Here is a 144,179-nt window from a genome sequence, read left to right on the forward strand (position 1 = left end):
AACCGGCATAGGTTATGGAAAAGTTATTCAGAAGAATAATGTGACTTGTTATGCATGTAACAAGATTGGGCATATTTAAAAATTCTGTAGAAGTAAAGGATCACCGAAAGACAACAAAGGTCCTAGTTTGAAAGGAAAAGAAAAAGTTGAAGAGGTAAAACTAGAATTCTCAAAACAATGGATTAGAAAAGCTGATCTAAATGTTGGGAATACTACTCCACTGGTAGAACCAATCAACACTCCACCGGCAGAATAGAGTATTACTCCACCAGTAGGACAAAGTAGTGCTCCACCGGCAAGAAGTTCTTCATCTAATTGAAGAAAGTTTCCTTGAGGGTCTAGCAATCTAATGACACATATGCTATAATTTTCTCAGTTAGAGATGAGAAGTTGGAAATTACTTCATTACCGGTAGACAATGTTAAGTGACTACTTAACCGGCATGCATTAAATGTGGTAGATGGTAAATAAACATTATAAATTTGTGGTTTAGGCTCCATTTCACTTCACTGAGATTTCAAACATTCGAAGAGCGTGATATTTGCAGAGCTAAGGGATTTCAAGCAAAGAGGTGAAGCACTTCGAGCAATCAATCCATCCAAAGGTAGAAAAAGGTATTTATCATCATGGCATCCACCTCTGCACTTGAATATATAGCAAACCCTATTGTAGTCGAGGTTATAAAATGCCCTAGGCCCATATTTCAACTAGTTCCCAAGGTAGCAAAGAAAGATGACAATATAGGTGCTTTCTCTCAAATACCAAAAGGAGTTGTTTATGCTGAAGACCCCAGAATTTACATTCATTGTTACATAGAGGAATTGGGAGATGAAGAGATCAAAACAATGTATAAATCTGTCATATATGATAATTTCATAAATGTAAAACCGGAACATAAAATCATTGAAACCCTAGGATTTACTGAAATCCTCTGCATTCCTGAATTTCCTAAGGATGTGATTAGGATAGTCTTAAGCAGGGTACATGGTGAATTTTTCTGGTTAGATACAATTCACAAAATTACCAAGGAAGCTATGAAAGTTGTCACAGGGTTACCTTCCACTGGTAAAAGACCAGACAAGACTAAAAAGGTCTCCAATGACCTAGTAATGAACTTAACTGGTGCAACATCCGACAAAAGGTCCTTGAGGGTAAATGATGTAATAGATATAAATGTGAGATTTGTTAGCATGATTTTAGGGTATAAAGCTACTCATGCAAATAGACTCAACTCAGTTTCAAGTTTATGCATTAAGAGTGCTTATGATATGGTTACAGACAATGTGAAAATTGACATATGTGAATCGTTAAAAGATGAGTTAATTGACAACTTAGGCAAGATAAAGAAAGATAAGAAAGGAACTTTTAGGTTTGGTAATCTGCTTGTATGCTTGATGCTACACATAACCAAATAGGTTCCCGATATAGGCTATAAAGCACTTGGATTTGATATACCGGTAGGAAAACAATTAAAAAAACTATTTAATAACATGGATGAAGACAAGGAAAAGAATATCCATGAATACTTTCAAGCACTTAAGGCCAAAATGAAGAAGAGAATCAGATTATTACAAAAGATTGTTGACAAGTACAAAGATAACATATGCTTTATAATAAAAAAGGATGAGATCTGGATGGAAGCAGTCATCCCAAGGACAATCTGGGTAACAGAGATGGGTTATGAGACTGATGATCATATAATTGAGACTTATGCTAAAGCACTTCTGGAAGCTCCAAATGAACCAAAGGAAGAAGTATTTGGTAGTGCTGAAACCATAGAAAGTCAAATACAATCTAAGAAGAGAGTGAAAAAGGTTGAAGCAGTTGTGAGAAGAGGTTCTAGACAGGCAAAGGCTATTAAAGAAGATGTATTGAAACAAACCGGTATCACTGAGGATGAGTTAGCAGCCCCATAGCCTGAAACTCACCTATCACCGGTAGGCACCTACTCGGAGAGTGACATGCCTACAAATTTCAAGAGAGTTGTAAGGAAAAGAGATCCTTCACCGACAACCACACCCTCACCTAGGAGAACTAGATAGAAACAGCAAGCAGTGAGGTCTCCAGTTAAAAAGACTACACCTAAGAAGAAACTGACACCCAAGAAGAAGAAGAGAACAAAACAAAACTTGGCCCCTCTTGACATATTGCTAAATGAAATTACAGAGGAAGGGAAACTCAAAAACATAGGAAAGGTCTATGACACTTTGACAGCAGATGAAAAAGAACAAGTGGAAAACAGTGTTATTTTGCATATAGACATGTATAAGAAATTTTTGATGGAAGTGATAGATGAAGTACCAGATGAACTGTTCAAAAGACTGGAAGCAAGAAGACAAGTTGTTATAGAGCTTGATAAGAAAATCAAAATTGAAAAAAGTTAATAGTTATTTATCCAGTAAACTCACCTAAGGAGATAGATGACTTAATTGTTGAAGCCAACCGGTCAGTATTCTCTACTGCACACCGACATATTGCTTTAATGGTTGGAAGAGTTAATGAGGTAACTGAAGAAACAGAAAATGCATGGGATATATTCCTGGATGAAAAAGAAAAACAAGAAGAATATAGGAACACCAAACCAATAAAGGTATATTAGAAGGAGAGAGACAAGGGTAAAGGAAAGGTTGGTGGACCTCCGAGCATCAAAGTTAAAGATAACTTAACCCCACCGCCTCAAATTGCATCACTGGTAAAAACTACTAAAGATCAACTGGTAGATGAGAGTATGGACATAAAGGATACTTATCCTAATCCTGAGTTACTATACACAGTTGATGTTGATACACAAAAGGTCAACATTGTGATAGACAAAGATACAACCGGAAAAATAGATATGGCTAGTGAGCCACCGGTAACTAAGCAAACTGATCAAACACAAGAGAAACTGGCAAATGATAACACAGGAGAACTGACAGAGAAATAGGCAGAGCAAAAGGCTCCAGAATAGGAATAGGTACAAGAACAGAGTCATGAGGAAACAGTACAACTGGCAACAGGAGAAGATCAAAAGCCATTGCTTAAAGAAATGGAAACATAGGCTGACCTACCAGAGGTCACTACAAGCTTGGTTACTTCCTCCACCGATGGAATTCAGAATGTTGGTTCCTCCTCAGCAGGCCGCAAATCAACAAATGTACTGAAGTACTTTTGGACTCCATCAAAAGAATAATAGATTGTAGTTCACAGGCTTATAAAGCTATAGATGACACAATCCCAATTTTGAAGGTAATAGCTCCTAACTGTAATATAGACAATAAGGATTCTTTAAAACAACTTGATACTTTATGTAAATACATCACTGAGAACATAGTGACTATTGAGCAAATAAAGGAAGAGACATTGAAGAATAAGGTAGAAATTGAAAAGCAAAAATTCTTTGAAGATCAGATAAAGAAGTGTACTAGGGAATTTGACACACTTCTATCGGAACTATGTAACTTATTGAAAGAATACAAAACTCTGTACAAAGACACCTGCAAGACAAACTTTTTGACAGTAGACATAGATAAAAAAATGAGCAAGGTACAGGATGAAATCAATAAACTTGCTGATAATTTTGTTAACTCACCTAATACATTATCAGTTTTTGAGCAAAGGATAACAAGTTTTGAGGAAGAGTTACTTAAGTTAGAAAGAGAAAAGGAGAGAATAGTAAATAAGGCAAAGAATTTGAGAGTAAAACTGAGTCCAAGATTGGACTATCTAGCATCATTACGGAAGGAAATATTTGAGGCACTAGTACAGGGACAGAAAACACTGGCAAGGCATATGCAGCACCTCACCGGTACAGTTAAAAGAATAGAGACAGCAATAAAGGACAACAAGAAGTTTATGGAAAGTATAAAATTGATTTTGGGAGATCTTTTTCAAATTGTAACCACTGAGTTACAAGGTTGAGACTACAACTCTACTGACATCTTGACAACCTTTGTCATTGATGCCAAAGGGGGAGTAGTAGTATGAGAAAATAAATGGCAAAAGACTTATCTACTCAGGGGGAGTTCTTATATTTTTGGTAACATATTTTTGGAAACACTTTTGGATTACATTTTTGGATACACTTTTGAATTTTCTCATGAGTGTTGTCATCAATGCCAAAGGGGGAGATTGTTGACATATGCACACTCTAATGAGACATTGTAGGTGATTGAAGGTTTTGTCATTAATGGCAACCTTACAATCCTATGGCACCGACAAGGCATTACATAGGCACTAGCAAGATCAGACTCTACACCGGCACTTAGACCACCGGCACCGGCAAGGAAGCATATCGACACAGAGGCTGACAAGATTTTTGATATATTATATTTTGTTTATTATTGTAAAAACTTTGTAAGCCGACTTGGCAAGTTGTAAAATGACTCTTATATATAAGAGAGATCATTGTAGACATTTTGTAAGAGATAAGAAAAAGATATTAGGAAGACCTATTATGCGAAATATAGGTTAAAGGTTTTATGTAAAGAACAGAGCAGAAACTAGTACTGGATCTGACATTATAGATGCTATTGTAAAGCAGTACAAGATATTGGATTTGTATAATCCACGTTGTAAGTCAGTGAGACTTCCCATTTTGTGTTTGAGTGGTGAGCTCTAGGCAGTTGGCCTTCCTGCATGTGCAAGCCCCTCTTGTAGTAGTAATATTCTCTTATTGGCTAGTAAGTGAATATTGTGGGTCACAAATCCCACCGAGGTTTTTCCCACACTGGGTTTCCTCATTAAATCCTTGTGTCATGGTGTGATTTTCATGTGGATGCTTTTAATTTTGTTTATTGCATTATTTCTTGCATACCGGTACATTGTTATAATATGTTCTACATGCTTTAAGTTAAGAAATTCCATTCACTCGTTAGATACTGATTCACCCCCCCCTCTTAGTATCTGTGGGAATCCTAACATTTAGCATAATCATTTATATTTGTCATTTTGGGCTAAAATTAATCTTAGTTAATTACATAATATCTCATATTTAGTTTTTTTTACACTTGCAATTGCATAGTTTAAAGCATTTACAAAATTGAACCTCCATAAGACATCCAGAATAGTGCAAAACGCTACTGAGAGCTACACTCATTTGGGAACTTGGAGAGGAGAGGAACAAGGGAGGAGAGGCTACAAGCATTGTGGAAGGCATTTGGAGATGTCTTGTTGCATTTGTTTTCTTTGTTAAATGCTCTATTTTTCTTTTAGTGTCTCTCTTGATATGCTTGCTTAGGATAGTGTTTGATCTTTGATTTTCTAACACTAACAATTGGTTTCTTGCTTGTTTGTTGGTGTTTGTCATCCTAACCATCCTTTTTGGAGAGCATCGCATATTTTTTTATATTTTTATGTATAATATTTAAAAAGATACATGTCATTGATAGGATTGGACAGTGGTTCTCCCTCTGATGTTGTAGTCTAATATGCCCTAGAGTCATATGTTGTAGTGACTACATAGGGACCTAGTCAATTAGGCTCAAACTTTTTGGGCTTTTCCCTCACTTGGTGATTTTCTGGATTCATTATCAGAAATAGGTCATCAAATTCAATTGTTTTCCCTTGACTTTCATGTTTTAATTTCTCCAGTGACTATTATGTTGGCATTGTGTTGTCATTGATGTCAACCGGTATAGGATGTTACGGGTATCATTAACATTGATGTCAACTAGTGAACAAGAGGTTGTTGGCATTAGAGTTTGATGTCAACCAGAATAGAAGATGCACCGGTATGGGAGAAGAATTGATGTGCTATCATTGGTGACAACTAGGTGACCATCTTCATGCAGAAGGAAGAACCGATGTGTACCGGTATGCTAGAGATCCAGTAAAGTGACCACTCTATAAATGGGGTATTGATATGGCTTTGCATACAACTGGAATGAAGAGACTATATGATGGGAATTGATTGTGTTGAAGTGGTGGAATGCTATTTGGATCACATCAACACCGAAGGTGAATTATGAGTAGGCCACCAGATTGCTAGTGTAAAGCTAGCTAGTAGGACTCCCACCAGGTGAAGAAGCTGTTACAGGCTAGGTGATAGGTTGACAGAGTATGTTGCCTCTGTGTGCAGGATGACATATGGATAACCACTGGTACATATGTCATGTTGAAGATGTATCCTCTCCTCAGTAATTTCACACTTGTACCAACAGAATGATTCCCTAAGATGGATAGGTGATTGAATGCAGAGACCGAATGTACAAGTGGAAGATGAGGAAGCCTCCAAAGCATGAGATCAAAAAAGTACACTGGATAAGAAAGTGAAAACAAGGTGTGCTACCAAGAAATTGAAGGAAGAATGAGATGTTGAGATGGTGTGTTTTTCATCTTAATAAATGAGTTGAGAGGAGAACCGGTTTGATGAAGGAGGATGCTAGTGAGTGTGCAGGAATATACATGGTGATACTGAGATGCTGAAGGAAGGTTGATGCAGAACAACTAAAGTGTGATGACTTGGTGTCATCAATGTGTCTCATTGGCAAGAAGGAAAGTATGTTGTCCACCGACAAACACATCTACCAGAATCTACATTGGTGATAGTTGACATGTTATGTCAACCGGTGAAACATCATAGAAGAGACAAGGAAGATAAGCTTTTCACTTGATAAAGAGGAGTGCAGCAAACTGAAGGATAAGGAGAGTTGTCAGTAGTTTCTATGGTGTCGGCAAGTGAACATATTCACAGAGGTGTTTCACTGATAGAGAAGTGAAGTGCAGACATAAGGGTTACACTGGTAGTATAGAAAAGGTGATGGTAGGAAGGATAACCGGCAAGGTGATTTGTGTCGGTGGGGTTAGTGAACTAGTATGTGTGTACCGGGTATGTGGGTGGTAGGTGATTAAGTTGAACCAATAGAGAAGTGTGCCAAGGTGGATACCAATAATAATGCCAAGTGGAAGTGAAGTGGCAAACTTGTATAGGTCAGTGTAGAGTGATGATGGAGTAGTTGGCAGTTGGACCAACATTTATGGTGACTACAAAGCTCGAGGGATATTTACAGAGGGGTTGCAGCTTGAGGCAGGATGAAATCAGACCATGTCCATGGCATGCACTAATCAATGTAGATTGTTTGAATGGAGATCAAAGTTGTTGAAGCAATCCATCGAGCCATTCAATGGTGATTGACCAAGGGGTGTGCCGACAGATTGATTGTAGTTTGCTAAAAATAGGAATGTGTGTTCTCGAAGGCACAAAAATGGTGGATATGTGCAGGAATTTATCTTTGAGTTGTGATTCGATCAAATTTGATTGGATTTGATGTGCCTCGTGATCTATGGAGAAAACCCTAAATGCTTGTGATTTGAATTTTTTTTTGGTGGGAAGACTGGGCTATAAATATGCAAGCTAAAGAGATTGTTAAGTGTTGTTGAACAGAAGAAGATAGTGTTGTTGCATGCAGATCGATCAGGTGTTCATCAAGGAGATAGAGAAGAGACTGAGTGTAAGGGAGAATGGGGTTGAAGTGTTCAACCCGTAGAAGTGCAAAACCAGGAGTGTCCATACTGCCAAAGAAGAAGAAAAGGTAACTGCAAAGAGGCAGATATAGAACCGACTGAGTTTTGTACCGGTAGAGATCAGCAGAGTAGCTGAAGAAAGTGAAAACCAATAGAGAGAGAGGTGACTGGGTAAAGTAACAACAGTAGCAGAGAGAGAGGTGTACTGGTGTAGTAGAGAAGGTGTCTCATTTTCAAAGTAAGGTATATGAAATGGCTACAAGATTCACTTGTAACAGAATGATTACTTTTGTATTTTATGTTATCATTGTGATCATTGAGTTGTAGCTTGGTGCAAGGGTTGTAGCTCCTTTGGGTTGGTGCCCATAAACTAGGAGGGGTTGTAGCTCCTTGAGGTTGTAGCCAATAAATCAGGTAGGGGTTGGTGCTCCTTGGGTTGGTGCCCTAAATTAGGTGTTGTAGCTCTTTGGGTTGGTGCCCTAAACTTTGTAACAAATTTGTTTGTGAGGCTGGATTGGAGCACTAGACTCCAGCAACATTTCTCATTGAGGTTTTTCCCATCTTGGGTTTTCCTCATACATGATAGTGTTATGTGATATCCCTTCATGGGTGATTGCACTTGTGATTAGTCTCCCCACTCACTAGTATGTCTTCTTTGTGTTAGATTCCATAACTGATATACACACATAACTTAGTTAAGGTGAAGAATATGAGAACCATTGATTCACTCCCCTCTCAGTGGCACATTATGTCTAACAATTGGTATCAGAGCCTAGGTACCTTGTTTATCAAGCTTTCTCTTGCTTGGGTAGATTTTGGCTTAAGGGCATAATGGTTTGTTTAGTGTCAATCCCTGCTCCAGTGTTTAATAGATCAAACTATGCCATTTGGAGTTGTAGAATGGAAGCCTACTTGTCCTCCCTAGGATATGATATCTGGATGGCATTTGTTAATGATCTCCCCAAGAATGTCAGTCCTCCCACCAGTTCTAAAGAAGAAAGAAGATGCAAGTGCAACAATGAAGCCATGAAGGCTATTTTCTGTGGACTCACTGGTGATTTTCCCTCACAAGTGGATAAGAGTAGACCGGCAAAAAGTCTATGGGATAGACTAAAGAAACTCTATGTAAATGAACCCTACACCACTGAGTCATCTTGTGAGAGTGAGAAGAACTTTGCAGCAGATACATGTGTAGATGACAAAGGTAGTTCAGATTGTTGCAGTAACATTGGTGATGAGGAGACTCATCTCTTCATGACCCATGAGACAGACGTTGAGAATCACACATCAAAAGGGGATAATACAGATGGATCCCACTGGTATGATATGTTTGGCAATGACTTTGAAGAAGATGAAGAGGAAGGAGACAAGGTAGATAGATCTAGCCGGCAAGATCTATTTGGAAATAATGATGATGAAGAAGAAGAAGATGCGGAAGTAGGTCTCAAGTGTGAACTGGTAAGTGCTCTAGAAGAACTACAAAATGTTAAAAAGGAATTTAAAAACTACAAAAAAATAGTTCATGAGGACTGCAGCCAGTTGAGAACCTACATTGAAGAATCAAACCAAAAGGTTAGTTTATTGACCACTCAACTAGAAGAGGCAAATAGATTGATTGATGATTTAAAATTAGTCTTAGACTCCAAGGAAAGTGAAATGGAGATTCTAAGGAAAGAATACAAGATGTTCAAGAATGCTGATGTTGTGGAACAGAACCGGTTGGCCAATAGTCTTCAAGAATCAGAGTTAGCTCTTGCTAATCTGAAAGCACAAGTGGTTGATGCTAAGAATGTGAATGTGGAATCCTGATCGGATCTGGATACCAATAGGTGTAGGTGCAAATTTTTAGAGAAAGAGGTGAAGACTAAAGGAAAGGAGTGTCATGCTCTTAAGGATGAAGTTGCAAAGCTCACATTAGAATTGGATAAGTGCCAAGATGATCTCAAACTGAGAAAGAAGTATAATGGTGGGATTGAATCCTTGGATAATATATTGAGCCAGTAGAAACATTCCAAGGATAATGGAGGAGTAGGATGTGGTACCGGTGAATTATCTACAAGCAAGGAGACCTCCCACAAAGATATTCAATTTGTTTCCTCAAATGGAAATGGAAAGGGTCAAACCTTCACTGTCATAAATGATCCAAAGAAAAGGATAGATCTGACTATAAGCAGTGAGGGCATGAAGTTGAGGATGAAGAATGGTGTTGCATGGAGGAACAATGCAGATTTGAAAGGAAAAAGTAAAGTAGGAGAAGACAGCTTCACTGGAAGCAAGAACCTAAGAAGGCAGCCTGGAAGGCCTTCCACTAGTAGAAGACAAGGAGATACTTTTTCCCACACATCAAGTTAAATGTGGAGGATGAAGGGATCTGATGGAAGACCTATAGAGATTGGACAACCCTGGATCCTTTCCCTTAGACGAAGAAATGGAGATGCCAAACTAGTAAGATCACCTCATGTTTGGCAGAATAAATTTGTAAGTAATAAGCCTCCTTTCTCTAGTTATTGTTTTTCATTTAAAGATTATGGCCATAGAGAAAAAGAATGTAAAATGAGGACTAGGAATAGATAGAGTGTTCTTGCTAGGTATAATAAATCAAATGGCTATAGATTTCATGAATATAAGCAAAATGTTTTACTGAGTAGAAACATGCATGTCCCCTTTCCTGGTTATGCTAACAAGAATCCATGCACTGTTCCTAAAAACTTAAATATTGTGTGTCATAACTACAATGGATTAGGTCATAGAAGTTATGAATGTAGGAAGAAGAATATGCATTCCTATGACAACCAAAGGATCCATCATACTTAGTGTGAGAGTGGTTATAGGGAGTATGAGCAGCATATACCTGCTTGGAACAAAAGGAGAAGTGCTCTTGCACAAGAAAGGTAATCAAGGAGAACAGTAAATGGCTATAATGAAATGATAAGAAGAGGAAGAGAAAACCGGTATAGTAGAAGGTTCCCAAATCATGAGAGTGGCATAGACATTGTGTGCTACTACAACACTACTTCCTATCTTGGTGTTGAATCTGAAAGTATAGGGATCAATCAGCAGGAGAAGATGAAACCTACTCCCCCAATTGAAAAGGGGAAGAAAAGTGAGACCAAGTAGACATGGAGGAAGAAGCAGGAAAATAGGACCATGGACCAACACTCTGCACTCAATGCACAAGTGATATCTCCTATTTCTTAAAGGAGTTGCAAGACTTGGGGGGGATTATATATTGACCATATCATTCACCCCTTAGTTGAAAGTGGACAAGAAGATGAACAAGATGCTACCAGTAAGAGGAAGAAAATGAGATGACAGTGTGAGAAGTACTTACTACCTTGACTACACATGGAAGATGGTTTTTTGGTATAGGTGAAATGGATAGTAGCAGAGGTAATTGAAACTGAGAGATAAAGGTAAAGAGGAAAGTGTCTCGGGGTAGAGATAAGAGACCAATATGTGCAACATTTTACCGGTATGAATGCTAATTAGTATTGCAAGCTATGTAAGTCAAATGAGTTGAGGGGTCATTGCAGTAACTCTGGTAGCCTGGATGGATGAGGTTATGTCTCAGGTGATATTGAAAAGAACCTGAATGACATATGTTGGTTTGGTAGATGATCTTTATGTGCATACATCTTTATGGGTCAACCGGTTGGATATGTGATATGCAGTTGGCATTTTGGTCATGATGGTGGATGTCATAGGTATAGATGTGAGTCCCGATCTAGGACCTGACTAAATAAGATGAAGATTAGAGGTCTATGTTTCAGGGGGATTTCAGGACCATATCTTCTGATAGATATCAGATATACTGAACACATAAGTAATTCAAGTAGGTTCTTGATAATACTAGAAAGGAAATTGCTCATCAGACTATGGGTCATTAGTTGAAAGTAAGAGAAATCTGGCAAATTGGTAGGACCACATGCACAAGAGAATAAATTCATTCCTCAACTAGTTCTGACCAAAATAAGCAGAGAGACCAGTGTATGTTATTAAGGGTTGTTTGGTACCTGAGCTTTCCATCTTAAATGTTGATGATTGAGATGATGTTGTGCATAATCTTCATAGGGGGAGATGCACCAGATAAAAAGGGGGAGAAAGATTCTTGACAGTGCCCTTTGCCATTGTTGTCAAAGGGGGAGAAAGTTATTGCAGTATACTGGATACTACATGTGTTGACATCAATGCCAAAGGGTGAGATTGTTGGCATTGTGTTGTCATTGAAAAGGGTTGTTGATATGGTGTTGCATACAACCAGAATGAAGAGACTACATGATAGGCATTGATTGTGCTGAAGTGGTGGAATGTTATTTGGATCACATCAACACTAGAGGTGAAGTATGAGCAGGCCACTAGATTGCTAGTGTAAGGTTAACTAACAGGACTCCCACCGGATGAAGAAGTTATCATAGGCTAGGTGATAGGTTGATAGAGTATGTTGCCTCTGTGTGCAGGATGACATATGGAAAACCACCAGTACATATGTCATGTTGAAGATGTATCCTCTCCTCGGTAATGCCACACTTGTACCAGTAGAATGATTCCCTAAGATACACAGGTGATTGAATGCAGAGACTGGATGTACAAGTGGAAGATGAGGAAGCCTCCAGAGCATGAGATCAGAAAGGCACATCAGAGAAGAAAGTGAAAACAAGGTGTGCTACCAGGACATTGAAGGAAGAATGAGATGTTGAGATGGTGTGTTTGTCATCTTAACAAACTAGTTGAGAGGAGAACCAGTTTGATGAAGGAGGATGCTAGAGAGTCTGCAGGAATATACATGGTGATACTGGGATGTTGAAGGAAGGTTGATGCAAAACAGTTGTAGTGTGATGACTTGGTGTCATCAATCTATCTCACCAGCAAGAAGGAAAGTATGTTGTCCACTGGAAGACACATCTACCATAATTTGCATCGGTGATAGTTGACATGTTATGTCAACCGGTGAAACATTAGAGAAGAGACAAGGAAGATAAGGTTCTCACCTGATAAAGAGGAGTGCAATGAATTGAAGGATAAGGAGAGTTGTTGGTAGTTGCTATGGTGTCGTCAAGTGAACATATTCATAGAGGTGTTTCACAAACATAGCAATGAAGTGTGGACATAAGGGTTATACCGGCAGTATAGAAAAGGTGATGGCAGGAAGGATAATCGACAAGGTGATTTGTGTCGGTGGGGTTAGTGAAGCAGTATGTGTGTACCGGTTATGTGGGTGGTCGATGATTCATCTAAACCAATAGAGCAGTGTGCCAAGGTTGATACCAACAGTAATGCCAAGTGTAAGTCAATTGGCGAACTTACACAGGTTAGTGTAGAGTGATGATGAAGTAGTTGGCAGTTGGACCAACATTTATGGTGACTACAAAGCTCGAGGGATATTTGCAAAGGGGTGGTGGCTCGAGGCAGGATGAAATCGAACCATGTCCATGACATACATTGATCGATGTAGATTGTCTGTATGGAGATCAAAGTTGTTGAAGCAATCCATCGAGCCATTAAATGGTGATAGACCAAGGGGTGTGCCGATAGATTGATTGCAGTTTGTTGAAATAGGAAGGCATGTTCTAGAAGGCATGAAAATGGTGGATATGTGCAGGTAGTCATCTTTGAGTTGTGATCTGGTCAGATTTGATTGGATTAGATGTTCCTCATGATCTGTGGAGAAAACCTTAACCGCGTGTGATTTGAACTGGCTTTTGGCGGGAAGACTAGGCTATAAATATGCAACTAAAGAGATTGTTAAGTGTTGTTGAACAAAAGAAGAAAGTGTTCATGCATGCAAATCAGTCAGGTACTCATCAAGGAGATAGAGAAAAGACTGAGTGTGATGGATAATAAGGTTGAATTGTTTAACTCGTAGAAGTGTAGAATCGGTAGTGTCCATACCAGTAGAGAAGAAGAAAAGGTAACTGCAGAGAGGCAGGCATAGAACTAGTTGAGTGTTGTACCGGTGGAGATCAACAAAGAATTTGAAGGAAGTGAGAATCGGAAAAGAGAGAGGTGAACCGATAAAGTAGTAGAAACAATAGAGAGAGGTGTACCGGTGTAGCAGAGAAGGTGTCTCACTGGTAGAGTAAGGTATATGAAATGGTTACAAGATTCACTTGTAACAGAATGATTACTTTTGTATTTTATGCTATCATTATGATCAATGAGTTGTAGTTTGGTGCAGGGGTTGTAGCTCCTTTGGGTTGGTGCCCATAAACTAGTAGGGGTTGTAGCTCCTTTGGGTTGTAGCCCATAAATCAAGTAGGGGTTGGTGCCCTAAATTAAGGGTTGTATCTCCTTGGGTTGGTGACCTAAACTTTGTAACAGATTTGTTTGTGAGGCTGGATTGGAGTAGTAGACTTCAGTAACATTGTTCACTGAGGTTTTTCTCATCTTGGGTTTTCCTTGTACATGATAGTGTTATGTGATGTCCCTTTATGTGTGATTGCACTTGTGATTAGTCTCCCCACTAACCGATATGTCTGCTTTATGTTAGATTCCATAACCGGTATACACACATAAGTTAGTTAAGGTGAACAAGTTGAGAACCACTGATTCACCCCCCTCTCAGTGGTACATTGTGTCTAACATATTCTAATATGTTTACATGTGGACAAGTGTAGTCTAACATCACTCATCCAAGATTTATAATTCATGTAGTCTGGATACTATATATTCTTCTTCCTCAATGATGTGTAACTAAGAGATTCTCAATGAGGGGATCTCAACCTCAATGGGAAGTATGGCCTCAATGCCATAAACTAGGAAAAGGGGGTAGTACATATAGGTGTGCAGATGTTGGTTTTATATTCCCATAAGGAAATATTGATTTTCATATGCCAATCACGACCAATGTTATTGATAGTCTTTTTGACTATTTTCATGATAGTTTTGTTTGATGCCCCAGGTTGACCATTACTCTATGGATAGTAAGGAGTGAAAAAATGGTGCTAGATATGAAACTTCTTACAGAGTTCCCTAACAACTTCATTTATAAATGGATGACCATTATTAGTGATGATGGCCAAACGGACTCCATATCAGCATATGATGTAATTTAGGATAAACTTGGTAATTTGTGTGCCAGTGATGTAGGTCATGGGAATGGCTTCAATCCATTTGGTAAAGTACTTTGTGGCATTATCATAGGTAGGATGAATCTTACCTATAAGGTCTAGTGTCATTGAGAAATGGGATACAAATATATGATTGGTTTAATCTCTTGTGTCGGTGTGTGAATTATGTCTCCATGCATCTGATACTTGTAGCACTTCTTTGCCAAATTGTAGGCCTCTTGTTCCATTGTATGCTAGTAGTATCCAACCCTAGTTAGTTTCTTTTCTAGAATTAAACCATTTAAATGGTCCTCACAAATACCATTGTGAACATCATGTATAGTGGTTTGTGCCTCTTTTGAATTAAGACATCTGAGGAGGATTTGGTCAAAACAACGACAATAAAGATTGTCATCGATGTTGGGATTCAGTTGTCTCAACCTTAGAGTCCAAACATGCTAATATTATTTTTTTTATTTTTCATTCCAATTTGGAATTCCAAATATTTTTTCAAAACTAGTGTTATAGGTTACTATGTTGAGATTATGACAAAAAAAAATTATTATGACTACAATAGTTTCTAGTTTGGTGGAAGAGTCATAGAGAGTTTATATTTTGGCAGTTTGTATTTATTTTTTGAGTTCAATTTTTACAAGTGGTGTGAGGTAAGGAAGAAACCTATTTGGTCATGGTAACTTATATGTTGTACTTGCATTGCATTTAGCAAGATGACTATTACGGAAGAGATAGGTATTGTTGCTTTGGAAGTCGCTATGTGCAATGTGTCATTGGATTAGCAAGGTGTCGCTTGTGACACAACCTACCTCATGAGATTTAAAGTTGGCTTTGGAAACCATGGGTGCATACCACTTTTTGATGATCTCTATTTATATGTTGATGCCTTAGTGGTTTTGAATGAGACAGGTTGAAGACATTGTTATGTTGCTGGAATTATTCTTGAAATCTTTGTTGTAGCTACTCCTGAAGAGCATTGGCTCTGTGCATTGTATTGTAATTGTTATTGTTACTAAATAATACAATTGAGTCTGAATTTTGGAGTGTGGTTTTTTTTCCAAAAGGGTTTTCCCACATATATTTGATGTTATGGTTTTATTTGTTAAATTTGTTTTTATATGTTTATCTAATTTGCAATAGTTTAAAAGTTCATAATAAATTTTTGCATCACCTCTCCTGTTAGATTTATCTTTTGGATGAATTATTTCACACTTAGTCTTCCTTTCAATTGGTATCAGAGCCTGGCTATCTTTGTTATTATTTTTGGTTTGATGGGTTTTTTGTGCTGATCTAGTTTTAGTGGGAGTTTTGCAGAGGAAGATTTCATAACTTTGTTGCAGGTTAGATATGGCAAGCACATCCAACAAAATAGAAATGGATAAATTTAATGGAAACAATTTTGAGTTATGGAAATTCAAAATGGAGGACATGATCATGGATAGAGATCTATGGGTTGTGGTTTCTTTGACAAAACCTCAAATACACTGCAAGATGAATGGGGAAAAATGGATCGAAAAGCTAAGGGTTTGATAAGACTTTGTTTGGTTGATTTAGTTCTCTTGAATATCCATGAAGAGAAGACTATAGTTTCACTTTGGAAGAATCTTGGTGATATTTATCAAGGGAAATCCTTGGTAAATAAGTTATTCTTGAGAAAGAAGATGTATTCTTTGAGGATAGAGGAAGGAGGGTTTGTTGTAGATCACTTGAATACATTCAACATTCTTGTTGCTCAATTCAATTTTGTCTATGATAAGACTATGATCAAGATAAATGTATGCTTCTATTATGTTCTTTGTTAGACTCCTGGGATCACCTTGTGATAATCATTGGAAGCACAACAACCACTTTCAAAATGGAGGATGTAGTTGGTTCGATGCTATCTGAAGAGCTGCGAAGAAGTTTTTTTGAGATGGTTAAGGAGGCCTTGGTTGCTCATGGTAGAACAATGGATAAAGGTAAGAAGAAGGACACGAAGGGTAATTTAAAGTCTCTGGAGAGATCTATGTCTCCTGGTAAAAATTCCAAGGTGAAATGTTGGAATTGCAACAAATCCAATCATTTCTGAAAAACATTGTAAAGAGGAGAAGAAAAAGAAAAACAATAATGCCTTTGATTGTGATTTTGTCCTTTCAAGATGATGTAGATGATTTTGTCCCTACCTTGGAAACCCATGCATCAGAAGATATATAGTTGATTAAATTAGGTGCTTCTATCCACATGACCTTTCATAGGGATTGGCTCTCAAAGTATGATGAATATGATGGTGGCAAGGTGTATCTGGGTGATGATTCTCATCTGAAGTTTGTTGGTCATGGAAGAGTCAAGATTCAATTCCCTTATGGTAGAGTGAAGGGGATTGCTGGTGTCCTGCATATCCTTGGTTTGGCACAAAACCTTCTTTCAGTTAGCAAGTTGTGCAATGTGGGAGTGCATATTTCTTTCTCACAAGGTGGATGGAAGATACTCAGAGGTTCTATGGTTCTTGCTAAGGGTTTTAGTATTGGCACTCTATATAAGTTGGATTCATGAACGGTTCAATGCAATAGTGATTCTATGAAGTCCAAGAAAAGGGCTTTGAATTCTTCATCCTCACCATCAGATCAAGCAAAAAAGAATATTGTTGTATCAACATCTGATGGTCATACTTTCTGGGTACCTAAGGGTGCTAATACTTTAGAGATGAAGCTCCTAGCTGAGAAGAAAATGTTGTGGCACCAAAGAATTGGCGACATAGGTGAAAAGGGCTTATGCTCCATGAAAAATAAGAGCCTTGTTGAAGGCCTTGATGATTGTAATCTCGAGTTGGACTTTTGTGAACATTGTGTTTATGGAAAACAACACCATGTTTCTTTTTATTCCGATTCTCATAAGTCTTTTGGGGTTTTGGACTATGTTCATTCTGATCTATTTGTTCCAATTAATGTGCCTTCATCAAATAGATTTCAGTACTTTGTTTCTTTCATATATGACTATTCTAGAAGGACATTTGTTTATTTTCTCGAAAGTAGATTTGAAGTTTTCAGTCAGTTTAAGGAATTTAAGTCCTTGGTTGAAAATTAGACTGGTAGGAAACTTAAGTGGTTGAGGATAGATAACGGTGGTGATTTTTATTCTACTAAGTTTGACAGGTTCTGTAAGGACAATAAGATTGAAAGACATAAGACAATTCCATATACACCACAACAAAATGGAGTTCTAGAGAGGATGAACAAAATGATGATGGAGAGGGCTAGGAGTATGCTAAGTGGTGTTGGGCTAAAATAATTTTTTTGGGTTGAGGTGGTATCCATTGCATGTTATCTAATAAATAGATCTCCTAGTTTGGCACTTGTTGAAAAGACCCCTATGGAGGCATGGTCTAGTAAAAAGCCATCATTGAGACATCTCATAGTCTTTGGCTATGAGGCATATGCTCAAGTGCCTAGTGAAAACAGATCTAAATTGGAAAAAAAGGTGGTTAAATGTATATTCATTGGCTATGGTGTCGGTGTGAAGGGGCATAAGATTTGAGATCCAGTTGTAGAGAAGGTGATGTATAGCAGAAGTGTTATCTTCCATGAGCTGAAACCTTCCACAATATATTTACAGCTAGAGAAGGAAGATAAATAAGAGGTAGTTAGAATTCCACCCACTCTTGAGAGAGTTGAACTATGTACTCTTGTGGGAACTAGTAATGAGGTGAGCTCTAATAGCTTGGAGAGTTCAGAAGAGGAACAAGATCCTCAACCTCAAACTTTGAGGAGGTCTACGCATGATAGGTGGCAACCTGATAGATACAGATATTCACCAGAAAGGTTTGGATATTCTATGTTAGATTTCAATTGTATTTATGCTTTGATTATTAACACTAATAAGCCTAGGACTGTTAGAGAGGCTATGGGTATGCATGATCGAGATTCTTGGATGGAAGCCATGAATGAAGAGATGGTTGTATTGAAGAAGAATGCTACATGGGATCTGGTACCTTTTCTTGAAGGACAAACATCTATTGGTTGTAAATGGGTGTTCAAGAAGAAACTTAGTCCAGATGGTAGTGTTGAAAAGTACAAGGCATGGTTGGTTGCAAAGGGATATTCCTAGGTGGAGGGAATTGGTTATGGGGAGATATTTTCTCATGTAGCTAAGCTGACATCTATTTATCTTTTGTTATCACTTGTAGCATCTTATGATTTGGGAGTCAAACAGATGGATGTGAAGACAACTTTCCTTCATGGTGACTTGGAGGATGAGATTTACATGTCACAACTAGATAACTTCTTGGAGAAAGGTAAAGAGAATCTAGTATGCAAGCTAAAGAAATCTCTTAATGGTCTTAAGCAATCTCCTAGAATGTGGTACCAAAAATTTGACACCTATGTGTTTTCATTGGGATTTTTTAGATCTAAATCTGACCATTTTGTTTATTACAAATCTGAAAATGATCACATTCTTATTATTAACCTCTATGTGGATGATATGTTATTTATTAGGAATGGGAAGATAATGATTTAAAATTTGAAGTCTCAATTGTCAGAACAGTTCAAGATGAAAGATTGATGCAGGAGCATCCCTAGTTGATGATCAATCTTGCATCAACCAAAAATATTTCCTTTCAATTTGTTATTGCTTAGTTTCTTGTGCAGTTTTATGTGTTCTTACCGGTATGTACCGATAGATGCATGTTATTTATGGTAGATCTTGTTTGCAATTTCCTGGTAGTTTCATGTGGTTGATTCTAGATTTCTTGTTCATTTAGGTTCTTCTTCGGTCAGTTATTGCTTCCAGTTGGCTGTTTATGGGTTCCCGAGACAGTTCTTGTGCTTACTAGTTGGTTTTCCTTCATTATCGGTGTGATTCTTGGCATGTGGATCCATATTGGGTTTTGTCCGATGTTCCTTGGCATTTGGCCGACCTTCCTACTTATCTGCATCACTTAATTATTATTTTCTGGAAAGATTTCTTAAATCTTAGGGCTGACCTATTTACATGTTTCATTTTCCTGCATTGGTGAATGTAATCTTTTGAGGCCAACCTAGATATATTCCAGTGGGTATAAATATGATGTTATGTAATCATTTGTAAGGGAAGAGGAAGTAGAACTTAGAATAAGGATTGAGATCCGCATATTATGATTTGGTTGATCTTTAGAGTCTCGGTTGGGTTGTTTTTGGCTTGAAGCCTGCATGTAACCGGTTAACTATAGGATGTTCTTTGATGATAATTTGATGATTACAGGGTGACTGTCAGAAGTTCTATGGCTTGGATATGATCTGTTTATATGAATTTGTTATGTTTTCTTACTACTTTTGTTGTGTTACTCTTGCTGCATAAGCTAGATGACTCTTTTCAGGGTTCTTACCGGTTACGGTTGCAACGAATGGTATCAGAGTTGGTTATGGACCAATCGGTGGAAGGATCATCTGAGGAATTCCTTGAGGTGGATAGATTGATGATTGGAGGCATGCCATGTGGGTGTTCAATAGGTCATCGAGGGGAGGCAATTGAAACTGGTAGTCAGATCATCGAGCTGAGGCAGTTCGCTGGAGTAGAAGGAGAGATGCCTGTGAGGAAAACAAACCCTTGGAGGGTAGAATAGATGATGGAAGACTTCAAGTTTGAAGTGAGGAATGAAATCCAGAATGCTTTGGCTGGTTTGCAAAGAAACCCTGACTCTGAGGATGAGTATAAGGAAGTTGGTGAAGAGCTTGAGGAAGCTGAAGGATCAAAAGATTAGAGAGAGGAAATATTCCTAAGAGCTATGGCGCAAGCAAGTAAAGTGCATAAAGTTGAGGTTTCTAACTTTTCTGGAATGTGGAACTTGGAGGATCTGATCGATTGGATCAGAGAGTTGGAGGACTACTTTGAGTTTGAGGATATCAAGGACCCACAGAGAGTCCAGTTGGCATAGACCAAGTTGAAAGGGCATGCTTCCTTTTGGTGGAAAGAGTTACAAAAAGACAGAGTTGAGAATAGTGAATTGAAGATCACCCTGTGGAGACAGATGGTTGCAATATTGAAGGCCAAGTTTATACTGGGAGACTATGAATTGGAGTTGTTCAAGAAGTTGTAGAACCTGAAACAAAGAAACATGACTGTGAAGGAATATACTAAGGAATTCTACAAGGTGGTAAGCAGATCTTGACATAGAGAGATAGATAGAGAAAAGGTGGTGAGGTACATCAATGGGCTTGAATTTAAAATTCAAGATGAGATGAGTATGTTGAAGGTTTCAACAATTGAAGAAGCTTACCAATATGCTTTGAAGGCTAAGGAGAAGGTGAGAAGAAGATAACTGAATAAGGGAAAGGATAAATTCAAGATGAATGATAGTATGAATAAATCGATTGAAGAAGAGGAGTCAAAACATAAGTGGAGTAAAGAACCAGAACAAAAGATGCCAAGGAAGAGTAGCACTAGTACCGGTAGAGAATTTCTTGGCAAATGTTTCAAGTGTGGAGAAACCGGATATAGATCCTATGAATGTAAGCAAGGAATGGCAAGAAGTTGTGTGTCAATTGAAGAACCAGATGGTACCAAATCTAATTGTGCACTGGAGCAAGGAGAATCCCTTATGTTCAAAAGAAAGGATACCGGATCTACTCAGAGGAAGAGTCTTTTCCGGACAGTATGCAAATTTGGTGGTAAGTGTTGCAAGGTCATTGTAGATAGTGGAAGTAATGATAATTTAGTATCTGAGGAGATGGTTGAGAATCTTGGGTTGAAGAGGCTTGATAATCCTTATCCTTATGAGGTAAGTTGGTTACAAGATGATTAGAAGGTAGAGATATAGGAGAAGTGTTGGGTGAGTTTCAATATTGGTCCTTTTAGAGATGAAGTTTTATGTGATATTGTGTCAATGAATGTTTGTCATGTCTTGTTGGGAAAACCTTGGCAGTATGATAGAGGAGATATTTATGACTATAGAAGAAACCTAGTTACTATTGAAAAGGATGGGTATAAGTTCACATTGATTTCTTTGAAGGAGAAAGAGAAGGAGGTGAAGAATCTAAGTTTTGTGACAAGTTGCAAGAAATTGGTAGTAGAGGTTATACCGGAAGGTTTGATAGAATTGGTGGTAGAGGTTATACTAGAGGTTTTGACGAAAGATTTGATAGAACCAATTTCAGAGATTATACCGGAAGGTGACATGAGTTGGTAGAAGGATCTGATAGATGACTCTGATGGATAGATGGAACCAGTCGACAGAGAGCTCATGGTGAAAAACCGGATAAAGTCTTGTGGCAAAACCAAATCAAATTGCAATGTGAAAACCTGAAGAAAAGAAAGAGAAACAAAGAGAGTCAAAGGTTAGAGAAGTCAGTTGAGGCACCGGGAGAGATAGAGCAGAGATTGGCAGATAAAGAAGATGTTTGGATCAGAAATGACCATGGGATCTTCACCCCGTATCCTTTTAGATGTTCATGAGTTGCCTCTCATGAAACATATTTTTATACCCAGGTTGTCTGATGCAAGAGCATCTGTGGTCGATGAGCAATGTTGCATCAACCAAAAATATTTCCTTTTAGTTTGTTATTGCTTAGTTCCTTGTGTAGTTTTCTATGTTCTTATTGATATGTGTTGATAGCTGCTTGTTCTTCATGGTAGATCTTGTTTGCAGTTTTCTGATAGTTTCATGTGGTTGATTCCAAATTTCTTGTTCATTTGGGTTCTTCTTTGGTCAGTTATTGCTTCTAGTTGGTTGTTTTTGGGTTCCCGAGATAATTCTTATGCTTACCAGGTGGTTTTCCTTCATTACCGACGTGATTCATGGCATGTGGATCCATCTTGGGTTTTGTCCGATGTTCTTTGGCTTGTGGCTGACCTTCCTACTGATCCGCATCACTTAGTTGTTATTTTCTAGAAATATTTCTTAAATCTTAGGGTCAACCTATTTACATGTTTCATTTTTCTGCATTGGTGAATGTAATCTTTTGAGGCCAACCCGGATATGTTCCAATGGGTATAAATATGATGTTATGTAATCATTTGTAAGGGTAGAGGAAGTAGAACTTAGAATAAGGATTGAGATTCACATATTATGATCTGGTTGATCTTTAGAGTCTCGGTTGGGCTGTTTCTGGCTTGAAGCCTGCATGTAACCGATTAACTACTGGATGTTCTTTGATGATAATCAGATGATTACCGGATGACTGTCAGAAGTTATATGGATTGGATATGATATATTTATATGAATTTGTTATGTTTTCTTACTTCTTTTATTGTGTTACTCTTGTTGCATAAGATGATTGACTCTTTTTAGGGTTCTTACAAGTTATGGTTGCATCAAAGATCTAGGTGCAAAAAGGTACATTTTGGGAATGGAGATCAAAAGAGATAAAGCTCATAGAAAGATTTGGGTCAGCCATAGAAAGTATGTGAACTATGTGTTGTAGAGATTCAATGTGATAGATTGTAGACATTGTTCCTATTCTACAAGGGAAAAAAAATTATGTGGAAGATTGTCCAAAGTCTCCTACCGAGATAGAGGACATGACCAAAGCTCGTTATGCAAGTTCTATTGGTAACCTAATGTATGTTATGGCCTATACGAGGCCAGACATTGCACAAGTAGTGGGAGTCCTTAGTTGGTTTAAGGATAATCCTAGATGAGTGCATTGGCATGTGGTGAAGAGAGTGTTTAGATATTTGTGAGGTACTTCTGAGTATTCCCTATGTTTCCATGGAAATCATATTGAACCTCAACATTCCTTGAGTATTCATGGGTATGTTGACTCGGATTAGGCAGGTGACTTTGACAATAGAAGATCCACCAATGGATATGTGTTCACATTTTTTGGCAGTGTAGTGAGTTGGATGAGCAAGCAACAAGTTGTGCTCTCTTTGTCTACAACTAATGCAAAGTACATGGTAGCTACTCATGCCTACAAAGAATCCATTTGTCTTAAGAGATTGTGCTCAAATGTTGATTTTGATGTAGGACAGATTGCTATCTGTTGTGATAGGTAGAGTGCTATTTGTTTAGTGAAGAATCATGCTTTCCATGCCAAAACAAAGCATATTGATGTACAATTTCATTTTTTTTATGATATGGTGGAAGATGTAAAGGTAAATGTTGTCACAAAAGTTTCACCTTGTGATAATCAGACGATCATCAACCTTGTGAAACATTGAATCAAATTCCAAGTGTGGGACCTTGCTCTGTGTGAGGTTGAATCTTCGGAGAAGGTTGACATCTTTTCCATTCCAAATGCAAAGTGTTGGGCCAAGCCAACACTGGTAGAACTAATCTATGATCTCACAAGGAATAGGGAGAGAGAGAAGGGTTGCTTGAAAGAAGGGAAAGAGGTTTGCACCCTAGATTGAAATGATGATCTTCCCTACCTATGACTATACAAAACACTAATTTAAAACTACCCTAGGTATGCACAAATTTCTATCCTAATTATCCACCTAAGTGTGAGTGAAGGTTGGAATTCTATGAAATGGAGAGAGGAAATGAGCTCAGTTCATGGTCAAAATCCATACAGGGATCAACACAAACACCTACAACTAAGGAAAACAAACAAAGATGCATTCTAAAAAAAGGTAAAACATTACACAGGCTGTAAGAGCTGAAAAAAGGCAAGACTAATTTTATTAATGAAAGGGAAAGGCAAAATTTTACAAGTGCACAGAAACATAAGTTTTTTGAGAAGAAAAGAAAGAAGAGTACAAATATTACAGATTTTCCTTTATAATTCAGGCATAACTCAGATTGTTACAGTTAAGAAACCCTAACCCAGATAGGGTTAGATTACAAAATATCAGAGAGAAGGAAGAATCATATCAATAAGATGATTCTATTGCGTGCAAGGACAACTCTAAAAATATCTTCCCCATCTGGGAAGAAACAAAATCCCTATGTAGAAGGAGGAAATTTTTAGTGTAGATTCACCTACATGGCACAAAAGTCCTCATTCTACATTGAATAGGCATGGAAGCATCAAAAATCGGCTTGCAAGTGTCATTTCTGGAGTAATGGTGAAGAAATCCAGTGGTTGGACAAAATCTTATCCAAAATCGGGCACTAACTAGGTTGAAAAGGGGTCTTTACCATTGAGTCGACAACCACCCTGCATAGAGGTTTGAATGCTAATGTTAACTATGGGTTTGAAAAATGGTCGACAATCTAAGAGATTCACATGAAGATTAAAGCATGGCCCTTGATTAGCCTCTTAAGTGAAAATCCATGACTGCACGCATGCCACATGGTGGTTTGAGCTCACTCGTATATCATTGTTACATTCTTAACCCACACGGCTATCCGCCTATCTATATTCACCTTGCGAGATAACAAACTACCTATTGTTCCTTTCAGTAGCATTGCTTATCTCATTGTCGAACGAAAGCGGAACATTCACAGTAGGGAACAAAAGTGGAAAGTTCCCAATTGTGTGATAAGTGAAAGGAAACCCTTGCTAATAACCTCATCCCCTCTTACCATCCCTTATCGTGTTGTTGTATAGAAATGAAAGATCAAAATAGGGAACAAAAGTGGAAGTGTTCATGTTTAATGCAACAAAGCGATAAAGGGGTCAGTCCTGCCATGGACTTAGGACCCTTCAACCGATGATCCTTAAATGATTTGATCACCATGACTGGTCAACTTAAAAATATAACTTGGAGCCCAAATAGATGAAAAGACCCCAACTTCTCGCCACTAACATAGTGTGCATAACATGTATGTTATTCAAAATATCAAATCGGTTATCTGTAGGGTTGGGTTGACACAAAATGGTCAACAGTAAAGTTGGATAAAATTGATACTTTGGTGAATGTTGTAGATGCACTAATGAAGCTAGTGAGAACTGAGAAGTTTAGATGGTGTGCCAGTTCTTCGGGCCTTGGGGCCTTGAGCACTTGACAATGTTTTGACTCTTGACAGGTCTTTGACAAGTGGGAGAATGTTGGGATTAAGGTGTCTCAACCTTAGAGTCCAAACATGCTAATATTATTTGTTTTATTTTCATTCCACTTTGGAAGTCCTAATATTTTTTGGGAACTAGTTTCATAGGTTTCTATGTTGACATTATGACAAAAAATTTCTATTATGACTATGGCGGTTTCTAGTTCACTAGAAGAGTCATGGAGAGTTATATTTTGGCAGTTTGTATTTATGTTTTGAGTTCACTTTTGACAGGTGGTGTGAGGTACGGAATACACCTATTTGGTCATGGTAGCTTCTATTTTGTACTTACAATGCATTTGGCAAGATGACCATTATGGAAGAGATGGGTGTTGTTGCTTTGGAAGTTTCTATGTGCAACGTTTCATTGGATTAGCAAGGTGTTTCTTGTGACACAACTTACCTCATGGGCTTTGAAATTGGTTTTGGAAACCATGGGCACATACCACTTTATGATAAGCTCTATTTATATGTTAATGCCTTAGTGGTTTTGAATGAGATAGGTTGAATGTGTTGTTATGTTGCTTGAACTATTCTCAAAATCTCTATTGCAGCTACTCTTGAAGAGCATTGTCTCTATGCATTGTATTGTATCTATTGTTGTTGTTGAATAATACAATTGAATCTAGCTTTTGGAGTGTATTTTTTTCACGAAAGGGTTTTCCCACATATATCTGATGTTATGGTTTTATTTGTTAAATTTGATTTTATATGTGTTTATCAAATTTACAATAGTTTAAAAGTTTGAAAGAATTTTTTGTATCACCTATCCTGTTAGATTTAGCATTTGGCAGTGTTATTCCACAATTAGGCTTCCTTTCAACTAATGATAACATATCTAGAGACTTGACAAATAAAGGAGTGACGTTGGTTATTTGACAGATTGGGGGGTAAGGTTTGGGACTTTAGGTAATTATATATATCTTGGTAGCAAGGGGAATTAGGACCAACAATCTCACACACGAGCTTGGATCATGGAATCTCAAAAGTAGGAATAAACAATTGTTCTACTAAGAAGTCACACTTATCAACATTTTGGGGGATATTGAGCATGGATGCAATAGTGGCCATGACATCTAAATGTGATTGTAACAAACCTAGTTTTATAGAAGTTGACCAACTTCTTGCAGGGGATAAGTTTCTCATCTTTAGTTCCATAATCATCATTTGGTTGTCAGATGACCAATTGAGAATCCCCATACACTTGAATATTCTTGATATCCCACCATATTGTAATTCATATCTTTGTGACTAAAGCTTCATACTCTGTAATGTTATTTGTGCACTCAAAAGTGATCCTGTATGATTTTGGGATTTCATCTCCTTATGGAGTCAAAAACAAAATACCTACCCTCAAGCCATGTCTTGTGTGTGAGCCATAAAAGTATAGTTTCCATTTAGTAGAAGGTGTGATATTGAATATGGACTAATCTAGAAAATCAAATAGTAGTGGGTGATCACCTTGGATACAAGCTTCTATAAGTTGATCTACAATTACTTATCTTTTTATAGCCTTACACTCCACATATTCTATATCAAATTCACTCAATATAATAACATATTTAGCAGGGCATCCTATGAGTGTTTCTCTATTGATTAGGTATTTTAGCAAATCTATTTTTTCTATGAGCCATGTCTTGTGACTCAACATATAATGTGTAAGATTTTGGATAGTGAAGACAACTACTAGGCGTGCGTGATCAATGGTGGTGTAGTTAAATTCATAGCTAACAAGAGTTTGATTTGTGTAATATATAGCTCTCTCCTTTCTATCTTCATTGTATTATATTAAGAAAACTCTTAATGCTCCTGTTGTTATTGATATGTATAATATAAATGGTTTTCTTTTAATAGGAGGCATCAGGAGTAGTGGAGATAATAGGTAGTCTTTTAATTATTCGAAAGCTTATTGACACTAATCATTCCATTTGAAAGTTACCCTCTTGTGGAACAAATGTTGGAAGGGATTTGTCAGCCAATTGTGCTATGAATCTCTTGATAGACTATAACTTACCCTGAAGACTTCTCAGTTATTTTAGATTTGAAGGTAGAGGCATATCTAGTATATCATTTACCTTTGTTGGGTCCACTTCAATGTCATGGTGATTATTGAACACATAAATATACTGGGAGGGGGGGGTAAATTAGTATATAACTTTAAATATCCCAATTCCCCTTTTTATCAGACACAAGTAGCTAATCATATAAATTAAAACAATGAGAAGATCAGTATTACAACACATAACACCAGGATTTATGTGGAAAACCCAAGATGGATAAAAACACCATGAGAAAATGTTGCATGGACTTATTGTCCAAATCCAACCTCACAAATGTGTAAATTGATTAAAATTGATTTGAATGCACCAAACTTCATAAGACACCAATCTCCCACACTTTATGGACACCAATCCAAAGAAGAACCAACCCCCTTATAATAACTTACTCAGAATTTGGGACACCAATCCCTTTACAACATACAAGACTACGATCCTGATGTAATAAACTTAATGCTAAGAAAATGAATTAAAATCAACCTCTATAGTTCTTCTTTGTCTCTTCAAAAATTTGGTTCACACCCTTTTAGCTCTATAACTCTCTCTTCTCTACTATTTAGATTGATAAACAATATCTACTCACACTCTATTTTTCTTCTCTACAACTTCTGGATCTTTCTTCTCAACACAAAATCATCAACATCTATATTAATTTACATTCTATTTGTACTCTCTTTATTCACCTCCATGAGGTCGTCCAAGACACAATTTCACTATACCTCATCAAAGATTATACAAAAGGTCATTTGCATCATAATCATGTAGCATGATCTGTACATTTTTCTATAGCATTAGGATCATTCATTCATATTGTTTGCATTGTGTTCTTATCATCACAACATAGAGAATGCATCCAATTTTGTAACTATCCAATTGCATTCAATATATAGTTTTCTAAGTTGACTTGTGCAAATTCCTAGAATGCTTTGTTATCGCGCCAAAATAAATTCCTTCGGTTCTTTAAATTTGGACCATTGATCATCACAATTTGACTAAAAATATTTGTCATTCTTACCACCATGGTGGTTGCACACACCACATCACATTACAACTTGCACAATCTCCCTGGATCTTTATTTGTATACCATGTTGGAGAGACTCATAAAATTCTCATGTTGATATGTTAATGTTTTGTAAACATGCCTTATCACTTAGCCATTTTATCAACCTATATATGAGAGACATGAACGTCTCTCTTTGATGGGATCATGTCTCATCGACATGCATTCAACCTTCATCAACACTTTGAATTTTTCAACTGATCAAAGTGAAATCATAGGATTGGTATGACTCAAAAAGAGTCTCCTCGACATAGCATAGTATAATGTCCCTTAATAAAATGCCTTAAAATATCCTAGTTATGAATCTTAATTCTTAGCGTAGGGTCAAGAGAAAGTACCTTAGCCTCTATTATGGTCAAGACTTGCAAAACTAAAGTCAAAAGATACTAAAAATTACATTAAGGAATGGTCATATAAGCAATTGTATACAAAATTAACTATGTATGGAAGAAAGAGAGATTCATGTAACAATATCAGAGATAGAAACATAAATTAGGATAGTGAGGTGTGATACATGATTTGGTAGGGTGTCTCAATTAATGGTTCTCCTTAATAAATCTAGCTAGGTAGGGTGTCTTTAACCAACTATTCCCCCTACCAAATATAATCGTGTAGGGTATCTTATACAACAGTTACCCCTACCCAATATAGTCATATAGGGTGTCTTATACAATAGTTCCCCCTACCCAATATAGTCATGTAGGGTGTCTTATAATAGTTCCCCCTACCTAATGTAACCATGTAGGGTGTCTTATAAAAGTTCCCCCTACCTAATATAATCATGTAGGGTGTCTTGCTACCCAATATAATCATGTAGGGGTGTCTTATATAATAGTTCCCCCTACTTCTCATGAATTGATTCAATTTGTTCATATTGTAGTAAATATACAAATTATTATCAGTATTCATGTATTTATTAATATTCAAATTATTTATTAGATAATTACTAGTGTTCGGGTTCATTTGTCAATATTCAAATTATTATTAGTTTTCAAACAATTCAAATAATTATCAATGCTTAGATTGTTACGAATTCCCAAATTGTTGCAGGGTGTGTCTGATTGTTTATATATAGAAATTAATTATTGCATCATATATTTGATTATATTATTATTATTATTATATAATATACAACCCCTATTTGATAGGGTAACCACAACAATGTTGTGAGAATATAAACATAAATATACATACCACAGAATACACAATGCCTTGTTACTGCGAAAGCATGTGTCTTTGACCCAGTGTAGTTTTGTATTTTCTTTTCTCCTATTTCCAAATATTGTGGAGGTTATTTATCCTCCCCTTTCCATGGTGGAATATCACCAATATGAGTCACACCTCTTAGTGGAAGCGACCCCTTTGAAAGGTCACTACCTTTCCCTTGACCATAATTACTAGCTATGACAAACTTATTGGTTGCCAACAATGAAACATGGATATTAATAATTATCAAATTATTAATAAAGATCACAATATTAAAAATAATTATATTCATTATTTAAATAATATAGTAATCAAAATATAATAATAACAATCAGAATAATAATCATTATTTAAATAATCGAGATTAATTAGAATAAAATAATCAAAACATTAATGATCATTTTATATCATTAATTAAGGATACATTCAAGAGTCCTTTGATGAGTATATGAGGGGGATATGACACATATTCTTATCGATATCAACTTTGTGAGTCCCACACAACTTGTCACTTACCATAATGGTGTGACAACATCGACATATCAAAGAGAGGAATTTATATCTCTCTTCGATAGCACATCTCTTGCCAATGACCATTGTCAAAACTATGTGGGGTCCATACAACTCCTGCATGCTCTCACTTCCTCTTTCTCAGATCAAATAGACTTATATAGACTCATTTCCACACTTGCTCCACACTCTTGATTGAATATACATGAGCATCAAAGAGACAAAGATCAACTCATATCGAAAGCATAGTGTCTCCTCGACGAGCTTCTTTTAAATCTTCACATTGAAAAGACATTGCTACATCAGTAAGACTGAGATTGACTCTCACTGAATACATCATCTCACTAATGATCTTGCACTGAGAACGTTCTAAGTCAAGTGGCAAAACCATGTGACCTATTGCTCACTTAAATCATACTCACCGATCTATATAAGAACTCAATACCACCACCACACAAATGATGTGGGATATATGGTCAAAAACATTACACACATAGGTTTGTTCATTTTATGCATGATCTATTTGTCTTTTACCCATGATCTATCTGTCATGCTTGAAGGTGCACATCTAGTCAACCTCATGGCATCAAAAAGACTTCTCTTTTTCTCTCTATCATGTTGACCCATCTCAATGATGATCCCTTACTTTAGTACATATTCTTTTGACATCAATGAAAAGATTCTTAGACCAAAATCAATAGTGAGAAACAATGTAACCTAAGAGTTTTCCTAATCTAACCCCGAAAACATATTTCTTAGGGTCGAAACGAAACTTATATTTATCAATTCTATCAAAGATTCATGCTAGGATACTCAGTTTACTATCTCTCATGATTGATTTACATAATAGGTCATTTACATAATCTTCCATCAATGTACATGCTATAACGTCCTGTTATGCCCTACATACCTAGACCCATTAGTTTTCTTGTCTTGAAAATATGGGTCCCCTTTTATTTTATTTTTGTAGCTTTGTTTTTTTAATTTTTTGCCTTAACACCTCGGAACCCCGAAGTCCCGAGGTGTTCTTTTCCTATTTTTGGAGTCGTACCTTGGAACCCTGGACTTTCGAGGTAGTCCCTTGTTTTCTATTGTGTTCTTATCCTGGAACCCCGAAGTTCCAAGGTAGGCTTTTACTTCTTGTGTTTGTCACAACCTCGGAACCCCAAAGTCGTGTCTTGTCTTTTTGTCGTTGAAGCCTCGGAATCCCGGAGTCCTAGAATTCTGAGTTCTTCATGGTTTGTCATTAGTCACTTTGAAACCCCGGAATCCCAGGGTCCCGAAGTTGTTTTTCTTGTTTTTATTTTTCCACCTCGGAACCCTGGAGTCCCAAGGTGCCCTGCTTGTTTTTTACTTCAAAAGTCCAAAACCCCAGAGTTCCGAGGTCTGTTAGTGGTTTTCTTATTTTTCACTTCGGAAGTCTAGAACCCCAGAGTTTTGAGGTGTGTTTTTGTCTTTCTGTATTTTCCATCTCAAAAGTCTAGAACCCCAGACTCCCAAGGTCATGTTTAAGGTGACTGTACGGACAAAATATCAGGGGTATAAATAGAGGAAATGAACATTTTTGAGCTCATTTATGCATTCAAGATTTCCAACCTCCTAGCTCTTCCTCCCGACTTTGTGCCTCTGTGTTGCCAAGTTTTTGAGGGTTTTCTTTTTTTTCGCTAGGTTAGTAGATTTTTTTCGCTCTCTTTGTGTTTTCTTGTTTAGATTTTTTAGATTTTAGCTTAGATTTTCTTTTTTTCAGCTTTTCTCATTTTGTGTGTTTAAGTTCTTCCCACGTGCCTTAGGGTTTTAAAACCCCAAAACCCTGGACACCCAGAGTTCTAGGCTCTGTAGTTCTAATCAACCTCGAAACCCTGGAACCCTGGAACCCCGGAGCTCCGGGCTCTATAGTTATAATCAACCTCAAAACCCCAGAACCCCGAAGACCCAAGGTTGATCTTTTTTGGGTCATTCTTTTAACTCAGAGCCTCAGATCCTTGAAGTTCTAGACCATCCCTTTTGACCCATCAAATGAACTACTCACCTCGGAACCTCAGAACCCTGGAGTTTTGAAGTTTTTTCTATTAGGCCACTATTTTAACTTGGAACCCTGGAGTCTCGGAGTTCTGGAACATCTTTTGGGTCATCATTCGACCTACCCTGGGACTTTGGAACCCCAAAGTCTAGAATGAGTTGTGCTAACTTAGTCCACCCCAAAACCCCAGAGTTTCGGGTTTATTGTTTTAATATTATCCTACCCTAGAACCCCGAAGTTCTAAGCCATGTTATTTTAGCCCATCCTTACCTCAGAACCCTGAAGTTCTGAGGTCAATTGTTTTAGAAAGAGTTTTCCACCTCGGAGTCCCAAAGTGGATGATATAACTGATATATTTGATGATGTGATAGGATAATTTGTGGTTCTTTCTTGCATATCAGAGAAATTAGATGGACCCAACCTCCAGCAAGAGAGGCAAGGATTTGGATAAACTCCTTGTAACCATGAAGTACCATTATCAAAGGTCGGTTTATGTTTCCAAATTGGATGATCAAATCAAATGGGTAACTGACATAGAGATGGGACATGTTGAATTAGAGGATATTATAACACAATTGGATAAACCAAGGTTAGAGGATCCTTATAGGAGGATCAAGAGATTAGGGCTAGTAGACACAACTATTTTTCCTCAATCTATCCAAGCCCCCGAATTCATTATGACCGTGGCACAATTCTACAATGCAGACACTAGGAAGTGCACGAATAATCTAGGCAAGATAGTAATAGATTTGTCAGTAGATATGCTAGGATTTTTTTTTGGTATTCCTTCAAGAGAAGAAGAGATGTTGTTGACAATTAGGGAGGAAGTTGAAGGGGTGTGGGATAGGGATACTACCTTGAGTAAAAGACACATGAATGAAAATTGGCTCAAGGAGGAGAGGAAAATAGGATTGAAGGCCAATGATATTGTAAGGGCTGATTTCAAGGAGCCACAACGTGACCTGATTATTATGCTGAGCAAGGCCTTCAGCAAGACAAATTGTTGACATTTCCATCCATGGATGTTTAACTACATGACTTCTATTCTAATTGCAAAGAAATATTTTGATTAGGCTCAAATCTTATCAGACAATATACATAAGCAATTAGTTGATGTGAATAGAACAAATAAATTCAACTTCACCTCATATGTTATCTGGGTAGTTGCCCGAGCGGGCAAATTTCCAGGGTTGCAAACAGAGGGCCAGCTCGGAGATGACGAAGGATAAAAGAAGGTGTGGGAATATTACACTCAACTCCCTCTAGGAAATGCGAAGGAACATTAAAAAAGAATAAATGATGCCTTCCTTTTCCCTGTCATCATCAAACTCACGGGTGATACAGGTTATCGATTAAGCCTGGAAGCAATGGCCATAATCAAGGAATGGGCATGTTTGTTCATTCGGAACCAACTTTCCACATATATCAGGGTCAGTGGATTTATAGGGAACCCTATGCTGCTACCTAGATATTGCAATGAATGAATAATACTCCTGGAGTATGTCAGGTAGATGTTGGGGTTACAATCATTGTTGTCTTCAAAACATAAGGCAGGTGTGGATTTTTCAGTTTCTATTGGTTACTTTTCCTATTCCAAGATTTAGGTGGCCAAGATAGCAGAGAAGGAGTTACAAGATTTAAATTTAAAAGAATTCAATTATGCTCGAGAGTACTATGTGATAGCTCTTAAAATTGATTGCATGAAATTTTCAATTTTTGAGCTCAAATATTGATTTTTTTGGTTATTTTTATCCTCTGCAAGCGAGCCAAGGTCTAGGGTTTAGGGTTTATCAAATTTTATTATGTTTTATGAAGAAAACCCTAACAATGATATATTTTGTTGTTACTTTTTCCCACTTAAGGCTGAGGGTATCTTTTCCATGGGCGGGGCCGTCCTATTTCCTAAATATTAAGTGATGGCTAACCGGTTTATGGAAAATGATTTTTCCTAAGTCGCAAAATTTCCTTATGACTAGTTCTCCTTTTAAATATCCACGCCCATGATTTCCCTAAGCCCAAAAGTCCTAAAGTATTTCGACCAATTGCTAAAGATAGGATGGATCCAATGGTTTGCGCTTCCCCATGGTCAAGGATGCGACACCACGAGATTGTGTCGCGTGTTATCAGTGGAAACTGGCAGGGTTAGTAGTGTAATCGATTGAAGCATTGTGTTACCAGTTCTCAAGTGGTAAAGGTCGGTCTACTAACAATCCCATCGATTTGCATGTGTTCAAAATGAACGGAGATGTTTTATCCTGAGGAAAAAGGTGCTCGACTTTTAAATCCTGGAAGAGTTAATGGGCAGTGTCCAAAGCAGGAAAGTTTGAACAGATCAGACGGCCCTCGTATTCTCACAATGGAAGTTGCAAGGAGGTTATGGACCATGAAATCATGAGATGATGTCATGTGTCCCAAGGTGATCAAGAAGACCTGTAGTGAGGTCGTTGATGGAGTCTAGTCAAAGGGATGATGTGGTGTTGATAAGTCATGACTCGGTGGGTCCACAGATACAGATGGAAAATTAATACTGGGCTAGCAAGAAATAACTGTTAGATTTTTCAAGTTGGATGAGATCTATGGTTGAGTTTCAAATGAGAAGTTAGGAGGGATTTTGGAGGTACCGACCATAGCTCGTGAGAAAAGGCAGAATGAATGGGATTCAGAATTGTCAATTCAAGATTGATTAGATAGTCAAAGATGATAGGTCGGAGATGTGAAATGATTTGGATAAGCTTCTAGTTCAAGTGTGATGGATCATGAGTTCTCTGATGAATCCAGAGATTCATCTGTTGGTAGAGATCCTAAAGCAGGAGACTGTACACTAAGAAAGGAATAAGATCAAAATTAAATCATTCACGTAAGGTGAACACATATAGGTGGAAATGAAGTGATGGCCTAGAAGATGGTGGTGTATTGAGTTGTAGGAATGATTGCTGAAATCCATAGCTAACAAGATAAGCAGAAGATATCAGGATGATAATGAATTTCACATGGATTGATACCGCCACATTGAAAGGAATTCTGATTATAAATTCACTAGGTGGATGATAAAATGGGTAGAAACAAATACAAGCTTTTTCATTTTTTTTAGAACAATTCTTTATCAGGAAGAGGATGTTGTTCGAACAAAATTATGAATGGATCCGTTGCATATTTTGTGACACTGGATGGATGATCTTTCTTTGATATAATGTTGCTCATTTCCAGAGGCGTTGTGAAAGATCAGGGGATTTCCAGAGGGGGCGTGAAAGCTTTTTCTTATCAAAAAAAGTCACCCTGGGCATATTCCCCACTCTTACTCTGCATTTCATTGACAGAGTGTTCCAAGAAGGAGCTTATGGGGGACTGAAAGAAGGATTTGTTCGAGGAAGGATTGGCAACTAGTCATCTCTGCAGCAACATGGAAGTTGCAATTTCTTCTCAACAAATCATGTTTATCCCCGAGTTCTTCTTTCCATTTTCTCTGATCTGGGGCATAAAGGCTAGAGATTTTCCTCCATTTTGGTGGGAAAATTTTGTTCATGTCAGGATCTGTTTTCCTTTTCAGGAAGAGAAATGCTATAGAATAGACTAAGCATCTAAGGGTTCATCTGGAAGTGTCAGGGTGATATCAGCGCGACTCAAGTGTTTTTTGTTTCTACCAAAAATCAATTGAGGATTTTGGTTCAACCTCATCATGGGCATCAACATGTGGATAAGAATATTTTATAACAAAATTGTGTACAGCCTCTAAGGCTTGGTTCTGATGACAAGTATCTTTTGGCCTGAAGCTTGTCACTCCCTTGCTTTCTATAAAAGGGAATTCAAGGCCATTAGTTAGGGTTCCAAATTTTCAGAGAAGGATCTCTATAAAATAGATCTTTTCTACAAGGTTAGGTTCCAGATAGTTCTAGAGAGTCATAGTAAATAATAAGGAATGTTATTTTATAGAGCATAAAAGTAATAGAACAATTGCAAGTTTTCTTTTTTCAAGTGGGTTATTTTGTACTCGAGTTTGGTGACTATTTTCTAATAAAAGATAGCTTTTGATATTAATGCAAATATTTTCCTAATCTTTACTCTCCTATGTGCGATTTTATCTTCTTTTAAGCAAATGGGATCAAGGGTTTTGTTTGTTTGTTGCATTGTTATGATGTATGTATTCTTACATTCAATGCTTTAATCCAAGGGGTTAATTAAATGCTTGAATGAGATTACAAAGAAATAAGGCTTGTAACAAGATTGGATAAGCATTTTAGGTGAAGGATTATAAGCAGAACAATATTGTAAGGTAGTATTGTTCTAGGCTAGACCAGTTATTAGATGATTTTTTATCAAATTTCAATAACGCTTTTCAAAGACTCTGTAACCCAAATGAATAAGGCACTGGTATTTGCTAGCGAAGGTCATTAGATTTTCAGTTTCTGGTTTATCTTCTTTATGATTTCTCAGAACAAATATCAGAATATCAGAATATCATTTGTTAAGTTAAATGTATTTTTTGAAAATTGCCCCGCCCTTTCTCATGCTCCAGCTTAAGGTTGAGGATCACTGAAGGGTTTTCCATCCTTGAGCATTCTCCCTTTCTGTTGAGTCTTTCCATGAGATAATCTACTTTATTTTTAGTAAGTTCCTGAGTATCATTGTAGAGAGCGGGAGATCTTACTGAAGGGATCACCCTCACTGGTTCTATAGAGCCTAAATTGTAGATGGACTTTGTGTCCTTGTTAAATGTTAGTCCAAGCCTGATAGATATTGATAGTTGGAGGTGGCTCTCCATAGATATTTGGAGGAATCAGCTTGGTCTATGCCTAGTCGTAGTGTAAACCCATCCATTTTTAGGAACCAACACTATGACCCATACAAAAAACTGAAGCAAATAATGTCAAAGGCATATGAGGGGCATAAGCCAAGATTGGAGGATTTTGGGGCTAACCTCCAAGACAGTTTTGAAGTCAGAGAGAAAAATTATTCTAAACTCTCAGTGCCACAAATAAGGAATTGTGAAATAAAGACCAATCTCCTTAAATAATTAAGGGATGATGGTGAATTGTTAGATCCTACACACAAGGAATATGAAATTGATAAGAAGCCCCTCTCTCCAATCAGATGGTCCGAGAATGAAGAGGTGGATATAGATATAGTAGCTCAAACTATAATAGATAGAACTAGACAGTGGCTAAGTTTAAGGGTTAGGATGAGTGCTTCAAAGGGGATGCAAAAGGAATCAACCTTCAATGTTCCTCAGTCAAGGGCTCATAAAGAGTATGCCTGCAAGACAAGGTCCAGCTCCAGAAAGAATACATCTATGAACCCAGAAGAGGCTGCCCAACCTGAAGGAAGTACTGAGGAACTCCTGAAGCAAGTCAAGGAGAAAATGAGGAAGGCCAAAATTTTGAAGAAGGTTTTTGATTTCAGAGTTAGAGAAGGGTTAGGAGTTGTGCCATTAGAAGAGGTACATCCCGGTAGGACAGCAATTGGGCAAAGTCCAGGAGAGGGCACTCAGGAGGAAGATGAACAAGGGAAAGCTGATGAAAGTACACAACCTCCTCCTAATACAACAAGTGCATCTACTCAACCCCCGCCAACATCAACCACACATGCTCCAATTTTGACGCCAACCACTACAACCCCTCTGCCAAAAACACCTAGTATATTTGTAACAACATCAGTAGCATTACCTCCAATAAGCACAATATTGACTTGCCTTGTAGAAAATGTAAGCATTCGTAATATTAAGTCAGATTCTGACCAAGCAGATGAGCAACTTGTGGTACAGTTGTTACAAAGAAGGATTAAAAAGAAGAAAGAAAAGAAGTTTACCAAGATCAAGAAAAAGGCACCGGTTGACCCCATGGACATTGATGAATAGGGTCAACTAGCTAAGTAGCCACTTGGGGGAGAGAAGGAATAAAATGAGCCTAAGGATTCATAGGATGAAAGATTGGTCTTAACTCCAAAAGACCAAGAATATTTACTAAAAGAGATAGCTACCAAGCAAGGTATGGAGGAAATAGATACAGGAGATAGGGAATTCGAAGAGGAAATAACTGATAAGTCAGGAGAGCTACATAAGAAATCATAGTTAAATATTGATACCACTCTCCGAATAGCTCAAATTGAACCAGGTACATCAACCCAAGATATTCAAACCCCGAAGAAGGAAGCAAAGGAGAAAGATGAAGAACAAGAGCAGTCAGAGGTACACATGGTGACTGTCAACATCATACCACATGAAGGTGAAAAGAATAAGGATGTGCCACAATGGCTAAATTTCACCTTCGAGAAGCAGAAGAAGAAAGTTGTGCTACCAAAGGTTACACTACAACAACCCATCACTAAAGAATCACAAAAAATAAAGAAGGTAGAGATAGTGCATCATTTATCAAGGATAGGTTCTAGTGGAGTGATTACTGATGTAGAAGTTCCAGAACAAGTTGAAGGTCAAGACTTATCAAACTACCAAGTGTCATAGGTCAAATTGGGTAAATAGGCCAAGTGGGGAGAGCTAGATACATTGGAACTCGCTACTAGTGTCATCAGGGGCTGAATAGAAAAGGAGCACACCTCCCACTCGGAGGTCAAGGCACAGCTGGAACAATATCAGCATCTATTGGTAGAGATGGGTAAGCCACTAGATACACATATAGATGACAATATACCGTCAACCTCATCACTCCCAGAAGGAGATATAAAATTCTTGGTTGAAGTAAGACAGGTGACAACTATAACAAAGCAATGGGAACAAACAAATGCCTCTAAAATTAGATTATTTTTGCAAAACACCATGAGAATATGAAAAGGTCATGTAGGTTGGAGGAGCATTGACTTCTTATTTTTAGCAGTGGGAGTGGAAGTTCAACAAATTTTTGGCAAACAGTTTCAAGTTTTGAATAGAGTTTTGAATCTTGGGGAAGAGGATATAAAAAGAGAAGACCTCTTAGGTGGAGATAGTTGTAAAAATTTGCAATCCTAAATATACATTTTAGAGTTGAAGATTGGAACGCTCCAATAGTATGTGAAGGATATAATAGGTATTCGGTCTCCCCTTCTTAGTGTAGTAGACAAGTACAAGAAGTTTGTAGGGCAGTTATTAGGAGTTTTTGGGCTTGATATAACCAGTGTTGGACATATGGAGGAGGACAAGGTACTCTTCCAATGGGATGCATATGAGGCACATTATTTTGCAGCTCCTGCTCAGTTTGATGTTGCATTAATGGACAAGTATACGTATTTGATAACTCAGTGTCAACAAGCCTTGAAGATAGTAGAAAATTTGGAAGGTAGAAGAAAGAATGTGGAGGAGATTTTGAGGAAGTATAAGTTTAGAATCAAACATGTTGTTGACCCTCCTACTGAAGTGATTGCATGTATCATTAGCAACTACAAGACCTACAAACAGAAGTGAAAGATAAACATACGATTGCTAATGATAGCATAACTTTTTGAAGGGATTTTGCATGACACTACACTAGGACTTCAACTACACCTCCAACTTACACTTTAGTTTTGAGAAAATTTTGCATGACTACGAAAGCTTGTCTCATGCAACACCATTTTCGTAATGCTCGCCTAGTTCTAGTTTCATAATAGTTAACTGGAGTCTAAGGTAGAGACTTGCATGTCAACTGCGACTCCTTTCTTTTTTAGAGCTTAATTTAGATAGGTTAATTTCCTAGAAAGTGGGACAAGAAAATCTATAAATTAGAGAGTTTGATTCATTTGTAAGGATCCACAAATTGATGATTTGAAGTCCACTTAGATATTTTAGATTATTTTATGTAGATTGTTATGAATTACAATAGTTTTGTGATACATTCTTTGAAGTTAATACAAGAAGTAGCTTATAGATTGCCTGATCTATGCGTATGTGCTATTAATTTGTTCTGTATAGTCTAGTTATGTCTATTGTTTGAAATCAACAACTTGTTCTAGTCTTATGTTTATTGCTTTATGAATCATACTGTGCATGTAAGTGGTGTATGAGAATTACTAGGATAGACAATATTATGGTGATATTCTTGCCATGAATTTGTGAGGTTGCTAACTTTGCAGGTTTATTGGAGGTCCATTATTGAGTGTTGGTTTAAATAATATTGATGATTTTTGGATTGCAGGGGTACTAATTAAGTAGTTTATTAAGTTGTGATTGCATGAGTTTCATTGTTATTTTCTTGTTTTCTTGATCTATCCTTCGTAGTTCATTTTAAAAAGAGTTTTAAATCATAAAATACAAAAAAAGTGAAGTTATTGGAAGTTATTGGGATTCATTTAATCAACAAACCCCTTAACAGGTATAGCTGCATCAACCATTCAATTGACCATCACTGTCAAGACCCAACTATAGAGACCTTGGAGTTGTTAGTTTCTTGAAACTTATTTCTTTTCAGGAGAGGTGGTGAGTGGTCACATAAACTACCTGATTGTTGGTGAGTGTGTTAAAACACCTATCAACATGTCCTAAATTGTACTCCCTTACAATTTTGTCCTCATTTGGCTCCTCACCTTGGCCTTCATCTCCCAAGGACTAATTGTAGCCCTAATTTTGCTTACACAATGCAAATAACTCATTTTTTCTAGCATATAAACTTTCTCACTCCATTTCTTATGGTCTTGATTGGTCAGGACCAGGGTGCTAGCACTCTGGTCCTTACAGACTAGAGTGCCCAGTGCCTCAGTCCTCCCAATTGGGACCCATTTTGGGGCCCCACAATGGTTATTCAATTTGAGTGGGAATTCTGATTCGGTGTTGGCTCATGTCAGAAAATTAAGTTGTTTTTCAACAAGCAAGTATAAAAGGAGGTCTACCCCTCTCATTTTGATATACATTCGATCAATTAAAAAATTCAAGCAATCAAGCATTTATTCAAATTCAGGTGAGCAAGCAATTAGTCTTCTCTTAATCATTAGAGCAGAAGTAAGGTCAAGATTTAATCATTTGAGTTGACATTCATGTTCTATGTTTATGAAGACTTCATGAAACCCTAATTCCTTATGGAGACAAACAAAACTCCATAAAAAGGTATAATGTTAATGTTTTAATCATTATTCAACATTTCTCTCAAAAAGAAATCATTTTCATTACAACAATTCAATTACATTTCATTTCTATTTCATGATTGATTTCAAAACTAGGGTTTGACCTAAGGAAAACCCATATTCCTAGCCATTTTCCCTTATTTCTGTGTGTAGGAAATAGGTGCGAAGCTATGATTCCCAGTATTGGTTTTATTCACAAAGACGAATAGATGCCCCTTTTGATGATTAAATGTGTGGAGAACCAGAGAGATGGGTATTCTAGTCTCAGCATTTTACGATGAGATTTTGAGAGAAGATCCCAACACTCTCATATTGCTCATATCTAGGTTTGTGGCTCTATTTGATGACTATTGCTCACCGTGGATGCACATTTTCTTCAATTCACATACATTTACCATAATTTCAACATTTTGACAATTTAATTTAAAAGGGGTGTAGCATCCTAAAATTGCGACACTTGCAATTTCGACCGCATTTGGGTCTTCACGATGGCGACACAACACTAAACCTGAATGGAGACCCCGAAACTTGCTCATGACATCAAAAACTGCATTTTTCCAGCACCCTGGCCTGATCCTCCTTGCACCCTGTTGTCCCAGGAGGTGGGACCAGAGCGCCTAGCGCCCTGGTCCCTCGCCCTATTTTGGGCCCGGTCTCCTATGGGACTTTGGGCCTTTTTGTTTGCAATTTGGAAAATAACATTTCCTGGTCAGCCTAAGGTCAGGAAAATCAGTCTTTTAACCCTAATTGACAAGAATATAAACTACTTTTCCTCTCTCATTTTGGTGAGATGAAAAGAGGAAGGACATATGTGGACAAGAAGCGAAAACGATATTCAAGCATTCAAGCATTCCTTCAAGCAATTGATCATTCTAAGTCTCCATTCAAGGCTAAGTGTTGCATTCAAGACAAGGATTCAACCATTGAAGAGGAGATCACATACTACAACATACAACATACAACATACAACAACATCTATACCTTTGCATATAAGGATACAAACATCCTTACAACAAGGTGTTAGTACTTGTTTTATATTACATTTACAGCATTTCTCATTTCTTGGTTAATTCCAAAACTGGGGTTTGACCTAAGGGCAAACCCCTCATCCCTAACCCCCCAATCATCCTCTCTTTTCTGTGTGTAGGTTGCAGGTATGCGGTTGTAATTGAAGATCTGGAATCTTTGTGCAGAGACAAACAGATCTCCCTTTGTTTCGCGGATTTTTCGGAGGACCGTGTGCACACCGGGCGCCATCGTCCCGTCAACTTTTGCTCAAATTTGCAGAACAGCACCGTCTCGACATTTTACTGCTAATTCCAGGTCCGCGGCTTTATATCATATCCCTATCTCTATTTATAAGTGAACCTTTCTTGCTTTTACATGCATTCATAGTTCAATCTTTCTATCTACATTCTTTACAAAAGAGGGTATCCTTGCTATCACAACCCTTGAAACTCATATAGAATCCAATCTTGCATTGTGTGGGATTGGATCTTGTGGGTTTCAACCCCTCTTTTGAATGTAAAGTCCCTCCTAAGTGAAAACCATCAACCCTAGTGACTCTCCCTTCTCTCTCCTTGGAGTTGGGGAGGGGAGAACGACTAGGGTTCAATTTTTCCGCTTTACATTTTGGTGAACCCGACGTGAACATCCTTTCTGATTTTTCATGGTTAGATCTGAAAAATTGATTCCTTGATTACATTTCCATGTTTGATCTTTTGCAAAGTTTAGAGGTTAATTGCATAAAAACCCTAAATTTTCTTTTTAAGTAATTAAACTTGTGGAATGTTTAATTGTTAATGCTTGTTTCAGATCTGCCCTTCTATTACAAATTATCAATTCATATTTGTGCTTTAATTTTAAAAATTAAGTGGTTAAAAGTCAAAACCCTAATTTTTGAAACCCTCTTGATTCAACCTTTGTCTGACAATTTCACTGATCAAAACATCTCCAAATCAGCTGTAACTTTGGATTCCGCAATAAAATCACAATATCTTTCATCCCTGAAAATTTGGAAAAAAGTTGTGAGGACCGTGTGCACCCCGAGCGCCATCGTCCCCGACATTTTTTCTGAAATTTCGGGAGCTAGATCTTACTGTATTTTTCTGCTAAAATCCAGAATTTTGGCTGATTTTATCAATTTTAACACCTTCAAAATTACAGTCAAAGTTGGTCTAGCGATTGCTTGGATTGAGGCTTCTAATCATTCAAAAATTGTTGAAATTGAAATTTATGTCAAAATTGTGTTTCTTACAGTCCTAAATCTGAAAAGTGTGTTATCATTCATTCGAAATTTCAGTAATTCATTCAAATTTTTGCAATTTGTGACTTTTGAAATTAAGTGCTTAATTACAACAACTTTGATTTTCGCTTTCAAAATTGAATTTTGCATGAAATTTGAGTCAACTTTCAAATTTCAAAACTTGCATTGCTTTTGGTATTCCCTCTCAAATCATAAAATTCAAAATTTCAGTTTCCCTCTCTTTTTCAGAATTCAAATTTTGCATTTTTCGACAATCTTGGTAGGGTTCAATTTTGAGATTGCAACTTTAATTTGGCCTATCTACAGATCGTAAAATCACTCAATTTTTTCAGGTTAGCTATAAAATCATCATAACTTTCATCCCTGCAAATTTTGAAAAAAGTTGCGAGGACCGTGTGCACTCCGAGCACCACGGTCCCGGACATTTTTTTCGAAATTTCGGGAGATTGTCCTGATTGTATTTAACAGCTTAAATCTGGAAGATTGGCTGGTTTTACTGAAATTTGCTACCTTTAAAATTCAAAATCTTCTCTCTTTCTTTAGTGCATGAGTTTTACAACAATAAGCCCTAATTACACTATTCCAGTTAGACGAAGCCTTAGAATTAAGTCCTTCCAAGGTTTAATTACTGAGGAGATGGAACCTAATTTGAATGGTCTTTTTAACGAGGACATGGGTAATTCCTCTAATCCTCTTAATGATGAAGAAGCTCTCCATGAGGTTTCTGTAGAACAACTTTCAAAATTGGATAACCAATTTGATGATTTTCGACAGTGGATGTCTCAAGAATACCCCGATAGTCAAGCTCTTTCATTAATTGAGGGTCTAAAATGTATGCTTCAAAGTGATAAGAATGGAATTGATATTTTGCGTGGTATTGCACACATTGTGGATTCGAATGTGATGCCTATGAAAAGTTGTGCTGAAACTTTAGGTTATACACAACCTCCTACTCAAGTCAATCATTCTATTCCTTTGACGACTCCTATTGCTAGTATACCTACCTTTACATCAAACATAATGACTACTTCAATACAAGACATTCCTCCTATGATCACTAATCATGGGGGCAATCCTTCTTCTTCAATCAACCCTCTTCCTTCATTCAATCCGACTTCTTCATTCATTCCTTCAATGAGTGTCCCTATTATATCACCACAAATGAACATGATGCAAGGGGGCAATTCATTTAACCCTTCCATTCCTCCTTGTAGTGTTCCTCTTGTCCAATCATCTCCTATGACTAACTATCATAGTGTCCCACCACCTTACTCTCTACCTTCTTTCAATAACATAACACCTCCATCACAATCTAACACGTCTAATATGAACTCTTCGACTGAAGCGACCATTAACAATCTTGCACAAACTGTCTCTTCCTTACAGCAACAAATTGCCTCTATGAATCAATCTAAGTTTAGTGTGCTCACATTTGATGTTGCGAGCCCACTTTCTCTTGACATTGTTCGAGCTATCCCCCCTAAACATGTTGAAATTCCACATTTGGAGCTTTATAATGGTAAGGGTGATCCTCTAACACATGTTAAGACCTTTCAAACAATATGTACTGATTTTGCTTATGACCAAAGGTTGCTTGCAAAACTGTTTACTAGAACATTAAGAGACAAAGCCCTACAATGGTATTGCTCGTTGCCTTCCTATTCTATTACTTCTTTCGAACAAATTGCAAATGCTTTCATTCAACAATTTCAAAACAATATAAGTCCTAAAGTTACTTTGATTGATTTAATGCATTGTAAACAAGGTGTTAAAGAAAAAGTGACTGATTTCATTGGTAGATATAAGCATTTGTATGCTCAAATTTCCTTTCCAGTGCCTGACAATGATATTCAAAGAATCTTTATTTCTAATTTAAAAAAAGACATTAGAGAAAAACTCTTGTTTTCTGAGTTTACTTCTTTCCAACAGTTGTGCGCAACTCTTCACAATTATCAACTGACTGTGAGTCAAATGGAACAATCACATCCTATGGCTCCGAGTGATAAGGGTGATAGTAGTCAACAACCATTTGGGAAGTTTAAACCGAACAGAGAGTCCATTAAATTCAATGAAAACATCATCAACAACAATGTGAATGCAGCATCAGGTGCGCCTCCTATTTCTAAGTTTTTCAAGAAAGAAAGAAAGTTTACTCCTTTGAATGAATCATTGCATAGTATTATGAATAAGTTATTGGAACAAAATGTGCTTACTCTTCCTCCTATAAGGAAAATTGATCCTGCAAAGATTAATTCACCTTATTTTGATAACAAATCTTTTTGTCAATTTCATCGTCAACCTGGGCATGATACTGAAAAATGTTTTGCTTTAAAGGGTAAAATTCAAGATTTGATTGATAATAATACTATCTCTATTTTTGGAGTGAATGATAAAGGCAATACATCTGTAGCTCCTCCTAACCAAAATCTTCAGATTTTCACTAATCCATTGCCTTCTCATACCTCTAATGTGATTGATACTACTGATTCCTCTGTCTCACCTGATGATCTTGTGTCTATGACTCCGAATGTGATTAACTTTGTGGAGCAGCAGAAAATCCCTAAAGAACCTTCCATCACCTTTGATTCTAGTGAAACTATCAGGGCACCTGATGGTCCTTTATATATAGTTGCAAAAGTCAAAAATACACCTTGCTGTGGAGTGCTTATTGATCCTTCTTGCATGGTTAATATCATTACTGAAGAATTTCTTTTTACTTTACAATTGAATCAAGTGATCTATGACAAAACAAATGTGGTTGTGAAACTATTTGATGCATTTTCTTCTCCTGCAATTGGTTCTATTACATTACCTATCGAGGTCCATAACAAATCCCTTGAGGTGGACTTTGCTATTATTCCATCTTCCGAACAATTTTGTGTGAAGCTTGGCTATCCTTGGCTATCTTCCATGAAAGCTATTGCTTCTTATAGGAGTTGAGAAAATACAACACCACAGGAGCCTGAAGATCTTCTGCAAGCCGAATAACCTGTTACAAGGAGAAGCAATGAAGCAAAATCTGAAGAACATACAAAACACAGAGAATATGCTCAAAAAGAGAGAGCTCAATATTCACAAAAATATGTAATGTGATTCTTACAATGAAAAGAAAGAACTCAACCTTTAATAGGTCAAGAAACCCTAAAAAGGGAAAACCTAGGTTTGCACATAATAATTAATTAAAACAATTAATTATATGCACCTAAAGTTAGCTTAAGTGTAATAGAGATAAAGGGAACTTAAATAATTAAACAAAGAATGTTTAATTAATCAAGTAAATACCCGAATACTCTAACACCCCCCCTTAAGCTAGACTTAGGGAGAAGCTAAAACCTAGAACAACTACTGAAAGCAATAAAGATGGGTCCCGGCAACAAGGCCTGATCAGGTACCCAAATACAATGAAATCTCTATGAACTGGAGAAATAGAGAAAACCACGTGGGAACAAAACTCTACTCCAAAAAGAGATGGAAAAAATATCACTGAAGCATGAAGACCCTGCAAACTCTGTTGAAGAATAACTGCTGATCTGAAGAACATCCACTGAACTAGAACATGACCAGGTAGAGAAGACTGTAATCTGTATGAGTGCCCTCAAATGACACTACTCGAATCAGGAGGCAAACAAGGCAAAACAACTGAAATCGAAGATACAGATGGCATGAGAAACCAAAGCCTGAAGAGCTGATCAATCGAACCATGGAAGCATTAGAACCAACAAGATAAACCTCCCCATAATGCAGAAGTGGGAGAGGGATAGGAACACTGAAAAAGACAGCCAAAAACAACTGCATGACGAAGAACCAAGAACATCAAAGGTGCTGAGACACATCATCATGAGGCGAATGTCGTGGAAGGAACACTCACTTGACAAAGGAAGATGGCAAACAAAGGCAAACATCAACCCCCTCATGGCACTTGATCAACAGTGCATGTACAACAAGACACAAGATATGCAAGATTCCAAGTAAACAATGCATGATGGCACTTTATCTCAGTGCGTTTGCATAATTACAAGCTACAATGATAAGAAGACTAGAAATAGAAATGAGAATCAAAACAGAGACACCCTACTCAGAAAAGAGATCCCAGGACCTGAAACAACCACGATATCCACCAGAGTGCTTAAAAGCAAAAAACTGAATAAAATATGCATGGACCAGAATCTGGAAAAAAACTCATATTTCTGGAAAGTACACAGAACACGCTTTCCGAAAATATAAAGTTTTCGAAAAACGGAGGTCGGATGCTCATTCTACGTCTCCCGGAGTGCAAAAAAGAGACCTCACTTTGACTGTAAAAAAACATAGTCAAACAGAAAAATTGGAATAAATTACCAACACCATGAGGTCGGCCTCGGAACCATCTTTCCGACGCCTATTCGTTCTCGAAAAAACGACTCCGTTTGCCCATTCTAGGGCCCTGGAAGTGCAAAAAAGAAGCCCAACTTTGACTGGTAAAAAACACAGTCAAACAGCAGATCCAGGAAAAAAATCTACCACCACGAGGTCCGGCTCGGAATCACCTTTCCAATGCCTATTCGTTCGCCAAAATCCGACTCCGGAGGCACGATCTAGGCCCAAAAAACCAACCCCCTCTCAAAAAGACTAGAGAGGAGGGGTCGGTTGTGCTCCGGGCGGAGGTGGCGCTCGGGCCGAGCGGAGGTGGCGCTCAGGCCAGGCGGAGGTGTTGCAAAAGTGGAGCGGTGCTCGGGCTGGGCAGAGGTGGCGCGGCCCGGTGGAAGCGGCGCTGCTCGGGGGGTGGTGGCTTGCCGGCAGGGCGGGAGTGGCGATCGGAGCACCGGGAGCGGCGCCGGAGAGACACGTCGGCGGGAGAGCATGGAGCCGGAGCCGGAGGAAAGTCGCCGGAGCTGGAGCGGGGCGGGAGCTGGAGGAAATGCAACGGCCGGCGGGGACTGAAGATGGAGCCGGCGGCGGCCGGAGAAACAGCAGCGGCGGCCGGAGGCCGGAGGCTGGACTGACAGGTGTGACAGGCCTGTCAGTCCGATACCCTTCAGTACCCCCAAACCCCAAAAAAAACTTTCCCAAAAAATTTTTTTTTTCTTAAAAAGAAACAAATCTCCCTTTTTTTTTTTTTCACCTTTTTTTTTTTTTCAAAAGAAAATTTCGGCCTGCATGCCGTAAAAAAGCAAATTTTTATTTTTTATTTTTTGAAATTTTTTTTCTCGATCTGGGTGCCAGGGCCGTACGGCTTGGATCGGAGAAAAAAATAGCTCCCGGAGACTCAGGAACCAAAATAGGTCAAATTTTATATGACCATAGGGGTTTTCGGGCCTTCTGAGCACGATGGTGAGGTCCGTTTAGGCCCAAAGTGCTCAGAAAAAAAAACTCAAACCCTGGGTACACAAAAAAAATTCCTGAAACCCCAGATCTGCTTCCAAAGCCAAAAATCTCAAAACAAGAACAGGCAGCTGCAGATCCACGCTCTGATACCATATAGGAGTTGAGAAAATACAACACCACAGGAGCCTGAAGATCTTCTGCAAGCCGAATAACCTGTTACAAGGAGAAGCAATGAAGCAAAATCTGAAGAACATACAAAACACAGAGAATATGCTCAAAAAGAGAGAGCTCAATATTCACAAAAATATGTAATGTGATTCTTACAATGAAAAGAAAGAACTCAACCTTTAATAGGTCAAGAAACCCTAAAAAGGGAAAACCTAGGTTTGCACATAATAATTAATTAAAACAATTAATTATATGCACCTAAAGTTAGCTTAAGTGTAATAGAGATAAAGGGAACTTAAATAATTAAATAAAGAATGTTTAATTAATCAAGTAAATACCCGAATACTCTAACACTTCTCCTATTCATAAGTGTTTGAAATTTCCCCATAATGGTGAAGTTGTTACTATCAATCATAGTCTCTTTAAACCAGCTAAAAGAACTTCTAGTGTTCCTATTGATTATTTTTGGCCTAAACAATTCCAATCTCTTCCACCGCGAAGTGATCATCTTTTCAAATCTTATCAAAAGTGGAAAAAAGATATGATCTTATCTCTAACTGAACCTAGAACACCCAAAATTGACATTCCTATCATTCTTGAGAAGGAAGTTCTTCCTTTGAAAGATAAAACTAATGTCTTTCCTCAAGAAGATTCCCAACCCATTCTTATGGATGTGACTATGCCTATATCTAATAAACTTCCTAAAAGTAGACCTATACCTCCTCGTCATGATGGACTTGGTCTCCTTCCTAAACCAAATATTCCTCCCTTATATGGAGTAGTTCCTCCTCCTTCCTCTTATGGAAAGAAGAGACTTTCCTCTTCTCCTATTGTTCAACCTAAGAGACAACAACCTAAACACCCAAGTGATAAGGATGAGAACATTCCTCCGCCTCAATCTTCTCCACTTCCTACTAAGACTAGACGAAATCGTTCTACACGTGAACGCCAACGAAAGCGTCGTCTTAGAGATCAGGCAGCTGCCTCTCAAACTTTGCAATCCCCAAAAACACCTTCAACAAGCATTATTCCATTTCCTCCTCAGCCGACGATTGAGCCGAAATCTCCTAAACATAAGATGCATGATGGCCTTGATCCTGTGCGAGTTAAAGATCCTATTTTCATAAATCTTGATGATGATATAGATGAAAATGTTATTCATGATGCAAATGTTACTCCTGTTCATTCTGATAGTGAATATGAATATGTTGATGTTGATAACCATTTATCTAATGAATTTTCTAAAGCACTTATCCTAGCTCCTAGACAAGAACACCATGGCTTGGGGTATGAACATAGCCCTTGTTTGGATCTTGTGATAGCTCCATCTGCTATGTTGGATGTTCCTCCTCTAGCGTGTTCCCTACCTTCCCGAAACATTGATCAGCAAGATCGGGGGGTAGATGACATGCTAGACTAGTTTCATTAGCATAGAAGATTCTCTCCTCCTCTCTTTTGTTACTTCTTCTATGTATTATTCTCATTCTTCTATTTGTTGTCCTTAGTGTTGTCTACTTGAGGACGATGCAAAGCATTGAGATCTCTCGATCTCTCTCATGTTGACTCAAAAGACACATGTGTTCCCTTCTTCTAGGTGACCTTCCTTGATTGGGGAATGAAGAACAATTATGCATACATACATATGATATACATGAATTATCATACAGCATACTGACCCCGAGGAAAGCGAAGTCACCTTGTGCTTTGTGTTTTGTGTCTATTATCCTTGGGCTTATCTCACACTTGGGGGCTAAATCCTTGTGATAACGTGCTCCTTTCCCTTTTTCATTTTCTTATATGTATCACTACCTTAAAGCAATCACCCCCGGTGAGGCGTGTGCGATCGCTTTAACGTAGGGGGGCATACATCCCGTCCATATCTTTTCAAGATACTTGAAAATTTCTTGGCAAATTTAGCCTTGCCTTGAAAATTTTTGATATCTTTCTTGCATGACTCATAGTGAGGGAACCTTACTACCGACAGTCATGGTTCTCCCTCGTGATCTTCCCTTTTACTTTGTCAATCGAAGTCGTAAGATCCTTAGTCCACTGGGGGCTTGGTGTATCTTGCCTCCTTGACGTGGTGAAAGTTTTTCAATGTTGTTTCCTTGTACTTTACCGGAAGTATGAGCGTACGCTTATACTCCGGCTAAAGTGGGGGCTAAATGTAGCGTCCTAAAATTGCGACACTTGCAATTTCGACTGCATTTGGGTCTTCACGATGGTGACGCAACACTAAACCTGAATGGAGACCCCGAAACTTGCTCATGACATGAAAAACTGCATTTTTCCAGCACCCTAGCCTGATCCTCCTTGCACCCTGCTGTCCCGGGAGGTGGGACCAGAGCGCCCAGCGCCCTGGTCCTTCAGGACCAGGGCGCCCAGCGCTCTGGTCCCTGGCCCTATTTTGGGCCCGGTCTCCTATGGGACTTCGGGCCTTTTTGTTTGCAATTTGGAAAATAACATTTCCTGGTCGGCCTAAGGTCGGGAAAATCAGTCTTTTAACCCTAATTGACAAGTATATAAACTACTTTTCCTCTCTCATTTTGGTGAGATGAAAAGAGGAAGGACATATGTGGACAAGATGCGAAAACAATATTCAAGCATTCAAGCATTCCTTCAAGCAATTGATCATTCTAAGTCTCCATTCAAGGCTAAGTGTTGCATTCAAGACAAGGATTCAACCATTAAAGAGGAGATCACATACTACAACATACAACATACAACATACAACAACATCTATACCTTCGCATATAAGGATACAAACATCCTTACAACAAGGTATTAGTACTTGTTTTACATTACATTTACAACATTTCTCATTTCTTGGTTAATTCCAAAACTGGGGTTTGACCTAAGGGAAAACCCCTCATCCCTAACCCCCCAATCGTCCTCTCTTTTCTATGTGTAGGTTGCAGGTACGCGGCTGTAATTGAAGATCTGGAATCCTTGTGCAGAGACAAATAGATCTCCCTTCGTTTCGCGGATTTTTTAGAGGACCGTGTGCACGTCGGGCGCCATCGTCCCGTCAACTTTTGCTCAAATTTGCAGAATAGCACCGTCTCGACATTTTACTGCTAATTCCAGGTCCGCAGCTTCATATCATATCCCTATCTCTATTTATAAGTGAACCTTTCTTTCTTTTACATGCATTCATAGTTCAATCTTTCTATCTACATTCTTTACAAAAGAGGGTATCCTTGCTATCACAACCCTTGAAACTCATATAGAATCCAATCTTGCATTGTGTGGGATTGGATCTTGTGGGTTTCAACCCCTCTTTTGAATGTAAAGTCCCTCCTAAGTGAAAACCATCAACCCTAGTGACTCTCCCTTCTCTCTCCTTGGAGTTGGGGAGGGGAGAACGACTAGGGTTCGATTTTTTCGCTTTACAAGGGGACAGTCAAACCCAAATTTGGGTGAATCTAATAAGAATTATCAGTGCTATCCTTGTTGATTTGAGGCTAGATCTATTAGGTTCACCCCTCTTTTAGTGTGGTGGTCCCTAAGTAAAAAAAAGTGGTCTTCTCCTTCCCATGGTGGAAATCCTAATTTTTCACCAATACATTTTAGTGAACCTGACATCTTGCACTTTACAATTATGATATATGTTCTCAGATCTAAGTATTTATGCATTTAAAATTTAATTTTACATTTGCAAGTTTAGTTTTCCATTGAATTTCAAAAATTTAGAGATTAAATTCACAAAACCCTAACTTTTTATCCTAAAATTGAGCTTGTGGATTGTCTAATTTGGATTAATTGTTTTAGATCTGATTATTCATGTAATTTCAAATTCAATTTTTCACTCATAGATTCAGTTTTCAATTGAATTACATAAATTTAGTGGTTAAATTCACAAAAACCCTAATTTATAATTCTAAAAATTTAATTGTGGGTTGCATAATTTTTCAAATCAATTTTTAGATCTGATTTTTATGATATATTATGTATGAGCTAGATTCATTTATATTTAAAATTCACAAATTAAATTGGTTAATTGGTTAACCAATCACTTTTAGAATTTTTTGCATTGTTTTATCACAATTTTCAATTTGAAATTCAAATTTCCCTTCTTTGTGCATGAGTTTTACTACTATTAGTCCTACCTACAATATTCCCATGAGAAGAATTTGTAAAATTAATGCTTCTAAAGGTTTAATTACTATGGATATGGGTTCTAATTTGGATAATTTATTTCATGAGAATGTTGGTGGTGTTGGCATTTGACCATTTGATCTTAACCGGTATTTGTTTGTTTGCTTGTTGTAACTGGTACATGTTTGTTTTGTAAAGAGATTAGATTGTTGTTTGATGACTATATTATATGTTGTCATTGATGGCAACTATGTTTCTACAGTCATCTGAGTCTCATTGTTCAATCAACAAAGCTTAACCGATAAGCAGAGACAGTTTTTATCAGAATCGATAATTAGGACTTTAACCAGAAAAAGACAGACAAAATAATATTCTGACAACCGGCATAGGAAATCTATGAAGAATGAGATGATGGAGTTTTGCAGTAGAAATGAAGACTAGTAGATGAAGTTATGTTTGTGACCGCATGTGGTTATTTGATAAGGTGAATGATATTTGATTGACATAGTAGGTATTCTCATTGAGACTTAACCGGTAGTGATTAAAGTCACTCAGCTCGGTAAAACGACATAGAATTAAATTTGTTATGTCGGTTGCTGACATAAGTAAGGCATGCAATGCAAGATTGTCTAGATACATTAAACCTAGGGAATTGTAACAAGGCTCTAGCTGACCTAATAATGTTTTTAAGATGTGTGATGAGGTATGAAGATAAATAGGAGTATGAGCTTGAATGTGTAAAAAATAATTAGCGAATTTCATATTTTTTATAGTACGGTGATCAGAGGAATGTAGAGATAAAGTTTCTATGATGTTGTAATGTTCTGAAGTGGATCTTATCAAACACTGAAGGTGTTATACTGGGATAATTTGTACTTGTTGTCTCCCTAATAGTTGTAGCAAGAAAATCCTCTCACAAGGTCACACCTAACAGGGTGTGATCCTAATAGGTCTAATCATTAAATCCTCTAACCAGGTGACACATTAACTTGTGTTTGCAAATCCTAGTAACTTGGGTAGCTCCTAATAGGGTTGGTCCTCACAGACCTTATTCTATATCTCTTAACCGAGCTTAGACATTTCTAATCGGGTGTTGTAGACCTTAACCAGACAAATCTCTATACTGCAGATAGTGGATCTTTGTGGGTACATACTCCCACCATGGTTTTTCCCATTTGGGTTTTCCACATATAAACTCTTGTGTCATGTGGTTTATGCTTTATGTAGTGACTACATACTTGGTGTTATTTCTTATATATCAATTGAGTTTTTAGTTGGTGAAATTGATAATCAGATTTTTATTGTTTTTACTTGCACTGATTCACCACCACCCCCCTCTTAGTGCCTTATAAGTTCATCAAGTGGTTCTTCTATTCCAACAATTGATGTCATTTATCCTCATTTTGTACATAATTCTCATGATGAGGGTGAATCATTAACTAGGATTTCCATTGATCAATCGAAGAAGATTCACAATGAATTTGAAAATCTTCAACAATGGATGAGTCAACAATACCCAGAAAGTGAGGTAATCCCATTGATTGAAGGATTATGAAGAATGGTTCAAAGTAATCAAATTGGTGTTAATTTGTTGTGTGGCCTTGCTCATATTGTTGACACTAATATCATGACTATGAAAAGTTGTGCCAAAGTCCTTGGATACACCCAAGATCCTAGTCAAGTTAATCATTCCATTCTTATGCCTACATACTTGCCTAGTGTACCTACTCTCACATATTTTATCATGACTACTTCCATACAAAATGTTAATCCTACTGTGGAGGGGAAAAAGCGATACCAGGTTACTAGGAGCTAGTCCCACTTTAGCCAACACATTGGGAATACAAAAGATCCTAGGGGAGTAGATCACTTTGGCTACTTCTTGTGAGAAAGAGAGAGACAAGGATTATCTCTTATGGTTTCTATTCCCCTTTTTGTACATGAAGGTAAGATGTGAAAGATTGATCAGCTAGACTAGGAGATGAACAATGAAGCATTTATGAACTGAAATTGCCTACACTTGCCAATCTAAAAATGAGATACTAAAAGAAGAGAAGGAGGAGGAATTTGGATGTGTACCTAGTGCAAAATGATGAGCCAAACTAACCAGGACAAGGGCACCATGCCCATGTCCCTGATGATTTGACAGAGAGCTACAATTGTAGACCTACAATTCTGAGATTCTGAGCCTTTACCCTGTTAAAAATTGCTAAAATTGAGGGGGACCAAAGTGCCACACCCCTATCTTGGGTAGGACTAGGGCACCAAACCCCTGTCCCTGATGGATTTGGGGCATTCTGAGGCTTTAGGATTGTCCTTGTGTCTTTTTTTGATCCAGGAAGCCTTCCAGGTACCTATAACTGCACCTGAAACTGAAAAGAAATGGTTTGGGTGGCTATGCAGGGTTTTGATTTAGTCAAACTCCTATTTTAGTGATTTCCACCTCAACAAATAGCCTATTTGTATAGTAAAATTGTGTGTGCAGGAATCTTGTGTGTGTGCAAGACCCTAAAATGATGAATGCAAACAATCTAGAGCAACCCTAAAGAGTAAACACTAAATGCTTGTAATTGACAAAGTAAATGCTCTAAATAAATGATTCTAATTGATATAAAGAATGAATGTAAATATGTTAATTGATGCAATGAAGCTCATATAAAGACATGAGAACAACATGAAATCATACCCAACCCCTAAGGGAGGGGTACAAGCCAATCATCAATCAGTGATCTCCTATTATTCTTCAATGTCTTCAAGGCTCCTAACTGATGATGAATGCTTGAGAAATACTTGATGAATGTTGTTGAATATTGTCGAAGACTCCACATAGGCTTCTCTTTCACTACATAAAAGGCTACTTGTGATCGCTAGCTCTTTTCGCCAAAAACTCCTTTTTCGTAGATCTTAGTTGCCTTCAAATAAAGAAAGAGAGCTCTTATGTATGAAATGATAGATCTTAATTTCCTCTTTAGGACAACCTAGGATTTAAATTTTCCACCAATTTATTGGGGTTAAGCATTATAATATAATATGATTATGCTCCTAAAATTTTGGGGAAAAATGTCAGGGACTGGGTGCACTTTGCACCTTGTCCAACCAACTTTTCACCAAATTTTCAGGGTTGTTAGATATGATGATATTAGAGTGGATGCCAAACTTACAACTGATTCCAAGATGTTTTGATATGCGAAATTGGGCCTTAAAGGTCAAAATAAGACATAATTAGGGTTTTTGATTTAATGATTTATTGAAGGAATACATAAAAAAGGGCACACTTAGGGTAAAGGGCCCAATTTTATGATGTAGGGAGTGATTAAATGTGACTTTAAATTTAATTAAATTCTTAAAGGGAAATTACAATGCAAGATGCAAACACACTAAGGCGGGTGCTAAACTAAGCGTAGAATTGTACCACCCTAGCAAGGGTGTACAATTTATGATGCTACACCCACAAATGTTAGTCAAGGGGGAAGTTTTTCTAATCAAAACTCTTTCATACCTCCTTCTATGAGTCTTCCATTTGTGACCCAATCATCTCCCATACCTACATATCATAGTGTTTTACCTTCTTATTCTCAACGTCATCCTACATACAAAAATATTACTCCATCCCAATCTAATATTTCTAATTTCAATCAATCCAATGAAGCTACCATAAAAAACCTAGCTCAAACCATTTCTTTCTTACAACAACAAATAGCTTCCATTACCCAATCCAAGTTTAATGTGCCCACATTTGATGTAGCGAGCCCATTATCTGATAACATTGTTTGTGTTGTCCCTCCTAAACATATGGAAGTCCCTCAATTGGAGCTTTACAAAGAAAAAAGTGGTCTCTTGACTCATGTGAAAACATTTCAAACTCAGTGTAGTGACTTTGCTCATGATCAAAGACTTTTGGCTGAATTGTTTACTCGAACCTTTAGGGATAAAGCTTTGCAATGGTATTGGTCTTTACCTCCTTATTCTATTACATCATTTCAACAATTAGCTAATGCTTACATCATCGGGTACTTACTATTGATATATCTTGGTATAGATCACCATATTGTGTTGCTAAAGTGTCTTAATACTGACCTATTTGTTGTGTTTGTTAATATTGCATTGTGACTTAAATAGGTTGTTGGTGTTGAACTATAGCTTGACTCAGTTGTTGATGTTTCACATTAGATTGTGTTTGGGGAATTTGTGTTGTTTGTCAAATCGACTATTGTTAAAGGATAATGTTGTTGATATTTATTGTTGTGCCCCTAGTTGAGCAACTTGTTGTTGGAATTTGGGAATTTGTGGAGTTTGTTGTTGATACTAGGGTGCATATTATTGTTGGTACTAAGGCACGTATTTTTGTTGGTATTGTGATGCATATTTTTGTTGATCTTGTTGAAATTGTGGGTCTGGTTGATACTGTAGACGTATAAAAATGACCACATTCCTAAATGAATATTTTATGTTCATTTCTCTATTTAATTAAATCCAATTTAATTAAATTATCCACATTCTTCTATTTAATTAAATAAATTATTCAATTTATTTGAATTAAATTCACTATACCATTTAATGAATAAATCATTTTATTCAATTAAAACCCCCTTATCCACTTTTAATTAAATTCAAATTTAATTAAATAGTTATCCCAAATTAAATAAATCAAATTTATTTAATTACAAACCAAATTGAATGAATTAAATCATTTAATTAAATCCTATTATCCCACCCATCCACTTGCAAAATCCCAAACCCCTTCCTAATCCCTTCTAGAATCTTCTAATCGCTTCTAATTAACCTAACCCTCCTCTAAATTTTGTCACATCCCTAAGCAAAGGGAAGTCATTTCTCAAATGGCTTAAAGTCTTTGATAACCATTAAAGGTTTTCAACCTTCAACCACCAAAACCCTTAAAGTCTTTGAAAACCATTGAAGGCTTCCAACCTTCAACCACTTAATCCCCAAAGTCTCCAATAACCATTAATGGTTAATTCAAACCCTCCCACATGGTTAAAACATTTGTTTTGACTCAACCTCTATCCAACCCAAGGGTCTCATCAGGCCATTAATGCTTTGACCATGATTATCTCTTAATCATTTGCACAAAGGTTTATCCTTGGATTAACTCTTAATCCAGTGGGTAAGCCTAACTTAGACTTGACCCTTAGCCTTTAGATAACCATGAGGTCTTCTCAGGCCTTTAATGCCTCCAACCTATTCTCTCAACCCAATCCTATGTTGACACTTGTCACCATTTCATTGGTGCCAATTGTGCACATGGATCCCCAACTTTCAAACCTGGCCCTTGATTAAACCAGTCAATCCTGACCATCCATTGCCATGTTTATGCTATAAATAGAGCTCTCATTCCTCCATTCTAACAATCATCTTTCAAATTTGAAGGATTATACTTATGCTCAAATACTTTCAAGCTTTTTCATTTCATATATGATCATCATTTAGCCTCTTTTAGATCAGGAATTAGACTAAATATGTATGCTAGAGTATTTTCTTTATCATTTTAGCTCAACCATAGATTAAATATAGTATGCTAGGATAGTATTCATACTAATCTCGTCATCTTATCATCTAGTGTATTGGATTTTAGAATCATACATACCTTAATCTCGATTTCATACTAAAATCTATCAAAGCATCTCTCGTTCTCATATTTGCCATCCCTAAACCATTTTGCTCAGTGATTTGAGAGCAAAAACATTGGTTTGAGGGACATTGTGAGATAGAGAACCATGGGACCCTCCTTGGGAAGCTGAGTAACACTACGTTACTCCATAGCTTGCATCAAGAAGTCCTGTGTGTGTGTGTGGACTAGTATTTAACTAAATTTTCACATATTAAGTTTTATTCGCCCACTTTTCCCGCATACAGATACTATTGGACAATGGGTTGTTGTTGTGTTATTTGGTGTGTTGGTCCAACATGTTGATGAACTTGAGGTTGTTGAGGTTAATATTGGATGTCTTCTTTCATAATTGGATGTGTTTGTTGTTGATATTGAGTAGAAAGTTGTTTTTCATAACCCAATCTTCCAAGCAAGTTATCAAGCACTTCAGTTTTACGCTTGCGATGTTTAGGAGGCTTGGTTTGTGATGTTACGTTTGCACCTTCTTGTGTTAAGATGTTGCTTGATTTTTCTTTTTGTGTGTTGGTATTAATTTATAATGTGGAAGTGGGTATGCCAATTTGTGGTGTCACAATTGCTTTTTTAGATTTGTGGGATTGTGTTTGCATTTGGCTCATTTGGACATTCCTAGTTGATTTTGAAGAGGTCACTTGCAAAGGGAAGCACTTTGTTGTGTTTGTATTTTTTCATCCAAAGCTGGTATATATGGCATTCCTATTGTATATGTAAACACATCTTGTCCCATTTGTTGTTGTTGACCTACTTGAGTAACATTTGACATGTTAGGTTGAATTGTGCTAGCTAATGTTCTTATTGTCACTTGTGACACTGGTACCTGTATATGGTGAAAATGGATAACGACAATGTTGAAAGACTAAATAGATTCAACCACAAAACCCTAGCCTAACAACAACAAAAATCCACCATAACATATGAAGATTACCTAAGACAATGCAAATCAAATGAAATCACAAAGATTATACCATCACATGTCCAATAGGGTTTGGATCTCCATTCTTCCTATCTCCATTGATCTTGCTTGATATATTTGCTCTCAGATTTTATGTGCACAAGAGCTCAACAAAGAACGGAATGTGGTTGCAAGTAGGATCGTAGTGTAGTCAAGTCATTAAGATGATTGATTAGAATAATTGATTAGGGTTGATAATGAAGGAAGCATCCTCTTATATAGAAGACACTATATGAAATGGAGAGATAAGATTGAGAGGTGTAAAAGGAGGTCGGCTATGATTAGAGGGTAGGTAAAAGAAATAATGAAATAATGAAAGGGGTAGGTAGTGTATGAATTAAGAGATGAATGACATGTGTCATGGGTAGAAAAGGTTAATGAATTAATTAAATAAATAAAGATTTGTTTAATTAGTAGGAGTGAGATCAATTAAAAAAATAAGATATTTATTTAATTTAAGAAAAGGATAATTTAAATAAATAAATGTATTTATTTAAATGAGAAATAAGGCTAGAAGAGGATAAATGAATTAATTAAATAAATAAAGATTTATTTAATTAATAGAAGAATTAAGCTTAGATAATTAAATAAATAAAATATTTATTTAATTAGACTGGACAATTTTGGGTGTCTACAGTACCATATAGGGGTCAAGTTGGGGTGTTGATGACGTGGTAATAAACAAAGGGTTGTCAATTTTTTTGAATGAATATTTTGAGGGAATTTGTAAGGTTAATTTCTTGTGAGGCTTTTTCCTTGAAGTTTCCTTTGTATTTTCTTGTGACATTATAGGTCTTGGGACTTGACTTGTTTATTCCAAATGTGAGACAAGGTTTGTTTAAACAGTTTTCTAGATGAGGTGTGTGTTTTTATGCATGCCAAGTTGAAACTAATATTCACCTAATAAGGGTTGATATTCAAGATTTGATGCCATTTTATCTTTAAGACGATTGAAGTGTCACATTGGATCTTTGAAGATTAATTGGTCCAAAGTTTCAGTGATTCTGGGATCACTTTTGGCTTTGTCAATTTATTTTTGAGAGATTGGTTAAGGAGAAATGGCTCTCTTGTGAAGAATCTGAATCAAATTATGTGTCTGGTTATATGTATATGTTCACAAGTGACTCGGGTTGAACATAACCAAACTCAAGTTGAAAAATTGGTTCTACTCTTAATGATGATCCTTGTTGGACATAGCCTTTTGCTAATGAAACTAAGTTGAGACTTGGTGGCAAATTTATTGAATATGTTAGAAGAATATTGACATCTCCTAGTTTTAATGAATTGAGAATTTGGTCCTAACCCTACTTGAGTCATATCATATTGTGGTTGTGACTAGACCCATTTTTGGATTGGAACTTGGGTGAATGATCTAACCTTGTTCTATCATATTAGATTGGGGTCATCTCAATGGTGTCTCTTCCCTTGATTCTTGTTGCTTCCTAGAAACTTGGGATCATGTTTTTGTTGGCAAATGCACACTCCAATGATAAATTGTAGGTGATTGAAGGTTTTGTCATTGATGGCAACCTTGCAATCATATGATACCGGCAAGACAATATACCGGCACCGGCAACAACAGACTCTACACCGGAACACAGAACACCGGCAAAGAAAGGAAGGATACTAGCACCCTGGCCGACAGGAATTTTGTTTATAATGTATTTTGTAATTAATTGTAAAATCATTGTTAGCCGACATGGTGAGTTGTAATATGACTCATATATGTATGAGATCATTGTAGAACATTTTGTAAGAAGAATAATGTGATAGGTGAAATAAGGCAGACCTAATATGTGAATTATAGGTTAAGGGTTTATGTATGAAGCAGTGCTAAAACCGGTACTGGATCTAGCATAGTAGATGCTAATTTAAAGTAGTACAAAACATTGGATTTGTATAATCCATTTTGTAAGTCAGTGTGACTTCTTATTTTGTAATTGAGCAATGAGCTCTAGGCACTTGGTGTTTTCTGCATTTGCAGGCCCCTATTGTAAGAGTAATATTCACTTATTGGCCAGTAAGCGAATATTGTGGGTCACAAACCCCACCGAGGTTTTTCCCACACCGGGTTTCCTCATTAAAATTTTGTGTTATGGTGTGCTTTTCATGTGGTTATTGTTATTCTTGTTTACTACATTATTTTTGGTTTACCAGTACATCGTATTGATATGCTTTACATGTTTTAAATCAAGTAAATTCAATAGTCGGTTAGATACTGATTCAACCCCCTCTCAGTATCTTTGGGAATCCTAACAATTGGTATCAGAGCTTGGTCCTCTATTTTCAGAAGCCTAACAGTTTGAGGAAGATCTTGACACCGATAGAGATGGATAACTTGAAGAAACAATTGGAAACAGCTCTTTCAGACTATGATACAGAAAAATTGAAAAATATCAAACTTGAAGATGATCTAAAAGTTGCTCAGGATATCATTCAAGCACTTCAAGAGAATTACACTATGGCAAGGAATAAAAGAAGAGAACTTTATGAGAAGATGCAGAAAGAGGGAAATGAAAAGAAAACTCTTAATGATCTGGTAAACAAACTAAGACAAGAGATCAGTACAACACAGAATGAGATGCAAGCTATGACTATGAGATTTTGCAAAGAAACTGAAGATAGGAAGAAAAATGAAGAAGATCTGACTAAAAGACTGAATGATGCTGCAAATGAAAATACAAGACTTAGTTATGAAAATGATATGTTGAAGACAGATCTGATGCATACACAAAATGACTCAAATGAACTTATGAGATAGAAAAGAATCTTGGAAAGATAACTGGCTACTCCAAATCAACACAAAAAAAAATTCAAGAAAAGCTCAGAAGAACTTGGTGACATGCTGAAGAATCAGAAACCTAATGGTGACACTAATGGCCTTGGCTTTGAAGTTGGTGAAAGCTCCAGTACTGCAAACACACATGATCATAGCAAACCGGTAAGGCAACCAAATGCTTATAAATTTAATGGCAAATGCTTTAACTGTAACAAGTATGGTCATAGAGAAAATCAATGTAGATCTAGAAATTATCAGAACACCAATACACCCACTGATCAATATTCTAAATGCAAAAAAGTTGGTCATAATTTAGAGAATTACAGAATGAATGTAAGATTTTATGTTTATGGAAGATTTGGACATTTATCTAATCAATGTAGAACACATATCAGCATAGGATATGGAAAAGCTATTCAGAAAAACAATGTGACTTGTTATGCCTATAACAAGATTGGACACATTGCTACATTCTGTAGAAGTAAGGCACCACTAGCAAATAATAATGGTGCTAGTTTGAAAGGTAAATAAAAGGTTGAAGAGGTAAAGCAAGAATTCTCAAAACAATGGATCAAAAAATTAGAACAGAATGTTGATGGGAATACTCCTCCACCGACATAACAGAGTAACACTCCACCTGCAGGAGACTCTTCATCTAACTGAAGAAAATTCCTTTGAGGGTTTAGCAACTAAATGAGAAACATGCTATTATTCCCTCGGTTGATTGTGAGAAGTTGAGATTACTTCTTTAACGGCAGATAAGTTAAGTTGTGACTTAACCGACAAGCATTAAATGTGGTAGGTGAAGAAAATAACATTATAAAACAAGTGCTTTGGCTCCATTTTCATTTCACCGAGCATTCAAATCTTCGAGAGCATGAAAAATCCCAAGCAAAGGCATTCCAAGGAAAGAAGAGAAGCAATCTATAAAATCTTTCATCCCTAAGGTAGATTAAGGTATTTATAGCTATGGCATACTCCTGAATTTATTGCAAACCCTACTATTGTTGAAGTTATTAAATGCCCTAGACCCGTATTCCAGCTAGTTCCTGAAATTACAAAGAAAAATGATAGTTTAGGTGCATTTTCTCAAATACCTAAAGGGGTAGTATATGTTGAAGACCCTAGAATGTATATACACTATCATATTGATGAACTAGGTGATGAGGAAATTAAGAATATGTATGAATCTGTGATTTGTGATAAATCGGGAAATGTCAAACCTGAACATAAGATAATAGAAACCCTAGGTTTCACTGAAATTCTCAGTATCCTAGATTTCCCCAAGGATATCATAAGAATTGTGCTAAGCAGGGTTCATGGCGAATTCTTTTGGTTGGACTCTATTCACAAGATTATTAAGGAAGTTGTCAAAGCAGTAATAGGGTTACCTTCCACCAGTAACAGACCTAACAAAACTAAGAAGGTCTCAAATGATCTAGTGACAAACCTAACCGGTGCAACATTTGATAAGAGATCACTAAGGGTAAATGATGTAACGGATATCAATGTCAAATTAATCAGTATGATCTTAGGCTACAAAACTACACATGCAAATAGGTTAAACTCAATCTCTAGCCTATGCATTAAAAGTTCCTATGATATGGTAAATAATAATGCAAGGATAGACATATGTGAATGGCTTAAAGATGAACTGATTGATAATTTGGGAAAGATAAAGAAAGACAAGAAAGGAACATTTAGATTTGGAAACCTACTTGTTTGTCTGATGCTATATATAACCAAACAAGTACCCGGTATTGGCACCAAAGATTTTGGATATGATATACCAGTAGGAAAACAACTATCAGAATTGCTAAACAATATGGGAGAGAACAGGGAGAAAACCATAAATGAGTACTTTCAAGCACTAAAAGCTCAAATGAAAACAAGAGTAAGGATATCACAAGCTATTGTGGATAAGTACCAAAAGGAAATCTATTTTTTAATAAAGAAAGATGAAATTTGGATGGATGTAGTTGTTCCTAGAACCATCTGGGTTACTGAAATGGGGTATGAGATTGATGACAACATAATAGAAACCTATGCAAAAGCCCTCCTAGAAGCTCCTAAGGAACCTGAAGAAGAAGTATTTGGTAATGTTGAAACTATAGAAAGTCAAATTCAATCAAAGAAAAGAGTTAAAAGGGTTGAGGCAATTGTTAGAAAAGGAACCTGGCAGGCAAAAGCTATTAAAGAAGATGTGATAAAGCAAACCGGTATAACTAAAAGTGAATTGGAAGCAATCCAACCAGAAACGCACCTTTCACCAATTGGAACTTCCTCAGAAAGTGACATACCTATAGTATTCAAGCGAGTTAAGAGGAAAAGAAAACCTTCATCGGCACCTTCTCCTACACCAAAAAGATAGAAGAAATAGGCAGTAAGGCCCCCAGCAAAGAAATTAACTCCAATGAAAAAGAAGTTGACTCCTAAGAAAAAGTCAAAACAAACTATAGCTCCCATTGATAAATTACTGAATGAAATTACTGAGGATGGCAAGTTGAAGAATATCAGCAAACCATATAACACACTATCTGCTGATGACAAAGAGAGAGTAGAGAACAGTGTAATATTACACTTAGGTATTTTCAAGAAATTTTTGATGCAAGTTGTTGATGAAATACTGGCAGATCTATATAACAGACTAGAAGCTAGAAGAGTAGCTATCATTGAGCTAGATAAGAAAATAAAGATTGAAAAACTACTTGCAGTGCACCCTATTAACTCACCTGATGAGATAGATCAATTGATCTCTGAGGCTAACCAGTCAATATTTTCAACTGCTCACTGGCATGTAGCACTGATGGTAGGAAGAGTGAATCAGATATCAAAGGAAACAATAGATGCATGGGATATATTCCTGGTAGAAAAAGAAAAACAGGAAGAATATCAAAAACCTAAAACCTTCAAGGTATATCAAAAGGATAGGGACAAAGGAAAAGGCAAGGTTGGTGGACCTCCCAGTATAAAGATAACAGACAACTTACCCTCACCGCCTTTAGATACTCCACCGCCTACAACTGAAAAATCTAAACCTTTGGTAGCTGAAATGCAGACACAAACTGATCCTCTAGTGAACGAGGAAAGCAATGCTATTATCACCACCAGCAGATTACAAATTATGAAGACAATTGGACAGACATCTGGAACCTCCATGTTCAGACCAACAAATGTAACAGAGGTATTGCTAGATTCAATTAAAAATAATAACAGATTGTAATGCACTAGCATATAAGGCTATTGATGACACCATACCAATTTTGAAGATGATTGCACCCAAGTGTAAAATAGATAATAAAGATTCTTTAGAACAATTAGACACAGTGTCTAAATTAATCACCTGTAACCTAATCACTGTTGAGCAAATAAATGAGGATACTTTTAAGGAAAGGATGATAAAAGAAAAGAGAAATTCTTTATGGAAATTGTGAATAAAAACAAAGAGGAGATGGATACTCTTTTACCGAAACTCAATGAAATCATTTTTGACTTCAAGAAATTGTATAGGGATACATGCAAAATGGATGTATTAATAGAATATCTTGACAATGAAATTACAAAGACATAGGATAACATTAACAATATTGTTGAGAATCTAATTGGAACATCAGATTCATTTTTGGAACTAGAGAAGAAAATTGCAGAGCAGGAAGAGAAAATCGGGAAACTGGAAAATGAAAAACAAAGAATAAAGGACAAAGCAAAGGACTTAAAATGCAGACTTGGTCCAAGACTAGAGTATCTTATTTCTTTGAGAAAAGAAATATCAAAGGCTCTAGTTCTCGGACTGAAGACACCAGAAGAGAAAATGCACATACTCACCGATACAGTGCAGAGAACCCATGAGGCTATAAAAGACAGTAAAACATTCAGCAATGACATAAATTTAATTTTGACGGATATCTTTCAGAGTGTAACCCACCAGTTACAAGAAACCAGGCAAGACTCCACTGACAGTGAATGACAAGCTTTGTCATTGATGTCAAAGCGGGAGTAGAGGTTATGAGAAAAATGATCAGTAAATGGCTCATCAACTCAGGGGGAGCTCATATTTTTTTTGTAAGACAATTCTGGCAGACTCATTTTTGGATGACACTTTTTGGATTTTTCCAATGAGTGTTGCCATCAATGCCAAAGGGGGAGATTGTTGCCAAATGCACACTCCAATGAGAAGTTGTAGGTGATTGAAGGTTTTGCCATTGATGACGATGCACCTTTGAGATGACGATGCACTTATATATTTTTTTTGAATTTTTGGAGACTCTAGAAAATAAACAAATGACAAATGTACCTAATTTTTTTTTGGACTTTTGGAGACTTTGGAAAATATTTTAAGATCATGAGTCAAAAGGTAGAACTCTAAGAAATTGGTATGAAGTCAAGACCTTTGAAGGACAAAAGGATAAACTGATGATTAAGGACAAAGTATTGCTCGTTGCTACACTAGCTAGGGTTTTGACTTAATAGTGATTGATAGTGGACAAATTTATTGATACTTAGGTGTAGACTTTTTGACAATGATGTAGGGTTTGATCTAAGACTTGATAATTTTGGGATATTTGAAAATATGATTTATTATCTAAATGTGATATGAGGATGAGCTAAAATGAGAATTGGATTTAGATGGACATGTGTAAGAGGAAATGGAAATGGACTAACGTGAAAGATTCTACAGCTAACTAATAAATGTCCTAATTTGAATGTAATGTTTAAATTAAAGTGATAAGTGATCCTATGACTTATGAGAATGGGAGACTATGCAAATATTAATCTAATCTAAGACTTAAGATAGTAAAATCATTATTCTTATCCTAAGATGACTTGAGATATGATATAAAAATTAAATTAAGACTTAGGATAGTAAAATCATGCACAAGCTAATCTAATGATTATTATTTTGAGATGATGTGAAATGAACCTAAAACTGAGAGTAATGACAATTATGCAAGAGCTGGTCTAAAGTGATTTGACATAATGTAGAAATGAATCTAGAACTTAGGATATGGACAAGTATGCAAAGATATACTACTTGATGAAAGCTAGGTTGAAACATATTAGATTTCCCATGTTTTGAAGTTGTGAGACTACCATGTTTGACATTGTTTTGGATTTCAAAGCAAGATTTTGAGTTCGCAATGTCTGAATTTCGGGACAAAATTTTGATTTTACAATATTTGAAGTTTTGGTTGAGGTTTATTTATTTATCTTGGTTTGGAAATGTTTATCACAAACACTCATAAAACATACTAGAAAGAAATGGTTGTTTGATTTGCTTGAGTTTGAAATAAAATCAGAGTTATGGTTGAAAGGGGCCTAAATTAGCTTAGATTTAAAATCACTGGTTTCAACAATTGAAAGAACTTGGAAGCATGTATAAATTAGGCTAGAAAGAGGATACTAACATCCTTAGTGGTTAGTATCAAACCTAATCTAACCTAATCAAATCAAATCTAGCTAACATTACTACTGAAACAAAACATAATTCAAAACATGATGCAAACCATCGTTTCCATACTTCTTCAATAAAACTCCATTGTTTCTCCTTTCTTCTCCAATTATGGATAATGTTGCTCTCTAAACATGAGGTGCATGATTACAAATGAAAGCAAGTAGTGTGATGGTGAGATTACTAGAAGTGTGATTATGAAAACTAAATTGGCCAATTAAGAATGCTTAAACTAGATCGCTAATTGATAATTTTGACAAAATGACGATGCTAAAACAAGATTCCTAGATGATTCAATAGAATAACACTGTTAAAAATAGATTAATTGAATAAAGAATGAGGCATCCTTTTATAGAAGTACGAATTTGAATGGACGTCTGAGATCGAGTTGATTTTTGGGACATCAAACAGATATGATCAAGTGAACGACAGAGTTGCCATTCAAGAGATGGATGGAAATTTAAAAATTTGATGTTAAGATATCAAGGATAATTAAGAAATAAAATCATTAATTATCTCCTCATGAGGATCCAATTAGCATGTTGGAGATAAATTATGGAGATTTAATAATTAAAAATTATTAAATATCTCCATATGAGAAGATAAATAGAATAATTCAAAAAAAGTAAATAAATAAAAAATAAGAATTATCCCCACATGAGAGGATAAACAAAGATAATTAATAAATAAGATTTACTAAATATCTCCTCATAAAAAGATATATTTTATGTAGAATTAATAAATAAATTTATTAATTATCTGAATTTTAGAAGATATCTGTGATAAATTAAGAAAAATGATTTACTAATTAATTTTCATATTTATGGGCTAAGTAATGAAATAAAATGAATTTATTTAATTAATAGGCAAAAGGGTCAAATAAATAAATATTAAATTTATTTATTTAATTTTTAGAAGAAGGGTTAGTAGGAAAGAGGGTTTAATTAATTAAACCTACAAGGTAAATAAGTCAAATAAATTGTTGGTTCTCAAATCAACAGGTCCCCAAACCCTAAAGATTTAGCCACTTTCTCATCAACAGGTTCAAGGTTGGATCTAGCCAATGAACAATATTCAATCACAAGACTGAAATCTCCTACACTTTTGGCTTTGCAAGGCCAAGGCAGGTTTACCTAAGTAATGCCTAACTAACTTTTAGCTTCCCACACTCAAGGCATCACTAGTTATAGCAGATATCCCAATATATATATACCAAGGAAAGTGTATGAATCTTTAGAATTGGCTACAATCTTGGTTTCTAAGGTCTCACTTAGTATTTGGGATGGATTTCTACACTAAACCTACTCCTAAAATAAAAAATAAATAATAGAAAGTGAAAGAGACACTAAGATAATGGATTGATTCTAAGAACTGGATACACGCACCATGATCAGTGCCTTCATCAGGGCAGCAGAGTCAAGTTACAACAAATAGACATTAAACCCAAATATACTAACATATAACCAATGAGTTCTCAGCATTAATGCATTACATTAACACCCCTATTACAACTCTACTACAACCATTCTTACATATCCTATATGCACGACACCATTTCATTACCCTATTAAAATCACTTTAATCTCTTCCTTGAAGAGAAGTAGCAAACAAGATAAACACCTAAACTTATAGGGACAAAACAAAGGATCCTTAATCATCTATTTCATAAAAGAGTGAGATTGCATGTTGGAGATAGTTACAATAAAAACATGAAAACTTGTATGCATTATGGTTATATACTATTTGAAATGGTAGGATGACTACAGACTAAAAATTGAACTCTAGCTTACTCCTAATATTCGACTATACATGGAAGCTTCTACCTCCAAAATTACATTTAGAATCCAACCCCCTCTCACTAACCTTGAATTCCCATTTATAACAACAAGGGAGCAAAAAAAGCTATAGGCCAGATGAGACACACCTCACAATTTGATTGCTTGAGATTACAATGAGCCCGAAGGCATCAATCCTTGTACATTACACACAATTTGGATGAATTAAATGTGAGCAGCTACAATAGTAGCCTCTGGAGCCATGAGCCTACAACCACTCTGAGCAATCTTCTTGAGCCTCGAAGAAATATGCCTTCTTGCTGATTGGTCGTTGTCAAAGATTTGATCCTTAACCATATCCTAGAGTAGATTACTAAATTTAGTAATCTCACCTACCCCTATCCTTACATCTTGTCAACTGAAAACCCTTGATGTGCTTGATTTCATGAAATCTGATCGATTGAAGATCATGCAATCCTCTCAGAGCCACCCAACTAATCTTCTATTTGCTCCTCATTAAATGCAGCTTCATCCTTTCATGACTTGTTGTGATAAGATAGAAAACAATTTCATTCATATCCACTATCTGTAGTCATGGACCTTTGCATGTTAGATTTCATATTTGACCACTTGGAAGCCATTTGTCATTATTTTCATTGTCCAAATCATTTGGTTATACTCAGCCAACAACCACGTGGATAATTTGACAATCATGTTGCAAGCAGACATGTTCCTCGAGTTAGATAATACGTGCATTATAGGCTCCTGCAATGACCTTCATGTTTCTACCTCTACAGGGTGGTGGGATACCTCCTTTCATTTCAGTTTTGACCCGCGCAGAGTCCTCCCTCTTTAGTTTTTTTGGTCATGGGATAGCGGGGGGCCCAAATCTTCCTTGTTTATTTTACCCCATCGGAGTAATTTACCTTAGCATCATATGTCATGAGATAGCGAGGTATACTATTCATTGACTCTCCATGTTACCTCGCAACCCATCTTCTTATCGCATTTCATATTATGGGGTAGTGGGGCCCATATTCTTTCTTTTGTATGTTATCCCCTAGAGCCCTTTTCCTATCTTTGCATCCTATGTGGGATGATGGGGAGGCCTCTTCTTTCTCTTTCTCATTACCCTGCATCATCATTTGATTTCTTGCTCATGAGGCACAGGGTGGTGGGGACACTTTTCTCCCACATGTATTTCTTACCCCGCATGGTGCACTCGGTGCCTTCTCCCACCATGCGGGGTAATGGGGGGTTTTATCCCCCTCACCACCCATCTTATCCTACAGTGGCCCCTTGAATGCCTCTTTGTGTCTTGTGGAGTAGAGGTGGGAAATAATTTCCTCTTTCCCCAATATCCCACACCCATGTTTATGCATCCCTTCTGGCCTTGCAAGATGGCAGAAGGCTTCCCCTTTGGCCTCTTACATTTTAGTTAAACTCCACATATCAATACAAGGCACCTTGGGCTATATCGAAACCCCAAGTTACACCAAAAAGGTTACCCATGTCATTAAGACTCCATCACTATTATGTCAAAGCGAACACATTAGCGTAGCACAAAGGGTCTTCATAGGCCCAACAAGGCTAAATCGAAATAGATGGTCACACCAGAAAAAGATATCCACATCACCAAGGACCTAATACAAATAGATTACCACGAGGGTAGACCAATCAACAACCGCCACTAGGATATAAGTGGACACGAGGGCGAATTTGTCCTGAAACCAAGAGAAAACACCAGTAGAAATAAAATACATTTTGGCTAGACACAGAGATGTCACACCAAAAGAGAGGATTTCGGCATAACACATGAGGTGATGAAAGAAGAAATCCACCTTCTCGAAAGGCATTTCTGTCAATCCACCACTGTAGGGTCCACACAACAAGAGAACCAAACCATGCCACATAAGCACCATGAAGTATGAAGAATGAGTTGGGGGCCACCTGACACGTCACCTCCTAAGCACACCAAATCGCTACCACCATGTGGACATCTGTAGACACTCAAACAAAGTGGGTCCGACTATCGATGGATCCAACTCATGGCTACCACATGCATGTTTATGTGTACATGAATGGAGTGGGCCCGAGACTAAGAGATAACACCGCCAAAACATATTTCAGCCAGACACAAAGATTTCACATCGAAAAAGGAAGATCGTCGGCATAGCATGTGAAGGCTGATAGGTATTTGAAGTAGTCTTAGTGAAAGATGATGTTTCATTGAAAAACTACCATTCACATGGATTTTAAACATTTCACAGCATGCAACACATGTGCAGTTAACATGACATGTCATGACCAATATTCCTTGTAGCTTCATAGTGACTAACCTGGCATGTTATCCTGCAAAATTGGATTTTGAATGCCAAAAATTAAAATTTTGAACCTGGGGCTTCAAAATTAGGTAAAAAATTTGAAGTCCCAACATAGACATCTAGAGACCTCAATTTGGTCAAATTAAGTCAAATTGGATGAAGTTGGGATGAATTGGGAAGAATTGGGAAAATTGGGTCAAAATGGGTAAATTGGGTCAAAGCGGGTTAAAGGAAATGAAATGGGACTAGAAAATGGGTCAAAATGATGTTACTAGACTTAAATTGGGAGAAAATTATGCCATTAGGATACGTTTTGAGATAAAATGATATTATAGAACTGAATGGGAGCAAATTGATATCATTGGGACAAGTTTTGGGACAAATTGATGTCATCGAATTGAAATGGGGATGAAATAATATTAGTGGGATGGATTTTGGGACAAATTCATACCATGGAATCAAAATGCGACAAAGTGGCATCAACTAGATGGAAAATGGGAAAGAAGTGAGACAAGATTGATGAATAGTAAATACTACGCACACAATATGTTAAAAATAGGAGACACAAGAATTCACTATTTTTTAGTGTCTAGAGTAACCACTCATCATTGGAATGATTAGTCACATACAAAATCATCAAGATAAATTTAAATTATCAAGGAACATGTATATAATTAGAACAATGTACTTTCATGCATCATCATATTACTTTTAACAATCTATCTTATAAAATAAAAAAGCATGTAATCCTAACATCTCCATTCCATGAAATAACCATAAATATTTTTAATAACCATGTTGCAATGTACTCGTGAAATATAATCACTAGTAATAATCGAAGCATTTGATATCGATAGATATATCAATAATGACAATGAAAACACAAAGTCACACATCTATCATAAAGTTTTGGTAACATGTCTACCAATTGTAAAAGCATAAAATGAGTTAACTAAACTAGTAAGAAACATCTATCCATAACATTATCATAATCTAGTATCAAAATACTATGATCAAATATACTCAATAAAATGGTCTAGGGTTTACGAGTGATCATGGGTATCACATCTTTGATCTGTTGGGACTTCCATTGATTTTCCAATTGTCCCTCCCTTTTGTGTGATCAAAGTTAAAGCTACGTTTCCATTATTGATCTTTTCTTTCTTGTGATGAACATGTCTTAGGGTCATGCCAATAATTTATCTTTGCCCTGGTCTAGGGTGAGACCATACACTCTTTCTTGCCATTTTTTTGTTGTTGTTTGTACCATCCCTACCCCTCAAATTGATTCCATATTCCCACACCCCCTATTTTGTTGATTGGCATTTATTGTTGGTCCACCTCCAATAATATTGTAGACTGTCACCCTCATTCTGACAATTATTTGGAAATCCATTCCATTTGGGGCAAAACTGTATTCCACAAAATCCATTCCTAACCTTGGCATTCTTATCCTCCCATTCATTGTAATGTCTATCCTCTTGTCTTCCCATATTATTGGTGCATATCTCATTATTCTTATGTAAATTTTCCTATCTCTTCACCTATCTTCCTACTACTTTTGAGCATGTGTTGCTAGTGGCAAGTCCATGTTTGCGACATTTGCCTGTGCACCAATGCTCTGCTTCATTTCTCCAAAGTATTAGTTGTTATAAGATAATATTATTATAAACATATATATACATAGTTAATATAGTTAAGATATTTTAGCTATATTATTATTATATCAAATATTAGCATATATTAAAATAATATATAACTAGCATAGCTATATTTTTAAAAATTGTGTAATCTATACAAAGAGATTAATTTTCAAGATTTGTAAGATTCAAAATTAATAAATCACTAGATTCATTATTAAAAACTATCAAGAATTAATTAACTATAAAAATGCTACTCTTGTCAAATTTTAGAACTATGTTGTGGTTTAATAATCAAAATGATAAGGAAGCTCTCTCAAAGGAAATACAAAATATAGAAAAGCATTTAATTATTTGATTAAATATTTATTGAAATTTAAAATATGTTCAGTTCTAATTTAAATAAATCTTGGGTTTTGTTGATTATTCAAGAGAATTTAGTATTATATTTAAAATCTAAAATTATATTTATACTCCACAATTCCATACAGGATAATACATATGAAATAAGTAAAAAATTAAGGAAAGATTTTGAAGGGCATGACACAAACTGTGAGTTGAAGAATGAATTTAAGAAAGAAAGTGTATTAGGATCATTTTGGCTATTGCCACTTATCTGCACACCTGCAATCATCTACAGATTGGGATCAGTTGGACCAATATCCTCTCTTTGCAATAGACAATAACAAATTTAGAAGATATATATTTTTTATCGATGAAATTATTTTAAATTTTATTAAGATTGAGTTTTTGTCCGGATCAAAACTAGGTGGGGTTACAAAGGGGGAGCCGCCTCCCCTAGAAACCGTAACCAAAATGAGAATACCCATTAACAAGTATCTACAGTTAAATACCACACATGTACATCTACTTTGAAGTGAGAGTGTAGGATCATGTTGAAGGATCCATGGTCCTTCATTCTCTTATCTCTCTTGCTTGACACTACCTTCCACCCTTCCTCCTACGCTTCAATTTTTTTACCCTCCACAACACTTTCTCGAAAGGACTTATTTTCCTTTTTTCCAAACACCCTAAATTTTTTGGTCTAACTTCTTTCTCCATCCTTGAATCCCTCATAACAATACCATTGTCCTATTTTGGACTCAAACCCCTAATTGAGTCATTACGATTTTGTTGCTCATTAAGTTGTTCTCCATTACAAACACCATTTTCAATCTCTTCCTTAGTATTGTTGTCTTAACTTTTCTCTTCCTTCTCCACCAAATAATGTTTGGTTGACCGCTTTCCACCAAAATACCTATTTTTTGAATTTGCACTTAGCACAAACAACAACAATATGCCATGTTTGGAAGCATCTTTGGCACCGAAACAAAATCCCTTCATAATCCAAAGGTTAAATCCGACACACTTTAGCCGATTTCAACGAAAACTCCTTTAAAACATCTTTAGTATCTATTTCTTTCAAAATTTGGGCATATATAGTGTGTAGGAAATTTGAAGAATCCTTATTGCACTACCAAAAATCTAACCAAAGAACTACATATAGCAGCAAAGTAGGAATTGAACCAATATTGTAGAGGGAGATTGGGGAGTCTTACCCAAATTGATATATTTTTGAAATATTTAGTGGTAGGGTTTTTTAGTTGGGTACCAAGGTTTTAACATTAGTCAGTGCTTTTCCTCCTAGCTCCATTGGTAGTAACATAGATTCGTGTTTCTATCATGTGCATTGTGAAAAACTATCGCAAAGAACCCTCTCGCACCAAAAAATATTTGAACATCCCTATTCGATAAAGGGTCCAATCTTTCTGAAATCTATTTATTTATATCACTGAGGCTCGACCAAAATCCTTTGAACCTCCTATTAGGCCTAGTTTTGGAAAATACCTCTTATTTTCAACCATTTCATTTTCTATCTCCTCATCAAAGATAATCATTACAGATCTAACATTTTGGTTTGGCATAACTAAACCATCATCCTCATGCTCACAACCTTTACTACCTCCTTCCTCCTTGAACAACCCTTGCCTCTTCATATCCTTTGCTTGACCTTTTTCCTCTCTCAATCTATTCCAATCTATCTGAGCCTTCATTTGGCCCCCATTTCATTCAGCTTTATCTCTAAAAAATTATTGTTGCATATCTTTCTCCAACTGCAAGCATGAGTCTTGCCATTGATTTCTCTCCCATGATTATTAACACATTAATTATTCATCTTTATTAATTAAGTAATTTTTTAATTATTTAATTAATCTAATTTATATTCTTCTAAACTAATTTAATCATCATATTTCATCATAATTAATTATTCAATTTCTTTCTAATCTCTTAATCATGCAACTTTCCCTTCTTCAAATTAATTAAATAATTTTATTATTTAATTAATTTCAAATCTACAACTTTAATTAATATTTTTTATTATTCAATTAAATTCAATTTTCTTGTCTCCCACTATTAAATAATTTCTTTAAATTATTTAATTGTCTCGCTCATTCTTTTCTGATATAAATATTCAAATTTCAAATTTCTCCAAATTCCAATTTTAATTAATTTCAAATAATGTGCATGTCATTTATGATTTTGAAAAAAAAAATTCAAATAAAATGCAACTCAAATTCAAATTCCATGCTAATTTCCTATAGTACATGCCTAAAATCCTAACTGGCACTGACTCTCAGTCTAATTGCCAATCACCTTTTTCTAACTAAGCAATCAAATCAGTCAACTCACCAGTTAACTCAGTTAACTTCTCAATCATCTTTTCTAACTCCAAATCATCATTTTCAACAAACTCATCTAATCAGTTATCTCCCCAATCAATCTAGCTCACTAATCAATTTATTCAGTCAACTCATCCATCAAATGAGTTTAACTCTCCATCAATTTTGTCTCAACTTATCTCAACCGTTGATCAAATTAGTCTATATATCAATCTCAACCATTCAATTTTCTTTCCAAATTCCATAAATCCAGCATCAATCTCCCATTTTCAATAATCACGATCTTCGAATTCTTGTTGTCTTGATGCAAGTTAGCAGCACAACTCTGAGAGCCAGCACTCTGCAGGAAAGAGGAGGACATTGGAAGTGACGTGCATGAGGGAGTTCTAATTAATTCATTGTTTTGCACACTTTCATTGATGCATGTTTCAATTCAATAATTAGAATAGGAATATTTTTTATTTCACTTTTAATTCTAATTGACTTGATTTTGTGATGATTTCAAGAATATGACAAATGGTGAACCTAACGTGAAGCAAACAAACCTTCTAAATTTCAATTTTATTCCTTTTTTGTTTTGTAGATGTCGTATGGATTTTCACATTACTACCCATGTTTTCATATTAGCCACTGTAGAATTTCACATTCAGGTAAATGGTATTTCATATACTATCAAATTCTATTTTGTATACATCTATCAGATATTTTGCATTCGTTGTCTGTAAAATTTGGTAAGGTTCTTAATACAGTTTGTTAAATTTTGATGTCCTATGTTAGTTTTTGTTTTAATTTGGTTTAAAATCAAGAAAATTTTGTTAAAGAGGGCAAGAATTAGATTTAGGATGTTTCTAACTGAATGGTTTGCAAAATAAAAGTCAAGGTTGCAAGGTTCCAACACAAAGCAGAACAAAAGCACCTACAAAAATAGTTTCAAAGAATCGTATGAGCAGAGAAATTAATAAATGAGCCAGACAAACAGATATGATATTTTCAATACCAAAACTGTGTTTTAGCTTACATACAGAAATATCGATTAATATTGGGAGCACATATAAGGTTTTACAGGTTCTATTTAAGTGTTCTATTTTACAGGTTCAATACATAGTTCTATACACCTGCAGCCTATTTTGCATCCACATAATTGTTGGCATTTGCATGAAGATTGTATTAATAATATGTTATCTTGTCATTGATGTCGATTAATCGGTAATGCTATTGTTGTAATGATGTTTTGTAACTGATAGGAAGAGCTAGTGAAAGGGAATTGTAACTGGTAGGTAAGTTTGTGGAGTGAACTGGTATTGCTAAGTATTGGAGAGTTGAATCTGTAAACCCTACCTGTTGTTTTGATAAACCCTAACCGATTAAGTTTGGTGAATTAGTTATATTGGTTTATGATCTGATGATGAGCGGTAATGATTATGACATATATGCATATTGTATGAAGAGAGTTTCAAAGTGATTTTGGCGCATTGAGGTAATAGTTTTTGTCTAGGGAATGAGAAAGTATATTGCATGTAATGCAAAGCGTGTGATGAGTTATTGAGTTTGATGAAGCAGTGATCAAGGAGCAGTCGAGGCTTTCTTGAATGTTGTGTAGAGATAGTTATGTAATCCAACGGTCATACTTGAACCGACTTGTTTGTAATTTGTATGAGAGAATTAGGTTTTTGTTGTGTTACCGACCAAATTGATTTGTTTATAAGGTTGATGAGTTGTTTAGTTTCAGAGTTGGAAAATTTTTAGTTGAGTATTTGGTTGCCAAACCGAATGATGTATCTGTAGTTTGAGTAAAGGCATATAGGAGCATGAAAAGGATCTGAACAAGCAAGTGTAGTGTTATTCAAATAGATCAGCAAACTCCTGTTGTTTTCTAACAATTACAGCAGATTGAAATCCCCTAACTGGGTAAGCTCTAACAAGCTTGGTGTTATTCAAATCCTCTAACAAGGTGGTCCATTAGCTTGGATTTCAAATCGTCTATCAAGGTTACTCCTCATAGGGTATTGCTTCTAACAAGGCATTATAGTCAATCCCTTAATCAGGTGGTCCCTAACAGGATTTTTTCTTAACATGACTTTTTGTAAAGCTTTAACAGGCTTGGCTCCTAACAAGGCGAATTTTAAACGAGTTCAAAATTCTTGTGAGTTCCATATCACCGTGGTTTTTCCCATTTGGGTTTCCATGTCAAAATATTGTGTCAAATGGTGAATGTTTTTGTGGTTATGTTTTCTATGGTTGATTTTCTTAACTACTTAATCCACTTTGATAAGTCATGATAATCGGCAGCAATATGATATGAAGGTTTTAATTATGTCAGTTAAAGTATTTGAATGTTTGTGAGTTTCAATTTGTTTACTATTAATCTGTTGTAACAGTCAACCAGTTTATCTTAACAAGTTTAATCTTGACAATGATATTGCATTGATAGTTCTAAGTTTACTTTGAGAGATTGATTTTGAGATTGGTGAAGTTAATATCAGTTTTTCTATCTACCTATTCACCCCCCTCCCAATCATTGATCGGATCCTTGTTCTTTCATCATACCATCAATCGGTATCAGAGCATCTCAGGTCCTCTAAGGTCTAAGCCTAACAGCTTGAGGTAAAGATCTTGTAGAACATGATGAAGAAGGAAGGTCTGAAGTTTAACAGAGAGAACTATAGAATATGGAGTGATAGAGTGAAAATTTATATCAAGAGTCTTGGAAATCAATACTAGGAACATGTTGGTACTCAATATGTTGCACCTAGTGGGATTATGACTAATGATCAGAAGAAAGAGAAACAAGAAAACAATCAAGCACTGGAGGCTATTATCAGTTCTTTGTCTAATGTTGAATATGTTGATGTTCATAGTCTAGAGACTACATATGAGGTATGGAAGAAACTTGAAGAGATTTATAGCAGTGATGAACATTTGAAGATTGCCAAGGAAGAGAGTCTAAGAGGAAATTTTGATGGCATGTGGATGGCTGAAGGTGATAATATCTAACAGTATGCTCAAAGGATAAAAGAGATAGTTGGTCAGATAAAGAGTGTTGGTGGTAAAGTGTAAGATGCCACAGTAGTTAGTAAGGTATTGATAACCCTACTACTGGTCTACGCTATCTGAGTTGCAGTCATTCAGGAGCTAAAGTCTATTGACAAAACTAAGGTAACCCTTGACTCCATCATTGGTAAGCTTACTACTTTTGAATTAAATGGTTATGATGGTAGTGTTCAGAAATCTGAATCTGCATTTAGAGATTCTATTTCTAACCCATCTATGAGAAAAAGTAGAGATGTCAGTCACAGTTATGAATCTAGATCCAGCAGAGAAGTTGATGATGAAGAGAGTTTGGTTGAGCTTGAAGCATTCTTGGCCAAGTGATTTCCCAGAGGAACCAGTAAATATAGAGGTAAATAACCTTTGAAATGTTTTGCATGCAACAAGATTGGACACATAGCTGCTAACTGTCCTAATGGTGATAATGAGTACAAGTGAGACAAGTTAAAGAAGTACAAGGGAAAAGGCTAAAGAGATTGTATTATTGCAATTGATGGTGGTATCATTGATGAGGAATTTAATGGTGATGCTAATGAAGACATTGTGTTTGTAGCCATTAAAGAGGAAACATCTGATCAGAAAGCTTTAGTCTCTCGCATGGATAATTTTGATGATTGGATCATTGATAGTGGTTGTTCACATCACATGACCAGTGACCGGAGAAAAATTATTTCTTTGAAGGAATTTGATGGCAGAGTTGTAATATTTGGTAATGACTCACCCTGCATGGTTAAAGGTAAGGGAACTATTTCTCTTAATGGAAAGAGCAATGCAGATGATGTCTATTGGGTTGAAGGTCTAAAGCACAATCTTTTGAGTGTTGCACAACTCAATGACAAAGGATATCCATTGGAGTTTAAGAATGGTATGTGCAAAATCTATGGGAACAAAGGTGAACTGATTGCAACCAGCAAGCAGACTAAAGGTAACCTGTTTCACCTGAATCCTAAAGTCAACAACTATTTAATTGCTAAAATAGATGATAGTTGGCTTTGGTATAGGATATTTTGTCATATAAATTTTGATAACATTTTTAAAGTGAGTAAGTCAAAGACAGTAAGAGATTTGCCTTCATTGGACAAACCGGTTAATGCTCTATGTAAGGAATGTCAATTGGGAAAGATGGCATCCTCAACTTTCAAGAGCAAATCTTTTTTCAGTGGAGCATCTGTTATATTTGGTTCATACAGACCTATGTGGACCAATAAGGACTAAAAGTATTCAAGGTGATAGATATTTCATGATCTTCACTTATGATTGCTCAAGGATGATGTGGGTCACATCCTTGAAGGATAAAACAGAGGCATTTAGTAAGTTCAAGGCATTTAGGGCCTTAGCTGAAAAGGAGAGTGGTAAGAATATAAAGTGTCTGAGGACTAATCAAGGTGGAGAATTCACTTATGAGGAATTCACTAGATATTGTGAAGAAAATGGTATCAAATGGCAACTTTCTGCACCAAGGACACCACAACATAATGGTATTGCAGAGAGAAACAATTGGTCAGTTGTTGAAGCTGCTAGGATGATATTTATACAAGGAGGTGTAGTGAAAACTTTCTGGCGAGAAGCTGTTAGCACAACTATCTACACTATGAATCAGATTTTGGTAAAAAGAGGTAAGGATAAGACTCCTTATGAATACTAGTATGGTAGATAACCAAATGTTAGTTATTTCAAGATATTTGGCAGCAAATGTTTTATTAAGAGAGGTGACTATGTTAGCAAGTTTGAGGCTAAAAGTGATGAAGGTATATTTCTTGGTTATTCCACCAAGAGTAAGGCCTACAAATGTTACAACAAATAGATATGAATAATCATTGAGAGTGTTGATGTTCAAGTGGATGAGTATCCTGAAGTCTTATGGGAAACTAGTGTGGAGAAAAAGGATGAAGATCCTTGCATTTTATTTTTGGAACCAAAACTTGTGAAACCTAAAACTAGTAAAGAGAATGTTGTTGTACTAGTTCAACCAAGATAGGTAGATTTAGAAGAAGAAAATGATAATGTAGAAGATGAACCTGAAGATAATGATCATGTTATTCTGAGGTATGTGAGACTCAATCACAATCCTAAGCAGATTATTGGAGATAAGGATGTTTGAGTGTTAGCCAGAAGAAGAATTAGAGAGAATTCTTGCATGATCTCCACTATTGAGCCTAGAACTGTTAAGGAAGCATTTAGAGATGATCATTGGATTAAAGCTATGGAGGAGAAGCTTGAACAAATTGAGAAGAACAATACATGGACCCTAGTACCCTGATTGGTAAATAAAAATGTGATAGGTACTAAGTGAGTATTCAAGAACAAGTTGAATGAAGATGGTGTTGTAGTTCACAGAAAAGCTAGATTGGTTTGCAAAGGTTATGCACAAGAAGAAGGAGAATATTATGGTGAGACTTTTACACCAATGGCCAGATTGGAAGGTGTCAGAACTTTACTTGCATTTCCAGCACATAAGGGATTCAAAGCATATCAGATGGATGTAAAGTCAACATTTTTGAATGGAATACTAGAAGAGGAAGTATAGATTGAGAAGCCAGATGGCTATGCTCTGACTGATGATAAATAAATGGTATGTAAGTTGCACAAAGAATTATATAAATTAAAGCAAGCACCGAGAGCATGGTTGTATGAAGGGCTTCATTCACACCTGATGAAGATAGGATTTAAGAGAACCAGTGAAGATAGCAACATATATCTCAAATTTGAAGGAGATAAGATACTGGTTAGTGAAGTGTTTGTAAATGATATCATATTTAGAGGGAATGATGACATGAGCAATGACTTTGCAAATGAAATGAAAAGTGGGTTTTAAATGTCTCTAGTGGGAGAGATAAAAAAAAATTCATAGGCTTGTGAATTCAGCAAATGAAGAGTGGTATTTTCATGACATAGTCTAAGTATGTGAAAGAGATACTGAAGACATCTGGTATGAGTGACTATAAACCATTTGGGACACTAATGGTTACAGGTTGTAAGTTGTCTAACAAAGATGATGCCATATCTATTGATGAGAAGGGGTACAAGTCAATGATTCGAAAATTGCACTATGTTGTTCACAGTAGATTGGATATAGCTCATGCAATTGGTCTAGTTGCTAGATTCCAGAAGAATCCAAAGGAAACACATTTGATAGCAACCAAGAGGATTTTCAGATATTTGAAAGGTACAGTTGACTATGGATTATGGTATCCATATGAAGAAAACTTTGGCTTGAAGGTATGCATAGATGTAGATTGGGTAGGTAATGTTGATGATAGGAAAAGCACAACCAGTGGAGCATTCTTTCTTGCAGGAAGACTTGTTTCATGAAGTAGCAAAAAGAAGAGTTGTATTTCACAGTCTACTGCTGAAGTTGAGTACGTTGTTGCTTATATGAATTGTACCTAGGCTATCTGGATGAGGCACATTTTGGAAGGTTTCAAGATGAAGTTTACAGAACCGGTAAAGATCTTATGTGGTGATACCAGTGCCATAAATATTTCAAAGAACCCTGTCTTGCACACATGAACCAAGCACATTGAATTGAAGTATCATTTCTTAAGGGAAAAAGTGCAGAGTAAAGATGTGATCTTAGAACATGTTTCTACCAAGGAATAGCTTGTAGATATCTTTACTAAACCTCTACCTAAGGCTACTTTTGAGTATCTTAGAAGTCAACTAGGGGTTGTACCCCTTCATGAGGTGAATTGAGCATGATGTAGTGCACATCAATCCTTACTTGCAGAATTTTTTAGCAGGATTGATGAAGGAGTCGATTTATTCCACAAGAGGAGCACAAGTTGGATCAAAGGGGGAGAAGAACTATGTGATTATGGGGAGAAGAATTGTATGATTGACAGAAGCAAGATGTACAACCAGCTAGTAATTGAAGACAAACTGAAGACAAGCTGAAGACAAGGAGAGTACATGGTAAAATGTAAACCAAGATTCCTATTCACAATCATAGCAATTAATGGTATTGATATTTGTGTTGCCATCAATGCCAAAGGGGGAGATTGTTGGCATTTGCATGAAGATTGCATTAATGATATGTTATGTTGTCATTGATGTCAATTAACCGGTAATGTTATTGTTGTAATGATGTTTTGTAACCGGTAGGAAGAGCTAGTGAAAGGGAATTGTAACCAGTAGGTAAGTTTATGGACTGAACCAGTATTACTAAGTATTGGAGAGTTGAACTGGTAAACCCTACCTGTTGTTTTGATAAACCATACCCAATTAAGTTTGGTGAATTGGTTATATTGGTTTATGATCTCATGATGAGCGGTAATGATTATGACACGTATGTATATTGTATGAAGAGAGTTTCAAAGTGAGTTTGGCACATTTAGGTAATGGTTTTTGTCTAGGGAATGAGCAAGTATATTGCATGTAATGCAAAGCATGTGATGAGTTACTGAGTTCGATGAAGCGGTGATCAAGGAGCGTTCAAGGCTTTCTTGAATGATGTGTAGAGATTGTTATGTAATCCAATGGTCATACTTGAACCAACTTGTTTGTAATCTCTATGAGAGACTTAGGTTTTTGTTGTGTTACCGACCTAATTGATTTGTTTATAAGGTCAATGAGTTGTTTAGTTTCAGAGTTGGCAAATTTTTAATTAAGTGTGTAGTTGCCAAACCAAATGATGTATCTGCAGTTTGAGTAAAGGCAGATGGGAGCATGAAAAGGATTTGAACAAGCAAGTGTAGTGATATTCAAACAGATCAGCAAACTCCTGTTGTTTCCTAACAATTACAACATATTGAAATCCCCTAACTGGGTAAGCTCTAACAAGCTTGGTGTTATTCAAATCCTCTAACAAGGTGGTCCATTAGCTTAGATTTCAAATCCTCTATTGAGGTTACTCCTCACAGGGTATTGCTTCTAACAAGGCATTATAGTTAATCCCTTAACTGAGTGGTCCCTAACAGGATCTGTTCTTAACAGGAATTTTTGTAAAGCTTTAACAGGCTTGGCTCCTAATAGGGTGAACTTCAAAAGAGTTCAGAATTCTTGTGAGTTCCATCTCACCATGGTTTTTCCCATTTGGGTTTCTACATCAAAATATTGTGTCAAGTGGTGAATGTTTTTGTGGTTATGTTTGATATGGTTGATTTGCTTAACTACTTAATCCACTTTGATAAGTCATGATAACCAGCAATAATATGAAACAAAGTTTTTACTTATGTCAGTAAAAGTATTTGGATGTTTGTGAGTTTCAATTTGTTTACTATTAATCTGTTGTAACCGTCAACCAGTTTATCTTGACAAGTTTAATCTTGGTAGTGATATTGCATTGATAGTTCTAAGTTTACTTTGAGAGATTGATTTTGAGATTGGTGAATTTAATATCATTTTTTCTATCTACTGATTCATCCCCCCTCCTCTCAGTAGTTGACCGAATCCTCGTTCTTTCATCATACCATCAATAACTGGTATTTTGCAATTGCTTAGTCGATGTTTTGTATTTGATGATCGGGTGTTTCGCATTATTGGTGATGATATTTCATATTTATTATTTTGTTCTTTCGCATTCGTCTATTAAATTTAACTATCTTTATTTTAGGGTTTTTCCATGTTACTAATGATCTATTTGCAACATGTGGCAACTTGAGTGTAGTAGAGGTGATTTTGATCGGTCGAAGACAAAACAATAAAACTCAAACTACTAATATTTTTTTCTTGTAGAAGTAGATTAAATAAGTGTTTGTGATTTTCTATATTAGCTCACATTTCATTTTGGTGCAATAAAATTAACTATTGTTTATAGTGCTCAGAGCGCTAGGCTCATTTATGTTTAAACCTTAGTGGGATTGCCTCCTGAGAAGCCCTTAAATCCAGGTGAGAGGGACTGACCCAAGTGCTAACAAGCTAAAGCCAAGCTACTTTCAAACCACTATACAAAAATGTGTTTGTCACGAAAATCAAAAACAACACGCGCGGATGTGTCATACCGATGCAAGTCTTCCTGAGTATCCATGTGATGTGTAATCCACACAGTGATACATAAAAATATGTATGGGCTAGGAGGCCTCTTAATTGAGAAAAACACCGAATGTATGACCACTTGAATGAATGCCCTTACTATGAACCAATTGTTATAGTAACCAAAATCCTTCTATTTACTAGCATAGTAGGTCAGACCTCTGAAGCCGTCCCACATACCGCAATTCAAAATTGAGATAAAAAATTCCTCTAAATCTTTGGGTCTTTGGGAATTCAAATTTTGGTGTGCCCGAGAAGTGAGTGTCGTGGTGGGGGAGCTAATGTCACCAAACTTCTAAGCTATCTGTTGTGAATAAGTATGGTTTAGATTTATCTGCAATGGGAACTCAACAAATATGTCTCTACCAACCTAGGATTTGTACTTGAATGTGCATGTTATTTTGGCCATGCTACATATGCATCCTTCTTCTGAGTGTCTGCAATTTTACACTCGATCTAAACATTAGAAACATTTTAACATTTTCCAAAAATTGAAATAAAAAAACTTAGATTTTCACATTAGACTAGTTAGGATTTTGCATTAGCGCAATTATCATTTTGCATTCATATTGCTAGGATTTTGCATTAGCTCTGTAAGAATTTCGCATTTTCTAGCCTGACTTTTTGCATCTATCCTTATCAAAATTAGGCTTGTTAAATTGTTTCTCAATCAAATAATCATAAGGTCAACTATGAAAGGTTATATTGTCTCACTTCCTTCTTGCGATCAAAAGTCTATTTAGGTCCCATAGGTTGCATTTGATCAATAGTCATCATTTTATGTCCGCATTATCTTAGAATCAAGTTCAAACACCTGTCTAGGGAGTCACTGAGAACCTAGAGACCTATTATCATCAATCAATCATCGTCCCCTTTCTCATAAGTATAGTATAGGGTACCATTAGTCACAGTCTCAACCCGGGTCAAAATAATCTTCAATACTCTTTGTGCAATGTCACTAACTTTTTCTTTGGATTTTCCTTCATTAGTATCTGCATATTCATTCTATAGGTCATATCCAATTCATTTAGAAGAGTCTTGTAACATGTTTCAAGATGGTGTTACCTAGTGTTTTCTTGGTTTTCAACCTAATTTAGAAGCCAATGACAATTAGGAAGACGTCATCTCTGGTCTCAATAATATTTCTTGGAGGTTGAAAAGAAACACACCCCAATACATTGGAATCACCTTTGTTCTAAATGATGAAATAAGAAAAGCTCGTCAAATTGAGGTCGAAGCTAAGAGATAAGTCCTTCAGCAGAGACTTAAGAGACTTAATTTTCAACAACAACCTCCTCATCCTAATCCTTAATAGAGTATCTAGTCAGATAGCATATTTAGTCCATCGTTAACTTTAAGTTCTTGCATTTAGATCCTTTGTGTGTCAAAACTTGTTGTATATTCTTGTCACATCATTGAGTCGTCTTAGGAGTCCATATGCCCCTCACTTGATCGTAAAGAGCTAGGAATCAAATGGATTTAAACATTGACCCTACATTTAATCTCACAAGCACCATGAACTTGATGGATTATGGGTGAACTCACAATAATGGTTCCCACTTTTTCCCATGAACAAAATTCATGGGTGAGAAAGAAAAAAAAAAAAAAAAATTGGGGGGGGGGTTCAAATGAATTGGGGGTGTTCGAGCAAACCCCCCAATTCAATCATACATGTGACATCACTGGGGTTCACTTGAACCCCCCTTTTATTAATATTTTATGGGGTTTGCTCGAAGCCCCCCTTCGAGTGAACCACCTTTTTAATTATTTTTCAACCATTATAAAATTAATGTATGGGGGTTCATTCAAACCCCCTTCATTTGAACCCCCTTCATTCGAAGGGGTGTTCATTTGAACCCCCTTTATATGCTTCTCCCCCTCAAACTCTTTAACTTTCTACAAAATTTTGGCCTTGAAACCTCTAGTTCAAGGCTCAAATGAAAGAATTTTGACAACCCAAAAATATTGGATGGTAGTTCTCGAAGAAAGCTTTCCAACAACTATAATTTTATTACATTATGAGTTTATTATGATCTTGTTTTTTAAATTTTACTAATTATAGGTTTTTCACCGAAGATAAACTTCTTTGTTCAATGCATTGGGAAAAATAGTAAACTAATTCAAAAAAAAATTGAAAAATATCTATGCCATAGGTATTGATGTCTTCTTTCTAAAAAAAATTAAAAAATTGAATTTTAATATATATAGAACAAGTTATGTGTTCAAAAGTATATTTATGTTGAAAATATAACTAGTCGGACTTCAAAACTTAATAAAATGAAAAATATTCAACATATCACTATCAAACCAACTGCAAGCCCTGGATATTGATGTTACAAACCAAAATTTGAAAGAATTGAGTTTTTATCATTTATAAAAAAAAAACTATGTGTTTCGAGAGGCACATCACTTTTAAAAAATGTAGTTTGTTGTTAAAAAATAATTTTCAAGGGAGATGGAAAAATTTAAAACAAAATCTTCAAAAAAAATTGAAAAAAATATATTTAGAATCTACAAACAAAATGCTACAAATCACTAATTTACATCATCTTCAAATTCTTAATAGTTTAAAAGTTATAGTTGTCGGAAGTTGAAGATCATTTTAAAATGTTCATCTCAGTGTCAAAAGTGGCCAACAACTGGGAACCATTATTGTGAGTTCACCCTTATTCAAAAGGACCACCCGAAAGGGGAGTAACTTTATCTACAAAGACAAATAACATGCCCTCACTAATGAACTTCAACACAATTTAACAACTGAAGAGCTTGAGGTTGCACAACAAGACCCACGAGTCCTCACAATTTGCAATGCTCTCCTTAATCATGACAGTGATATATGCATTTCTTTATTGTTGCAAAATGGAGCTAAGTTACCACCTAACTTTGACGTTACAACAGTTCTACCCAAATGGATTATATTAAACCAAAACATGAATCAACCATCAGGCTCATCTCAAACAAATGTTGTGCCATCTAGTTCCACCCAAGGTATCAATCAACACACATAGGCAACATCTACCCAAGCCAACATGGCTTCAACTAGGAGTTCACATTTTGGCATGACATCCTCAAGTCCAAACGTTACATCACAAGCGTGTGCCAACATCTCTTCACAAACAATAGGGAATATCTCAAACACTTCAACTTAGAGTCTGACAAATGCTTTTCAAATTTCAGGTCAAACAAATACCTCTCATCTAGTGGTGTTAGCTTCCACAGGATCGACCTATAGATTTTAGAATTTGAATCAGGGATCAACCAGTCCATTTGGGTCAACTCAACCTAGTGTCAGTACATACTTTGCTTACTTTTTTGCACCAAGTGGAACCAATAAAGCACAAATTCATAACTATTCAACATTCCACCATCCTCCGACATATACAAACACTAATCCTTTTATCAAAAATACCTATGCATCACACGTGCCACTGACTCAGACGAACCTTTTTTCTCAACAAGTCCAAAATTTATAAAAACCAATGACTAATATTAAGATTGGAAACAAGAAGAAAAGCTACACTATGCAAGATCTCCACCCATATCCATTTGATTAGGCATTATATATGTCATCATTCTCCTCACACTTTTAAACACCAAATTTTGAGAAGTATAGGGGAAAAGGTGACCTGAGAGATCATATCAGAGAGTTCTTTATAGCATGTATAGAAGTGGCAAATGAAGATACATACTTGATGCATATGTTTCCTAAAAGTCTTGGAAGTCAAGCCCTAGAATGGTTTTTGTATTTACCCCCAATGATAATCTCATGGGAGGAATTGGCTGAACGATTTGAATCACAAACTTCTCACATAATATAGACAATCTCATCACACTAATGGACTTATGTGCTAAAAATAAAAGGGAAGGTGAATAGTTTGCCTCTTTTTTGCAATGTTGGCACTCCCTTGCTCAAAGATGTCCCTGTCACATTCTTGGAAAAAGAGAAAGTAGACCTATTCACAAAGAATATTGTCCAACACATCAAGTACCCATTACAAATGCAGTGTCTTAGTTTATTCTAGAACCAAGTTATAGAGAAATGACTGAAATTTGAAAATGGTCTCATTCAACAAGGAATTTTAAAGAATAACACTAGTAATGAAAAGTCTCAATTCTGGTCAAAGAACAAAAATGTGACAAGTGATGGAATTGTTGATGCATGGGTGGTAAATAGAGCTCAACCTATGGTTTCATTATAGGGACCTTTCAATCCATTTATTTAGAATAGGAATCAACCTCAAGACAATAGTGTAGTTACCATAAATGTAGTGAAATCTACCAATCCTTGACCCCCAAGGAACAATGCACCAAAATAGAATTATACACCACTTGGAGAACTTATAGAATCAACTCTCAATAAGTTGATCCAAAACAATTTGATAACACTACAAGAGATAAAACCTTATGAACCAAGCCCATTTAAACTGGCATGGTGGATGGCAATGACTTCTATGACTATCATTGGATTAAGGGTCATAAAACATTCAGTTATTATAAACTCAAGAATCTAATTTAGGGTCTTTTTGATAAAGGATACATAACTGTGGACAACACTAAACGGTTGTCTAATACAAATCATATCATCTTTATTGACCCCTTTCTCAAGCACGATAAAGTAAAGGCCTCAAGTTCGGGCCCACAAGTTAACAACAAAAATTATACTTGAGTCCCCTATTATTACACAACCAATACCCTTACTTAGGTAGATGAAGCAATGACAACCATTATTGTCAAACCAAATAATCCTAACTATATAGTTGCCACTCATCGTTCAAAGGTCACACTTTAAGGTGCCCCCTCAAATCCTCCTCAACCTATGGGGAACTACAATGTTATTGAGAAAATGAAGAAAACTCTTGCACAAATATCCATTTTTGAGTTGCTACGCATCTCTCCAACTCATAGGGCCATCCTGGACAAAGCCCTTCATGAGTTTGTTGTTTCAAGAGACATTGATGAAAATAATTTTCAAGCTATGGTTGGTAACTTGGTTGCGAATTTGTGTGTTTCCTTCACAGAACAAGATATTCCAACAGATAAACCATCACACAATGACCCATTACGTTTGGAAGTCTTCATTCATAAGAATAAAATCAAGAGAGTATTAATAGACAATCGGGATGGTCTAAACATATGCACCTTAAACTTGGTCAAAGCTTTGGGATATTCATAGCATTTATTAAATTATTATTTACTCTACCTACCCCATTTTACATGATTGGTTGTGATTTTGGGATATTTAAATAATATTATTCTTCTTTGAATTTGGGCATGGCTAGTAGGAAATATTATATTTTTTATTATTTTTGATTGGTTGGATTTGAGCTATAGTTTTCATATTTTTTTATAAATTGAGTTTTCTAAGCATTGGCGAGGGTTCCCTTGCTGAAGAATATTTTCATTATTATGAGATTTTGGATTTTGGTTTTAGATTTGGATTGGTCTTTGTAGTGTCATAAAATTTCACCCCTTGCAATTTTGACCACGTTTTATGCCCCTTACCTTGGTGATATCATCTCACACGCTTGATCGGGATCCATCTATGCCTCCACCATGGAACTAGGCCTCATTTCCGCACTTTACAACTTATTTAGACCCTGTTTTAGGCCCCAAAAATGGGCAGGACCATGGTGTGGCGCTCCTGTCTCCTTTAGGATAGGGGCATGGTACCCTTGTCCCCTTAGGATAGGGAAATGGTGCCCTTGCCCTCCCTCTTTCTATGGCCCCAAAATGGGTCCATTTGACTCATGACCCTAATTTTCTCTTCCGGATTTAATCTCCCCTATGTCAAACTTTAGTGAGATAAAAATTAATCCCCCTAGGCAATTATAAAAGGGGATCTAGTCCTCTCATTTGCATAAGCAAAGATGAGCGAAAATTGGGTAAACAAGCGAAAGGTCTCCATTATCGTCATCAAGCATTCAAGTCTTCAAGCATCCATCAAATCTTCTTCTTCATGTGTCTTCTTCAGTCATCCATTGGAAAAGCATTACAACATTCATTTGAAAGCATGTGTATGTGTTAGGGTTTTGTCATGTTACATGCCATTTCATGCAACACTTGTGATTACATTCAAGAAGCAAAGCAACCATCATCAACAAATTACAGATCTACAAGGTATACATTTCCATTATTTACATTTAAGCATTTGCAATTACTTTCAAGGTTGATTCGACAACCAAGGTTTGACTAAGGCAAACCCCTATCCACAACCCTTATTCCATTCTTTTCATGTGTACATTGCAGGTGCACAGCTATAATTACAAATTTATGCTTCATTTGTAGAGACGAAAAAACCCTTTTCAACTCGCAAATTTTTTGGAGGATCGTGTGCAACTTGCACACAGTCTCGACAAATTTTCTCCAAATTTGTAGGGCAGATCTGTATCAGTCTAAATACCTCAGATCCAAAGTCACAACATGATACTAAATTGGCAGCTCCTTATTTTACCCATTTTGTCTTCATTTTCTACAAAGTCAACAAGTCAACTCTTCTACTTACAAAAGAGGACAAATTGCATTGCACCCTTGCAATTCGCTTAGTATTCAGATCCTTATTCACTCTAGGGCTTGGATCTAGTGAATTCAGCCCCTCTTTTGAATGTAAAGTATCTCTCAAGTGAAAATCATCCCAGTGATTTCCTTTCTCTCTCCTAGGTGGGGAATCACTAGGGTTCAATTTTCCACTTTACACTCTTCATCTGATTTCATTGACCATCTTCTTCTATTACCAAGTTGGAGAAATCTTACCTTCTTTGCATTTCCATTTGAAAATATTATCTGTGAAAGATTTCTTGCTAGGACAATTTTTAGTTTTGTTGTATAGTTAGAAAAATATAAATACTTGTATATGAACTTTGGGTTAAATATAATTTAATAGTTGATTTGAATTGGGGCTAGACTTTGTCTCTATGTTTATCGAGAACTTCTGTGTTGTAGTTTATTTTTTCCTTTGTGAAATTTTAGGATTTCTTCCTTACAGTGTTGTTCTATTCCTTTGGTGATTCCCTCAGTTATTTATTCTAGATGGAAGAAGTATATTCCAACCTACGGCACCCTTTGGTTCTATTGGGTATTTCTTCCTTTGCTTGTCTTATGATGTCTTTGTGAAAGTTTGGGTAGTTAATTTTCTATTTGGCAATTGATTGTTTCTCCCAAAGTTGTGTTAATATTAGTCTTGATGAATATAGCATTGTTTTGTATCGCTTTGTATTTCTAGTCTTGATTGTAAAAAAATTATTTTTGTTATGAGCCAAATTATTATTGTCATCATAAATGCGCTATATTGTGTTGTATATGTGCTACAAGAGAAATTGTATGCACTACAAAAGAAATTGTATGTGTTATAGGAGATCATATATGCACTACAGGAAAACTATATGTACTATAGGAGAAAATGTATGTGCTATAAGAGAAAATGTATGCACTACAGGAGATCATATATGCACTACAAGAGATCCTATATGCACTACAGGAGATCTTGTATGCACTATAGGAGATCTTGTATGCGCTACGTGAGATCCTATATGTGCTATATGAGATATTGTATGCACTACAAGAGATCCTATATGTGCTACAAGAGGTTTTGTATGCACTACAACAAGTTAGATATGTGTTGTTTAATTATGTATATGCGCCAGACTGCTTTGTTGCTGAGTCTTGGTCTTTTTGGCTTTTTGAATTCGATTTTCTAAATCTGTAACTTTTGCCAGAGGTTGTATTTCATTCCTTGTGGTTTCCTGAGATGGTTTATGTATTCTGAGTAGGATAATTGAGTATGTTTATGGTTATAGAAATATGGATCGTGCATTATTGTGATTATTTGATTGTTGATTATTTATGAGGCTCTTGGTTACATTATGTTATTGGGAATTATGACACTTTGGCTATTGTTTCACGTTTGATGATTTATATGTGGATGTAATTGCATGGATTTTAATGACATCCTTGTTGTTGTTTTTTCTAAGGTCTTGAAATATGGTTAGGGGGAGTGGGCTTTCATGAGTTGGCTGGGGTCACATGAGAATATGCCACCAAGAGGTTCCTTACAAGGATGCTTATGGGACTAGACTTCCAAGATCTCATTGAAAGTTTTCTTGTTTAAATCAAGTGATGATATTAATAATTAATTAGATGGGTTGGGTATTTAGGATTCATCTAATCAAGATAATAAATTGGTTTGGTGCCCCAACTCATGCCTAAAGTGCTATTACATACTAGGGATGGGATTTGAGAAGGCATTTGAAAGGGAAAACCAATCTCCCTTGATTCTCACATAGGTTGAGTCAGTTGCGCATGTCTCTCAAGGGTGTGGATCTCCCTTCTTTGTGAGGGTAGCATGTGATGAAACTCTTCCCCACATGTGTCCTTGTTCCTTATGACATGGTTGTTGGCTAGACTCTGGGAGTTTTATGATTTTGATTTAGCCTTGTGATGTGATTTGGATTATTGTTTATGTGGTTGCTTTTCAATATTGTTATTGTTGAGTTCATTTTGTTGTTAGGTGTCTCCCTAGGCCTAGAGTGTGTGTGGGACCTTGTGTCATTCTCTGTAGCATGGTGGGTAGTTCCTTATTGGTTCCACATGGTCAGGTGGTTGGGTGCCTTCTTCCAGTAGGATGTTATTCATTGGATGTTCATGTGTGTGGATGTGGATCCTTTATCATTTCAGTTTGTGAATGGATTATTGGAGAAAAATGATGTATACATTCTTATATTGTAAGCCTATGTTGTATTATTATTCATGCAATACTTATATTAGTAGAATTCATGAGATGGATGTATCTGTAGGTTGTACACAATGTATCTTGATGAGAAATGATATTGTAATCTTGAAAGAAGGTTATAGATTCTCTTGTAGGTTATGTCATGTACATAGATGATTACCCTTAATAATAGTGATTATGGTATTTTATAGATAATGGAAGACATTCTCTTAATGCTCATATATTTTAGTTATAGTTTATGCATTCAATATTATGTTTGGATGTTTGGTTATTCTTATTGAAGGAAATTAATTAGACATGTTTTAGGTGATGATTAGTGATGGATTAATAATGAAACAATGATGGTGTAGTATATGGTAAGAGAAAGGGATTAGGAACATTTGGAATTGGTGCTTAAAATGAATATAGGGGAAGTAAATGGTAGTTGGATTATGATGGAATATATTCATTATAACTTAACTAAATGGATGATTCCTTATGTTATAGTTAGGAGTAAATAGGATTGAAATGTATATGCATAAAGGAAAATATAAATGGATGTGCTTCTAGGTTATTAGATGGTATGATTATAGGATTATTGAAGGAAGGATATGATTATGTTATATGAAGTCATTATATTCTTATGTTAAGTAATGGTGTTGAGATACCCTAGGGAATGATGATTATCTATGTGATGTTAATAATTTTCACTTATATACTTATGTTCTTATGATCATGTTAGATTTAATTATATGTATGTTTATATGATGTTAGATTAAATGTTATGTGTCCATTTTAGTTATATGTGTTGCACTAGAGTATATAGAAAAAAAATCATCTCTATTTGCATGTTAGTTGATTAATTTCTCTAGCATATTTTGGCAGAAAATACATCTAGTATCAGAGCCCATGTTCATACACTAGGTACTCTGGTTTCATGTTGAGCCCATTGTGCATAGTAGTAGAGTAATTTAATTTTTCTTTTTTAGCTATCTTTCTTGTTAAGAGTAGCCCTAGATTCTATCTTATAGATTTTTTGTGCTTTGTTTAGTCGAGATGCCTCCTAGAGGTAGAGGTCGTGGACATGATGGTCATATAGGTACTCAATGGAATCCTCATTGAGAGGTTTTTAAATAGGCTCATCAGGAGGAGCATCAACATGATCAACATGAGGATAGAGCCCAGGGTGAGAACCAGCAAGGTGGTGATGTAGTACCACAATTGATTAATGTGCTTTAGGAACTTCTTGTGCATTTGGGACCAAGGCACGAGGAGTCCCATCATTCTAGACATGTGGATAGGATGGAGTATTAGGAGTAAGAGAGAGAGAATTCATGTTCACCCCAGAGGAGAGTTGATGTAGTTCCAGATTAGGATGTGATTTCAACTGGACATATGAGAGACCTTCTTAGGTCTCAACCTCCCACTTTTGATGGATCTAGTAGTGGGATGGAGGCAGAGACTTGGCTATTGGATTTAGGAAGATGCTTTTTCTATGTGCCCATGTAGCAGTAATGCCAAGGCTAGGTGTGTGATCATGCATCTTCATGGAATCACCTCCACTTGGTGGCATCTTGAGGAGCTATTCATTTCATACTGCTTAGTTAGCGCAAAGTTCTCAATAGAACTCTATTAGAGATAGTTTCCAGTAGCCCAGTGCACCTTCAACTAGTCAAGGAATTAGTAGAGGAGGTTTTTTCTATTGTGGTCAGCAAGAACATATTGTAGTTCATTATCCTTATAAATCTACCCAAAATTTTGGTCAGAGGGCAGTCCTTTCGGAGCCTACAGTTGTGGAGACTACAGGTGAGATAGGTGGTATTTATTGCTCAAAATTATTTAATTTAGGTGCTTCAGATTCTTTAATTTCTCCATCTCTAGTAGAGAAATCCTATCTTGTGGTGGTAAAGAAAGATGATGGGTGGAAAGTTGAGTTAGCCACGTGCTCCAAGGTGATAATGGATTCCCTTTTTCATGGTTGTGTGTTGGATTTAGGAGTTTGTTCCACCACCGTGGACCTTTGTGTTATTTCTTTGGAGTCCTATTAAGTTGTGCTGGATATGGATGGGCTTGAGGCTCGTAAGGATAAGATCATTTTTTGTGGTTAGAAGGTGCACTATCTTGATGATAGTGGTAAGAAAGTGGAGATAGTGGGTGTGCACCGATCTATTTCTCTTCACATGATTTCATCTATGTAGTTGAAGCATTATGTGTGCCAGGGTTGTTAGTTGTTTGCAGTGATGGTGAATGATTTAGATGAGAGAGAGAGTCAATATGATCTCTTTCATCATCATCCCATTCTTTAGGAGTTTTCAAATGGTCTCCCTAGAAAAAATTTTGGTATGGCACCTAAGTGTGACATTAATTTTTGGATAGATCTAGTTCTCAGAGCAGAGCCTATATCTAAGGATCCTTATCGGATGACTACTCAGGAGTTGAGTGAGTTGTTGTTTCAGTTGAAAGATTTGCTATCTAAAGGATTTATTCATCCTAGTGTATCCCCATGGGGAGCACATGTGTTGTTTGTTAAGAAAAATGATGGATCTCTTCTCTTGTGCGTAGATTATACACAATTGAATAAGGTGATGGTGAAGAATTGTTATCATTTGATCAAGACTGATGACCTTTTTTATTAGATTAAAGATGCTAAGATCTTTTCCAAGATAGACCTTAAGTCGGGGAATCAACAATTGCGGATTCATGAGGTAGACACTCGTCAGACTACAATTCATACTTGTTAGGGACATTATGATTTATAGTGGTTCCATTTGGTCTTACTAAAGTGCCCTCCATATTCATGAGTTTTATGAATGGAGTATTCAGGACCTATCTTGAAATGTTTGTACTTTTGTTCTTTGATGATATATTGATCTATTCAAGTATTGTGGAGGAGCATGAAGAGCATATGAGGTAGGTATTGTAGTGTCTTTGTGAGAATTAGTTGTATGCCAATATAGCTAAGCATGAGTTCTTCTAGATAGAGGTTAAGTATCTTGTCCATGTTATTTCAAGTTAGGGTATCGTAGTGGATCCCTTTAAGATTAAAGCTATTGTGCATTGGCCAACACCCACTAATGTGGGCAAGGTTCGCAGTTTTATGGACCTTGTAGGTTATTATCATCAGTTTGTTTAGGGGATCTTGAAGATTGCTCATCCTATTACTTCTCTTCAAAGGAAAGGGAAGAATTTTGTTTGGATAGATCAGTGTGGGGCAACTTTTCAGATCCTTAAGGAGCATTTGACTAGTGCACCTATTTTAGCAATGTCAGATCCAACAAGAGATTTTGTTATGTATATAGATGCTTCTTTGGAAGGTTTGGGAGTAGTTCTTATACAAGATGGATGTGTGATAGCTTATGAGTCACGTAAACCCAAATATCATGAGTTGAAATATCTCACTCATAATTTAGAGTTAGAGGAAGTTGTTCATGCTTTGGTGAGATGGACACATTTTCTTCTTGGGCATCCGTTTGAGTTGCATAGTGACCATCGCAGTTTGCAGTATATCTTCACTTAGCCGAACTTGAATGCTAGGTAGTGTCAATGCATGGAGTTTCCTTATGAGTATGATTTTGAGGTCAAGTGTATTCAAGGGAAGGAGAATGTTGTGACAAATGTTTTGAGTCATAGGAGGCATGAGGTCTTAGAGATTAATCTTAGCGTGAACTTGAGGAGTTGAATTCTTAGTGCGCTTTCTTTCTATGCTTGGTACCAGAAGACTAGAGTATATATTGTGTTAGGGAGAGCTCTTGAGGAGAGATATAGAAAATTTTGTGTCTCAATGTTTGGAGTGTCAGCGAGTGAAGGTAGAGCATCAACATTCTACAGGTTTGTTGCAGTCGAACTTGGTTCCAGATTGGAAATGGGATATCATATCACTATATTTCATTGTTGGATCTCCTATGTCTTCTCATCGTCATGATGCTATCTTGGTCATTGTTGATAGGTTGACCAAGGTGGAACACTTCTCTCTGATTCGATCTTCCTATACGACAATGACAGTGGATTAGATTTTCATGGAGGATATAGTGAGATTGCATGGTATTCCTTGTTGGATCATATTAGATCATGATCTAGTATTCACTTCATCATTTTGGACTTCCCTTCAACAAGATTTAGAAGCCGAAGTAAACTTCAGTTCAGCATATCATCTAGAGATAGATGGGTAGACTAAGAGAGTTAATTATGTTTTAGAGGATATGCTACAGATGTATGCTATGGTTCAGTAGTCTTGATGGGAGGACTACCTTTACATGGAAGGTATAGGTCTCTAAGTGCCATATCTCAATAAGAGCACTAATCAGACCCCTATTGATCATAACCTCAAGGAGATACAATATGTGATATAAACCAACTCGGTGAAACAAAGCTCAGTCCTCATCAATCAACTGATCATGCAATGCAGGGCCTTTCGGCCTATTCTGTCAAGTACCAAGAACTGAAAAGAACTCCTACAATAACAAAAAAATGAGAGCATGAGTCAATATGTCTAATTATGAGATAAATTTTTAAAGAAACAATGAGTTTTTTTTCCAAATTTACAAATGTGAAACAACTAAATTGCTTGACAGTCCAATGTGAAATGAAAATTATTAATGCAAAATAATTATGTCATATGTGACATGTTTAATACACATTCCACAAAGTTGTGTCTTATGCGAAATAAAACCATTGTATGTGAATTTTTTTAGATGAATGCGAAGAACTTAAGTCTAATTTGATAAACTTAACAAATATGAAACCATAAAGATGATATACACATGCAAAAAACTTAAAATTGCCAACTTCAAAAAAATTTGGAAATTGATTGAAATCGGGAAAAATTTGACAAAATATTTAGGGGTACTCACCATGTCGCCTATGTCCTCTAGATGTTGATACGACTTGACCTGCTCAGACAAGTATCGGTGTGCTCCAATGCTTGCCATCACACTCAAATTTCTCACAATTTGCTCTGAAATCATCCTAGATACTTTGAACTCAATGAATGTGAATGAGGCAAATGAACCTAGAAATTCCTATTTATAGGCAAAATTAGGGTTTTCCCTCCAAAATGACAATGGTTCCCATGAACTTTGAAGCACTTATAGGTCAGTCAAATGAGCTCAAAACTTTGCCAAATTGAAAACTAGCAATCATGATAATATTATTGTTAAATTGGTTTCAATTTCCAAAAAAATCAACCAATTTTTTGATGGGGCATAATTACACCCTACCACCATCAGGCATGTCAGGGCAAGAATTTTCTCTTTCTTTAAAACAATGTTGTTCCAACAACAACATTTTCTCAAAGAGGGGCAAATGTAGACACCTAAAAATGTCTCATTACTAACACATTCATTATTCATCTTTATTAATTAAATAATTATTTAATTAATCTAATTTATATTCTTCTAAACTAATTTAATCATCATATTTTATCATAATTAATTACTCAATTTCTTTCTAATTGCTTAATCATGCAACTTCAACTTTAAATTAATTAAATAATTTTATTATTTAATTGATTTCAAATCTACAACTTTAATTTAATAATTTTTATTAGTTAATTAAATTGAATTTATAGTCTCCCAAAATTAAATGATTTCTTTAAATTATTTAAATGTCTAACTCATTCTTTTCTAATTTAAATATTCAAATTTCAAATTTCCCCAAATTCTGATTTCATTTAATTTTAAATAATGTGCATGTCATTTATGATTTTGAAAATTCAAATTCAAATAAAATGCAACTCAAATTTAAATTCCATGCTAATTTCCTATAGCACATGCCTAAAATCCTAACTTGCACTGACTCTGAGTCTAACTGTCAATCACCTTTTTTGAATAAGCAATCAAACCAGACAACTCACTAGTTAACTCAGTTAACTCGAAATTAGCTTTTTCGAATAGACTCATCTAGTCAATTATCTCCCCAATCAATATAGTTCACAGATCAATATATGTAGTCAACTCATCAATCAAATGAGTTTAACTCTCCATCAATTCTATCTCAACTAATCTCAACTGTTGATCAAATTAGTCTACATATCGATCTAGATCATTCATTTTTTTTCTCAAAATTCTATAAATTCAACATAAATCTCCCATTTTCAATAATCACAATCTTCGAATTCTTGTTGTCTTGATATAGGTTAGCAATACAATTCTAAGAACCAACACTCTGTAGGAAAGAGAAGGACAATGGAAGCGATGTGCATGAGTGAGTTTTAATTAATTGATTGTTTTGCACACTTTCATTGATGCATGTTTGAATTCGTTAATTAGATTAGGAATTTTCATGATTCCCATTTTAATTCTAATTGACTTGATTCTATGATGATTTCAGGCATATGACATCCCCAATCTTCACATTCCTACCAAACAAAACTATCACAACAAATGATGGACACCTATATTGTGTAGAAGACAATCCTCCATATTATTGGTGTCATCCTTGTGAACATGCACTCTGAAATCATAGGTTCTGTGGAACCCTGGGGGTCGAAGCAGATCAAAATGATGATATGGTTTGAAGGTCAACATGGAAAATTTTGGAAGATTTTATTAAGACATATTGAGAGACTAGGGTGATCCCACAATATTGGGTTACACTTTTTCGTACATCCCGAGTTTTGTTCAAATCACACATTTTTCAGAAAATATAATAATTTAAGCCTTGAGAGGTTCCATTTGAAGTAGTTAATAGAAGATAGTTAGATCAAAATCCCTTGGATAGAAGCTCTATACTCTTAAAACATATGTACAATGGAGTCTCCTTCACACCTATCAAAATGCTAACAAAGAACCACTTTTACATTAGCTTTGGGGGGGTCAAATAAATTTATTTAAAATTTTTGTTTTGTAAGTATGTAGTCTTTATTATATGATTTTCAAAAAGTATAATTTTTAATAAATTTAATTTCATGAGTATATTTATTTTTATTTCTTATTATTGTAGGTTTTTCATCGAACATTAAGGACCATGTTCCACACATGAAAACATTAAAAAATAGAGACAAAAATTGTAAAAGATATTTTTTCCCTAGGTATTGGTATTCTTATTTCAACACAAAATGAAATAATGAATTCAAATTCATACAAAAAAGTTATGCATTATAGAATACACCTCTGTCCAAATTATAATTACTCTGACTTAAAAAATTAACTAGAAAGATATATGTAACAAAAAATTATGAAAAATATATCCATCCACTAGATATTGGCGACATGAGAAGTCTATATTTTAAAAATTATAAGTTCATTCTTGCTATAAGAAATGTAATGCACTACATAGTAAATGCCACTTTTGAAAAATGCTAATTACTGTGAATATTAAGTTATTAAAATTTATGTAAAAATATGGACAATTCATTTCTATTTTTTTTAATATATTTAGAATCTACATGAAAAATCTCACAAATCAATAGTTTACTTCATCTTCGAATTCTTAATGGTTTAGCTGTTATAAGTGTTCAAAAGTGAAGATTTGGTGCAAAATGTTGATTTCAATGTCAAGTCTGGCAAAAAAGTGTAACCTAGTATTATGAGATCACTCATTATTCTTTACCATCTCCTTTAAATTATCTCCAAATTCTTACATTATTATGGCTCATGAATGCAATAGACCTAAGTTCCCCAATCCCTCTCATATCAAAACAACTTTCACCATCCTCAAATTGTTTGTAGAATAGTTGAAAGTATTATGCAACCTACTATACATGAACACTCCATGCTTCAATGGGATCCTCAGTTTCAAATTACATGTCTTCGCCACCCAAATAGAAATAGTTAACCACAAAATTTATTAAAAATGACAGACTCACAAATATTAACAAAATTAACTAGACATATACTACATCAGATTGTCATAAGAGGAATGGCATATTTGTCATTAATATCAAATAATTTTTATTGCTATTTGCATAGGTTGTTGTGTTTCATATATATACATTTTGTTTGGTTGTTGTTATACCTGTTGAAACAACATATATGGTCTTGTTCTTAGCGTATCTGCTCGCACAAAAACATTTCAACGATTAAAAGTTTTATGTTGTGATTTACACTTATCTTTGAATCTCATTCTTGCTCCTAAAATAATTAAAACAATCAGATTGCTTATTGTAAACTTTACAATGAAATAATATACCTTGAGAGCAATGTATTTGATCAATGTCTTCACTGTGAAAGTACATTTGTCTTCTTCCTCAACGATAGGATGATATTTTCATATTCAATTTCAAAGATGATATCCTAATGGCATCATATCTCTTTTAGAATTAAATGACATCATATTAATAACTTTTTGACAGTATATGTTAGATGATTGTTATTTTTTTTCTATTAAATATAATGAAGTCCAGCTACAAAAATTGTTGATTAACAACACAGTTTATACCAACAAACCAAAGACAATATGTCGAAAGCTTATAATAGCCCTATAAATTCTAAGTTGAAAAAGCTACATAACGATATATATAGAAAAAAAAAAAACCAAGATAGAACCCTGCTATACATCCAAAATATGTAAGAAATTAGCATTGTCCATCTAAGTTCCTGCATAGATCAGGAACCAAGCTACCTATCCAAGGGGCCCATCCATCCACCTCTGCCCCTTATCCTAGGTAGCAGGTAATATCACTTCCTCTACCACTGGGAAAGGTGGCCCTGCAATTGCCAATAGTACTGTAGCCTTATTTTTGTTCTCAGGGATTTCACGACCCCGATTCCTACCTTCTTGTCTTCTACTCCTTTCTAGTTCCGCCATGAAGTTGCTCAGACTAATCTCAAATTGGTACTTGTCCTCTCTGGATCTCGTCCATGTAAGCCCATGTGAGATCTCTCAAATGAATACTCTGGTAACTTCATCTTGAAGAAAATTTTCAAATTTGCCTTCTGTCATTCACATAGTAACAATAACCTGCTAGATTAGATCAGAAATAATGAGTCTCTTGAGAGACCCAGTAAGCTCTCTAGATCTGCCACTAAAAAAATTATCATTCCTATATTTCCAAATTAGCCAAAGCACTTCTATATAAAGGGTAGACCAAAAGGTATTAGAGGCAAGCCTTAGGTTAGAGACAATTCCAACAACAATCTCCCAGCCACTAATATTTCCATCTACTTCAATATGGGCTAAGATTTTCCACACTTCCTTAGCAAACATACAATCAAGAAAGATGTGTTTTATAGTTTCCGAGACTCTACATATGGAACACGTGATAATCTCTCCCTCCACCTTACGGATAGAAAGTTTACACAACAAAAATCTCCACAAAAAACATTTCTTTTTTGGGTTTAACCAGCCTGCACCAAATATTAGTAAAAAACTTATGCCATTGTTTAGGTTCAAAATCCACATTCCAACCATGATTAAGATGCACAAAAATATAATTATTATCAACCGTCTAACTATAAATGCTTTTAGCTTTCAAATAGTGGAGGGGAGTTCCATCTATCCAACAAAATTGTGAAGAACACTCCAGGTCTGCAACACAAGTCTTGGCCAAATAAATAGAGGCACGGGCCTCTCTGAGAACAGTATATGTCCTCCATTGTGATGGGGGGATATCAAAATTGGAACTATTGTATTCCAAGTTACTAACTGTCCATCTTTAATGATATCAAAAAGTTTTTCAATGCCTTTATTAGACCATCATTTTGTTGAACACCCTTGAATCAAAGCTAACAGTTTGCCATTATGGTACAGGTTCCACCAAAGAGATCCGTTTCCCCAAATTTTAGTCGTACTCTTAATAATTGAATTATTAGTGACAAAGTGCCTCACATGGTTCCATTCTTTTCATAGGCACTTAAACACAACATAACCAATAGCACTCACAGGGAAAGATCCTACAAGTAAGTCTCCTAGAGGGAACCCCTTCCAGGCAGTGCTATGTTTAGGGACAAAATGTGCAATATTGTTTCTCACCAAAACCTTCCAAGGTTCATTTCCCTCTAACGCTTTGAAAACCGACTTTGCTGCAAGGGAAATACCTTGCAGCCTTAGATCTTTCAACCCTAGCCCACCTTTGTGCTTACTCTTAACACACCACTCCCACCTAACAACATGATTTTTTCTATTTCCTTTGCCATTTGACCAAAGAGAATCTTTGATATGTTTCTAAATGTGATTGAATTGGTAGTTGGAGAAAAGCCAAGTAAAAGTAAAGTAAATGTTATATGACGAAAGAACTTTTGACACACCTGTATTCTCCCAGCCAACAAAAGGTCTTGTTTGTTCCACTTTCCGAGCTTCTTGTCAATCATCTCCTTGATCCAGAACCACATATCTTTCAAGTTAGGAGAGATGGAAAAAGGAATCCCTAATACCTTACTTGATGATTTGGACCCCCCGTTTAAGAAGATATTTGTTGAGCCAAGGTGGGGATTCCTCCCACCCCAACAAAATAGACTTGGGTAGGGAAATATTGTTCACTGAGGCATCATAGAAAAGGTATAACTTGCACATTAAAGAATTTAAGTTTTCTTTCTCCAATATTAGAAGAATAGTTGTGTCATCTGCAAACTGGATGTTTGACAAGATCTATTGATTAGGAAGGGTAATTCTATAAACCCCAGGAGAAAGGACATTATCTCTCAAAAGATAGTTCATAGCATCCACAACAATAACAAATAGAGTAGGGGCAAGTGGGCACCCTTGTCTAATGGATCTGGAAAGGACTAGTCTCTCTAATCTACATCCATTCACCTCCACATAAGAACATGCATCCTTCATTAAAACCATAACCATTTGGGAGAATTGGGCGGGGAATCCGATGCTTTCCAGCATCATCCTGATAAAACTCCACTCAATCCTATCATAGGATTTTTCAAAATCTATTAACAATATGGCTACAGGCTACTTAATGTCTTTAGCCCAGTGCATAGCCTCCCAACAAGTTAGGATATTCTCTAATATTTATCTACCCTTCACAAAACCTATTTGTGTATGATTAATAGTCTTAGGAAGAATACCCTCCAACCTCTTGGCCAAAATTTTAGTCAATATTTTATAAGACACATTTAATAATGTGATGGGTCTCCAATTTCTGATAAGAGACCTATCCCCATCTTTGGGAATAATTTTGATAATCCCATAGTTGATCTTTGCCCCAAGGGAACTAGTGTTCAGATCCTATCTATAAACTTTAGCTAAGTCCTCAATTGTCCATTCCAAGTTGCATTTATAGAAGGGCCTTATCATTCTTCAGATCTAGGATAGCTGCTTTAATCTCTTCGTTTGAAATCTCTTTTCTTAGACTAAGTGAGTCTTCCTCTGAGACTTTGGTAGGAATGATACGTCTAACCCTATCCCTAATTGTTCTTTTTCCTAGGCTATCATCCTCTGAAGTAAAAAGGCTGCTATAAAATTGCATGAAGGCTTGTAAGATATCCTTCTGATCGGTGAAATTTTTGCCATTTTCCCATATTGTCTCAATATTCCCTATTGCTTCTTTGGTTTTAAGCATCTGGAAATATATTTTAGAGCCCTTGTCACCATGTTCAATCCAATACAATCAATCCCTAGTCTTTATACCCTTAATTTTAATATTTTGTATCTTCCTAAGAGCATCTTTAGCTTTACACATGGCCTCAAGGGCATAAGAATTACCTGGGTCTTGCTATAGAACATCCACTGCCACAAGAAGCTTGTTATGCATATCTAATTTTGACACCCTTCTATCCTTCACCAACTTCTTACCTGCTATTTGAAACAAGACCTTCCAACTCCTGATATTCTAGTTCCATCTCTCCCTGTCTCTCTCAAAGGAATCCAAATTTCTATTAAACTACCTAATAAGGAAACCCACCTGTGAGATATCTTTATCATAAAGTAGCATTGTATTCAAAGCAAAAGACTCCTTATTGAGACCCCACACTTCGGAAGAGGCACACACAGAGACACATGTCTAGATACGATGATGATTAGAGAGGGTGTAGGGGATAACCTTCACACTATACTCATTACAACAATTTGAGAAGTGAAAGAATTCCCTGCAAGCATAAAACCTATCCAGATTGCTATAAATTCTTCTAGAACCCTGTTGAGAGTTGCACCAAGTATACCACATGTCCCCTTGTCCTTCTTATCACCTGCCATTGGGTCAAAGAGCTTCAACTTTTTGACCAATCTTCTCCCAAAAACCTCTCTTCGCCTTTCCATTCAAACTTAGGAACTCCTGACTTATCTGCAGCACACTCAATCATGTTGAAGTCACTCCCAATAATCCATGGGAAATCTTCCAACTAAAAGATCCATTTCCACAGATCGATTCTTTCTTGAACATAATTGGAGGCATAGATGGAATAGATGCCTAGTTCTTTCTCCTACACCCTGAGGATAACCCATACCAACTTATTAAAGGTCGAGCAACCCCATCTAACAACAAATTTTTTCCATTTATGCCCAATCATAATGGCTGCCCCTCATTTTCCTCTGAAGTGGATAGTGATAAAATAATTTGTCTCTCCAAATACACTTCAAATTAATATCAAGAGAGAATCTTACTTCTTTAAGTTCTTGGAGGAGGACAATATCAACACTTTTAACCATCCTCAAAAACCTCTTGACCACATACTTGATGTCTGGGAATTCCAAGCCCCTAAAATTCCAAGATACACATTTCAACTCCATACTAGATTAAGGGGCAGAATCCATGGGGGTTTTGACTATTTTGGAACATTTAGGAAATATCACTTTTGAGTCCCTCCTCTCTGCCCTACTGGCAATTGAGCCACTAGGCCTACCATGTCTCCTTTTAGATTCAAAAATTTGTTCAGCCTCTAGAAGTGAAGAAATATCATTAATGATCTTTCTCTTCTTCTTAGCTCCATCCCTTTCTCTAGCTTTCCTAGCACCAAGTTCCTTCATTACTTCAGGAATCAAGTCCTCTTTTCCCTTATCCTAAAAGGGCACGATGGCCCAACTGATATCCTTGCACTCTTCATTAACTCTATCCAAAATTTCTTATGCATCATGGTTCTTGCAATTGTTGGAGTTGTTGGATATGGTTGTTCATTTATACTACTAGGATATGTTGTTTTCATTGATTTCAACATATTCCTATGATTTATTTTAGTGAGTTTGGGGAGATCTTCTGATCTAGTTTTGTAGTTTGGTTTTGCTAATCACTATTTTGTAGAGTCTGGTATATTCTAGTGTGATCAGATCTCATGCTAAGACTTTGGGATATTGTCTTGGATGGTCTTGTGTATCTTCATTTCTCATGGTTCATGATTTGGTGCCTCACAAGTTATCTTTCTCTATGATAGTTGTTGATTGGTTGTGTTCTTGAGCTTCCAGACATTGACTGATTAAGATTTAAAAAGAGGTGTTGGTACAACTATTCCAAATGATTTTAACATACTTGTTGGTGTTTCCTAGTCATGTCCTATTTGTTTTGGTGATCTACATTGATTGTTGTGCGAGTTTTTGGTGATTTCTATGAACTGGTGACGATTTTCGTGTTATGTGGTATTTTTGGTGGTATAGCGTGTTGTGGTTGATCATGGCGTGATTTTCGGTGGATGAGATCATTTGGAAATTTGAATAAGGTCCATGCTATGTAATGTAAATCATTATATTGGTCCAGTGGTGTACCTTTGTATCATGTAATGTAATTTTGTGAGTTGAGGGTTGAGGGTTTAGCCGACCTTTTTATCAAGGTTGATGATTTGTATTTATAGATGAGATATTCATGTAATTTGGGTATTGAGATAGTGGCTGCATTATCAGAGAGAGGTGAATGTGTGAGCAAGAGATTTATCATTTAGTGAGGTGTTGAGGTGAGATTGGTGTTGCAGGGTAGATAATTGTTCTTAATTGGAACTATCATCAGGCATTTGTAGATGTTATCATTGCAGTTCATTTCTTCCAGATTGTAGTCCAGATTATATTGTAAGTCAGTGAGACTTCCCTGAGGGTTGTAGCCTTCCAAGTAAATATCTTTTGAGCAGTGAGCTCTAGGTAGTGTGCCTAAATGCATTTGCATTCCCCATTATAATAATTTTCACATACTATTGTAGAGTATCATCTTACTGTGGGTAGGTTCCCACTGTGGTTTTTCCCTTAACAGGGTTTTCCATGTCAAGAATCTTGGTGTTGTGTGTTGTGTTGTTGATTTGATTATTTTTTTCCTGTTGCAGTTTATCAATTTTTGCTTTGGAGTTTAATTATGAGATCTGGTGAAGACTGATTCACCCCCCCTCTTAGTCTTCCTTCTTGATTGCTGCTAACAACTAGTATTAGAGCTAGATCCTCCGGTAGAAGCTTAATCGCTTGGGGAGATCTAAGATAGCATCTCAAGGTATTATATTCAAGAAGGATAGTCTAAGGTTTGATGGAAGTAACTATATTGTATGGAAGAGTTGGATGGAGGTGCACTTGAAATGTCTTGGAGAGGATTACTAGAAGATTACTAATAATGTATATGTTGTTTCTCATAATGGACCATGCACTCCTGATGAGGTTAAGGAAATAGAATATAACATCAGATCGAAGGAAGCATTGTTTGGTTCTCTTACTGATTCTAAAATGACAAATGTTATGGGACTTCAGATCACACATGAGATTTGGGAGAAGCTTGAGATCCTGCATGAAGGTGATAGTCAAGAGAATGTTGCTTTTTTGCAGAGTTTGAAAGGAAAGTATGAGACATTGAAGATGGGAGATGATGAGAACATACATTCATACATGGCTAAGGTGAATGAACTTGTCCTTGGTATCAGGTGTGCTGGTGGAAAACTTGAGGAAGATGAGATTTTTGCTAAGGTGTTGAGATCTTTGCCTCATACTTATAAATATAAGGTTGTTGCTATTGATGAGATCCGGAGTGTGACTATAGTAACAAGAGATGTGTTAGTTGGAAAACTTATTGTATTTGAGCTGAGTGAATTTGGAGAATCACATGGAATTCTAAGACAACATTTAGAGAATCAACATTTGTATCTGGTAAACATAAATATGATCCTAATGAGTGCAAGATATCTAGATATGAAAGAGAAAGAAGAGAAATTGTAGAGAAAGAAAAAGAGATTGATGAGCTTGAAGCATTGATTTCTTGGAGATTTCCTAAAGGTGTCGATAAGTATGATGGAAATTTTCCCTTGAAATGTATTTCTTGTAATAAGATAGGACATTTTTCTTCTAGATGTCTGGAGAGAATGGCTAAGTATGACAGACATGATAAGTTTGATAAGCAAGCTAGGAATGATAGATATGAGAAACATGAAAAATATGATAATCCTTGTAAGTCTAACCGGAAGTTTAGGAACCAGAAGAACTATTATTATGTTGTAAATGAAGGTGTTACGGATGATGAATCAAAAGGAGATGAAGTTGTGTTTATTGTCATTAAAGAAGAAAGACATGCACCTATTGATTCCACTAGTTGTTTTGGTGAGGAGAAAGCTTTCGCTGAAAAGGTAGAAGAAAAGGGTTAATGGGTGATTTACAGCAGTTGTTCACATCATATGACCGGTGATAAAAGAAAATTTTTAAGCATGGAAAGGTATGATGGTGGAATAGTTAGATTTGGATATGGCAAAGCCTGTGTGATTTGTGGGAGAGGTTCTATTTCTTTTGATGGTAAGAATAAATTGACAATGTCTTGTATGTTGAAGTTTTGAAGTGTAATCTTTTGAGTGTTGGATAGATGGTTGATGAGGGTTATGATCTACAATTCAAGAATGGTAAATGTAAGATCTTAAATGCCTCTGGTATAGAGATTGCATCTAGGGCTAAGAATAAAGGTAACATTTTTCATTTCAATGTTGGTGAGAACATTTTTTGAATGCTAAGATAGATGAGAGGTGGTTGTGGCATAGAAGAATGTGTCATGTAAACTTTGATTCATTGATTAAGATCATTTCTACACAAGTTATTAGAGATTTTCCTAAGATTGTTAAACCTATTAATTTGGTATGTAAATAATGTCAATTTGGTAAGCAAACAAGGATTTCTTTCAAGAGTAAATAGTATACATCTGATGGACTACTAGATCTTGTGCATACTTACCTATGTGGACCTACAAATGTTAGAAGTGTGTAGGGTGATAGATACTTTATGCTACTAATTGATGATTATTCCAGGATGATGTGGGTTGTCTTTTTGAAGCAAAAATCAAAAGCATTTGAGAAATTCAAGATATTCAAAGCTAAAGTTGAAACTGAGTCCAGATTGAAGCCGAAGTGTTTGAGATCCGATAGAGGTGGATAATTATATTCCTATGAATTCAATTCATTCTGTGAGATGCATGGAATCAGAAGACAACTATCTGCTCCTAGAACCCCACAAAAGAATGGAGTTTTTGAGAGAAAGAATCGTACTATTTTGGATGTTGCAAGAACTATGTTGATTGAAGGAAATGTTCCAAAGGTCTACTAGAGAGAAGCTATTAGCACTGCAGTCTATACATTTAACAGAGTTCATATCAAATATGATATTGATAAGACCCCTTATGAGCTTTGGTTTGGTCATATTCCTACTATGAAATATGTCAAATTTTTTGGTAGAAAATGTTATATCAAGAGAGATGAGGATATTGGAAAGTTTGATGCTAGATGTGATGAAGGTATCTTTTTGGGATATTCTACAAAGAGAAAAAACTACCGGTGCTATAATAAGAGACTGAGAAAGATAGTTGAGAGTGTAAATGTGGAAGTGGATGAGAACCTTGGGAAGGAGATCAGAGATTATGATGATAGTCAATATGTTGTCTTAGCTCCTATTCAGCCTGAAGAGCCTAAGCAGAATGATCTGGTAGAAATTGTTAATCTAGATGTTGCTAATGTTGAAGATCTTTAGGAACTTGAGGATCAAAACAAACATAAGAATCTAAGGTATGTTAAATTGAATCATTCTGAGAATCAGATTATTGATGATAAGAATAAAGGTGTGATGCCTAGAAGAAGGTTAGTTGCAGAAGAAGCATGTTTTATTTCTAAAATTAAACCTAAAGATGTTGTTGAATCCTGTAAAGATAATAACTAGATAAGATCCATGGAGGAAGAGTTAGATCAGATTGAAAAGGATAACACTTGGGAACTTGTGCCCAGACCTAAGGATTAAAATGTACTAGTACTAAGTGGGTTTTTAGGAACAAATTGAATGAAGCTAGTGACGTAGTCAGAAATAAAGCTAGACTAGTATGCAAAGGATATTTACAACAAGAAGGAATTGATTATGAAGAAACTTTTGCTCCTGTTGCCAGAATTGAAGCTGTTAGATTGTTACTTGCTTATGTTGTTTATAAAGATTTTGAGGTATATTAGATGGATGTCGAATCTGCATTTTTTAATGGTGGTCTAGAGGAAGAGGTTTACATTGAGCAACTTGATGGATTTTCATCATCGGATGATGGAAACATAGTATGTAATTTGAAGAAAGCACTTTATGGATTGAAACAAGCTCCTAGATCCTGGTATGCTAGATTAGACAAATACTTGTTGAAATTGGGATTTATTAAAGGTGTTGTTGATAGTAATCTATACTTTAAGATTGAAAATGGTAACACTCTGATTGTTGAAATATTTGTTGATGACATTATTTTTTGTGGTGATGATGATATGAGTATGAAGTTTGTCGGTGATATGCAGAAAGAATTTGAAATGTCTATGATTGGTGAGATTAAATTTTTCTTAGGTTTGCAGATTGCACAGATAGGAAAAGGCATCTTTATATCTCAAACTAAGTATGTGAAGGAACTGTTGAAGAAGTTTGGATTAGATGATTCCAAACTGGTTGGAACTCCTATGGTGACTGGTTGTAAATTGTCCAAAACTGATGAACCTCTGAAAGCTAATCAAAGTTTGTACAGATCTATGGTTGGTGGAATGTTATATCTTACTCAAACTAGGCCTGACATTATGCATGTTGTGTGTATGGCTGCTAGATATCAAGATGATCTGAAGGAGATTCATGTCATTGTTGTTAAAAGGATATTCAGATATCTAAAGGGAACTGTGGATTACAATTTATGGTATCTGAAGAATGATAATTTCATGTTGTATGCCTAAATTGATGCAGATTGGATTGGTGATGTTGATGACTGAAAAAGTACTACCGGTGGAGCATTCTTTTCAGGTAAGAAATTGGTTTCATGGGCTAGCAAGAAATGAGATTTGGTATCATTATCTATTGCTAAAGTTGAGTACATTGTTGCTGCTAATAATTGCACTCAGATAGTTTGGATGAAGCAAATATTGAAAGACATCAGAGTTATTCATGATGAACCTACTATCATTTACTGTGATAATTCCAATGTTATAAACATGTCAAAGAATCCAGTGCAACATTCAAAGACTAAGCATATATCAATCAAATACAATTACTTGAGAGAGAAAGTCAGTGAAGAGAAGGTGAAGCTGAAATATGTATCTACAAAGGAACAAATTGTTGACATTTTCACTAAGCCTTTGTCTGCGGATACATTTATTTACTTGAGATACAAGTTAGGGGTATCCAACCCTCCTAATGAGAACTATGCATTGAGTTGCATCGATCTGGTGAATTTTAGAGCCTTATTCTTTTATCTAGATTGGTGTGTTGGTGTTGCTCCTTTGCTAGAGTAGTCTGTTGATTTGGTTGTAAGTCCCAGGATGAGAGAGTTTGGTTCTCTATTTTGAAGATCTTTGGGACTAATGTCAAAGGGGGGGAGAGATCAAGTGAAAAACTACATTATCTATCTTGATCTTAGGGGGAGTTTGCTGGTAATATCTTCTTTCTTTGCATTGACTATTTTTCAAAAAAAATGCATTATCTATCTTGATCTTAGGGAGATTTTGTTGGTGATATCTTCTTTCTTTGCATTGATTGTTTTTCACATTCATGTGTTTCCATCAATGCCAAAGGGGGAGATTGTTGGAGTTATTGGATATGGTTGTTCATTACTGCTGCTAGGATATGTTGTTGTCATTGATGTCAACATATTCTTGTGATTTATGCTAGTGAGTTTGTGGAGATATTTTGATCCGGTTTTGTAGTTTGGTTTTGTTGATCACTATTTTGCAGAGTCTAGTATTTCCTCCGGTATATTCCAGTGTGATAAGATCTCATGCTGATACTTTGGGATATTGTCTTGGATGGTCTTGTGTATCTTTATTTCAGATGGTTCGTGATGTGGTGCCATGCAAATTATCTTTCTTTGTGATAGTTGTTGATTGGTTGTGTTCTTGAGCTTCTAGACGTTGAACGATGAAGATTTGAAAAGAGATGGTGTAACTGTTTCAGAACGTGCTTGTTAGTGTTTCCTAATAGTGTCCTATTTGTTTTGGTGATCCTCATTGATTGTTGTGCGGTTTTTTGGTTATTTCTATGAACCAGTGACAATTTTTATGTTATGTGGTATTTTTGGTGGTGTAGCGTGTTGCGATTGATCATGGCGTGATTTTCAGTGGATAAGATCATTTTGAAATTTGAATAAGGTCCATGCTATGTAATGTAAATTATTATATTGGTCTAGTGATTGACCTTTGTATTGTGTAATGTAATTTTGTGAGTTGAGGGTTGAGGGTTTAGCCAACCTTGTTATCAAGGTTGAAGATTTGTATATATAGATGAGATATTCATGTAATTTGGGTATTGAGATAGTGTTTTCATTATCAAAGAGAGGTGAATGTGCGAACAAGATATTTATCATTCAGTGAGGTGTTGAGGTGAGATTGGTGTTGTAGGGCAGACAATTGTGCTTAACTAGAACTGTCATCGAGCATTTGTAGATGCTACCATTGCAATTAATTTCTTCCAGATTGTAATCTGAATCATATTATAAGTTAGTGAGACTTCCTTGAGGTTTGTAGCCTTCTGGGAAAATATCTTTTGAGCAGTGAGCTCTAGGCAGTGTGCCTGAATGCATGTACATTCCCCATTATAATAATTTTCACATACTATTGCAGAGTATCATCTTACTGTGGGTAGGTTCCCACTATGGTTTTTCCCTTAACAAGGTTTTCAACATCAAAAATCTTGGTTTTGTGTGTTGTGTTGTTAATTTGCTTATTTGTTTATTGCTACAGTTTATCAGTTTTTGTTTTGGAGTTTAATTATGAGATCTGGTGAAGACTGATTCACCCCCCCCCCCTCTCAGTCTTCCTTATTGATTTCTACTCATATTTTCTCCCACTAGCAACCACAGTCAAATTGTCATTGCATGCAGAAGACATGCTACCCATAGTCTTGATCTCATCCCCGAATGAGGGATTCCTAAGGGTCTGTTTATTGATGGTATACAAGTATTTCCCCGATCATTATCTGATTTAGAGTGAATTAAATTGAGCTTCAATGTGTTCTGATTAATTAAAAAATAGGTTTTCAGGACCCGAAACCTTTACAACATAGCTAGATAAAAAGCACCCAGAACAACAATACAAAAGAGACCGCAAACATAAAGACTGGCCAAAAGACCAGCGAACAGATAGAACAACTTAACAAAAAAACAAGGAAGGTGCTACACAGCAATTTTCTTTAGCAGATCCTCCGCCTTTGTCACTAGCTCATCATAGGTGGCCTCGATAGCTTTCAGGTCTTCTAGATCCTTGTTTGGTTTCTTATCCTTCCTCTTGCCTCTGGTGCGGGTTTTGGGACCTTGAGCTTCCCATCTTCCCTCTGCTTCTAGTTCTAAGTCCTGGATTTCCTTTTCACCATCCATCTTGTTGATGAGGGTGTGGGTGTTGTTGGCCGAGATCTTCAAGATACTTAGGCTCTGTTCAGCAATGTTCTTCAGGCACTCCTCAATTTTATCAACTTTGGTAACAGTGTCCAAGAGGGTTTTTTCGCTAGTGTCTACAAGGCTTTTTCTATCCAGCATATCCTTTTCAATGTTCTCAAACCTAGGGTTGAAAGCATCTCTGATGTCTTCAGCTTTGGCAATGGTGTTTTTCAGGTCCTCAATATAGTCGGCCATTATGTTCCCCTCCCCTATATTAATGGTTTCCAGAATCAAGACTCTGTTATAGAGTTTCTTGTATTCATCCACAACTTTCTTGTAACCATTAATGAGCCACTCCATTGTTTCCATGAAACCATGCAAGCCCTCGGGAGGAGGACCAGATGAGGGAGCAACTTTTCCAGAGGTAACTTGTTCTTCTTTGGGGATGTGGAGGGTGGAAATTGTGTCGGCAGCCCTGAGAGTCTCTTCCATAGTCTCCTTTTCCAGGTTGTGCTCAGCTTCCAGGGTCTTTGCTTGCTTGTCAACTTCCAGTTCCTTACCAGTCTCCTCTTTTTTCTTGTGCTTTTTCTGGGTCTGGGTGTGGATTTTTGTTTTCTTCTTCAGCAGCCCTTTAGGGTTCTCCTTCTCAAAATCATCTGAGTCCTCCCCTTCCGAAGAGATGTTGATCAAGGGTTTGCTTTGAGGCTTTTTGCCCTTGGATGAAGAGGGTCTTGTTTTTCTGTATTTCCTCTTCTTCCCGCTTTCATACTCTGAGTCATCAAAACTATCCTCTATGTCAGATGAAGAGTCACTATCAGATTCCTCCTCCTCAGAAAAGGCTGAATCAGACATCTCTTCCTCAGAATTCATAGAGGGCTGCATCCAAGCAATTTGAGTGGCCTTTAAATGGTCATAAATTAGGACCATTAGGCCTTGGTGCATAGTAGTATCACTCAGGGGATTCTCTTTGTAAGCCTTAAGGGATGCGTTCATCGAACAAAGCAAGAAATAAGGGAAATTAACCTTATCATTGTGCCTAAAGTGATTTAACAGAACAAAGTGATACCCATAAACTTTCGTAAACCTACCATCTAGAGTGATATATCGCATTAAAACAAAGAGAATCTCCCGCCAGGGTTTGGCAAAAGCCTTAGGTGGGTAGTAGGTTTTGCTCAACTTTACCAGTTATTTTTTCTCTTTCTCAGTTGTCGGGTACCTTTCAATAGCTTCCCTGTTGACCTTCCTATCTCTGTAGAAGTTGCACCCTTCCCTGGTAAGGCCTGTGGCTTGAGCGATTAAATCTTCATCAATTTCAACCATTTGATCACCCATTTTTAGCATGCCCTTCTTCCAGTTCTTGCAGAAAAGACTGGTTACCATACCATCTTGGTCGTGGAGTCTCTCCATGAAGTTTGATAGACCACCTTGCTGCAGAATACCCCAAACCTCTTCCTTTTGTTTCCATTCTTTACAACTACTTGGTTCATATCGCCTCCTATTTCCACCCATGTTGTCTCTACTCACGGCCAAATTTTGAAACTTACAGAGCTGATTAAACTAAGAGCTTTTCAAAGCTATAACAATTACCCAGAAAGTGTGAGATTTTATGGCATTGATGTTGTAATGAGTGACTTTCTCATTATTAAAATAGCTTCAAGTACTCACTTCATTACTTTTCATAATTATCTTGTCCATCAAGAATCTTTGGAGTACTTCTATATCGCTCATTACTAATGATTTGTCTGACATCTTCAGGGAGTCCGCATTCACCCATCCATGTGGTAATTGCCTCACTTTAACCGCTGCATTGGTAGCCCAGTCAGCAGAGCCGTTGGCCTCCCGGTAGATGTGGGAGATATGGCATTTTTTAAAGGTGCTAATAATGTCAATAACAGAGGTGATTATGTTGTGAATCGACCAAGAAGGTTTTGAAGTCCCATTAAGGCACTTTATTATATTATTTGCATCCCCTTCTATCCATAGATAGGGGCATTTCCATTTTTTGGCTAGGATGATAACTTGAAGAGCTGCCATTGCTTTAGCTTTATGGTTGGTTTGGGTTCCAATAGGGACAGCAATCATTTCCTTACAAATTCCTCTATGATCTCTAAGAATAGCTCCACACCCTAAAGGACCTGGGTTACCTTTAGCAGCACTGTCAAAATTAACTTTGAGCCAACCTTAAGGAGGGGTTTTCCATTTAGCTTCAAGCCTTTTATCATGGTTAAGATTAGGACCATCAGTGATCTTCATATTCCATACCCTTAAGATATTTGAATCCAGTGGGTTGTTCGAGTAACAAGGACCCTCAATGATCCCTATATTTTCCTGAATAGACCATTGAATTTTCTGGAACACAATATCTTGATTCAGGGAGACATTCCTAAAGATTCGGTTATTTCTTTCTTTCCATAGACCCCACAAGATGTGAGGAAGAGAGAGCTGCCACAAACATCTCAAAAAAGGGTTAGCCCGTTGAATATTCCAGGAGGAGAACATATCTCTAATGTTATTAGGAAACACCCAAGCAATACTAAAGCTCTTGAGGAAGCTTTCCCAAACAGAGGCTGAGAAGGAACAGTGGAGAGCAAGGTGGTCCACAAACTCTTCCTCTTGAAGGCACAACACACATCTATTAGGGAGGGCAAAACCTCTGCCTTTGAGGTTGTCAAGGGTCAGGATCTTATTTTGGAGGATAGTCCAGAAGAAAAAATTGATTTTGGGGATAAGACCCTTAATCCATGCTTTAGACCAAAAAAGGTTACTAGGAGGGGGGGGAAAGGACACAATACATAGAAGACACATATAAAGTTCCTTTGGGATCATGTTTCCAAACAAGGGAGTCCTCTTCATTATTTAGCCATATCGTAGATAAATGGATCTTGAGCTTAGAAAGGCTAGGGTGGATACTTTCAATGTTCTGCCATTCAGTACCATCCCAGTACTTAGCAACTAAGGAGCCAAAAGATCAAATATAGGAGGGAGCATGGGGGGCCCATTCATTGTGTTCCATTAAAGGTTTATCAAAAAGCCAGGGATCCTCCTAGAATTTTACTTTCCTACCATTTCCAATTTTCCATATCACTCCTTTAGCTATACTTTCTTTACATTTAGAGGCATGATTCCAAATGTGGGATCCATTAATACTGAGATCCAAATTGATAAAAGAGGAGAGAGAGGAGGACAGAAGAGAGTACTTACTTTGCCAAATTTTGCACCATTCAAAGTCAGAATGAAACATTCTCCATATTTGTTTGGACAGGAGAGCTTCATTTAAAGTATGAATCCTCCTGAGGCCCATACCCCCTTTGCTTTTCGGCTTACAGACCTGGTCCTAGGCCACCAAGGACATTCTTTGCTTATCCTCAACCCCAGACCATAGGAATCTTCTTTGAATTTTCTCAATTGCTTCAACATACTTAACTGGAATTCTGAAAATACTAAGAGCATAAATTGGAACTTTGAAGAGTAGTCTTAAGGAGTTGGAGCTTGCTAGCTTGACTTAAGAGGTCCCCTTTCCAACTAGCAAGTTTTTTATGAAATTTGTCCACTAGATAACTCCAGAAGGGATCAGCAGGGGCAATTCCCATGGGGAGACCAAGGTAGGTTGCAGGAAGGTCAACAATCCTACACTCCAAGATTCTGCTAATCCTCTGTTGTCTTCTCTCTGGAGTATTAATGAAAAAGACTTCACTTTTAGCCCAGTTGATAAGCTGACCCAAAGTAGAGGCAAATTTACACAGGGTACTCTTCAAAACTTTAGCTTCTGAAATACTTGGTTCCCCCATAATAATAGTGTCATCAACAAACTGCTGGTGGGAGCAGATAAGGTCTGCAGAGGATGGTTGGAGGCCCTTAAAGGAGCCTTGAAACACCATTTTTTCCATGGTCCTTCCAAAGCTTTCAGCCATAATAATGAAGAGGATGGGGGAGATAGGATATCCTTGCCTAAGACCTCTAGACGCTTGGAAAAAAGTAGAAGGAGAACCATTGACAAGAACAGCAAAAGTAGCAGAGGTAGTAAGTTGGGAGAAAAGGTCGACAACTCTAGAGGAGAACCCAAAAGAAGTGAGGATTTTCTGAAGAAAAGACCAATCAACCCTGTCATAAGCTTTGGAGAGATCTAGCTTTAGGATGAGACCCTACTTCTTTGCTCTAACAAGAGAGTGAATGTTCTCATGGACCGTAATAATGGAGTCAAGAATTTGTCTTCCAGGAACAAACCCATTTTGCTGGTGTTTAATTAAGGCAGGAAGGACAGCCAAAATTCTAGAGGTAAGGACCTTGGAAATAATCTTGTAAAAAGAATTGCAGAGGCTAATAGGTCTGAATTTGCCCATAGAATCAGCACCTTGAATCTTGGGGATGAGAGCAATAAAAGTTCCATTGATTTCTTTCAAGAGTTTTCTAGCCCCAAAAAATTCCTTAACCCCATTAGAGACATCAATTCCTATAATCTCCCAAAAATCTTGAAAAAAGAACATTGGGAAGCTGTCTAGGCCAGGTGTTTTGTTACCATCAAAGGAGAAAACAACATTTTTAATTTCTAAGTTAGAAGAAATGGAGGAGAGGGAGGCATTCTTTTGAGCATCAATGAGACAGGGAATGTTTTGAAGAAAAGAGGATTGGGCTTCAGCATCCAGATTGTGATCCCTCTTGAGGAGGTCCAAGAAATACCTCTTAGCTTCATTCCTTATTTCATCCTCCTTGACCAGCTCCCCATTCGCCACAACTAGCTTGTTCACCCTATTAACTGCTTTATGCTTGATAGTCGACATATGGAAGAATCTTTTGTTCCTATCTCCTTCCTTAAGCCAAATGCATCTCGATCTCTACTTCCAGAATGTTTCCTCTTTGGCAATGATATCATGGTATTTTTTGAGAGTCTCATTTTCATCAGCAATAGACACGGTACTAAAACCATCCTTCTGGATTTGATCTTGTATTTCTTTAAGGTCTTCCTGAATTTTACTCTTAGCCTCAAATATATTTCCAAAATTGGCTTTGTTCCATAGTCGTATATTGTCCTTCACACTTTTAAGCTTCTTGACAACTTTAAACATAGTCATTCCCTCAACTTGGATGCTCCACCATTTCTGAATATTTCTTCTAATTTTGGGGTGGAGGGTCCACATTTTTTCAAATCTGAAGGGAAAGTTTCTCTTTCTATTGATTGAGTCAGCAATGAAGGTGAAAGGGAAATGATCAAATCCAACCTGAATGTGGGCTGACAAAGAATAGAAGTATTGACTATACTAGTCATCAGAGATGAGAGTCCTATCAAGTCGCACTTGGATAAGGTCATTACCAGTTCTTCTGTTAGTCCAAGTGTAATTACAACCCTGTATTTCCAAGTCATTGAGAGCCTGAGAATTAATAAAATCCATAAGGGCCATCCTACTTTCCAATTGAGGAGGACTACCTCCAAATTTTTCCTCCTCTCTCAAAGGAGTGTTGAAGTCCCCCATAACCATCCAACTAAGATTTTTTAAGTTGTCCCTAGCTTGAATGATTTTTTTCCAAAAAGAGTTTCTAGCCTTTAGGGTATTAGGAGCATAAATGTTGGTAAGAACCCATGAAGTGCCATCTTTTAAATGCTCAAATTCGATACAAGAGAAATTACTGTCCTGAATTATGACCTGACCTTTAACAGTATTAAGGTTCCAGATGGTAGCAATACCTCCTGAAGCACCTTCGGAACTGCCACCACTAACATTACCATTTTTGAAGAACTTTAAAGATTCAACTTTTTCTCTACTCATTTTGGTTTCTTGAATTAGAAAAATGTCAAGATTACTATCTCTTATCATATTCCTAATAATACCATCTTTATGGGGATTATTGAGTCCCCTAATATTCCAAGAGATTATCTTCATAGCTACTTACCAATTCCCAGCTCCTTGAGAGTCTTTTGGGTTCCATCTGCAATGTTCTTGCTGGCCTCCTTATATCTGACTTTGTGGTTAGAGGGCCATCTTGGGGAAGAGGAAATATACCCCACATCAACTTGAGCTATTCTGTTGGATTTCCTTAGTAGAGAAGTCAAGGGAGTCGATCCTTTCTTATTCTTATATTTTGGTTGCTTCCATTCAGTTTCTATCACAGGAGTCGCTTCCATGTTGCTAAGGATTTTGGAGATTTCTTCTTCATTGCCCCAGTTAGGAGTTCTGGAATCAATTGAAACATTGTTCACTATTTTTGAGCTCTGTTCTGAGTCCGAGAGGTTCATACCCAAAATTGCACATTTTTGGGCTTCTTGAATTTCAAAACTTGGCATGGCTAGAGAAGAATCAGTCCTTTCTTCTTAGGGATCAGGGATCTCTCCTTCCTCAAGTTGGTAATCTTTTGTTTCCAGTTCCTTGCCTTCATAAGTGTCAGCAACCACTTCAACTATCTCATTTGAAGGATCATTCTGATCTTTCATTTCCTTTTTTTGAGTTCTACCCAAGGGGCTGACTTTGGTTGGTTCATTTCTCACTACTTCCTGGGTTGAGGGGCCAGAGATAGAATTTGTGGTGACTTCCTTATTTTCCCCCACAGGATTAAAGCGATTGGAATTTTCTTCCTTATTCTCTAGATTTTTAACTTGCCACACCATTTTCTCTAGCAATTTTTTATTTTCAATCTAGGGTTTAGGCTGCTTAGGTTCCACCTTTGGCTTGATTGAGCAAGATTTTGACCAATGACCTACTTTTTTATAGTGGAAGCATGCAAAAGGGATAGATTCATATTCGATGTATTGTTTCCAAGTTCCCAGCTTTGAAACTAGATCTATCTATTATGGCATATCTGCTTCAGGGGCTACTCCTACACAAAACCTTGCATGAGTTAGTCTTCTTTTTGAAGCAGTGACTGGGTCTATTGAGAGCAACTCACCAGAGGAGCTTGCTATTCTAGAGAAAATACTTTTTGCCCAATATTCAAGAGGAAATCCTGGTAGCTTTATCCAGACTGGAACTTGCGCCAAGAGAGAATCGTTCATGTTTAGGTTCGGATGCCATTTTCTAAGGACCAGAGCTATCTTTCCTACCATCTAGGGGCTCCCACATAGAATCTTAACCTTATCTTCTTCACATGAAAAAGAAAAAGATAGAAGGCCTTTAGGTAAAGCCGATACTTCAACATTTCCCTTGAGGACCCATTTTCGTTTGACAAAAGCCCTTACTACTTCAATATTAGGACGCGAACCTATAAATTTCCCTACCAAGGAGTTTGACATACTATTGATATTATGGTCCAGAACCTGGTCAGGGATAGATATAGAGAACTTACCGTCAGAAGGGTTAGAAATATTCTTAACAGGAGGAAGGGAGGATTTACCAGTAGGTCTAGTTCCAAAAAGGGATGACCATTTCTTTTTTTCCCTTCTGCTATCAACGAAGTCATCACATGGAATGGGCCCCCTATTGGACCCTTCCCCTAGAAGCCTAGATGAACTCGTTGTCTCCTCTGGTAGAGTACCATCAGACTGTAAGTCAACAACAGCCTCTGGGATGTCTGGAGGCTTATCCTTATCGCCTATGGGACCAGCAGCTTTGATTTGGCTGCTCCCACCATTGGAACCAGGGTTCCCACCTTGCTGAGAATTTGAAATTTGAGTTCTTCCATTACCGCCAGCTGCTCCCGCTCCCGCTTCAATGTGTTTCCTAGTATCAGCCAATCATTTAAAATTATCCAAGATAAGTTGTTGAGAATTCATTGTTCTATGCTTAGGGCATCTAGAATGATCCTATGATACATTATTTGAATCAGAGTCAGGGATAACTTTAAGAAAGCACCGCCCGGGCAAAACTATAAAACCCTGGCAAATCAGGCATTATTTTGGGGGAGAATTTTCATATTGATGGCGAATTGTTTTTTCAAAGTAGGTGTTGGAAACCAATAACACTTAAAGGGGGGGTGAATCAGTTTTATACTAGAATAGAAGATTTTAGCCTTAACAAAACATTCATACACCAACCGGTATAAACAAAATTGAAAGAAGTAATGCAACCAATAAGCCAAACACATAAATGAGAACCATAACACACAAATTTATACATGGAAAACATCAATGAGGAAAAACCACAGTGGGATTTGTGACCCACAATATCAAATCATTGGCCATATCAAGATATATTACAATATATAATGGGCCTCCACTTGCAGGAAGGCTTACAACCTAGAGCACACTTCTCGTCACAATAGGAGCCTCGCTCACTACATAACAATCCAAACAATAATCCAAAGAAGTGTGAACTACTTAATATAGCATCTCCTATGCCAAAATAGAGTTTCGGTTTAAGCTCTATATGTTCCGGTTAAAACCCTAAACCTCAGTACCGGAATAACCCTTACAATGAATTCCTCACATACATAGTCTCTCTAATATATTTCACATTACATTACATCCATATATCCATTCCATGTGTCTATCCCTATTCTCTTATTCTTTTTTCCTATTACAAAATGTTCTAATCAATCTCCCCTATATACCATATACAAATTTATGTCTTATGTCAGCTTACAAGGACATATAATAGCATATTACATGTCGACCATATAACATAAATGAATAAGCATTAAAACAAGTTGTCGATGTCGGATCCAAGATGTGTCGGCATCCAATACCGATGACCTTTACTATACCATGTCGGCATGCATTGTCAATGATCAAAGAAATCTTCTATCATGTCGGTGCCAGTGTAGAGTCTGTGAAGTGCCTGTCGGTACACCGTATGAAGCCGGAACCCAAAATGATGTTGCCATCAATGACAACATAATGAAACCAATTAATAGAGTGTCAATTACCAACAGTAGGAAAAAAAATATTTTGTATTGGCGATTTTTTTCTAGGGTACGAAAATTCCATAAACTTTTGGCGAATAATACCTTGTTCTGTGGGTAAAATATATATTGTAGGAGGCGAATATTTTTCATTTAAAGGAACAAATATATAAGTGTATGGGTGAAATTTTTTACTCTGAAGGAAAAAATTATTTAAGTGTATTGGCGATTTTTATCCACTGCTTGAAAATTATTTAATTTGTTTGGCTAATATTTTGTTATTTATGAAAAAATATATACTTTATTTAGGATTTCATGAATTCATTGCCATTAATAGACAAGGCACATCACATCATATTAGTACATCACATTGAGTCCAGAATTTGGACAATGTATCGATAAGCATGACCACTTTGACACATGACAAGTACCTAAAATCCATCAATGATTTTAAACCATTTGATGATCATAGATCAATGGCTGAAGAGAATGGAATTGGATTAAATAGACACATATCAAATGTCATAGTCGATAATGTTGGTCATTTAATATATGTCTAGTCACTAACTGTAATCCACTCTATCCCCACAACTTCCAATGTGGTATTTGGTACTGGTTTAAAGTTGTTTCCAATTTCGCACACTAGTGCATTTATGGGAAAGATTTGCAGAGATATACGAAAGATTTAAAAAAATTTAAATGAATTAATATGGTTAGAGAAAGAATTATTACAATCAAGAGCTTCAGCTATTTATAGATGATCTTTGCTTCTTTCATCTTCAATTAGCCTTTGGTAGATAAATCATCGGAGCTCACGGTATTTAAATTGTGCCTCGGGTTTAGGTCAATAGGCTTAGGCTGTATAATTTGGTATTCTGATTTCTCAAGATGGACACTCCTATCCGCTTGAGAAGCATTTATATGGAGGACCAAAGGGCCTTTTTGGGCTCCGTTAGAGACCCAACCCTTCAATCAGTCTGTACGGAGGTTGAGATGTTCGCTAATGAGGTTGTGAGGATGAAGTTGGGAAAATATTTTCTGCGTAATGAAAATAGATACCATGTTAACACGGACGTCACATCTTGGTTCTTGGTGTCTCTTCTGGACCTCAGAGGAGACAAGGTGGTTATGTTGATGTTGTTAAGGAAGGTGTTTGAAGAAGACTTCCTTGGAGACTATTTTATTGTTGTTGTCTTTGTAGAAGTAGGGGTGGGAATCCCTTGGGTGAATGAATTAACCAAGCTTCTCCTCCCTGACCAAACAATGGCTAGGCAGTCGTTTCTTTTGAACCTGAATGCGGGGCAGTTGATGCATCATAGGAAATGGGTGCAGATTGGTAGAGACTTTCTCTGGAAATGGTTCCTCCTGGACGACTTTCCAAACTACAATTGGCTTGAAGAATTCTCACAACTTATAATGTCTGAAGAATTCTACATGGAGGGAGGGCGAGATTCTTAGGGTAAACCATGAATGTGTCCACTACATGTGCCCTAGCCACGACCCCCTAGTAGGTTTTTTTTTGGGCTATTTTCTCGTAACTTCACTCATTTTGGCTTTAAATTTTTTGAGGGACTCCGACATGTAAAAATTGTAAATTGGTGAAACATATATATTAATGATAATTTTGCAAATTTCAGCCCGTTTCAGTTTGCCTCTTATGGATATAAAAATGCTTTCTATTTCATTTTATTATTTGTTGTTGCCATCATGCCATTGCAGGATACTTAACATAATCATTATATTTAGAAATAGCTTAAATAGTTATTAATTTGTGTGGATATAAGATTTAATTTTCACCATAAAAAATAGCAGGTCTATTCTAATTTCTTCTCTAAAGTTAAAGAACAAACTCAATGTCACTTCTGAGATGACCTTTTATAAAAGATATTTAAAGTGCTCGACAAAGAAGTATTTGAAAAAACATAATGTCAGGGATTGGCTACAAGTGATAGCATCCAATAAGGATCGCAATGTCTACGAGCTATATTTTTTTTTCTTTTTTTTTGTCTATGAGCTACGTTATTTCAATATTTTGTTAAACAATGGAAATAAATTTAATACTATGATCTTTTTATGTAATGTTTCTTCCTCTATATTTAATATATAAAAAAAAATCCAGTTCGTTCCATTAATTATTTGTACACTGATTATAAATATTAAAAAAAAAGATGTTTATCTCGCGAAAAAAAAGTGAATTAAAAATCCAACTTCTTGTAATTTTTTTCTGCATAATTTCAATATAAAAAAAAGTCCAACTAACTAGATACATGTACATTGAACATCGAAAATACATGTCATTGAACACCGACATGAAATAAAGGCTTGGTCCATGGGACGATGAAGCGTCAGGTGACGTGGCATTTGGGTGGCATAAATCCTATCTATAATGGGACCCACGATAACTGACAATGGATATGCAGTGATATTGCCTTATGGACCTATGGTACACACACCACTATCATGTAAGTGAATGGTTAACATTTAGCTTTTATGCAACTTTAATACCAGCTTGTGCAGACGAATTATATGGTTGAACTAGTGCATGCAAAGGAATGATGACAAAGTTTGTGATTAATGTCGATGGTTGCCACTGTTGGATGTCGGAAATTAGAATTGAGTGAGAGGTGTTTAAATCTTGGGTGGATTGGAAGTCTTGGTTTTATACTGTCTACACTTTCAGCATTGTCTTGGGTTTCTTAAGCAACATGGAAATCAATTTCTCCTTCCATACTGATAAGAAATTAGTCCCATTTCTTGGATGATTTATGGATAGGAGGCTGAAAGGTTTGTTCTTGTTTAAGGATGAGCGGTTGTATGAGAGTGTGAAATGTTGTTGGGAGAGGAAATTGTCCATGTAGGTCATCGCTATAGGACAAACATGGAGGCATATTCATTGATTGTCGCTGCTTGGGGTTTCCAATTTGAGGACGAGGTGGACAAGGTAAAAAATGGCCTAAGAGTCGTAATTGATGGGCACTACCTATTAAATCTGGATAGTGTGTGTACTCGTGTGGTCCCAAAGGTGGGTATTGTTCCTGAGGTAGGGGTGGCTGGTCCAGTGGTGTCGCTACCACTCATTCAATGGGTTCATGATGATTTGAAGGCAAGATGCAAAGCTCTTGCTTGGTGTGGGTGGAAGGCCTTCAAAATGTTTGCAAGGTTAATGCAGTGTGATGAGGTTTTAACGGTCCTTCATGAAGTGGCATGTGCAGAGGTGGGTCGAGAGTTGCGGTCAAGACCCAAGACTACCCAAGCAATGAAGTGGCTCTCAAAATTCTATGATAACCTGAAGTACAGGTCATTTATGGGTTAATCCTGCTATGGCCGGTGGTGTTTGGTATTGTCTATTTGTATCTTTTTGTTCCATATTCGTTTTCTCCCCAGGACCAACTTTGTATGTATGAGGGGATGTCTGCTACAAATTTTGGTAGGTCAAATTAGAATTTTGGGGTTTTTGCATGTAGTAGGGTTTTATTTTTTGTTGGGAATAGTGGTTTTGGCCCTTGGGTTTTTTTTTTGCAGTGGCATAACTCTAGTGGTTATACTATACCACCTATACTTGCATATTTGTAATATTTTATTTCCAAGTAATACAATACCAAAATTATCGATAAAAAAAATGAAATATCATGCAAGTTTTGAAATTACATATTTAATTCATATTCAGACCCTATTGATAATGGGTTGGATGACAACTGACAATGGATACTGTCGTCCATTGGATGAGCATGAATCAACGGCTTAAGGTGTTTTTTAGGCTGAATTTGGGATCTCTAAATTTTTTTGCAAACTTTCATCAGAAACAAGTGTCATTGAACACCAATAGGAAAGAAAGGTTATGGCCCATGGGATGTTGAAGTGTTAGGTGACCTGGCGTTTGGTGGCAGAAATCCTATATATAATGGGACCCATGACAACTAACAAAAAATACTGTCATTCATTGGATGAGCACAGATCAATGACATGAGGTGTATTTCAGGCTGAATGTGGAAACGATAAACATTTTTTGCAAACTTCTAATGGAAGACTTCCATAAATGATAAACATTTAATTAAGTATAGTTAAATTCTAAATTTGTAATTGTATACTTAATTAAATTTAATAAGCTCTATTTCGAGCCAAAGTTTAAAAGGATTAAAAAGTCTTCAAAACCATACTCAAAAAGTGACTCGTGTCTATTGATGTGGCCGAAAAATGGTAAAAGTCTTGGAACCCACGACAATTGACAACAGATACCATCGTCTATTGGATGAGCACAGATCAACGGCTTAGGGTGGATTTCAGCCCGAATGTGGGAAGTAAACACATTTGTGAGAACTTTGCCCAAAATTGAACGTTTTACATTTAATTAACTATAATTAAGTCTAAAAAGCTCTTTTTCGGACAGAAGTTGAAAAGGATTAAAAAGACTTCAAAAACAATCCGGAAAAGTGACTCGAGTCTGGTGACATGGCCGAAAAATGGCAAAAGTCATGGGATCCATGACAACTGACAACAGATACCATCGTCTGTTGGATGAGCACAGATCAACGACTTAGGGTTGATTTCAGCCCGAATGTGGGAAGTAAACACATTTTTGAGAACTTGACCTGGAATTGAATGATTTACATTTAATTAATTATAATTAAGCTCTATTTCGGGCGGAAGTTGCAAAGGATTAAAAAGACTTCAAAAACAGTCCGGAAAAAGTGACTCATCACTTGAGTCTAGTGACATGTCCACTGTCCACGGAATTTAAACTAAAGCAATGAATGTTTTGTCCTTCGATGGTGAATAGATATTAATAATTGTTGGTGTAAATAAACATTCATTATAGATATTATTGCACTTTACTTAAGTTAACTTAGGATAATGCATCTCTTCGTAGTTTGGATTTGAGACACTTAGGGAAGAGTGTACATAGGGATATAGCTTGTAAAAGAAATTCCACCTTTTGTGGTCTTATTTTGCTGTTACACTCCACATTCAGTGGGTCATCCACCTCTTGTGGAATATTATATTATTTCTCCTACCTACCCCTAGTATTTCTTACCTACCCTTGTTTCTCATTGAGCCACTTGTCATGATTATGTGCTCGTACATCTATATGGCCTTGCCTATATAAGCAGGCCTTTATTCATTGTATTGTTTAATCCAGTTGATCATTTGCATATTGATGAGAATATAGTTTGTTCTTGTCATTCTTTTGTCTCTTTTTTATACTTTTCATTGTGCCCTTATCTTGGCAAAATCTCACATGGTATCAGAGCCATTGGGGCTTCATTGATTGGTTTTTGGAGACATCTTGGAAGGCTTCTTTTTTTGGATCTGAGGAAAAATGCTTTTTGGAGGCATCTTAGAGCATTTTTGACCTCACCATTGCGTCTGGGAGGTCGTTTCCATAAAAATTGAGTATAAACTCGACCGATTTTGGCAAAAATCAAATTTTGGGTGTTGGAGGAATTTTTTTGCCCAATTCGGGTGGTACAATACGAAATTTTTGGATTTCACAAAAAAAAAAAAAAAAGTAGAAAAGGTGAAAGGGATTTTTTTTCAAAAACAAAAATTTAAGAAAAAAAATAGATACATTTTTTGGGGGTCTGTAGACACCCCCCTCTCTATCCCGCCATACTTTTCTACAGGTCCGTGCAGGTGACGACAATAGCAGATCTATCACCACCGCCATGTAGCGGCCCCGCAGCCATCGCCGTGCAAAGACCCTGCTTCTCGGAAGCCCCTGCATTACCTCAGCAGCCCTCCGATGCAACCATTCCCCAAAGGCCTCTACAGCCCCCCCGCAGCCGCCTTGCCCCACCGGCCCCAGCGCCAGCAGCCGCCCAGCCCGCCGTCGGCTTCGACTCTGCCACTAATGAGCCCTACCCTCCCTCTGGCTGACTTTCGGTCGGCAGTGGTAGCGACCGCCAATAGGGCCCGCTGACAGCGCCAAGTTAGCACAAGCCCACCTCCGCATGCCACACAAGTAGTCGAGCCCACCACCTGCCACCTCTGCCTAACATGTCACCAGCAGATCCAGTCACCTACCATGTTAGCAGATCTACCCAGTTAGTGCCACTTGGCATTTTTTGCACAGTCAGTGCACAGTCAACATTTTTTGAAAATTTTTCAGACCCCTCTCTGTTGACCAGTTTGGTTTTTTGAGTCAACTTTGGAGGCTCATAACTTGCTCATTTTTGCTCCTTTTTGGGTGCAATTTTTTTTTATTTGGGTCAATTTTTTGTTCTCTTCGTAGTGGTGTGGTTATTTTTTGATTTTGGTAAATAGGTTTTTTGGAATTTTTGGATTCTCTCAGTAGTACCTGTCTAATCCTCAAATTGCAACTTCAAAGGCTTCATTTGAGCTCATACGAACTCCTTTTCAGGTGCCATTTTTTTTAAAGTGCATGTTTTTTTGTCTACTTTAATAATCTATGATTAGTTTTTGGAGATTTTGAGTGGACATTATACTTTCAAATATTGGTCTTATTTGGCCTAATTGGTACTTGTAATTTTCTTGGATCTTAGTTTAGATCTCTTACATTATTATTTTGAGTCTCTTTTGGCCTTATTGAGGCAGTTGTAAAGTTAAAATCAGAAGTCCACTTTGCCATTTTTTGCAAGTCGCCCATTGTACACGCACTAAGTATAAAGTGCCAAATCATCACTTTTGGGGTTGAGTGAATTGGGGGGGGGGGTTGTCTTGTGTGATTGTTCCTCTCTTTCCTTGTGCTCTTTTATTTTTGTTGCAATGATTCCTCATAAATTTCCACCTTTAACTCCACATAATTATGCATCATGGAAAATTAAAGTATGGAGTAAATTAATGGAAAAAGGTCTCACGCATTACATAGATGGAACTATAGCAGCACCACCTGATCCTAAGGTTGATTATAATGCTCAGTTAGAATGACTCACTAAGAATTGCATGGCTCTTGGAACTTTACGTAAGTATGTATCAGATGACATCATCTTTCATATTGAGAAGTGTACTACAATCAAAGATGATTTGGATATGTTTCAGAAATTGTATGGTCAAGTTGATGAAATCAGAGGTTACAAGATTGACAATGAGCTCACCAACTTGGATCCCAAGAGTTTTGATACAATCCAAGATTATGTCACCAAAGCAAATGAGCTAAGAGCAAAGCTTAAGTGTTATGGAATTGATAAAAAGGATGCTCAATTGATATTCAACTTGTTGGACAAGCTTGCACCAAAATATGCAACATTTGTGTCTAGCTTCCAAACTCATCGTTTGACAGTGGGGAATTCCTACATTATGCCTTCATTTGATGCTTTCACAGAAATGTCGATATTAGAACAATTTAAGTTGTTGAACATGGGTCTTCTCAAGTCTTCAAAGTCCAAGGCTTTGGTGGCTAACCAAGGGAGTCAAGGGAGTCAAGGCAAAGATTCCAACAAGAAGAAGAAGCACTCTAAGTCAAAGCCACAACAGGAAAAAGGGTAATCAGCATCTCCATCACAAGGCAATTTTTCATCCTCTTCCAAGAAGGGGACTCCACCTAAGAAGGATAAACCAACTTGTGCATATTGCAAGATGTATGGTCATGATGGGCATCAATGCCACACCAAGCAAGTTGATGAGTTGATAATCTTCTTAAGAAAAACAACATCAACTTGCCATCCGCCTACACAAAGAAGGATTCATCTCCTTCCTCTTCCTCATAGTCTAAGGTAAAAGGGAAAGCATTTGTGGCTACAACAGGTTCTTCACAGCAGTAGATACTTGACTCGGGTTCCTCTTATCACATGGGTTATACAAAGGAATTATTTTCTTCATTGGAGCCATCTAAGGTACCTCACATTTACATAGGTGATGATACACAAGTTGAGGTTGAAGGGAAAGGTTCAGTTGACATGGATGATGGAACATTTGAGAATGTTCTTTATGTTCCTAACTTGTCTACCAACCTTCTCTCTATCTACCAAATCACTCACTATGGAAATGGGAAAAGGTTGAGTTTACACCTAATTCAGTTGTGGTAAAGGAACTTGATGATGATGCCTTGGTAGCAGTGGGACAAGTCAATGACAACTCAAGGCTTTATTCATTCTCCCTCTTCGTGCCAAGTTCTCCTTCTAGGGCCTTGCTTACTCATTCAAATTTCAAAAGTAAGCTATGGCATGAGTGGTTTGGTCACCTCAACTACCGCTATCTTTAGCAGCTTAGCACTAGAGACATGGTCATAGGTCTACCTCGAATCAGTTTTTTAGAGGGTGTATGTTCAGGTTGTTCCATGGGCAAGCATCCCGAGGAGAAGTTTGATAAGGAGAAAGCTTGGAGAGCTTTGGGAGTTCTTCAACTTGTTCACAGCGACATAGCAGGTCCATTTCCAACACCTTCACTTAGCAAGGCCCGTTATGTCCTCACCTTCATTGATGACTACTCCCGCTTCACTTGGATCTACTTTCTCATTCATAAGAGTGAAGTATTTGATAGATTTCAGGACTTCAAGACTCATGTGGAGAAGCAATTCAGGAAAGTGGTCAAGATTCTTCGTATAGATAATGGAAGGGAATATGTGAACAAGAGACTTGAGGATTTTTGTACATTTGAGGGGATTGATCTTCAACATTCTATTGCATACACTCCATAGCAGAACGGAGTTGCAGAATGCAAGAATAGAACTCTCAAAGAAATGGCTAGTTGTCTAATACATGCACATTCTCTTGATCCCGCCCTTTGGGAAGAGGCTATCAGTTGTGCCACACAAATCTAGAGTTGGGTTCCTCACAAAGCTTTGCAAGGTATTACTCCTTTTGAGGCTTGGGCTGGTAGGAAACCGATTGTGAGACATTTCAGAGTGTTTGGGTGTCCAGCATGGGCTAGCATACCTCCACAGAAATGCAAGGCATTGGAACCTTAGAGTAATCCTTGCATCTTTGTTGGATATCCTGAGGGTGTTAAGGCATATAGATTGATGGATCCTAAGACACATGAGGTGTTTATTGAGAGGAGTGTTCACTTTGAGGAAATCTCTCCTAGCTTAGCCTCTCTACCTCCTCCACCTTCCTCCATTGTGGATAGTGATGCTAGTGATTCATATGATGAGACTCCTTCAACTCTGACTCACAGGGTTACACCTCTGCAAGGTCCACTTGCAATTGAGGAGCCTCGTTCTCCACCTCCACCTACACCTCGTTGGGATTGACAAACACTTGAGTTAGCGGGTTCTCTTGTTCAGGATCCTTCAGATACATGGAGGACTCGATCACAACATTAGGACCATCCACATGCATTAATTGCTACCACTTCTGATCCACTGACATTTCGGGAAGCATCGGGGGTTGCTGAATGGGACCATGCTATGGCAGAAGAGTATAGTTCCTTGATGAGTAAAAACACATGGGATTTAGTCCATCTCCCTAAGGGGAGAAAAATGATTCAATGTAAGTGGATTTATCGGACCAAGTTTGCAGCAGATGGCAGTGTGGATAAGTATAAGGCTCGACTTGTTGCGAAAGGTTTCTCTCAGGTTCCAGGTGTTGACTATACTGAGACCTTTGCGCTCGTAGCCAAGAAGAACTCCATTCACTTGATACTTGCTATTGCTGCAGCTCATGGTTGGGTTGTACATCAGATGGATGTGAAGTGTGTTTTTATTTATGGGGATCTTGATGAGGAGATTTACATGGAATGGCCATAGGGTTTCATCCATCATACTTCCTTGGTTTGCAGACTAAGGAAATCTCTCTATGGCCTTAAGCAGGCCCCTAAGGCTTGGTACGCCAAGGTGGATTCCTTTCTTCTCTCAGTAGGGTTCACCAGGTGTCATTCTGATCCGATTGTCTACATTTTGTGACAGGATGACTCTCACTTGATACTTGTGCTCTATGTTGATGATTTGATCATTACAGGGAGCACCGCATCTATCATTAGTAGGGTCAAATCTGCTTTGCATGACAGATTTTCTATGACTGACTTGGGTCTTTTGCACTACTTTCTTGGGATAGAGATTTCACAGTCACCTTCTAGGATTACACTATTGTAGCCCAAGTATGCTCTTGATCTACTTGCACACTTTCATATGGCTTATTGTAAGCCTACACCGACACCCTTTTTTTCAGGATTCAAGCTTGAGGCTCAGTTTTCTTCTCCACCAATTGATGCCACATTGTATCATCAGCTTGTGGGAAGTCTCATCTACTTGACTAATACATGCCCTGATATTTCATTTGCAGTTAGCATGGTTTACCGCTTCATGCAGGAACCACATGAGCTTCATTGGAAAGCTGTTGAACGCATCCTTCATTACATCCAAGGTACACATCACTATGGGATTCATTATGCAGCAGGCACAGGACTTTTCTTGGTTGGTTACATAGACTCCGATTGGGTTGGCAATCTTGATGATTATAAGTCTACTTCTAGTTACAGTTTTCGCCTTGGTTTAGGCCCCATTTGTTGGCAAAGCAAGAAGCAACATGCTATTTCTCTCTCTTCGACTGAGGCTGAGTATCGAGGAGCTATTAACGCAGTGACTGAGACCATTTGGCTTCAGCAGATTCTCACAAGGTTTGGGTTCACCACTCCACGACTGACAGTTCTACATTGTGAGAATCAAAGTGCTATTGCAATCTTGAAGAACCCGATCCAGCAATAGTAGACCAAACACATCAAGATCCATATGCACTATATCCAAGAGTCGATTTAGGAGTAGGTCATTGACTTGCAGTATTGTCCTACAGCGGAGCAGGTTGCGGACATATTCACCAAACCTTTCATCGAGAGTAAGTTCCAACAGTTGTGAGCTCTCTTGGGGGTGTGGGATGTCTCATTAGGGGGGGTCATCTGACTTCTCCTTCCTCTCTTATGGGGGGGACTTTTTTCTCTTTGAGGTTTTGTCCTTCTTCTTTGAGAGTCTTTTGTACATTCATCTCTCTTTTCGAGGGATTTTTTTCCCACTGGGTTTTCTCCCTTTCTTCATTTATGAGAGAGTGCATTGCATAGTTTTTCTTGCATTTGCATATTGTACATGGGTACCTATCATGGCCTAGTAGTCGAGACCCATCTTGCATTGTTGACTTGAGTCTTCATTCCCCTAAGTTGCACTTAAGGGGGGGTGTTGGTGTAAATAAATATTCATTATGGATATTATTATACTTTACTTAAGTTAACTTAGGATAATGCATCTCTTCGTAGTTTGAATTTGAGACACTTAGGGAAGTGTGCTCATAGGGATATAGCTTGTAGGATAAATTCCACCTTTTGTGGTCTTATTTTTCTCTTACACTCCACATTCGGTGGGTCATCCACCTTTTGTAGAATATTATATTATTTCACCTACCTACCTCTAGTATTTCTTACCTACCCTTGTTTCTCATTGAGCCACTTGTCATGATTGTGTGCTCGTACATCCATATGGCCTTGCCTATATAATGAGACCCATATTCATTGTATTGGTTAATCCAGTTGATCATTTGTATATTGATGAGAATACAGTTTGTTCTTGTCATTCTTTTGTCTCTTTTTTATACTTTTCATTGTGCCCTTGATCTTGGCAAAATCTCACAATAATAATTTATAAAATTACAACAGGATTCTAGAAGTTTTGCCCTTTAGGTATTACTTTTGAACTTTTCAGTGTTTTCAAAATAAGTGACTCATAATCGTATTTCATTTCATGGACAAACTAGTAAATCCAGGGAGATTCAAAAATGACTACTAGATTGAGGAATGCAACAGAGTCTGTTTGTGCCAATCTAGTGAAATAGAAATTTCGGGTAAAATCTATAACACCTACATCTCACATTTTTTTTTTTTTTAATCTCATGGTTCAATTTGAGGGTTAGCATTTTTAGGCTTGTATCTAGCATTATTTTAAATTATTAATAGTAACAACGATGGGGAAACCGGGAAGCAGTAGTTCAATAGGAAGCCAAGTGAATAAAAAAATATACCTAACCGAACTGGTTAAAACACCAGGTTTCACTAATGAATACAATGATATTTATGACCCCGCTATCCATAGTGAAAAGAGTATCATAGAAATTAGATATGCATTGTCTAATAAGGTGGCAGATCCAAGCAAGGCAAAATTTATTGTTTTCAACACAATATTAAAACAAAGAACAAATAAAATCGCATCGTGGGATGTTGGACTGGGAAGCATGGTGTTACCTGAAGTATTCCCTTGCCCTGAATTTGTCATGGTTTGTGCCAAAAATTATGATGAAGATAATAAATCAATTATCAATAAAAATACAAAAGAGGAAATTCTATCCATAAATGAGAGATAATTTGCTCGTTTGTTGAACCTAGGGTTTGAAGCACAAAACTCAAATGTCCACATTGACCTAGGAAAGTTGGCAGAGAATTATGAGTCTCGATCCAAGTCATAGAGATTCCTTTATCAGATCTCTAATAATGTGCGGTACTCCATTGGATCAGAATCATAAGCCTCCTTATGATTGTAACATTTTTGTTCCATGAGTTCGGGATACTATTTCTTTACTGACATTTTGCTTGGGATTAGAAAATGATAGGGAAGTGGGTGCTAGCCTTCTTGAAATGATTTTTAATATCCATTGTGTAAGTCAACTAGTAAGATATAATTTTGTTGAGCACGTTGTTCAATCCATGCAAAAACAATTACTAATGATCAAAAAAGGTTCCTGTAAGACATTTAGGTTCTCATCCTACTTGTGCTATCTTCTTCTATCCAAGTATCGTGTAATATTCGAGACCAACAATCTTCACATTGTGAACTATAAGATTGATGAGAAGACTCGGAACTGAACAAAGTGTCCAATGGGTAAGTGCACCAAGATGGTGAACAAAAAGGGGGGTATAAGTGGCTACTTTTTTTTCTTCTGAAAAACAGGTAAACCTGAACTTCAAAGAGATATTTGAAGGTCATGCACTAAAAACTAGGAGTTGAGAAAAGAATAAGAATTGTAGTGCTATGAATCTAGTTTCTAAACTACTAAATTTTTTTTTAAATTGGATAAGATTAAGAGGGTCAAACCTCTCGCGCACGAAAAACTATTCCTGGTTTTTTCAGAAAAACATAACATAGTTGTTTTTGTGCGCTGCACAAAATATATAGTTAGATTTAGTATTTTACAAAACCCTTTGGTAGGATGATAGGTAAGAGTGAGATCTAAAATTTATGTATTTTTTTTTAATTTTTCGTTGAGTATTTTTTTTTATGGTGTTTTGGAGTGACCACATCTTGAAAATTTGGTACCTGTTTGTGCGTTGGGCATAACTTGCATCAAAATAATCAAAAAATGCAAACTTTTTTTTTAAAGTGTATAGAATTTAGTGTAGAACAATAATATGTAATTTATTTTGAATTTGGTCACGTATATCAAAAGTTATTAAAAAAATGGTATACATGTCTGTGAGGACTGCCAAGGCACTGATAAAGAAAATTAAAGTTTGCTATGCTAATGTTATTGAAAAATAAAAAAAATTATATGGTCCGAAAGCTGAGAAGACGTGTGAGATTATGGTGGTAATTTTAAAGATACCCACTTGATCATTTATAAATTTGATGATGACGAAGTTGAGAAATCATGTTGGAAGATGAAAAAATGTGTAAAGGGACAAAAATGGGGGGAAAATGGGCTTGCAAGCCTTGAGGTCATTTTCCAAACCTCTTACCAAGCCAAAACCCGCACAGGTTTTGAAAAACAAAAAGTACTAATCACAATTCTCCATAACTCACACAGGTTTTGAAAAACAAAAATTACTATTCACAATTCTCCATTATCCGCATGGGTTTTGAAAAACAAAAAGTACTATTCATAGTTCTACATAACCCGCACGGGTTATGTAGAACTAAAACCATTATTTTGTGTTTCACAAAACCCGTAGGGGTTATGAAGACATAATAATGTATGCTTGTAAACTTAGCATTTACTACACATATGTATAGACATACATATATAATATGTGTTTATGTATGTATATATGCATATCTATAGTTATTTATACATATTTTTATATAGATATATGTATATATGTTTGTATACATGCATGTCTCTCTTCTTTTCCTCTCTCCTCGTCTTCCTTCCCCATCACCGTCTCTGTCTATTGTGAGCCCTAATTATCCTCCTTAAGTTCTATCTCATCTCTCTCCCCTCACACTTCTCTCTCTACCGAGTTTCTCACCCTTTTCTCCTTCTCGTTCTCTCTCTACCTCATGTCTCTCACCCTCTCCACCCTCTCTCTCTCTCTCTCTCTCTCTCTCTCTCTCTCTCTCTCTCTCTCTCTCTCTCTCTCTCCACTTCCTATTTGGTTCCTAGTTCTACATAACTCATACAGATTAGCAGAACTAAGACCAAAACTTCTAGTTCTACATAACCCGTAGGTTTCTAAAAAATATAATGTTTCTCAAAATACGTATGGGTTTTGATGAACTTTTGATTTTTTATTATAAAATATAATGTTCCTCAAAACCCATATGTGTTTTGAGGAACTTTTTATTTTTTTAATTGTTTTTGGCTAGGCTTGGTGTTACCAAGCCCAACATGATTTTGAATTTCCAAAACACGCACGAGTTATGAAAATTTTCATTTTTTTTTTTGCATGTGGCCACTTTTCTATTCACCATCTTGGTGCACTTACCCCAATATATGAATGGACACCTAAGATAAGGATGCATGATAACAGAAAGAACTACAACCATTTTGTAGACTTCTTTTTGGCACCAATGTATAATAAAATTACAAGCACTCCAATGCCTAGATTGTTTGTGTCTTGTAGAGATTGATTCAACTCGGAAGTCAAATACAATTGGCTGACGGGTTCTTCATGGAAGAATACATTGTGTTAAGGTTTTACGGATCAGCAGTAAAACCCTACAGACTTCCAATACATGTGACAGAGAGGGTATTTGCATTGGAATATGTATGACAGTTGGAGAGCACATATAGGCACTTTCATGGTTAGCAAAAGAAGAGCATATTTCCTTCCTTGCCTTTCTCATGTGGAGGGTTCACATTTGAGAGAAAAGCATTCAATGTGGCACATGATTTTTTGACAGTTTTTAGCTTTGGTGATGAGGGTCTCTAGCAGTATGATCCAATCGGTGTAGTTCAAGCAAGGCTTAAGGAAAATGGGAACTCTTCAACATTATGTCAACATGAAAGTAAACCATTGCTAGAAAAACTTAGAAACATGGACTCCTGGGATGAGGTAAAAAAAGAGATGGAGAAAATTGCCACTAACAATAAAATTTCAATAGAAGAATTGTCATCACAAATTATGGTATTGCACACACAGAGGACAACAAAGGAGGGAATCCAAAATAGGAGGTCCTATAATTTCTACCAAAAATCTACTAATCCAACTAACAAATCTATTCCAAAAACAATTTTTCAAGAATGTAAAGACAGTTGTTGGACTCAAACCAAAATAAATGTTTTTTGGACTATGACGAAGAATCTCGGTGAACCAAAGACCATTGCAAAATTTGAGTCCATCGATGAGGATGAAGAGTTTAGAAAATTGTGGAATATGGAGCATCCCACAACATCATATGATAGGAGTGATGATGAAAATGAGTATGAGGTTGAGGCCACTCCAACAACTACTATAGTCCCTGCAAAATTTGGTGGAGTCAATGAGTCCATGAAAGAAAAATATAGCAAAGGGGCAAACATTGTGGAAAAAATAGGTTTTGAAGGTGGTGGTATAGGTCCCAAAGGAGAAGGCATTTGGTTTCTACTTGAGGTACAAATTCCATCAGATTCAAAATCAAAAGCTCCTATTAAACCAGTCATTGGACTTGATTCATCAAATTCATCACGAAAAGGTACTACTCATTACCCTCCAGCTTTACCTACATTTGTTAAAGGTTCAAATCCACAACCATCACCACATCATGGTATTCCCATTGGTGGTGAATCAAGTGCCACTGCCACTGGTGGGGAATCTGGGGATAGTATTCCTATTAGTGTTCAGTCAAGTGCCACTATGATTGGTGGGGTTGGCATGGGTACTACTATTGATACTTGATGTCTTGGTGTTGGACAAGTACAACAACAAAATATCTCTCGCAAGGGGCCACTAGTGGTAGATACTCATACTATTCAGAATCTTATATCAAGTGCCACTACCGCTACAAATCTAACATTTTCAACTTCAGAACAAACCCCTCAAAATACTCTAAAAACTACACATGCAAGTGACAATGGGACAAGATCAGGAATGGTTGTTGGTACTCCTCATAATGCATTAGTTAAAACCATAGGCATAGGTGGAACTAGAGCCTCTGCTATTTCACCTTTCAAACATTCAATTGCTCCAGCAAGCCCAAATTTTCAATTTCGTGATTACTATGAAAATTTTGAACACACAATAAATGAAAATGAAGAAAAAAAGAGACTATTGAAGAGGGTTGCCCTGACTAAAGTTTTAGACGAACAACCTGCAAGGAACAGGTTATTTCTAACATATGACCCACACAAAGATATGATGGAGTTCATGGTTGTTATGCCCCCAAATAAAGATAAAAATCCACCACACAGTTAGATATATCCCTTTGAATTTCAAGTTAGCACCCTTCAAATGGATTTTTCCAAAGTACAAAATGTGGACAAAAATAGAGTGTCAAAAAGGACTAACGAACTGGTCTACACTTCACTACTAAAGGTGGAGAGAAAAATAAATAAACTAGAGAAACAAATAGAAAAGTTATAGGTAGACCTAGAAAATGAAAAAATCAAAGAGGAAAGTAGTACATAACAAGTGCAATGATTTACAGAAAAGGATAAAAATTCGGGCTCTGCAATAGAAATTGCAGAGAAGGAAAAGATGGAGGCAGAATTGAAGGAACTGAGGGAAAACCTAGCTAAAAGTAGTAAGAAAATTGATGATGAAAGAGCCAATTTTCAAAAATTATACAAAATTTATGAGTCTATTGCTACCAAAATAAGAAAAATATAGGACCTATCAGATCATGAGAAGGAAAAAGCAAAACATTTGGAAGAGCAAGTAGAGGAAGTAAGAAAAAAATGTGTACAAATGAAAGAAGACTTGCACAATGCAAATGATAAAATTAAAACTTTAGAGCATAGATTGAAAGATAATATGAAAAATACAATGAAGTATATACAAGAAAACATTTGGGGCCAAATAATGTAGAGGAGTGACAAGTTGTGTGAATGGTTCGAATTGAATGGAAGTCTAAGATTTATTTATATGAAAATCAAAGGGCACATTGAGAAGAGCATACATGTTTATTCAAAAAAGGATATGACAAAACAGATTTTTCAAGTAGTCTACAGTACCAGTGAGAGATATTTGGCATCCAAGGGAATTAATAGTTGCATTGATGCCACAGTTAAGACATCATCTATCCTTAAAAAATGTGAGAAACTAAGGGAAACATCAGAAGTGATGGATAAATGTGGCAAAAAGATATTGAAGTTGCAAGAAAAGACAACTACTTTGATTAAACTTGGTTTGCCTAAGTCCGTTGACCTATCAGATAAATTCATTGGAAAAGAAGCTTACAAAAAAACCATGGAGAAAAAAATGAAGTCTGATTTAGACTTGCTTCCTAAGAACACAACTCCCCAAAGCTTTCTAGAATTCATCAAACCATTTACAACTCTGAATGAAGTATTGGGTGAAATGGTGATGTCAAGTCACTCTTCTAAATATAGATTGTTGACAACGTTGTAGTTGACTTTCCATAGTTTAAATAATATTGACCTTCCATGAGACGAAGAGTGGAGCACCCTAAAAAAACCGGCACAAAAATCTCAAGAATCATAGTATGTATTGCACAATTTTCTGCTTTTACTCTTAATTTCAAGGTTTTATGTTTTTTCTATTTGGAATTTGGCATTGCTTGAAATAACTCTATTTTATGAATAGGAAAAAACTAGCACTCGCTATTACTAATCTAGCCTATGAATCTATTATGCACAATGTAAACCTTCAACCTATAAATTTGTATTCTCAAATTCTCCCAAGTTTTAACATTTCTGCATTTCTCTATTTCTGATTACTAGGTTTTGGGCACTGCTATTATCTATATTTAATTTGTCATGGCTTGAATTAATATTTAATTTTAAACTCTATTTTTTGAATAGGAGACATGTAGCAGTTGTTAAATTGCTAAATTGTTAATCCAACCTGTGATGGCCATGTAAATTTGTGTTGAGTTTGTGATATTGATGGCAGTCAAGACGATATATTCAATGTTCAGTGCCTTAGTAATTGATTTTGATGTTGATTCTTCACATGTTACAAATTGACCTGAAGTTGTTGTTGCTCCCTTATTTCTATAAAAGGGAATTCATGGTCATTTGCAAAGGGTTCTGAAACTTTGTATTGACTTTTGCATGGAGAATCACATAGAGTGGTGTATTGAATGAATTGTATCACATGGCTATATTTTGAAAGCATAAATGAAAATATAAGTTCTCAACATGTGTAAATAAACATCTCTGTATCAATAAAAACATTATGGTCTTTTATTATGCTATTTTAAATCTGAAAATAGAAAGTTGAAAAATACAATTACAAATCAATATTAAATTCTAATTGCGAAAATTTGATAGACTCATAAAATATCATCAAGTTGTCAATCATAATAATATGCTTTTGTAACATGAATGATGAGATATAGTAATAAGATTAATAAATACCAATCTCTTACAGTTGCCATTCATCCTCATCAAACTCAGAGCCTTCTTGATTCTTGTCTGTGTTTTCTTCACTCTGAGTCCGCATACCTTCGTTGAACTGTATCTCAATGCTACCAGTAGGTCTAGTACATGAGTCAATAGTCCCACTAGCACTTTGGTTTGAAGTGTTTCCCAAACCTCTTCTTTCACATTTGGACCTCCATATTTTTAGTTCCCTATCATAAGGAAAAGTGTGGACATCATACCTAGATGTATAGAGCCTCAAGCAATTTTCCAATTTTTTGTCTATTTTGTTTCTTAGCTTTGATTTTAGGAACCCCAAAGCACTGAAAAATATCCCATCTTCCAGTGAACCCAATATCATGGTAAGACATAAATCAACAAGTTTCAAATATTCTGGTATTGAATCACGCAACACTGCATTCTCAGCTATATATTTCCAAAGCCTTGTTACTGATCCCTCTTCATGGGGGTTCTCCATTCTGCCATATTGTTCCCTCACAGTGTATGCAAAACTAGATGATTTCTCTCTAAGATGATTTTCATCTAATATTCCATTTATAGTTACTCCATTCAATTCTCTAGACATGCAAAATTGTTTTATCAAAGTCGGTAGCTTACTTCAAAAATTAGTTGCACTATTGAGGCTCCAATATTGAGGAAACACAATAGACATGGCTTTGAGTAGGTTGTCAGGAGGGAATCTGCTTCTAGTCTGTGAGGAAAGATCATATGCAATTTTCTTCACAGAAGTAATTACAGACTCAACAATCTTGTCAAAATCTTCCCTTGTAACTCTTGCTAGTTGCTTCCTGGGGTGCTTTCCTGGTTCCTCGAGGTTGATCATGGCATAGAAGTGCATTGGTATCTCAACTCCCCATACATTGGCATATACCTCCCCGTTTGCACCGATTTGTAAAAAATTATCAGGATTGTTCAAATCAGTGTGTTTGCCACTGAAAAAAAAAATCATCAGATAGTGTTGGTTGATTTCGATAGAGATTGTCGAGGGCCATGCATGTCAACTTACGCAGTGTAGCATATTCAGCAATATACAAATCTCTATTTTGGGTAGCCTTCATAACATTCCTCATTTCCTCTAGCATGGGTAGAAGAGGTGCTAAAGTTAAGAGTTTCTGTAGATTACTTAACCTCTGAAGAAGGTCAGGAAATTTTGGTTGCCCTGATTCGTCACGAGTTGTGTGAAATAGTCCAATCAAGGATGGATATTCTAAAAAAACTTGATGCATTGGACCATTCAAAGAGATCCATCTGGTATCATTATCCTTGAGAATCTTGTTCCCATAAATTATTCCATCAGCAAAGTGTTGAAATTCCATAAATCGCTTGTGACTTCGGCAAAAATGTGAGTAGAGCTCTCTGATTAAAATTTCAATTTTTTTTACTAAAGCATACTTGCTCACAATTCCAAAAGCTAGATTCATTCTATGAGCCATGCAGTGAATTGCAGTAATGCACTGTACAAAAGAAGTTTCAATCTTTGTGTAGACACCTAAAACTAACATTTGATTAATTTAAGCCTATCAACTAATTAATTAACTTAATTGTGTTATCCTTATTCCTATCAGAATCAATTAGATCTAATTTAATTAATCTTGTCACTATAGTCCAATAATTAATTTATCAAATAAATGAATTTCTCCTATTCTTCTAAAGTCCTCTCAATAATTATTTCCTCTAAAACCCACTCAGTTAATTAATTCTAATTAATTAATCTAGTCATGTGATTCCTACAAATCACTTTTCCTAATCCCACTCAACCTAATTAATCCTCCTTGAATCTCTCATAATCATGATTATCATTATTCTCCAATTTTTAATTCCCACTCATGTCACATCAAATTTTGAATCTCTCAAAGAGATTAAAATTTCTTTGAATCCCTCAATGCATCCTTATTTTGGAATTTTTAACTCCTCGAGTTTGAAATTCAAATTTCTCCCCCCTTTTTCCAAAGGAATTTTATATTCTTGTTTATTTTCCCAAGGCACCCTTGATCCATGCCTTCTATCCAAAATCAATCTCAACCCTTCATAATCAAATCAATTTTGGCCCTCCATTGGCCTTCTCCAATCTATAAATTGGAGCTAATTA

This window comes from Cryptomeria japonica, chromosome 4 (genome assembly GCF_030272615.1).
Source record: "Cryptomeria japonica chromosome 4, Sugi_1.0, whole genome shotgun sequence".
NCBI lineage: Eukaryota > Viridiplantae > Streptophyta > Pinopsida > Cupressales > Cupressaceae > Cryptomeria > Cryptomeria japonica.